The sequence below is a fragment of the Mirounga leonina genome, unplaced genomic scaffold (assembly GCF_011800145.1).
Source record: "Mirounga leonina isolate KUSES-001 unplaced genomic scaffold, KU_Mleo_1.0 Mir_168, whole genome shotgun sequence".
In the NCBI taxonomy this organism is placed as follows: Eukaryota; Metazoa; Chordata; class Mammalia; order Carnivora; family Phocidae; genus Mirounga; species Mirounga leonina.
In genome coordinates, this window is record NW_023270426.1 from 17,348,684 (window position 1) to 17,485,279 (window position 136,596).

The 136,596-nt window shown below is 44.8% G+C and overlaps 4 protein-coding genes and 1 pseudogene across 11 annotated transcripts; 3 read left to right on the top strand and 2 right to left on the bottom strand.

Moving 5' to 3' along the window:
- Nucleotides 1–268: 268 nt before the first annotated feature.
- Nucleotides 269–2,631, top strand: IL13 (interleukin 13). Its single transcript, XM_035015039.1, has 4 exons — nt 269–737; nt 1,763–1,822; nt 2,078–2,182; nt 2,524–2,631. Exons 1-4 carry the CDS (start codon nt 609–611, stop codon nt 2,629–2,631), a joined length of 402 nt encoding a protein of 133 aa, XP_034870930.1. The 5' UTR covers nt 269–608.
- A 12,664-nt stretch (nt 2,632–15,295) lies between these two features.
- On the top strand, nt 15,296–23,321 carry IL4 (interleukin 4). The gene is made up of 4 exons (XM_035015085.1): nt 15,296–15,496; nt 15,763–15,810; nt 20,774–20,893; nt 23,134–23,321. Exons 1-4 carry the CDS (start codon nt 15,362–15,364, stop codon nt 23,224–23,226), a joined length of 396 nt encoding a protein of 131 aa, XP_034870976.1. The 5' UTR covers nt 15,296–15,361; the 3' UTR covers nt 23,227–23,321.
- Nucleotides 23,322–23,872: 551 nt separating this feature from the next.
- Nucleotides 23,873–24,314, top strand: LOC118017099 (annotated as a pseudogene).
- Nucleotides 24,315–33,474: 9,160 nt separating this feature from the next.
- Nucleotides 33,475–83,946, bottom strand: KIF3A (kinesin family member 3A). 3 transcript variants are annotated; one of them, XM_035014103.1, is made up of 18 exons: nt 83,761–83,946; nt 80,572–80,845; nt 67,697–67,841; nt 67,464–67,548; nt 58,908–59,013; nt 53,588–53,727; nt 52,987–53,184; nt 52,499–52,673; nt 48,042–48,140; nt 44,010–44,018; nt 40,627–40,783; nt 40,050–40,230; nt 39,339–39,449; nt 38,861–38,986; nt 37,420–37,473; nt 36,990–37,058; nt 36,286–36,410; nt 33,475–34,326 (listed from the first exon to the last, which is right to left on the bottom strand). In XM_035014103.1, exons 1-18 carry the CDS (start codon nt 83,764–83,766, stop codon nt 34,278–34,280), a joined length of 2,109 nt encoding a protein of 702 aa, XP_034869994.1. In that variant the 5' UTR covers nt 83,767–83,946; the 3' UTR covers nt 33,475–34,277. The 3 variants fall into 3 exon arrangements, with proteins under 3 accessions (XP_034869994.1, XP_034869995.1, XP_034869996.1); XM_035014104.1 differs by lacking the exon at nt 44,010–44,018; XM_035014105.1 differs by lacking the exon at nt 36,990–37,058.
- Nucleotides 83,947–92,063: 8,117 nt separating this feature from the next.
- Nucleotides 92,064–117,856, bottom strand: SEPTIN8 (septin 8). 6 transcript variants are annotated; one of them, XM_035014109.1, is made up of 10 exons: nt 117,625–117,856; nt 106,291–106,411; nt 104,928–105,123; nt 104,400–104,580; nt 103,728–103,889; nt 103,063–103,159; nt 102,672–102,840; nt 102,374–102,506; nt 102,086–102,276; nt 92,064–93,412 (listed from the first exon to the last, which is right to left on the bottom strand). In XM_035014109.1, the coding sequence occupies exons 1-10, from the start codon at nt 117,652–117,654 to the stop codon at nt 93,247–93,249; spliced, it is 1,446 nt and encodes a 481-aa protein (XP_034870000.1). In that variant the 5' UTR covers nt 117,655–117,856; the 3' UTR covers nt 92,064–93,246. The 6 variants fall into 6 exon arrangements, with proteins under 6 accessions (XP_034870000.1, XP_034869999.1, XP_034869997.1 ...); XM_035014108.1 differs by having other exon boundaries at nt 92,064–93,409; nt 104,400–104,586; nt 117,625–117,854; XM_035014106.1 differs by having other exon boundaries at nt 104,400–104,586; nt 117,625–117,853.
- Between the last annotated feature and the right edge of the window lie 18,740 nt (nt 117,857–136,596).

Below are 136,596 nucleotides of genomic sequence, written 5' to 3' on the forward strand. Positions count from 1 at the left end.
TAATCCTTCCCACAGTGGGGCCAACAGGGAATCGGATGGAAGAAAAAGAATGAACTTCACTCTTTTCTTTTTATCCTGTTTGAGTTTTATATCCAAATCAAGCATTAGAGACCAGTTCATTGAAAAAACAAAACCCCCAAACTCGCACATCTGGTGGACTGTAGCCATAGCCCTGTCAGCCGAGCGCTTCTTCTGGTGACCCACAAGGGTCTGAGGACAGGAGCTGGGCAGACACTCAGGGTGGTTACCAGACAAAACTGCTGCAGTTCGAGCCGGCATGCCTGACACCAGGCTGCCCTCAGGGCCCTCTCACCTACCCCTGTAGGGAGCGCATCCACATCTTGGGAAGGCCTCCAGACCCCTCTCAATAATAAGTCCACAAGAAATCAAACTCTTTCCTTTATGCGACGCTGGATTTTCCACAAAGTAAAATCAAGATAAGTAAAGATGTGGTTTCTAGATAGTGCTTGACAAAACGGAGACCCGGGCTGGAGGCGTCATCACTCTGGCCTATAAAAGCTGCTGTAAGAGGCCAAGGCCACAAGCCGCTCAGCTTAGGCCAGCCTACGGGTCTGCTCCTCACTCCTCCTGTGTTGGCTCTAGGCTCCATGGCGCTCTGGTTGACTATGGTCATTGCTCTCACCTGCCTTGGTGGCCTTGCCTCCCCGGTCCCTGGGCCTAACAGCCTAGCCCTCAGGGAGCTCATTGAGGAACTGGATAACATCACCCAGAATCAGGTGAGTACCCTCTGGCCAGGGTCCTAGGTCTGAGGGTGCTGGCGTGGGGGACTCTCACACAAGGTACTGGTCATGGCTCAGGCCATGAAGGCTGGGCCCCATCCTAAGAAGCCCCTTGGACCGGGATGGGCCCAGCCATGAGGGAGAAGAGCCAGGTTGGGGGGCAGCAGTATGGATGGACCCATAGAGGGGTTTGGTGGAGCCCCCAGGGACCACCTGTTCCTCTGGCCTGGCCCTGCCTGCCATGGAAGCAGAGGAGGGGCCAGCTCCTACTCAGCCATTCAAGAAGAGGAAAGCAGAGAGGGGCCAGCACTCTCCTAGGACTCCTTAGCTTTTGCCATCTGGTTTGAGTGGAATCATGGGGCCATTATTCACAGCATTTTGGTTAAGCCCATTATTATAGAAGGATTCATTGGTAGTCCGCTCCTGTCCCCAGTGGTGATGGCTCACACTTTCTGGGCAATGACTCTGTGCCAAGCCTAGTGCTGGGTGCTTTTCATCTCCTTCCATCACTGCCAACCACCTCAAAAGGCAGGTATGATGACCCTATTTGACTGACTAAGCCTCATTAAGGTTGACAAAAGCCAGATTCAAACCAGGCCTGGCTGACATCCAGCACCCATGCTCCAAACTGCAGTGTCCCCCAGTTCAGAAGACAGGTTTTATATACTAGCCCCCACCGCCACCTATCTGACTGACCTGGCCACCCCCTCCTCCCTCACCCAACGCTGACCTGACTCCTTCCTGGAGATGTCCTACTGACTGGCCAGGTGTTTTCTGTGCCGTGGCCCTGGCTGCGGAAGGCTTCACACCAGACTTGTCCCTTACTGGTTGTGGCGCTCAGATTTTTCTCTCTCAGCCCCAAGACCCTGGACAATGGGTCTCCCCCACTATGCAGAGCAGGAAGTGAAGCTCAGGAACACTGGGGCGGTCCCAGGCCTAGCTCTGTGCTGCAGCGGGGATGCCCGTGGGGCTGGATCCCTGTGGAGACGTGGCCGGGGCTTACTGTCTTTCTGCTCCCTCAGGCATCCCTCTGCAATGGCAGCATGGTGTGGGGCGTCCACTGGACCTGGACCGGCAGCATGGTAAGGACCCCTGGATGCTGGGAGGGCTGGAGCTGAGGCTGTAGGTCTTGTGCTCATCTTCTCTGAGCCTCCCTCACACGGCTCAGGGGTTCCAAGCAAGCTTCAAGAGCTACCCACAATTTGGAGTCCTCCCACCACCCGAAGCCACCTCTCTCAGGGCTCTCCGCCCCCTCCTCCTGGAGAGTCAGTGAAGGTGCCGGTGGGGGGTGGGGGTACCCAGCAGGGCCTGACACCCCTGTGTTCTTCTCCCTGCAGTATTGTGCAGCTCTAGAATCTCTGATCAACGTCTCCGACTGCAGCGCCATCCAAAGGACACGGAGGATGCTGAAAGCACTGTGCTGCCAGGATACGTTGGCAGGGGTAAGGCCCTCTGCCCTGTACCCCCCAACCCTGCCTCCACTCCTGCCAGCCCTGGGAGCTCCAGGGGAACCTGGCTGAGCGTCTGGAAAGCAAGTGTCCACTCTGGGGCTGGGTCCCCTGTGGCAGCAGGAACATGGCCTTTGGCATTTCCAGGATCTGGGCTTGTGGGCTCCTGACTCCTACCTGAGCTTCGGTTTCCATATCAGTGAAATGTGGGTAATAGTACCCCCCCACACACACTTTGTGGGAATTAAATTAGCTGGTTCCTGGAAAGCCCCTGGCGGATGCTGGTCACCTTTGCTCTGGCGTCCCACTAACACACTGGTCTCTCTGTCCTGCAGCAGATCTCCAGTGAGCGCAGCCGAGACACCAAAATTGAAGTGATCCAGTTGATGAAAAACCTGCTCACACATGCCCGGCAACATTTTCGCCACGGGAAGTTCACATGAAACATGAAAACCTAGCATCCTTATTTGCAGAGGCAGACCTGACCATTTAAGTTACAGATTCATTTTTCTTTCAGATGTCACAAATTTCTTGGGGGAGAGGGGGGTGGGGAGGGAGGGAGACACGATTTCCTTAGCTTGGACCTCAGCCTGTGCTGCCTGCCTCCGCCCAGCCGAGCCCAGCCTGCCCTCCTCTCCCGGGCTCTGCGCTCCGAGGACACAAGGGGAAACACTGCCTCGCGGACTGCGCCCCCCTGAGAGCAAACCACAGGATTACAGTGGGGCGCGCCGTGGCAGACACGCCAGGGAGGGGGCCTTGCTGTTCACGCGCACGGCTAAGGCAGACAGCAGCAGCTCGGGCACATTTCTTCTTAGCCTTATTTATTATTGTGTGTTATTTAAACAAGTGTGTTCGTCTGTGCTGGGGACAGGGAGGGACTGTTGCCTTCAGAACCTGGAGCCGGGGGCCCAATGACTTGGGCATTAGGAGTCCCTGGGAATCAGCACTGTGTATAAAACTCTGCTACCTCACTGGGGTCCTGGGGCCGACACGGGACAGGGGAGAGGGCCAGAGAAGCTGCCCTTGTCTGCCAGGCAGCAGCTGGTCCTCAGCGAAAGAGTAATTTATTGTTTTTCCTTGTATTTAAAATTAAGAAATAAAATATGTTATCAAAGAGTTAATAATATATAGAAGCGCAGCCTAGAAGGCTGCATTTGGTGTGTGTGGCCTGGTGGGGAGGGGGTCACTGAATATGTTCTTTCACTGACTTTGTCAAACTGGAAGCCAGAAATAAAGGCGGTGACAAGAGACTGGATGATGTTTGTGTTTTACTTTGGCCCTTGCGGACCCTGGTCTAGCCTCCTAAGACTCTGAGGAGCTCTTTGGGAGACAGGGCAGGTGGAGGAGGGGGTCTGAGAAGGAGTGCAGGGGGAGTGAGGGAGAGGACCTGGGCTGAAAGGAAGCAAGCCCCCAGGGGGGTGGCTGGCCTGAAAGACGTGCCCCCACCTACCACCCACAGGGAGGGAGGAGCAGCTCGGGCCGGGACATCTGGGTTCAAGGAGGACATGTGGAACAGGCAAGAGACCTCAGAAGTCATCTTATGATCAGAGGAGTGGCCCTCCTGTGTCTGGTACCACCCCCACACCCTCCAGCATCTCCCTCATGGCCTCTCTGAAGCTTGGGGGAGAGGAGGCAATGTGCCCAAGGTCATACTCCTGGTAAGGAGAAAAGCCAGGATTAGAACCCAGAACTCACTCCAACTCCAAAGCCCATACACTTAACCACTCTGCCTTCCTCTGTCCAAATGTCATCTGGCCTAAATGCATGACTTTTTTTTTAAGTAGGCTTCATGCCCAGCGTGGAGCCAGATGGCAGGGCTTGAACCCACGACCCTGAGATCAAGATCTGAGCTGAGATCAAGAGTCGGACGTTTAACCGAATGAGCCACCCAGGCACCCCACGACTTTTGTAACATTGGCATCAACCTGTTTGGGCACCTCCCCTGATAGGAAGCTCCCAAATTCCTTTCTAGGGACAGCCAGTCAGTCCCTGGACATATCTCATCGTTAGTGCACACTTACCACCTCTGTGAACAAAGATGCACCAACTGACTTACGGCCCCTGCACTATGGAATGACAAGTGGAGACCCAAGGTCACAGGGCCCTGGTCAGACCACCTCCCCAACCAGGTCTTTTTGCTTCTCCCCGGGCCCAGGCCAGCACCACGAGTGCCGGAAGCAGCAGGCCGTAGCAAGCCACGGCTAATGCTCACGCCCGTCAGGAGCGGTTTACACGGAATCTCTGAGAGGCGCCCAGAAGGATGCGATGCCTCTGCATCGGGTGGTGGGTCATCAGAGACCAGTCTCAAACACTGAATGGCAGGCGGGTACCTTGCCTGGGAAGCCCCGAGCCCTGTGGGAACACCCAGAGCGATGCTCAGAAGCCAGCGGAGGCAGCCACCCCGGGAGCCGCGAGAGGTGATGCTGTGTGTGATGCACACCACAGACGCCATGGCAGGACCCGTCCCGGGGCAGAGGTGCATGGCGGGCAGCTCCGGGAGCCACTCAGAGACGGCGGACCCCTTGCACCCAGGCAGAAGCGAGGGAAGACCTAGGGAGGGGGCATGGGAGCTGAGCGTGCCACGGGCTGTCGGGGGCAGGCGCTGGACCGTCTCTGTGGTCCCGGGAGGTCTCAGAACCTGTTTGGTCCCACTACATTTGTGGCGGCCTGCACTCGTCCAGCCCCGGGGCTAACTGGGACCAAGACCCCACACGCACTCACGGGTTCGCACCAGAAAGAAGTCTCTGAGCAATGGAGGCTCCCCCGCAGCCGCTCTCCATTCAGAGTTCCAAGGGTTTTAAGGCCGGAGGATATTTAGGGAAGACTAAGTCCATTTTTATACAAAACTTAGCCATCCATTCTCTGGCCACATCACCTTTCACCACATCCTCTGCTCAACCAGAGTACTGGCCTGTCTGTCTGAAGGAGAATGCAAAGTCTTTGGGTGAAATTCCATGTGACTCTCCCAAGAACAAAGACCGGAGCTGAGGCTGGTGCGGGCAGGGCCAGTGACGGTTTCCTAAGGATGTATTCCAGTGGTAGTCAGGAGGGTGTACGGCCCTAGGAGGGCCGCAGAGGCTCCACCACTAGGGGTCCACAGCGCGCCACGTCCTCAGCTCCCCACAGCTCCCCGCCTGCCGCTCTGAGACTATGCCCGAGACAAGGAACCTGTGTTCACGGGGTGTGCAGTCAGCCAGTGGGGCCTCGGGCCATTCCAGGAATGGTGGACCTCACGGAGCCACAGAACCAAGCCAGTGTGGGTGGCCAAAGGGAGGTGGGCCCGGCCAGGAATGAGAGAGAAAGAGGCAGATGAAACAGGAAAAGAGGGTGCGTGTCAGCTGTCATGGCCGGGAGCACCACTACCTGGAGACTGAGACCCGGGGTATTTGCTGGGAGTTTCTCTAACCATGTGGTCTCACTTCTTCCATGCGGAGAGGCAAACCCTGGGCAGGGCCCAGACAGAAGGGCGGTTGGGAAGAGACAGGGTGCTTGCTGAGTGGGAGGGAGATGCTGGTCATGGGGCCCAGGGCGGGGAGCCCCTCTGCACCCCAGGAACTCCAGGCCCCAGAGGTTTCACTGGAAGAGGGGCCAGGGCTCAAGTGAGAAGTGAGACACACTTGAGTTTCCGGTGAACTCGGCACCAAACACCTCTGTTTGCTGCTCAGATGAGGTGTCAGAAAACATTGCGAGTCACTGCTGGGGTTTCTCCAAGGCTTGGCCCTCTGAAGTTCTCAGGACTCAGGAGGACAAGGGTTTGCATCTTGCTTCCTTGTAACCCAGCAGCTTGAAGGCTGGGGTTTATCGAATCCATCGGCTCGTGGCTTTTTCATTATTATCAACAGGAAAGTGCCTTCTGCTTAGTATCTTAATTTAGCTGGTCAGTTTGAGCAAAACCGAAAACCGTTCCTCCCTTTAGCTGACTCCCTTCTGAGCAGGCCCTGCCGAGTCCAGGCTGACTGTGTTCCAGGCTGGTCACCTGGTCTCGGACCCACGGGCCAGTCACCTGGGCCTCCCTAGAGGCCCAAGCTGGGGTCAGAGCTGATGGCTGTAGCCATGGTCACCCCTCCCACGCACGCTGCCCAAGTCCTACACTGAAAAATAAAAGTCATAAAGCCTCATTATCTTCATTCATTTCTCAGCTCCACCCAACAGCAGCAGAGTAAAGGGTTTGCAACGAACTTTCCCAGATCAACTGATTTCTCAGCAGCAAGGGAGGGCCCCATGACGAAGCCATTTGAAATCCCAGAAGCGATTTTCTACCTACGACCTCACTTTCTGTTGCGCTCTCTCCCTGCCCCTGCACGATGCCTTCTCTTGTGGAAAGTGATTCTCTCAGAGCGGTCTTCAGACCCACCCCCAGCCTGTGCACCTCCTGGGCCGACGCTGCTGTGCAGTCACTGGTGACGCAAGGCCAGCATTAAATATAGCAGCTCACGTCAGTTCCGCTCGCTGCATTGCTTGGACAAGCTAGCAAGCCCGTGGCGAGGGCAATTCCTGAAAGCCAGCCCGCCGTGGAGGCCCCTGCAGGCCAGAGGGTCCATGTGCCCCGCTGAGCCCAGGGCCCCGGGCCAGAAGGAGTCCCAGGGACACCACATTAGAAAGGCAATTTCTCATTTAGTGTCTCCTCTTTCTGCTCATCTGTTTTCCCACATGTTCTGTAATGAGCATATATTCATTTCCCACTGGGGGACAAAGACAAATTTAAGCAAAAAAAAAAAACCGAAAACGAAACAACATGAGACTGGGGACTGGTCCGTGAACGTCCGGAAGGGGCCAGCAGCACTCGCAGGACAGGCTAGCCAGGAGCCCGAGCTCGGTTCTAAGCGCCCTCTGGGAGCTGGCTGTCTCAGGGGCAGAGCTGGGCACCGGCAGGGGTCCGGGACACAGGAGGTCCAGCACCACTCATCCCAAGGGCCAAGCCGGTCCTGTGTTGCCAAAGATAGAGGAAGACACACTGTTCTTGGGGGGTCCTCACCCAGCCCCGGTCTGCCAGCCTGGAGGGAAGGGGGTAAGATGGGAAAGAGTGGGCCGCCAGTCCAGCTCTGAGGCTGCAGTGACGGATGCCCCAGGGACGGATGGAGAGGTCCTGCACACTCCTCAGCCAGCTTCCGTCTCTCAGGAGAAGGACCTTCCACCTGCTTCTCAAAGAAAAGAGAAGCCAGCAGCCTAAGGAGCTACTTCAGCTCCACTCAGAAAAGCCAGAGTCCACAGCTGTACCTGCCTTGGCCCCCTTCTCCCTGCCTTGTTCGCTCCCTCTGAGAGGTCCTCTTTGCATCTGTACTCAGGATCCCATTCTCCCTGCCCTTGCCAGGGGATCCAAACAAGTCCCAGGTGTGCCCCTAACTTCCCTCATGGTTACTCAGGCCAAGTCTTGGCTGCCCTCTCTGTGAAATGGAGCTCCATTCATTCATTCATTCATTCAATAAGTACCCATTGAGGCCTCTACCAGGTGTTCTAGGCACTGAGGATCCATGATGAACAAAACTAAGGTCACTTCTGGTGGGAGGACAGACTCCGCAAACAAGGGAACACAGACAGTGCAGGCAGTGGTGAGGGCTTTGGAGGGCACTGAGGCAGTGGGCTGGGTACTGTGAGGGGAGGTCAGAGAAGTCCTCCCTGATGAGGTCAGGCAGAACGGAGATACGGACAGAGGGAGGGAGGGAGAAAGCCATTAACTGAGGAAGACGTCCAGGGAGAGGGGACAGCTAGCACTGAAGTCTTGAGTGAGCATCAGGACGAGGAGAGCAGAGGCCAAGGACAGGGGCAAGAGGGACAGGTGGTCAGGGCTCTGAGGGCAGGAAGACTTTGCTCTGGTGGGATGGGGTAACACAGTCTGGCTTCCATTTAACAGAAGCACTTGGGCTGCTGTGTGAACAACAGAACGTGGGGACAAGGGATGGGAGCGGAACGACCAGTGAGGACACTCTTGTGGAAACCCAGGTGGGATAGGACAGGGGAAGAGTGGATGTGATCAGGTTCTGGAGATGTGTTATCTACATGACATATACTTATACATCATTTACATAAACACGTATGACATCTGAGATCATAAATAAGTGTATATTATGTAATATATAAATGTTAAATATAGAACTTTTCTACCCATATAAGTCTTAAAACGCCTTTATCAGGGGAAATTTCAAATGCATACAAAGTAACTCCCCAGTATCCACAGCCCAACTTTAAGTTAGCAACTCATGGCCAATCCAGTTCTGTCTCTATCCCCCCTGCCCCCTGCCCCCATCCACACGTCCAAGCCAGCATACCCTTCAGTGTGGATACAGTTCCAAGGCAGAGGCTTTGGTGCTGGACTGGATGTGGACCCGGGAGGCATTTACCATGGTGTGAGCACCCTGAAGGATGGGGCTGCCATTTACTGAGCCAGGGAAGCCTGGGCTCAAGTGTGTCCCTGCTGACAAAGTACTGATCCCACGGGACCGCCCCCCTCACCCCCTCACAGCACACACCCCAGCAGAGTCTGCCATCCCATCGGGTGCCCCCCCCCCCACCGCACTCCAGAAGCTATCTCAGTGATGTCGCTGATTATCTCCTGTCACTAAACCCAGTGGAAACACTTCTGCCCTATCTCATCCGCCCCTGAAGAACATCTGATGCCAGTGACCACTCGCTTCTCCTCCAAGACTCTCTCGTGCCTGGGCTCCCTCCCAGCCCCCCTGGCTGCCTGCCTCCTCTCCCTCCTTCTCTCCCAGCAGCGCAGGAGTGCCATGGTCATTTCTTGTCCCCTCTCTTCCAGAGGCCCTGGGCTGGTACCGTCCTTCCCCTGGGCTTCCTCACCATCTGTCTCTACAACCCTCAGCTCATGGTCCCTCTGTCTTCCCTTGGAAACTGCAGCTCCCAAGCCAGAAACCTGGGGCCTTCTGGGTCTGCTCGCTCTTTCTCACCCCCATATTCAGCACATCCCAAGTGAGATGATGATGGTGATGGTGATGGTGCTGGTTGGCATTCACCAGGCAACACACCAGACAGACACTGTATTTACTGCCTCAGATAATCTTCCCACTCCCCTATTATTAGCCCAGTTTGACAGAGAAGCCTGGGCAGGGAAATTTCCCCAAAGTCACCCCAAGACTGAGTGGCAGAGCTGGGACTCATAGGTAACAGGGCACGTGGCCTTCAGGGACACTGCACTGCTGGGAGTCACTCTCAGACCCGCAGCTCGAAGTGCCCCACGAAATCCGAGATCTGTGGTCCACGCCCCACCATCCCTGCCAGCTCCCAGTTCTGAGCTTGAGCTTGTACTGATGGTGACTGCAGTGCTCCAGAAGGTTCCCCTCACAGGCCTGGGGCTCGCTCAGTTTCTCCAGGCCCCAGAGAAGCCCTTCTGGCCTTCCATGAACTGTCCCCCTGCCCCCCCGGCTAAGGCCTACTTATTCCAATCTCTACGAAATATCCCTCCTTTGGAGGAGCCTTACTTTCTGTCATGAATAAGCCTGGGAGGAGCTGGGAAGGGCTCTTCTGTGTGTTGTCCCACTCAGCTGATGGAAGAGGAGGGAAGAGGACAAGTGCAGGGCTCAGGGCAGGATGGGGCCTCGGGGACGGCTGGTGCGGCAAGACTCCGCAGCCAGGGCCGGGAACCTGGGCTGCTCTGCTCAGCCCCCACCGGTCCCTGTTCTCCAGGGAGCTGTGGACGGTGGGAGGAGGCGGACGCCCCCTTCCTGTGCCCTTGGGCTTGGGGGGGGGAGCTGGGGTGTCCTCCTGGAGCACTGCTGGGGGTGTCTGGAGACGGCTGAAGCAGGAGCTCTGAGACCCCTGGGCTGCAGTCTCAGCTGTGTGCTCTGGAACTCCAGATCAGCAGTGGGGGCCCCAGGGTCAGCGGCCCTTCCTGTGGGTTCTTTCTTTAGGGTCCTGGGCCCAGCCTGCTCCTCCACCCTCCCAACATTTTCATAAACACCTGCTTTTCTGCACGGAGTGCTCTCTGCATAAGGTGCCCAGGGCTATCTATGTCCTGCGGTGACTCCAGAGACCTAAGTATGAGGGCCGCCGGGCAGCAACTAACGGTGACTCTTCCAAACAAGGATAAGGCCTCAACGACTAAGGAGACACATCCAGGAGGGACATGTGTGGGGTAGTGTCCCAGGGGCAAAACCTCCACTGGCCCTGTCCAGACTCGGCTTGGCCTAACAGATGGAGTATCACAGTCACGTGACCAAGCAAAGCTATGATTAATAACAATGACAGTAATAACAGTAACAACAATGCTGTCACTGACAGAGCACTCACTACGTGCCAGGCACTCTTCTGACAACTTAGAAACACCAACTTATTTGTTCCTCACAACAACCACATGAAGCCGGTTGCCGCCATCGCCCCCACTTTACGGAGGAGGCTGGGAAAGGCGAGGAGCCAGCCCCGTCGGGAGGCCTGGCCTGCCGTGCGCTGAGGCAGCCTCCAGCAGTAGCCACACAGAACCTCTCACGCACTTCTCGCAGGAATCTTAGGAGGGGCAGCCACATTATTCCCATGGCACAGCTGAGGAGACTGAGACCCAGAGAGAGTTAGTGAGCTGCTCATGGTCATAGAGTTGACAAGTGGTTTGTTTGCTGGACCCCAAAACCCAGTGTTCAAAACTGTTACGTTCTAGGGTCTGAAGGGAAAGCTCTGAGGCCACACAGGAGTCGGGGCTGGTGCTTGGCCCTCACGCAGGCCGAAGGGAAAGTAGTCTATGGCTGACACAGCCAGAACCCCGCAGAGCGGTCACCTTCTCCCTGGGCTTTGGTGCCTGCCCGCCTGCCTTGTGTAATCACTACGCGCAAGTCCTGAAGGCTGGGAGAGGCGGGTGGTGGCTGTCCTCCTCCCGGATGAGCAGGCCCCATCTCCCGGGCCTCTGTCCAGCCAGCCACAGGCGCAGCTGCCATGGGCCACATTGCAGGGACAACGGGTCCTTCCCTCCTACCCCATAAGGGGGCCTTCTGGTCACTCCCTGATGTTCTGGAAAGTTTACCCTTCTTTCCCTGGCCTTATCTAACCACTGAAACAAAACAAAACAAAGAAGCTCTATTCTGTTTCTGAGCTACTGCCTCTTGTATTACATACTTCTTCGGATTTACATCTGTGCCCCCACAGCCTTAAACCTGGGTGTAGCCCTCAGCGAAGGCATGCACTCACAAAAGCAACTGCTGAATACATGGACAGCTTTGAATCCTGCTGACCTCCCCTCCTGTCCAGCTCTCCCTCAACCCCAAAGCTCTAAGACATGTGCTCTGCACACTGGACTTCCCTCTGGGGTGTCTGCACTTCAAGGTTTTAAATTCCTCGAAAACTTGGACCTTCCCTCAGAAAGAGAGTATGCACCATTTACTTCAAATAATAGTTAATCTGGATTTGAAGTCTGTACCTATTCTGGAAGGAACTCTGTCTCCCCATCTCTGTCGTGAAGACCTCACTTACCCTAGCAAAGAAACAAATAACCCAATTAAAAAATGAGCAAAGGACCTAAATAGCCATTTTTTCAAAGAAGATATGTGAACGGCCAATAGATGCATGAAAAGATGCTCATCATCATTAATCATCAGGGAAATGCAAATCAAAACCACAATGAGATACCCCTTCACCCCTGTTAGAATGATTATTATCAAAAAGGCAAGAAGCAACAAGTGTTGATGAAGACGTGGAGAAAAAGGAACCCTCATGCACTGTTGGTGGGAATGCAAACTGGTGCAGCCACTGTGGAAAACAGTATGAAAAATCCTCAAAAAATTAAAAATACAAGTGCCACATGATCCAATAATTCTACTTCTGGAAATACAGCCAAAGGATATGAAAACACTCCATCGAAGATATATATGAACTCCTATGTTCATAGCAGGTTTATTTACAATAGGTCAAGACATGGAAACATCCTAAGTGTCCACGGATGGATGAATGGATAGACAACTTGTACACACACACACACACACACACACAGGCACACACACACAGCAATATTATTTGGCCATAAAAAGAAGGAAATCTTGCCATGTGTGAAAACATGAATAAGTCTTGAAGGCATTATGCTAAGTAAAATGTTAGAGAAAGACAATACTGTATGATCTCATTCATATGTGGAATCTATAACACACACACACACACAAAACCAAACTCATAGAAAAAGAGATGATTTGTGGTCACCATAGCGGGTAGAGGAAGGGGGGATTGGCTGACAGTGGTCAAAAGGTACAAACTTCCAGTTATAAGATGAGTAAGTACAGGGGATGTAATACACAACATGATAACTGTAACTAACACTGCTGTATGGCATATTTGAAAATTGTTAGAGTAAGTCCTAAGACTTCTCATCACAAGGGAAAAAGCATTTTTCTTTTTTTGTTGTATATAAATGAGATGATGGATGTTAACTAAACTTATTATGGTAATCATTCCACGATCTATGTAAGTTAAATCGTTATGCCGTATACCTTAGACCCATACAGTGCTTATTGTCAATAATATCTCAATAAAACTGGGGTGCCTGGGTGGCTCAGTTGGTTAAGCGACTGCCTTCGGCTCAGGTCATGATCCTGGAGTCCCGGGATCGAGTCCCGCATCGGGCTCCCTGCTCGGCGGCGAGTCTGCTTCTCCCTTTGACCTCCCCCCTCTCATGTGCTCTCTCTCATTCTCTCTCTCAAATAAATAAATAAAATCTTTAAAAAAAAAATCTCAATAAAACTGAGGAGAAAAAAAGAAATACCTATTCACAAATTAAAAAACAACAACAACACTGGGGTGCCTGGGTGGCTCAGTCGGTTAAATGTCTGCCTTCAGCTCAGGTCATAATCCCAGGGTCTTGGAATTGAGCCTCGCATCGGGCTCCCGGCTAGGCAAGGAGTCTGCTTCTCCCTCTCCCTCTGCATCTCTCCCTGCTCGTGTTCTCCCTCTCTCCCTCTCTCCCCGCCTCAAATGAATAAATAAATAAATCTTAAAAAAAAAAAAAAAATCGGGCGCCTGGGTGGCTCAGATGGTTAAGCGTCTGCCTTCGGCTCAGCTCATGATCTCAGGGTCCTGGGATCGAGTTCCGCATCGGGCTCCCTGCTCCTTGGGAGCCTGCTTCTCCCTCTGCCTCTCTCTCTCTCTGTCTCTCATGAATAAATAAATAAAAATTAAAAAAAAAAATCTTATGGGCACCTGGGTGGCTCAGTTGGTTAAGAGTCCAACTCTTGATCTCAGGCTCGTGAGATCGAGCTCACGTTGGGCTCTGCAGTGGGTATGGAGCCTGCTTAAGATTCTCTCTCTCCCTGTGTCTATCCCTCCTTCCACCACGTGCTCTAATAAAACAAAACAAAACAAAAAACTTACCCAGAGAGATCTGGCCTTTGTCCCAGCTCTTGGGAGGTAACTTCTAAAACCCTAGAGTAAAGAATTTGGTTGGCCTTTGTTGCCAGTTCCTGGGAAGGAGCCCCAAATCCTTGGGACTTCCCAAGTCATAAGAGTGTCCAGGCCCTGAGAGTTTATGCTAATTAGGTAACTCAGGGTGGGGACCAGGAGCCCATAGTGGTAATCAAGCGCGGGGCCAATGATCCATCAATTGCACAACACGCCAGTGAAACTCTGGACACCGAAGTTCAGGTGAGCTGCCCTGCTTGGGAGTCCCCTGCGCATTGTCACACATTGAGGTGCTGGGGAGGCAGCACGTTCTGACTCGATGGGGAGAAAACAGAGGAAGCTTCACGTTTGGGACCCTACTAGCCCTCACCCGCTGTCTGTTCTGTTGGCTTGGTGGTACTGGTATCCTTTTGCTGTAACACAGCTATGACCTTATGTATAGTGCTTTCCTGAGTTCTGTGGGTCACTCTGGCGAACTACAGAATCTGAGAAGGTAGTGTGAACTTTAGACTTTATAGCCAGTTGGCCAAAAGTGAGGGTGGACTGGGAATCCTCGAAATTTGCAGCCAGTGTCTTAAGTGAGGGCAGTCTCGTGGAGGCCATGCCCTTAACCTGGGAAGTATAGCGTAACTCCGCATAGTCTGCGTCAGAAGTCATTGCTCTGAGTTTAGCAAACTCGTGCCACGGTCCAGCAGAAGGATCCAAAATATGATTGCAGGGCCTTCCTCATACACTTATCTGGATCCTGTCCTTCACAGAGCACAAGGCACTGTAAAAAAGATCCAAGGCGCAGGAACAACTTAGCAGTACTCTTTTCTACGTGACCTGAGAAAATCAGTAGGGAGAGGAAGGTCAGAGAGCAGGGGAAGGGAGTGGGTGGGATAGAGAAGCCAAGTCTCGGGAGGAAAAAGCCGAGCGGTGCTGGGGCACAGGAATCCTGCTCCACCTGCGTGAGCAGTGGGGCTGTGAGGACCACACCGGGACCCGGGAATTAGACTAAGGCAGCAGGGCAGGTTGGGGGGCATTGACAAAGACAACTGGTTTGTAAACCAGGAAGATTATAGTTCTTTTTCCTCCTTAGCTGAGGATGTATTCAAGTTCCATTTACAAAGTGGTCATTCCTGAAACCTCGAGATAGACAGGGTTTGCCGAGGGCCCCTGCATTGCTAAGGACGTGTGGACCTGATGTGACCCAGACCAAGCCCCACCTGGTGACACCAGTCTTTTGCCCAAGTCCTAAACCTGAAGGAATGTGGCATGCCTGAGGGCTGGGACAGGAGAGGGTCTGTGCCCATTACTTTCCTTCTACCTAGAGAAAGAGCCCCAGATCAGCTTTTCCACAAGAGGAGAGTTTCCAGGATGCCACCCATACTTGGAAGACGCCAGGCTGAAACACTATTCAAGTCAAACTTTCTTGTTATTACTCTATCTTTCCCCAGGAGGACTGCACTAAAACAAATTCGGACACCTGTGGCCTCTTCCTTCTGTGCAAACAAAAAGCCAGCAGCAACCCCAAGCTGATAAGATTAATCTAAAGAGCAAATTATGGTGTAATTTCCTATGCTGATACTTTGTAGTTAATTTTAAAAAAAGGTTTCATTTTCCTATTGGTATGATTTCACAGGAACATTTTACCTGTTTCTGTGAGGTATTTTTTCTCCTGGAAGAGAGGTGCTGATTGGCCCCAAATGACTGACAACCTGGTGTAACGAAAATTTCCAATTTCCCTCATTTTCCCTCAGTTTCAGCAATTTTAAAATCTATATATAGAGTTATCTTTGTCAGAATTGCATTGTGAGCCTCTCCTAGTAAACTGATTTGTCTCATATTGTCACTGCAAACAGAGATCTATTAATGGGTCTCACCTCCCAACTGATTCCGACTCTGGTCTGCTTACTAGCACTCACCAGCACCTTCGTCCACGGACATAACTTCAGTATTGCCATTAAAGAGATCATCAAAACGTTGAACATCCTCACAGCGAGAAACGTGAGTAAGCTATCAGGCACCATCTCTCCAGATGTTCTGGAGATGCCGTGGGTACTTCTTAGACTATGAGAAGAACATCACAACTTCCAGAGAAGTTGGTGGTTGGTGGTTGGTGACAGACAGGGGAGCAGAGCAGAGATTTCTCTGCAGGAGCTTTTTTGTCCTGAGGGCAGTTTGCTTGGTTGGAGGGAGCGACAGCTGCCCAGCAAGGGTCCCCCCGTACAGTTGGAAGTGACTCTGTCTCTTGCCCTCTCGTTCCGGGCCAGGACTCGTGCATGGAGCTGACCGTCACAGACGTCTTCGCTGCCCCAAAGGTAAGAGCTGTCCCGGGGTCTGCTTTGGCACATGAGTGACTTGGGAGAGGAAAGCCATCCACAGGTGTTTGAACAAGAAACATTTTTTTTTAACAGAAAGTGAACAGACCCAAATTAACTACAAGGTGTTAGATGTTTTTAAGAATGAAAATTCTGATCTTTACTCTCAAGCATGTTTTAGTGTTTCTGGTTTCACTTGATTTAGAAGATGTATAATGGAAAGCTTGGATTTTTGTGATCCTAATTCCAAATGCTGGTCAAGGAACAGTTCCTTCTTTTCCTCCTATATCCCAGCCTAGTACCTGGAATACAGGAGGCGCTCAATAAATGCTTGTTGAAGGAGAGTTTTTCTAGCCCGCACATTTCTGAAAAACCAAATAGTGTCACAAAAAGAGATATGGAGATTACAGGTCGAGGGAGCTTTCATTTTGTCTAAGAGACTTCCTATAGCAACAGAAAAGGTATCGCCAGAGCCCCTCCTTTTCCGCAGCCTGGTCACCTAACAGCCCACTGGCTCCGGGGGTGGCTCTCCGGAGACCTTCCGCTGCAATGTCCTGCCAAGCCCCTTCCAGCCCGGTCCGGAACTGCCCTGCCACACGGGGGTCCCACACATCCCTGGCCCTGGCTGCTTGGGCATCTCGCCTTTCTGCCTCCAGCACCGTCTCACCCCCGCCCCTCTATCTTTAGTGGGAGGAGACAGATTTGACAGCTGATAGTGCATTTTCTCTGACAAACATATGACTACAGCCATGTCAATAGGTTTGGGCACATCAGTTCCTGTTTTCATGGAAACACAAGACTGAGAATGAAAAACCCAAAGCTTCAATTTGCCAGTGGTCTCCTAACCGCCTGCTTTCCATGCGGCCTAGAGGGGACGGGGTGGCCGGGAGGGTAGCTGCGCAGGTTAGCACAGCGACACCCCAAAGGCCGGGCCACAGAACACCCCCGTCCTGCTTTGTGAGGAAAACTGCCCCTCGGGCTTTGTCTGGACCATCTCATCTCATTACACATTAGTTCAGGAATCTGATAGACAATACTACATAATACCGTAATATAATCAATATATATGATGTAATATTAATGCATAATGTATCATATTCTTTAATACTATATATCACGTAATTTTGTCCTTTAGAATCTCATCCTGTTTCAGACTCTGTCCATCAGGAGGCTGGAAGGACTTGGAGATCTTATATACACATAGAAGTATATAATATATAAATATCATCTATTAACATTTTATATACATAAGAAACAGCCAGGAGTCCCACCTGGGCTGTGCCCTGGGTTCCCCAGATGGCGCCACGCTGCCGAGAGGGTTCCATCAAAGCCAAGGGCTGGGCCCCAAAGTGCCGAGCGTCTCAAAGTGACACAGCCTGTAGCCTTAGCCACGGTTTTGCCGTTAACTAGCGATGTGGCCTTTGGCCACTGTCCATATCTCCTTGTGCCTCGGTTTCCACATGTGAAGATATGAAAGTGATTTTGAAAGTTGGTTGGAATCCAATTCGTGACTTAGTGGAAAGTGTTACTGTAAAATGATATAACTCTTGGTTAAAGGCAAAAACTGGTTACAGAGGAGAGGTAATTCTAAGAAGGAGGGGCCGGTAGCTGGAAAAGATCCAACTCTGTGATTCCAGTCTGGGCCAGCTCTAGACGACCAGGCCAGTCTCATCCTTGCCGAGGCGCAGGCTGGGCCGCACCACCTTTCCGCTGTTCGTGGCCATTCTCTTCATCAGTTATCACACGGTTCCTCACCTGGGTAGACATCTGCTGAAGCGAGTCCCCACCATCTTCCCTCACTCCTGCCTGTCTCACAGGCCTTCCTCCAACTGCTTCTATTCCTCCTGGATTACACCAGTCTCCTTCTTCCATTTTTTCTTTTCCTCCAAGATATTACAGATATTACAGAATAAGCAAAGATATTACAGAATAAGGAATATTACAGATATTACAGGATAAGGAAAGGCTGTTATTTTAAAAACCCACCAAGGTGGTATGTGGCAGGAAAAGTTACTTCTTTGTGTCCCCAAAGAAGGACACCTTTCCAAAATCCAAGACTTTGGTTATCAATTTTCTTTCTTTGGGGGATCAAGAATTCTATTATCTCCAAGTCGGGTGGGATCCTGTTCTTGGCGGTTGCTGGAAGGACAGTGCGGATCTGAGTCCTGGACTTCACAGGCAATGCCTGCCCAGTATCTCTGAAACTAAGGTGGTCTGAGAAAGAGCAAAGTGGAAAACAAGCAAGCTGGCTGGTCCGTGATGGATTTCTTGGGTAGACCATTAGTGGGAAGTATTTCCTCCTTTCCAAAGAGAGCTCAAGTCCATGATTCCTCAGAGTTCTACACCAACTCTCAAATCCTTTTTTTTTTTTTTTTAAGTAGAACTAAAAGATTTTCTCATGTATAGCACTGGCTCACTAAATTTGGGCCAAGTTGGGGATAATGAGTACAAGACAACGAGGACTAGACGTTTATGGCCCAATATGAAGCTAGTCAAGAACCATGTTAGAAATCGAACAGCGTCTCCGCCACAGAAGCAGCCCTGGATGGTGTTCCACCCTTTGCCGATGTTCCCGTGAGTGCTGGGCTTCTTTCTAGCATAGGCCTAAGCTCCCCTTTTCAGTCTCTCTTCCTGAGCAGTCCTAAACTGCAAGGTCCACTAGGCTGTCGGAGTGTGCCCCCTGAGCTACGCACGACACCCTCACGCGGCAAAACCTGGACAAGCAGACGCCAGCCGTCGGTACGGGGTAGGATCCTGTAGCTGCAATTCCAATGGAACTAAAACTTTAAGGTCTTCATGAAAACTGCCTCGAGAATTAGTTCTTTTGAAGTTTCTCCATTTGATTCAAACTCTTTTCAATTCCTATTTTATCCTAACTGCCTTTAGAAAACGCTTTCAAGAATCTGTCTAGAGGGTGTTTTCCTGTATTACAGGCCATATACTCAAAACTGAGGCGGTTTAATTTCTAGGCTCCAAGCTAAAGTTTTAGAAAAGTCTCACGAGATTGTGATGAAAAAAATAAGCGAAGGGGCTCTTCTCTTTTTGGTCTTCTTGAACCTCACTGTTCTCTCCCCAGCGGCACAGCTGTCTGCCTAGATGTACATACACAGCTAACGTGTGCCTTCCCCGCCTCTGCTTCCCCACTAAGCCTCCAGAGATATGGAGATTGATAGGGGTTTCTTGACTCTCACAGCCCAGAGATACTGGTGTTGCTCTACTGGTGTAGTTCCAACTACAGTCAGAGCCCAGGAGGGCTCTTGGCCAGTTCATTAAGTGCATGTCCTTCCAAAGAAAGGCCTTGCCAACAGGCCGTCAAGGCCCATAGGGCAACGGGGAAGCTTTTGTAGCCTAGGGTTCTAGTACCTGAGTCTGGGTCTAGATCTTCCTGGAAAAACCCTAAAATATGAAATGCACTTCTAGAAGTTAGCCTAAAGAAATAAGAGATGAACACAAAGATTTACACAGATGACTCAATGCCACTTTATTTTACAGAAGCAAAAAACTGCAGTGGTAGGGTATTACCCGATTATGGTACAAATATGCTGTAGGCTTCCATGCAGCTCTCAACCCCGTGTTCTTATATACTACTGAATGACTTAACACTAGTACTATGTATTGTGTAAAAAGGCTACAAAACAGTATCAACAGTTGGTCCCCATTTTTTAAAAAGTATTTTTAAAAACGGGAAGATATTTATCAAGATATCCACAGTTATCTCTGGCTGGTGGGATTGAGTGAATGCATTTTTGCTGAATATATATTACCTTTACAGTAAACATATATTACCTTAATAATCAGAAAAAATATGCAAGAACTTTAAAAACTGCCCTGACAGCACTTCTCATCTAAATCCCCTGGTGGCTTACATTAATGTACATTGTGATTCAGGATTTCTGGGGGCAGGCGTGCGGTTCTGCATTTCCAACAAGCTCCCAGGTGATGTCCATGCTGCTGCTTCCTGGACCACACTTTGGGTGGCAAGGGACTAACGCATGTCCTCGCAAAGGCTGGAGACAGCTTGATCTGAGCTGGATCAGGCTCAAGCTAAGACTGCTCTCCACACTCCATGCTTTCATTCTTCAGTGCAAAGTGAGAAGACATACCAGGCCTGATTCAGACAGAGTCACGATCCCTCTGCCAGGTTCCCAAAAAGAGCTATTTTCCCACCTGTGCATTCCCTCATCTAAGGCCCAAACGTCCCCAGGAAGAGCCATGTGGCCAGACCCGCATTTGGGCTGCAGCATTCCCCGGAGATTCTGGCGCTTCACCTCCTAGGCCAACGGCCTCTTCCAGAAGCTGTGTCCACAGCCCAGCTCAATTGCACCCTCTTCCAGAAGCTCCCTCTGATCTCTCGCCTAGCCGTGATCTTGGCACACCTCTCCAGCTACATGGGCAGATGTCTCATCTCCTCACGTGGACCCTGAGCTTTGCACACACTGCCATCTCTCAGGGGGTGGGCTAAATGGAGAGTGCGGCCCAAAGCACCAGTGTCCCGGCCACAGGATGGGCAGTCATTTATTCAACAAGCTTGTAGGATTTCCAGGGAAACCTGGACTTTAAAATCTTACAGCAATGAGACAGAGCACAATCTGACGACAAGCTCACATAGGCTTGCATGGTGGAGAGAAACGGACATAGATCACGGGTAGAGACAGATGGCTCTAGACTCAAATCCCCACTCTGTCATTTACTTAGCTGAGTGTCTTTACTCAGGTAGCCTTTCAGCAAAATTATCCAAGGGAAAAGAGAAGTTTGCTGCATTTGGAGGTAATTGGAAGAGGTTGTTTATTGGGACCAGCAGCCTTCATTCACATGAAAGGAATATCTGAATACCTGATCCAGAGTTGAGCAAACTCACTTTCTCCACTTGTCCTCCTGAAAAGAAGCAATCACAAGGAAAACTGTCTCTCCCATGTTCAAAACAGAGGTAGCGCATGGCTAACTGTGGCATTTCTCTTTCTAGAACACAACTGAAAAAGAAATCTGCAGAGCCACAACGGTGCTTCAGCAGCTCTCTACACACAATTGCTCCAACAGACTCCTCAAAGGACTTCACAGGAACCTCAGGAAAATGGCAAACACGGTAAGCTGGATCATGCCGACCACTTGGCTCCTGACGGATAGCAGCCTGACTCCTAACCGTTCCTCCTTAAGAGTCGTAATACCCTTGATTAATCAACCCATTCATTCACTTAGCAAATATTTGTTGAGGCTCTATGAGTGCAAGGTGCTGTTCTAGGCACTGGGGATACAGTGCCTGCTCTCACAGAATGCTCTAGTGGGGGAGTCAGAAAAGCAAACAAACATGTAATATTATGTCCAGTAGTGATAAGTGCTATCAAGAAAAATAAAGGAATAAAGACTATAGGGGTCATGAGGGAAAGGGCTGACAGTTGGTGACACCATCTGAGCAAATATTTGAATTAAGTGAAGGAGCAGGCTATATGACTAACTGGGGAAAGAACATTCCAGGCAGAGGAAATAGCTGAGCAAAGGCCCTGAGGTAGAAATGAGGTTCACGTGTTCAAAGATCAGTAGGAAAGCCAGGGTGGCTGGATCAGATTGAGCAAAGGGGATTTTTAGTAGATCACACATGGTCTCTGGATTCTACCCCAAGTATGGCAGGATTCACCCACAGGGTTTTGAGCGGAACAGAGACTACATGATTTAAAATGATCACTCTGGCTGTTGTGTGGTAAATAAACTGACAAGGGCTAAGCAGGGAAACAAGCTGCCCTACTGGGAGGCCATCACAGTAATCCAGGTTGGAGGTAACAGTGGTTTCAACAGACTGGGAGCAACAGAGGTTGTTAGATTTGGGATATAACTAAAAATAGAGCCAGAAGACCCACTGTGAGGGGTGAGGGAATGAGTAAAAGATGGCCTCTTGGTTCCTAGCCTGAGTCTTTTGGGAGATGGTTGGTGCCTAGAAAACTGGGCACAAAGCAAGGCTGGAGGTTGAGCACATGATTAAGAGTTCCATTTATCAATACTAAATTTGAGGTACCTCTTGGATAGCCAAGTGGAGATGCTGAAATTGTAGGAAAAGTCTGAGGCTTTGCAAAGGGAGAGGTCAGAACTCGTGATATAAAATGAAGAGTCCTCAGAAAGATGTTATTGAAAGTCCTAGATCTGAATGACATAGAGAGATCCAAGGACTGAGCCCAGAAGCACTCTCACAGAGGTCAGGAAAAGAGGTCCAGCAAAAGAGACTGAGAAGTAGCCAGTGAAGTAGGAGGAAACCGAAGAATGTGTGGTGCCCCAGATAGCAAGTGAAGAAACTCTTAATAAGGAGAGATCCAATGTGTCAAACGTCTCGGAAGGTCAAGTCAGATGAAGATGAGAATGGCCACTGGATCTGGAATGAGAGCCTGACTGGAGTGGGTTCCACAGAGAATGCCGGAGGGCAGTGAGTACAGGAAACTCTTTTGAGGTGTTTTGCTATTAGACTGCAGAGAAATGGAACAAGAGACGAAGGGTACAAGTGAGTAAGGGAAGTTCTTTTGAGGTGGGGCATATATCCAGTATGTTAATACACCAGCAGGAATGATCCAGTGGAGAGGGGAGAATTGATAGTGTGGGAAAGAGGAAGAGCCCAGAATAGATGTTATCTAGTGTCAAGTGGAGGAACTGGGGACAGTCATCCCCTTGCTGGGCGTGTCACCTGATTTTTAAGGGAAGGTAAAGGAATAAGGGAGCTGACACTACACTTGTTCTCTGTTTTAAGCCTTTTAATTATCCTATAAAGCAGGCACAATTGTCCCCATTTACCAAGGGAGGAAACTGTAGCTTTTATAAATGAAGCAGTTTGTCCTAAGCAATGTAATTAATAAGTTGACAGAGCTGAGGTCCAGACTGAAGCAGTGACCTGGGGTAGGTACCTGAAATTCTTTCCACCCGAGGTGCTGTCAAGCTGGAGGGTTGCTGTTTATGGGCAGGGGGTGAATGGAACGAACCTCTCTCTCCGCAGTCCAGGTGGCCACGCAGAAGGCCCAGTATGGCAGCAGGCAGGTCTGAGCCTCCCCCGCATGTTACACCCCTAAGTGGCACCTAGCTGTGGCACACCTCTCCAGAGTCTGCGGCTCCCCCCAGAGGTACACAGTTAGTAACCATTTCTAGGAGTTTATTAGCATGCACAGAAGACCAGCAAACCGTGCTGGCCTCGTGGCAGAGACAGACTCCCAATCAGACTAGACCGGAGGCCCTGTTTGGAAAGAACTGTTCGGGTGGCGTGTGCCAGAGGAGGCCTGACTCAAGTGGGCAGGCATGAAAGACAGACTCAGTGACTCAGCAATGCAAGCTAATGAAATATGTCTTTTGCAGACCTGTTCGGTGAATGAAGTCAAGAAGAGCACACTGAAAGACTTCTTGGAAAGGCTAAAAGCGATCATGCAAAGGAAATACTACAGGCATTGAAGCTGAATATTTTAATTTATGAGTTTTTAATAGCTTTATTTTAAAAATATTTATATATTTATAACATTATAAAATAAAGTATATGCAGAATCTAACAGCATGGTGTCACTTCAATGGCACTGGCTATATTTACTGGACAACTTTTAGGGAAACCAATTTAATTTACTAAGGAGACTAAAATTGGTATAGAAGTAAAAGAAGAAAAACGGTTCCCCTCTCAAGGAGGTCCCTTCCAGAGGGGGATGTAAGGCACAAAATGATTAAAGAATACAAGGCCAACGCAAGATGTACATGATAGGAGAGCGTGCAGAGTGGGTCCATGAGTACTACTAACCACCAACTAATCCTGAATAAAAAAAGGTGTTAACTGGATGCTTAGACAATCCTCCCCCTGGCCCACAGCTGTCACACTGAGTCGGGGCGGGGGGGCGGGAATGGAACTCCAGCACGCTACATGGCTCTGCCCTGAACAATATTTAAAGTCCTGATCATGTAAATTCCCTTGATGTTCAAGTCTTAGAACCAACCAACCAACAAAGCACGCACGACTTAGTTGTAATTAGAGAACAGACTGTGAGTGCTACCAACCTGACGATTCAAAAGGTACAGCTGCCTCTTCCGGGGATGGGGCCCGTAGGCGTCCAGAACGGTCCAGCGTTTGACAGGCCAGCCTCGGCTGTCCCGCAATACAGCCTCTACCAAAACTAGGCTGTCCCGAACCCCTGGTAATTGAATCGTTTACCTTTACACCAAGAAGGTTGGGAAAGCACCAACATCCGCATGCGGTGTGGGCCCAGGCCGACTTCGAGGAGCTCGAGCGGTGAGACCTAAAGTCCCCATGAGATTGTCTGAAATGAAATAAGCACGTCAGCAGGGCCTATGGTGGTTCCATGGGTGTTGATCAAGTGTGCTTTACTTATCGAGGAGCAGAAAATCATTGTCAAAGTGAGGAAGGCACAAGCACAGAGTCAGAAAGCTAAATTAAAACAATAAAGTGGGACGCCTGGGTGGCTCAGATGGTTAAGCGTCTGCCTTCGGCCCAGGTCATGATCCCAGGGTCCTGGGATCGAGCCCTGCATCAGGCTCCTTGCTCAGCAGGGAACCTGCTTCTCCCTCTCTCTCTGTCTGCTTGTGCTCTCTCTGTCAAATAAATAAAATCTTTAAAAAAAAAATAAATAGGGCGCCTGGGTGGCTCAGTTGGTTAAGCGACTGCCTTCGGCTCAGGTCATGATCCTGGAGTCCCGGGATCGAGTCCCACATCGGGCTCCCTGCTCAGCGAGGAGCCTGCTTCTCCCTCTGACCCTCCCCCCTCTCATGTACTCTCTCTCATTCTTGCTCTCTCAAATAAATAAATAAAATCTTTAAAAATAAATAAATAAATAAATAAATAAATAAAGCTTTTTGGGTAATAAAAAAAATCAAAAGGCTTAAAAAAAAAGTACAGCTGAAAATGGTTGAGAGATAAAAGCAGAAGGGAAGAAAGGTAGGGCACTAATACCCCCAGCTCACTTGGGGAAGGGATTAGTTGACTAATACTGTCTAAGGATGATGGAATAAGAACGAGAGATTTAAGTATTCAAAACTACACAGGTAATACAAGGCCTACAAATAATTTACTATAAAAAATTTTGGAAGGGGTAGGATAAATGAGGTAAACCCTCACTTTTCAATAGGGAAATTAACACATACTATCCAACGCTGGAGAATCAAAAACTAGTTGGCAAGAGTGGTCATTAGATGATGCTGTAGCTGGGGATGGGAACATGGGAGCTAACTGTCCTACTCTTTTATGCACGTTTTTAAGTTTTCATTAAAAAAGTGGGGGAAAAAACCCATAGTGAGTGAATTGAGAAATCTTTTTTTTTTTTTAAGATTTTTATTTATTTATTCATGAGAGACAGAGAGAGAGAGAGGCAGAGGGAGAAGCAGGCTCCCAAGGAGCAGGGAGCCCAATGCGGGACTCGATCCCAGGACCCTGGGATCATGACCTGAGCCGAAGGCAGACGCTTAACCATCTGAGCCACCCAGGCGCCCGTGAATTGAGAAATCTTTGTTTTGGAATTATGCTAGTAGCCACCATAAAAACTAGAAACAAAAAAGGGAAGGTGGTTTGTTGGGAATAGGACTTGGAATAAGGACCGGTGAAAGCAAGACAGAAGACTGTTGGCTTTCCATGTTAAGTCTGTGACCATATGCATAAATGAGAAAATGTTTTTAAAAACTAAAGAACTAAAGTTAAAAAGACAGACAATAACAAATATTGGCAAAGATGTGGAAAAGTTGGAACTCTCATATATCGCCAGTGTGATAGGGAAATGGTACAACCACTTCGGAAAACAGTGGGACAGTTTCTCAAAAGGTTAAACACAGTTACTATACGACCCAGCAATTTTAATCCTAGGTATCTACCCAAGAAAACTGAAACATGTCCACACAAAAATCTCTACACCAACGTTCATCACAGCATTATCCATAATAGCAAAAAAGTAGAAACAACCCAAATGTCAATCAACTGATCAAAGAATAAACAAACTACGGTACTCCTGTGCAACAAAATACTACTTGGCAGTAAAAAGAAAGGAAGTACCGATATACACTACAGTATGGATGAATCTTGCAAACACTAGGCTAAGTGAAAGAAGTCAGACACAGAAGACTATATACGGGGGCGCCTGGGTGGCTCAGTCATTTATGCGTCTGCCTTCAGCTCAGGTCATGATCCCGGGGTCCTGGGATCGAGCCCCACATCGGGCTCCCTGCTCAGCAGGAAGCCTGCTTCTCCCTCTCCCACTCCCCCTGCTTGTGTTCCCTCTCTCGCTGTGTCTGTCAATTAAATATTTTTTTAAAAAAGGCTATATACGGTATGATTCCATTTATATGAAATGTCCAGAAGAGGTAAATCAATAGAGGGCAAAAGTGGATCGACAGTAGCCAAGCTATGGGAAAAGCCCAGTTTCCATCGACTGATGAATGGATAAAGATGGTGTGTGTGTGTGTGTGTGTAATGGAATATTACTCAGCCATCAAAAAGAATGAAATCTTGCCATTTGCAATGATGTGGTTGGAGCTAGAGTGTATAATGCTAAGCAAAGTAAGTCAGTCAGAGAAAGAAAAATACCATACGATTTTACTCAGATGTGGAATTTAGGAAACAAAACAGATGAACATAAGGGAAGGGGAAAAAAGAGGGAAGCAACTCATAAGAGACTCTTAACTACAGAGAACAAACTGAGGGTTGATGGAGGGGCTGGGAGTGGGGAGTGGACCAGATGGGTGATGGGCATTGAGGAGGGCACTCGTTGTGATGAGCACCGCGTGCTGTAAGTGATGAATCACTAAGCTGTACTCCTGGAACCATATTACACTATATGCTAACTGTAATTTAAATAAAAATTTGGAGGAAAAACAACACAGGTAAAAAGTAGAATACTGGTTGCCAGGGGCTGGGGGCGCTGGAGCAATAGGGAGCGACTCCTAATGAACACAGGGCTTCTTTTAGGAGAGAGGAAAATGTTCTCATAGTAGACAGTGGTAGCAGCTGTGTGACTCTGTGCATATACTAAAAACTACTGAATTGTATACTTGAGAAAGATGAATTCGATAGTATATGAGTATACTTACAGTATGTATCTTAATAAAGCTGTTATTTTTTTCAATTAAAAGGGTAAACAAAAACAGTGGCAAGTTGTTGAAACTTGCCTTTCGAAGCCATGCTCTCTGCAAGAATATGGATCTAGTAACAGTGAATGAGCACTCGCGTTTCATCCTCGCTTACACGTATGTGACAAAAATTAATACTAGTACTAAAATTATACCAAAACATGTAACATCTTTTTAACCCTTTCAAAATAAGGGAACAAATCAAAAGCTTAAAGTCTCACCCTGACCACAGCCAGTTTCACCCTGCCCACATAAAATACCAGCATGCCAAGGGCAGCAAGTAACTAAGAGAGTCATGGAGCCTTCTAAGGCCGTGCTGAAAACTTTAGTTTCCTTTCTTCTTTGATTGAGACTCATTTGCATTCAATGGCTAATGTGAGCTGTAGTCTGCCACAGGATATGAGTTGTGGGTTTTATTTGTGTACGAGGCCAGGATGGTAAGAGGAAAGATTGTTGGGAAGAAAGATTTAGAAGGGGCCATCGGAAGGACAGGTGGGCTCCAGGCAGGCCTGTCATAAACTTAGTTTCGATGGTTAAGATGCAACTAACATTTCTATTTACTTCCGGATGGGTGGTTCTGGGCTCTGCATGGAAACACCCAATAATGAGCCCTTGAGTTTACCCTGAGAGCGAGAGCATATGAGCTGAGGACACACATAAAAAGAATAAGTGAAGAAACGGGGATTAAGTGAAAGGTGAGACAGTTGTCATTTAAACTCATTCACTTAGGAAACTGAGCAGCAGCCAACGCTTCAGGGGGAAGGGGACAGACGTGCCTCTGCCTGACCCGAGCGACACACGACAGTCTCAACCGCTCCCTCCCGGCCATCAGCCATCTACACCCTTTTGCCGATGAATGTATTGTATCTCCGGCATGAGTAGCTAAGAAAACACTTACTGAATAAATGAACGAAAGAAAACATGTTTCACTCAAATCTATGGTTGAATGTCTTTTATTGAAGCATGGCGGGGAGGGGCTCCTGTTGCTACTGGCTGGTCCACGCCAGTGACCCGCCCCCACATGTCATCTCGGTGGGCCTGTCGGGCTGCCCAAGTCACCCGAGAGTGGGCCACTGCAGCGCAGAGGGCAGCACGCACCGCTCTCCCGCAGCGCAGCGCACCCCGGGCTAACAGCACGCAGGCGGGGCCCCTCAGCTCCTACCGGCTTCCACGGAGAGCAAGGCACGCACGTGCTCTGCTCCCGGAGCTGATTCCTTGGTTCAATTCCTCAGCTCCAGCTGCAGTTCCAGGGCGCTGGGCTCCTGTGGCCCAGGACCGAGCGAGCTTCCGGGGCCCAGGTGTGCACGCCACCTGTTGTCCCAGGCCCCGGCTAGCTAGCCCTTCACCACCTTTCCACAGGTGCTTTCTCTGAAACACAAACGACGTGAGGGACCCACTTAAAATCCCTCTGTGGCTTCCCACTCCCTACTGGCCTATCGCTTTCCTTTTCAGGCTCATCGGTGCAGATGGCCTTCTGCCCTACGTCCAGCATCCTATCCGTGCCCCCAGCAGCCAGATTCGTATTACTCCTGCTGCCGGGGACGCTTTATCCGACTTGTGACATCTTCAAAAGCACTTTCCCTGGGAAGAAGCCTCTTCTGACCTTGTGGTCAGGTAGGTATGTGCTAGATACCATCTCAGCTGCTCGGGAAGAACACCGGGACTGGCCGCTCACCATTTCCACTCCTGAATGACAGCCCTCGACATGCTGAGCTGCCATTCTCATTTCCAGGGTCACCTCTCCCTCCTGGGGGAGGCTGGAGCATCGCAAAGACCTTCCACCCAGTACCGCGTGGGCACAGAGTAAATACAGAAGACACCAGTGACGGAGTGGCACAGTTCGTGATGGAGTAGAAATCAAGGCCAACATAATATTTCTGTAATGACTCTGGTACTTTTAGGTTGGGTTAGGCAATATCCTCTCACTAAGATTAGCATCAACTCCGAGAAATATTTTATGCAATTGTAAAGTCCCAGTTAAATTCCTTTGTACCACTGGAGAAATAAAGCCTTTGATTAAAAACTAAAATTTCCCCAGCCCTCTGAAAAGGGGTGGGGGAGGGGAGCAGGTGTGGAAGAATGTGTGATCTGTCATATTCTTTAGTCAGAGCCATAAACGTGTTTGGGTAAGACAAAAAGTGATGTTCTGATAACGTTGATAAAAGTAACTTGAAGATTGGGTCACAGGAAGCCCAAGATAAATGCTGAGAGGAAACAGGTTCTTTTTGAAGTAGCCTCTTCATAATCATTTTCCCACACATTTGTTCAACTTCCGAAGGAGGACTGAAGACCTAATTTGTTTTGCAAATGAAACAGCCTAAGAATGAGACATTCAGCTACTGTTGTAACAAATGTGTTTAGAGGCTCCTCCAACTCACTTCAAGTTTAGGCTGTGGCTAGAGGACTGCTCTGGCAAGCCCTGGCTAACTGTGGTCCCCTAGGCTGGTCCTCGGCTACGTTTTTTGCTTTGTTTTGTTTTTGTACTTTGCTTTTTAAAAGAGATTTCTGGAGGGTCTTCCTTAGGACAGACAATGTCCTCAGCAGCATCCTGACAACATGGGCGGGCGGTAGCAGGTGCATCTTAGTGGTATGGCTTTGGTGAAACTCAACTGGGGAAGATGGGCAGAGGATGCAAAGGCAGCACTATTTATTCTCTTGTTTAGGCCACGGCAGGTCTTTCATCTTGTTTTAGTGTTCCACACACTGTAGGAGTGTGACCTAAGTTAGCAGTTGGGAAAAGGAAGAGAGCGAGCCCAGCAAGGGCCAGAGGAGTCTCCTGTGCACAAAGCACGTTTAAGTCCTCTGAGACTTGCTGACGAATCAAAACTTCTCATTGCCTGCCGTGACTTACGTAAGGCCACCCAGTGCAAAGCCTGCTAATTAATAAACGTCTGTTACAAGAATACATGATTAACAAGAATTCAAGCAATGTTTTGTCTTGCAGATTAAGCTCATCAAAAATTTTTAAAAGAGATCATGGTACCTTAGCACTAAGAAATGTCTTTTACTTTTTAGTCAGATACATTTTACATATGCACCTCTTGAAGATTCTGTTCTCAAATACCAAGTGAAAAAGGATAACAAAATTTGGATAAAAGTATTTTTGGTAAAAACAAGTTTGTTTGTTTTTAAGAGAGAAAGAGTGCAGGGTGGGGGGCGGGGCAGAGGAGAAGGAAAGAGAATTTTAAGCAGGCTCCACGCCCAGCACAGAGCCCAATAGGGCTCAATCTCACGACCTTGAGATTATGACCTGAGCCAAAATCAAGAGTGGGACACTTAATTGAATGAGCTACCCAGGAACTCCCCCCCCAAATGTTATCAATTAGAAGCGCGTTTTACCTTTTTATTTTTTAAAGATTTTATTTGTTTGAGAGACAGAGCCCTAGAGAGAGACAGAGAGAGAGAGAGAGCAAGCATGAGTGGAGGGCAGAGGGAGAGGGAGAAGCAGATTCCCCACTGATCCAGGACCCCAGGATCACGACCTGAGCTGAAGGCAGACGCTTAACCAACTGACCCACTCAGGTGCCCAGAAGCACATTTTATTTTATTTTATTTTATTTTTTTTAAGATTTTATTTATTTTTCAACAGAGAGAGAGAGACAATGAGAGAGGGAACACAAGCAGGGGGACTGGGAGAGGGAGAAGCAGGCTTCCTGCCAAGCAGGGAGCCCGACGCGGGGCTCGATCCCAGGACCCTGGGATCATGACCTGAGCTGAAGGCAGACGCTTAACGACTGAGCCACCCAGGTGCCCCCAGAAGCACATTTTAAAACCTTTCTCCCAGGTTTATGTTTCATGATGATTTCTATTTCAGGACTCACAACATGAAATATTTTGGGTGTAAAATGACACTGGGCTCTCTCAACTATACCAAATTGAGATGCCAAGCACAAAGACCATACCTACTAATATCAGGATGGACGTAAACACAAGACAGTTCGGGAAAGAAGCAGACCACCACTACAGGTATTAGGTAAAGATTTTTATTTCTAACTTAACCATGCTGCATGTATACATACAATATCAATATATACAACTTGAACAAATACAATTTATACATAAAATACAATGAAGGTGTGGCTTTTGAAATTAATGCAACAAACTCATTATAAGATTTGCAATTTTGGCCAGTATACAGTATTGTAGTAATCCTACTGAAGTTATTAATGATTTAAATTAATCAAACTACAGTATAAGTTCAAAGGCACTAGGAAGATCTATGTTTTCTTCTAGCATTTTAAGAACAAAGAATCACTAAAAAGGAAAACAAATGTATACATTAAGAAATTGGGCAGACACTGGCGTGCTTAAATGTAAACTCTACCCATTCCTTAATTCAGAGCCCTGTAGGAAAGAGGGACTTCCCTTAATATAAGAGTTAAGGGGAAAGATGTTTTTAAAAGACTGAAAACAACAACCCAAAATCCATAATCATAACTTTTAAAAAAACATGTTACAGATGAAGTAGTACTGACCCCCTCCCCCAAAGTAACCTTAAATTTCTTGCTGCAAAAAAGGTCCCCTTCCCCCAGAAAAAAAGAGGACATACCTTGTCAAATGGACTCTACTTCCCAGATAAACACAAAGATGCAAGCCACCCCCCTATACCTTGGTTAAGCTTATATTTTACAAGAATCTAAACAAAAATGGGGGGGTACTACTATATTTTAATATCTTAATTATTAGTATATATAATTGAGATTTTAAAACAGGGTTTATTAAAGAACATACATTCTACCAAGGTATCTTTTAATAAATAAACATCACTTTTTTAAATTAAAAATACTCGACAACCTATTTATATGTGACACTCATTTTAAGATTTTTTTTTTTTTTTAATTTGACATAGAGAGACACAGCAAGAGAGGGGACACAAGCAGGCAGAGTGGGAGAGAGAGAAGTAGGCTTCCTGCTGAGCAGGGAGCCCGATGTGGGGCTCGATCCCAGGACCCTGGGATCATGACCTGAGCCGAAGGCAGACGCTTAACGACTGAGCCACCCAGGTGCCCCCGTGACACTCATTTTAAATTTGCCTATTTATTTCAAATAATGAGGTTTCTTCATCTATATCCTTTCACGAAATTAACACTGAAGTTACAAAATATTTCATTTTATGGACAAAGACACAGTACACGTGAAGAAACCACAGAATTGCTATGATTAAAGCTAAATGAATAACTCTAAAGTCAGTATCCATGTTTTCATATGGATATTCAAGCCTGGCTTGAATATCTTATTTTGCTATTTCATAAAATGAATATCTAATGTACATCTGGTATAATCAGTTCTAATGTAAATGCTTTAAAAAAAATAATAACTACTAAAGTGGCCTGTTTTGTAAATTCCTCAATGTTTTGACTTTTTACAGATTTCTTTTTGTTACTGCAGCGGAAGTGGAATAGAAAAATAAATCTAACATACTGGCTTAAATGTCCTATGTTTTAAATAAGCTTAATGCTAAAGTTATTCCTTTCCCACAGCAAAGGGAATACAGTCAACGATATTTTAAGAGTGCTGCCTGGTGACAGATGGGGAGCTACACTTGTGGTGAGCACAGCGTAACAGAGCAGGTGAATCATGTTGTCCACCTGAAACTAATGGAACACACACGGTGTCAACTCTACTCAAAAATAAAATAAAATAAATAAAAAATAAAGTTATTCCTTTCCTATTAACTGGATGGCTAAAGGCTAGAGATAAGGACTTTTAAAAAGAAGTCTGCATCTGTTTTTTTCTACTGGTAAAATGAAGACATTTCTAGAGCAAATACTAACAGTTAAATGTGCATCTACAATTGCCAAGATATTCTGTGCACACCAAGCTTTTACAAGACACAAATTTACCTCTAGTCTTCACAGTACCTAAACAATGCCCCACAGAAGTCATAAACTTCTAACTATCTTACACATTACAAAGAAAATGCTGCCAGTTAAATGCAATTCTTATTAACTAGAAAATATTCACTATACACAGGACATTTAGTACACCACCTTTGGAATGTACTTTAAATTTAGGGACACATTGTTACCACCACCTCACAAGTCCGCCACCTTCGCTCACTCACCCCCACTCCATATACAGCTTTGGAACTACAAACCAATATTTAACCAAACTTATTAAAATACTGTTCACTTAGTAAATACTTATTTATGAAGTCTCAAACTTGCAACCAATGGACTTCAGGGCTGATTACATAATTTTAAAATCATAAAAGATAAAATATTAAGTGGTTCAGGAGTAGCTTCACTTACAAAAAATTTAAAATCTTGTAAGCAGCCAACATAAGAACAATTCTACTACAACTTATTTACTATAAAATAAAATTTCTTATTTTTAGAGAAATATGGTCTAACTGGGAGTTGTCAATAAAAGAAATTAAGGGAAAAATATTTTCTTTTTATAAAATATTAGTAAAAGCAAAACAAAGTGTTTTAAAGCCAAAGAATTAAAAGACACATATTTTCTGCTTTGGTTGCATTTTGTGGAGAATGGAGACCTTTCTCAGTTGGGAGATACAGAGCAATTTCCATCACAATTAGAACTCAGACACAGGAAAGCAAGCATCCATTAGTCACACTTCAAAGTGAATTTTAGAAAATATACACATATGGGCAAAGATCAGTGACCAATACTAGCTTCTTAATTTTCTGCAACTGTGACTCCTTTCTATCTACATACAAATTCAATGCTTCAAGAGAACACAAAACCAGAACAAAAATAGTGCATTTGACTTGAAGTGGCAAAAAAGGTCGAGAGGTCCAGAAGAAACATATTTCCAACTTTTGTATTTTAAACATGTATACTTCTAAAGACTGTTGAATAATAAAATTTTCTAAAGATCAGTAACATGAGTTATCTTATACTTAAAACACAATGTTAGTATAAAAATTAGAACATTTTTAAACAGGCCACGCGGGTGTTAGGATCGAATGTCGTCTTCGATATGTAGCCCACACATTCATATATGACAGCACAACACAGGACAATGAGATCTGCTACTTTCTGTGTGCAAAACAGGACTTACGTTTTTCTTCTATTTTGACTATCTAGTTACCTAATCATTACAGCAGTTGAATAAATCACTAGCAGATTTACGTATACATTTAAACTGCGACTCTCTATAGTATGAGCTGCTCCCCCAACTTCCCTTCACAGTATAAACTGGAGCGTAATATGACAATTTGAAGAACTACCAGTTGTACAATTTTAATATGACATTAATATTTATATTGACTAAGACTTATTAGGCAATTCATTAGTTCCAGTCTTACTCCACAACTTACAGCTTCCATTATTTGAAATTACAGAATAGTCTTCAGTGTTTTAAGTAAAGATTTTGTCCAGGCATGAGAATATCACTAATTTTTATTGTGACTTTAAGTCTGTAACATTTACTGAAGTAAAGAGTCAAGTACAGTTTCAGGCTTTGCAGAACGCTTTCTGTTTGGAGGAGAGAAAAAGAAAACATGAATGCTTTCCTAGAAGACTGAATGCAAACACTTTACATTAGGAAGCAGGTAATACAGGGTGGCCATAAGGTCTAGAAACAGGCCAACGTTTGACAGGTCTATGTTAAGAGATCAATTAAAGCCCACCTTTTTAGGCCAGGGGAAGCTGCCTCAAGTAGGAGCGAGAGCACGGCACTCCACGCCCCCAACCAGAATATAAGGGGTTGAGTGGATGAAAACTTCTAAAGCTGGACTAGATAGGCTAGGCCACGCGGGCTGCATGCTTGTCAGACCTGAACCCCTTGATTATCTGTTCTGGGGCATGCTGAAGGTACAGGTTCACTCAGTGAAAAAAGGAGACACAAATCATCTGAAGCAACACCTTACAGACAATGGACCAATGGAAATGCTACACGAACATACTGTGTTCACTGGAATTTTGCTTGGCACATTGACCTATGCATTTCTAATAAGGATATCCCATTGAACATTATCAGGTAAAGTAACGCAGTATCAATAAACCTTATGTTATGTATATTTACCTATGTTTATGGCCATCTATTATTTTCATAATACAGAAGGCTAATTTTGGTACACAGAGAATGGTAAGTGTGGCTCACCTAATGTAGGCTCAAATGAACTTTTTTTATGTTAAACCACAAAATAAATATTTTTAAGTGAGTATTCTGAAAACTGTAACCACATACCTTATCAAATTGTTTGTTTTAGGTCCTTATGGTTAAAAAAAAAAAAAGTGACAAAAACTGTGAGATGTCATGTAAATAATCTGGATTTTGGCTCCTCCTTTGAAACGAGAAGATCCAGCAGCAATGGGCCCTTTATTCTCCAAACTAACTAGGAACAGGGGTAGTAGCCACTTACTCCAGACAGACCACTCTCCACTTTGCCCCAGTCCCAGCCACTGTTTATTTTTCTCCTACACTGAGGCCAACTGCCTTACCGCTTATCATCACCCTTCACTATAATTTTTCTTATCAACTGCAGAGTTAAGAGGAAAATATCTCTATTAAAAAATGGAAAAACAAAAGATCTAATGGAATTTGTGTTTCTTTGACTTCTTCATTCACTAAATATTACGCACATGGCTTCTGTTGACATACAAAAAGTTTTTAACAACTGGAATCTAAATGCTAAAAAAGGTAAAAACTCGTATACTTTTAAAATGCTACTGATTCCTCCTGAGTTCAACTATACCAAATTTATAAATGTTAGGCTATATCTATGATATTACATAACACAAAAATATTAAAACCATACAATTTTATCTTACATGTAACTCAGAAGTCTCTAGACTCAAAGTAGGGAGAAAAATAAGCTTATTATTTCCTATCATTTCAGGAGCCCCAAGTATTACAATCGGTTTAAATAAGCAGAGTAGTACTTGATGTAGGGAAGGGAGAGAAGAAATAAGCTCCATCCCGATTTCCCTGGGCTTGTTATGATACATATAGACTACTCAACAGTCAAAACCAGTACTCAAAGGAGAGGGAAAGATGGTCAGACAAGTTTTCTTTAACTGGTGACTGAGAAGGTCAAGGTTGTTGGGGCAAAGTTTATGATAGAAAAGCAAGGCAGCAAATACAAGACCTTGGGAGTCGACCAGGCAAATGAATCAGCATCTCACTAGAAGAATTACTATTAAGAATTAAGGGATTAAGATAACAGATGACTTCTAATACATTCGGATAGAACAAAGTAAATTAAAAATAAACTCTGTTACTGAGGAGGGCTAAAGAGGTTGGAAGACTTAATTCTTTAGTTCTCACTTACTCAAATCATAACTACATAAGGGCTAATATTTATTTAAATACATCTAAAATGCATCTTTTTAATACAGCTAAAATACTTATTACAACTAAATTTCCTCTAAATGTGTCTAATTAGAATATCCTGCTGCCTTTATTTCCTAGTACTGAAAGGCAGTCCTTACCTTCGCCCTGTCTTAGGCCTTGCTTTCCCCTTCGAAGTCCGTGGCCTCTCTAATTTCATCAAGGACTGCCGGAGGCTCTCCTCAGTGTAGGCAAGATACACGTGGGAAAGGTCCACTTCAAAGGGCTAAGTAAAGGGAACAAACACAAGACACTCTTATAGGAAGGATTTAAACCAGATGTTGAGGGAAGATGTAAAAAACTGAATAAACTCCTAGAAAAAACCTGCAGAACACAAAACCAAAGAAATGTCTAAGGATATCTTCTAATGCCATTTGTCTCAGATATATTCACCAAGGGATGGTAAATAAGAAGCCCCAACACACTATAAATTCCCTTACAGGAAAGGGGGACTGCTACTGTTTTCCCTGCAACTGCTGCTCTTGCTGACCCAAGTCGAGGTCTAGTTCGCAGAAGTACAGACCCATTCTGGTCTCCAACTATCCCCCCACAGCCTGGAGAGGGGGCAAAGAGTGCTCTGAAGAAGCCGCCATGCCCCTCGTGTCGTACAAAGCATAAGCCTGCCCTCATGACTGAGAACAGAAAGGTCCTCTATCACCCCTCCTGGGGCTTCTCTTCCCAAGAGATCCGCCTATTTTTCAGCAGAGCTGATTAATTTATATCATATTGATAACAGAATTTAGTAACCCAATTCCTAATAAAGGAACTGTAGTTACAAAAAAAAAAAAAAAAAAAGCACTCTTACATCTTTCTCTTTTTTATCAGGAGCTGGAGTCTGCTTCCTCATGTTATTTCCTGTGTAGGCAACACATTTCTCAAAAAAGGAAAAAACGGGGAGGGAGGAAAAATGTCTTAATTAGCAATTAGTACTATAAATAAGGCAAATTACTATGAGATATACTGATGTTACGCTCATAAAACATGCTCAAAATTTGAATGCTGAAAAAAAAAGGGATTTACAGATCATACAGTCCTATGAAGCCCCAAACTACACCATTTCCCCTGAAAAGTCTGTGTGCTATGATATAGTTAATTAAGAAAACATCTTATCCACCCTAGTGGATTCTCATCTGATTCATTCTCTGGACCATCTTTCTCCCCTCACAGCCAGCACAGATCCAGTCTATAGGAAACACTCCATAAGTATTTCATGGAAGGATGCAGATAATACTCACTAGCTGCCATTCTCCTATGTCTTCATTCCAATGGACATAGTTTTCAATCATTTCCTTTTAAGAATCAAAGATGATCTACTTTTAATATTTAATAACATTTGAAATACTGGAAAATATTCACAAAACTAAAATCTTATTAAGTAAAAAAAAGATGCCTCAAAACATTATATACTGCATTATAACTTTTTTATATATTTAAAAATACAGACTTTGAAAGAATACATGTAAATGCAAGTAAACTATATTCTTCCATAAAAAGCAAGGAAAGAACATGAAAAACATGGGATTCAGGATGATGGTTACCTTGAGTTGCAAGAGGCAAAGGGATGGAAGAGGGAAGAGGAAAACCATTTGGTTAGAAGTAGGTTACTGTTGTGGTATTAGCTTTTGTTATTGATGACAAGTTCACTACAAAATAACCAAAACAAACAAACAAACAAAACTAACCCCAACTAAATAAAGGCAGGTCATCCAAAGACCAATAAGAAGAATGTACCATGAACCAATAATTAATTCTGTGCACCTGAGGTCCAAAGGAAAAAAATATTAAGGCTTATTTTCAGAAAAAAATCGTGATATACTCACATTTTTTGAAAAATCAGTATGTTAAGGTTTACTAAAATGTACTAGAAAAATAGAAATTTTGAATAAAGAAGAAGAAAGGCTGAGATTTTAAAGTTATACTAGAATTAAGAATCAGCATCCACCTGGAGATGGATAGCAGGGATGATTGCAACATGCTGTGAATGTACTCAATGTCACTGAACTGTATTCTTTTTTTTTTTTCTTTCAAAATTTATTTATTTTGGAGAGAGACAGGGAGAGAGAAAAAAGAAAGGAGGGAAGGGCAGAGGGAGAAAGAGAATATCAAGCAGACTCCCCTCTGAGCACAGAGCTGGACGCAGGGCTCAAACTCACGACTCTGAGATCATGCCTGAGCTGAAATCAAGAGTCGGACGCTTAACTGAGCCACCGAGGCACCCCTGAACTGAACTAATCTTAAAAATAGTTTAAAAAGGTAAATTTCATGTTATGTTTATTTTATCATATACACCACACTACGCCATACATACACACACACACACACAGTTGGTATCCATAAGCAGGAAGAAAAATTAGCAAAGGAGTTCTGTTTATTCTATTTATAGGATTAATTATATTGAATGTATAACTAGGACCTATACCTTGATTCTGAATGCAATTATATAAATCTAGGTTCCTCCAAAGGGCTGAGAAATTCTTAGATACTTACATACTCACAGAATTATGTATTAAGAAAAGTTAACAGCTGAAGTGAAATGTGATGGCATTAGTTCAAGAAAATTTTACTGTCAATAACTGAAATGCAGATATTTACCATCAATTAAATTATAATTTACATTCCTTATTTCTTCACCCCAGCCAGTGATATAATATCTAGAACAGAGAACTTCCCTCTTACCTGATAATCTTGAGGTATGAAGTTATCAATGATAAGCATCTGAAGCCGGAGCTCCCGGCTAAGCTGTCGAATATTCTCCAGCAGGCCTTCAATTTCCCTCTGGTGCTCCTGTTGGAGATCAGCCATCTACCAAAAAATCAATAAAAATATTAAGGGCAAACAAGATTTTAAATATAAAACAATTTCAACTGATAAAGGCACTGGCCTAAGAAATCCTATAAGAGCTTACTCAATTCCTTCAACAAACAATGGACAGAATGACACTATCCATCACTATTTCCATGTTATTAAGGTTGGAAATATACAATACAGCTTAATAGCTAAAATTTGAAATTGCACACAAAGGAGAAAATGTTATTTCTTTAAAATTGTAAGCATACATTAAGATCTCTTTAGGATTCTTAATCATACTTACTCAAAGAATTTTTTTTTTTTTTAATTCAGAGCTACCTTTGGAGGTAATTTCTAGGAGACCAACCTCTGATTTGGCAGCCATCAGCATAGTCCAAACTTTCTTTAATTTCTTGGTTTTTCCCTGTGCCTCCTCTTGCAAGCTGGTATATTTTTCTTCAATATCCAAGCGTTCTTGCTACAACAAAAATTGATAAACTTTAGAATAATTTTCTTCATTAAATCAAAAATTTAATTTTTTAACAAATGATAAAAATGTTTAGCAACTATTATCTTTCAAAGCAATTCACAGATCTGCTTTAAAATTTCATTAAGATTATAGATATAAGATAAACACCATATGATTTCACTTATACGTGCAATCTAAAAGATGAAACAAATCAACAAGCAGACAAACAAAAAGCAGAAACAGACCCATCACTACAGAAAACAAATTGATGGTTGGGCTTGGGGGGAGACAGAAAAATGGGTGAAGTGGAGTGGAGGTACAGGCCTTTGGTTACGGAATAAGTCATGGGGATGAAAGGTACAGCATAGGGAATATAGTCAATCGTACTGTAATAGGATTATACGGTGACAGATGACAGCTACACTTGTGGTGAGCACAGAACAACATATAGAGAAGTTTAATCACTCTATGTTGTACATCTGAAACTAGTGTAACACTGTGTGTCCACTACACTTAATTAATTAAAGATGACAGATATAAAGCTTTTCACTAGAGGACTTAAATACTTAAGGCAAAGTGTCAACCAAAACCAGAAAGTCACATTATTACCTCTTTTTCCTCAAGTTCTCTGCGAAGTTGCTCTGCTCTTTTCCTCCGTTCTTCCAGTTCCATATTAGATTCTTCAAGAAGTTTCTCTTGTTCCTCAGCTTTTGCCAACAAATCAACACCACCCACAATTACCTTCTTCTCCAGTGCAGATAATTTCTCTAGCAAAGACTGATGTTCTTGTCTGTTGATTAAAAATGAGAATATCCATCAATTATCTACTATTCTACCAATATCATTTCCCAAAACTTTACAGGTATCTGGAGGCAAAATTTTAAAATTGGGATATAATTATGTAACACCTCTATCAAATTATATCACAGGGTAGTATAAATTAACTTATGATTTAATCTATAACATCCAAGTTCACTGATAATTTTTCCTCCTACACAGAGATGAAATAATAAAAACAGATGTAATTTTTGGATATAGAACACATACAACAAAACCCTCTATCAAAAAAGCTATTCGAGAGACAAAAATCAAGCCTTTAACTACTATTCAATTTTCTTTCTTATATATCCTATGAAAAATACCAGAAATTTAAATCACGAATCCATCTCAATTAAGTAATACTCACTGGGCCTTAAGAAGATCTTTCTCCCGTTTCTCTAATTCAGCTCTAGCCTTGTTTCTTTCTTCTTCTTCCATATCAAGCTTTGTTTCAAGCGCTTTTCTCTCCTCATCAATTTTTGCTTGCATTTCAACCATCTTATCTGGGGATACTTTCTTTTTGCCTATATGAATCATTTAATTCCAACAATCACTTTGGAGCCAATTTTTCAGATTTGTGTAAATTATCTTCAATTATAAAAGATACATTCCTCAATAATACAAAACACAACATTTTAAGGAAATCAAATATTTTATTTCTATTTATTATGTTCCTAGAATAACTTTTTAACTAATTGCTAAACAAAATGTTGTGTAATTGTGCGATGATAACTAAGAACAAAAGTATGTGAAAGAGAAGCAAAACAGGTAAGTAGGAAAAAAAAAAAGAGAAAGGTTAATAAAGGAAAGTCAAATAAATTTAAAAAACCAAAGGATCTATGGGTCCCCAAATAAGATATCTGTTCAAAAAAGCAGTATAATTATTTAGTTACTTTTTTCTGATAACTAGGTACAAAATCAAGTGGCCTCCCAAAATACCTCCCCAAAACTTACTAAAACAAATGAATAAACAGAAGTCACATATAGACATAAATTGCACAGATAAAAGTGTCAGGCAAAACAGCAAGTTTCTAATATGTATCTTCAGAGTTTTTCTAAAATTTATGTCTAATAAAATTATTTGGAAGTATTTCATCTCATACCTAGTATACCTTAAAGGATGAAGTTTTATCCTAATCATATAATGGTTATATTATAATTAACCAGGCATTTTACATAAAGTTGCTGAGCTACCATGATCTAGCATCATATCTTAAATGAGCAACTAAAATAGCTCGTTACTATGTCAAACTCAGGATCCTAAACCTAAGCCATTTTAAATATGCCAAGTATCAAACATAAGTAGAAATACTACCAAATAATAAAGCTGGAAGTACAGCTTCCAATTGATTATTTTGACTACAGTGCCCAGTAGAGTGTTTCATACACACACGACAGATGTTCAATAAAAGCTTATTGAATGAATTTGAAAATCATAAAATTAAAATGAGAAATCAAAAAGAGAAAATAAAAAACTACGTTATTAAACTGGTTATGAAACTGAACCAAAGAGAATTCATTTCTGGAAATACCATTTCTTTGAAACACACCTTCCTTTAGAAAAACAATCAAACTTTTCGTAGAACTGGTGTGAGGCTCTCCTGAAAGCTCTCTGTCATTCTTAACTTCCTTCCCAAAGGACCACAGAAGGATGTAAACCAGAGGAGTTTATAAACTGTTATAATAAACTTGTGAACTAAGAACTGAGTTTATAAACTGTTAATGCCTCCACCCAAAAGCTAGCCCCTCCTGCTAACAAGGAAAGAGAACTGAAAAATAATGATGATGCAGATATATATCTGAATATATACTTTCAGGAACTAGGAGATGAAGAATTATTCATAGACTTCAAATCTTTAGGATACAATTATATTTAAAAAAAAAAACCCAAAATACCCAAGGGTTTAAAATACGTTACCCTTCCCTTCTATAGAAATAAAAGTCCAAAGTGAACTTCAGCCACAAAACAAGTCAGTTACATAAAAGAGTAAATAAGAGCACTGATCCAAATTCATGCCTTGGTGTGGTGTGATTCATTGCATTCCAAAAGTCAGGATGTAGACCTGAATATGTTGGCTTCCTTGGCACAGTCACCCATATTGAATGTTCTGATTTATGCTGTTAAAAAAATAATTTTAAAAAGTAATCTAATTCCTGTTCAGAGTGAACTCCTAGAAAGGATTTCTACTCAGTAGTACTATTTCCGAGAAATTTGAGGGGGGAAATTGTAGATTCAAGTATAAAGTTAAGTGCATGCAGAGGGTGCCTGGCTGCTGTAGCTGGTAGAGCATCCAACTCTTGATCTTGGGGTTGTGAGTTTGAACCCCACGTTGGGTATAGGGACTATGTAAAAATAAAATCTTTAAAAATAAATAAAGTGCATGCATTAAAAAATTATAACTTACTTTCTACCTCAGAATTACAAATATCTAAAGAAAAAACAGCAAGTATGTTAAGATAAAAAAACCTCTGAAGACATGGATACTAACAGTATAGTGGAAATGATCTGATAAACATATGCACATTAATTTTTAAGCATGTAGGGTTCTAACTGTTTGGTTAACTGTAAGTTAAAAACTTACAGTTTCCAACCCCATTAAGAGGCAGTAAATTAAAAAGATATTACATGTAGAAATACAAAAGCACAACCTGTTGATGAATTACTACTAGGCCTGAATTGCATTAGTTACTAAAAACCATTCAGGTAGTATTTTCCAACTTATGCTTTAGCAGCAAAAATCTTACTGTGCTCTTACAACATTCTCATAGAGATGTCCATGCATTTATAGCTAGGTTCAGTTTCAAAAGTTTGATATTTAAGTAACATAATTTTTAGCCAATATTATTCAGATAAATCACTGTATTTCTCTCCAAATAATATATTAGGCTAAGTGTGAATATATTCCAACTTTCCTAACCAGGCACTTAAAATCATGACATCACTAAAAATCACTTTTAGATTGTTTTTTTTTTAAGATTTTCTAAAAATCTTAACCAAAACAACCAAAAATCCTTCTTCTAATACTGCATGATACAATTCAACACAAAATTTCAGGTAAACAAATCTTTAAAAAAAATGGTGATGTCATACAGTATTTAATTAAGCCAAACAGGAGTAGTAATACTTTTAGTTGCTCTTTGCCACGTGTTCCAACCAAAACTGCCAAAATGAACTTCGGCAAGATAAAGTGAAAGGGAAGAATTTTGGGAAGACTTAACTGAATTAATTTTATTTTCATTACATGAGCACCTATGGACATAAGTAACCAGGCATTTGACTCCTTGCTTTAAAAAAAAAAAAAAAAAAAAAAAGCTTGAAAGTGAAAATCATTTAAATTTGTATTACCAAAATTTGCTTTAACGGGTCTTTAAAAACTTAGGAAAAAAGATCATGTCATCTGGTTCTGGTGTTATATTTGTCTATTTTGTCAATTAGGTCTAGAGAATCCAGTATGGTTGTCACTGTCAATCTAATACTTCTGAATTGTTCTTCTAAAAACATAGTTTGGAAACAAGAATGTTCCTAATACCTTCCTGAACAAAAACTGAAATGAATTTTTTTTTTTAATTTAAGAGAAAAAGTTAAAAAAAAAAAAAAGAGCTAATGTTGAAAGATTTTTTGAAATACAAAAGACAGATACTTACCTTGAAAAAAACTATTAAATTTAAAAAATGTAATGTAGTTAAATAACAAAGTTCTTTATAGTTTAAATAATTGTACCATGTGGGGTGCAAATCAATCACACCAACCTGCTTGATCTTTCAGTAAGAGTAGTAAGCAAATCGTAGACAGGAAGCATATGCACAGAGATGAAGAGGAAAAAAAGAAAATCATTATTTCCTTTGTAAAACAAAGAAAAATGTTTAACAGCATTTATTTATAGTATAAATATAGAAATAAATCATCAAAACTGAAAAAGAGCAGCTTTATGTAAAAAGAAAAACATATTCAACACAGAGATGTAATTAAAGCAAATAACATTAATTTAGACTAAGATTACAATTCAAATCAATCTCAAGAGCTTACAATGACTCCCAGACTTCTGCAAATATAACAGTTCAGCCCCAAGTGGTTATACTAACGGTACACATGGAATTGGGAAACTGCTAAGATCTGGGAAGTAACGTAAAAGGACAAAACAGAAAATTATGTCAATTTGAAAAATCAGTAAGTTAAAAGTAGCAAAATTTGCACTGTCAATTTCCAAAATTTCCCAATTCAATGTTCTAATATAAAGATCCCATACAGGTGTGCCTCCCCTTTAAGAAAATCCAACACAAAAACCTCAATCAACTAAAGAGATAAATTGGATTATAGTAATCTGCAGTGATAATTTGATTAACAAAAGGATTTAATAAAGAAATGTTAAGGACAGCAAGTTCTCCCAACAGATTTGATTTTCTAATGTGATTTATAAGCAATTTTTTCAGAAAAAAAAATTAATTGCATAAAGTGAAGTACACCTGTATACTAACGAAGTTGCATTCAATCCATTAGTAGATGGTTAAGGGTAATTATAATCCCATTGAGGTAAATGATCAACTGATGATTCAAGCAAAGAACACCTTAAAAAAAAGCCATTCGTATTTTTAAAAGGGAAGGTACGTACAAGTTACACACAGCAACCACATGCTAAGGAAAACCATTTTTCCACTTCACCAATATGCCCACATCACAACAGAAGAACTTAATGTTATGTGCTAGGTACACAAACAGTAACCAAAACTCCATGAATTGAACCAAGTACAACTCATTTCATAACATACTTTCATATAACTACTCTTTAAAGATTAAGGTAAATTTTAAAACCGAAACTTAAATTATAATGCTACTCAGGTATTTTCTCATATCTGACCATAATAATACCTCTATATGGTTTCTAAAGCAATTTCTTGTATTTCATAAATTGTCCTATAAAATTAATTGTTTTGGTAAAATGTACGAATTGTCAAGACAGAAAATGATTCCTAATATTCTTGGAATTCTTCCTCTAGAAAGCTAAATGCGTAAGAATAACCAAATGTGTTTGTTACTAGTTTTAGAAAAGTTAAGTACACAGATAATGCTTTAAAAGGCAGTAAGCTGCAATCTAGTAGAAAAAAAAATCAATTCCCTTTTCTTCTAAAAATATAAATAAAATTAGTAATACTTTTCAACTGATTTAAGGTTTAAGAAAAAGCCTTTATGACTGAAATACGTCTAGACAGATCCTGCATTAACTTCTTGTGGATCTGAAGTCTCTAATCATAGCTTAGAAAGTTTCTTAAAATCAAGCAGGTAGTTGAGAAACAGAGGAAAGTGGCCATTTGAAATAAAAGACTATCCAATGTATCTTTACGTGCTTCAAACTTTGGGAGCTTTCAATCTTAAGCTACCCCCAAGAGTAGGACACCAAAGCATAAAATCTTTATAACTTAAGACATGTTATAATGGGCATTGGTGTGTTGCCAAATGTAATCGGTACTTTTAGAAATTCAGGCTTCATGACTGCACGTCCCTTATACTGACTAGGATTGGAAGTTTATCCTGACACATAAAAAGGAACCATAAGAATTATTCTTTCAGACAGCTTACTAGCTCTCTTTACATGATCTCAATCGCAAAAGCACGAATCTCTCTTCCATTGTCTCAAACAGAAGCGTTAAGCACACGTTTTAGCAGTTACAGTTAACTGGAAGCAATGAGGAAGGGGGAAATCATCACATGCTTTGTTCTGCTAAGAAGTCCAACATGTACTCTTTAAGTAATGACGGGGAGCAGCGCAGCATTTCTGAAATGAAGCCCACGGGTGATGGGAAAGCCAAAGCTCCGTGAGAGAATGTAAGAGCTAGCACTCACTGGGCAAGGACTTATCCAGAGGCTTCTCTATGACAGAGCATGTAGAGTCTGAGCTACTGCCGCTGCTGCTGCCTGGAAGACAAGGAAGTGAGCCCGACGGGAGCCAGAGGAAGAGGAGACAAGAAAATGAACACATACACACGGGAAAATTCAGTTCCACAGAGAGAATTTTAAAGAAAAATCACGCTTTGCATTAAAGAACATTTCAAAATGTACTTTCCCTTAATACCAGTCTTTGTAGACTACCCAATGTTCTCTTGTTACAAAGCCAAACGGGGCACTTAGAAACTGCGTTCCTGGGGCGCCTGGGTGGCTCAGTCATTAAGCGTCTGCCTTCGGCTCAGGTCATGATCCCAGGGTCCTGGGATCGAGCCCCGCATCGGGCTCCCTGCTCAGCGGGGAGCCTGCTTCTCCTTCTCTCTCTGCCTGCCACTCTGCCTACTTGTGTTCTCTCTCTCTGTCAAATAAATAAATAAAATCTTTAAAGAAAAGAAACTGGGTTCCTTTAAGCGTCTACGGTGGGCAAACCCCACTGCCCACTTACAACGCAGTAACTCAAGAGGCTTGGAATGACAGGAATAAAAAACAAGGCATTTGGTGACGTTTAAGTCTATTTCAACTATTTACCTGGTAAGCTACAGGAAGTGAGTTTTAAATTTAAAGTTATGCACAATTAAAACTATAGGAATGATGAGTTACCCTTCATCACAGATAGCTTGGCTTGTCTCCAATTTTACTCTCCACCAAAACATCAAGCAACTGGATATAATTACGTATGTTTCAGGTTTCATGGCAAAACTGTGAAAGGCTCACTAAAAATTTTAAAATTTCTAAGCCTGGAAGGAAGGTAACCTACTAATAAATATTTTAACGTATTAAGCAATAGCTTTTTTTTCTATTTCAAATTTTATTTGTAACAAATCTATGAGCTGCTCTAGCTATGAACAGTCTATGAAAAAGTAGTATGAGCAGAAAACCATTTATCTAAATAAGGGGTCAGCAAGCATTTTCTGTTAAGGGACAGACAGTAAGTGCTTTAGGCTTTGTGGGCCATACAGCCTCATCGGAAAGCAGCTGTACACCATCTACAAACAAATGAGCATGGATGTTTAATAACATTTTCTTTATAACAACAGGTGGTGGGCCAGCAGACTATAGTTCTACTCTAAATCATGCTCTTCCTGTCTTTTGAAGTTACAGAACCTTTGGTTCTAAAATTTGGGACTCCTGGGTTTATTTTCAGCAAGATCATTTTAATAAGACAAGCAAAATATGCACCAGCTTGAAAACAATGATCCACACATTAATGATCCACGTTAATGGAAGAGAGTTCTGAAACAAATAAACATTAAGAGCAAAAACGTTTGAAAAGTGGGCCATTATAATATGTCTCTCTCTTTTGCCTGTTATCTATATCTTTATCACAATAAATACAAACTTACTTCACACTTGGCAACAAACGCCCCATAAAAGGGTAAGAATGAAAGTACATTTTATAAGGCAAAGTATTAAATTAAAAAAATAGAACCCTCATACAAGTTCATCATTTAAAAATTCAGTGACTTCTAAAGCCGAACCATGCTTGAGAAAAACGCCACATTATCCTGACTTCCTAAAAAAAATTTTAGGTTCCCAACACAAATCCAGGTCCTCACATAAAATTAAGACCCTGAATGAAATCTTTACATGGTATAACCACTGTCACAGATTTTTACAATTCTAAACTGTAAAAGAACATATGGCATTATGATTCAACTGTAAGTAGGAGATCAGCACAGGAGACAAAAATAAGGCAAAGTTAATCATGTATATGGCATATTTCCTCTGTGTGAATTGCTACCATAACTAAAAATGGCAAAAGAAAAGGCACGCACTCAGATGAATGTTAAACCATATTTAGGTAGCAATCCCAGTCAATTTCTAGAACACTAAAAAGAACTTACCCCTTCTTTTTTTCCTTTTCTCTCCATCTTCTCCAACCTCGCCCTCTTCATCATCCTCCTCCTCCGATCCACTGATATCGGAGCCTGATATCTCTTCCCCTTGAACAAAATTTTACAAAACAATTTATATTCTATGCCAGGTTATGGCCTGCCATTAAGTTTGTTGCCCTAAACAAAACGTATTTTAATATTCCTAAACAGTATATCACATGCTAACCTCAGGAAAAGATATAATGTACACAGAGGCTTTATTTTAAAGTTCCTAAAGAGAAGTTAAATTCTGATCTACTTAAAGGGCGCCTGGGTGGCTCAGTCGGTTAAGCATCTGCCTTCAGCTCAGGTCATGATCCCAAGGTCCTGGGATGGAGCCCCACATCCAGCTGAGGAGAAAATGCACAGCCTTGCTGCACCTACCTGCTCATACTGCCCTCCTGCTTGTGCTCCCCACTTCTTGTGCTCCCTCTCTTGCTCTCTCAAATAAGTAAAATCTTTCAAAAATAAATTCTGATCTACTTACAATTTCAAATCATTAGTTTAAATAAAGTTCTATGTATATATAAAAATTTCAAGTTAAAGTCATTATTTCAATTTTTTAAAAAAGTAACCACTTTGGGGGAGCATTTTCTCCTCAGTTTTCTGTATAAAATTTTATTTTTTAAATATTTTTTAAGTAATCTCTACACCCAACATGAGGCTCAAACTCACAACCCTGAGATCAAGAGTCACATGCTCCATCAACTAGGCCAGCCAGGCACCCCTTTGTTGAAGATTTTTAAAAATTCATTCAACCTGCGTATTTTTAAAAAACCATAAAACTCATCTAACACAGTGATCCCACTTTCAGGACTATATCAAAAGAAAAGAAGAAGGGCTTATTTGTACAAAGAGTATAATAACTTAAAAACAGGGACGCCTGGGTGGCTCAGTCGGTTGAACGTCTGCCTTCGGCTCAGGTCATGATCCCAGGGTCCTGGGATCGAGCCCCGCATCGGGCTCCCTGCTCAGCGGGGAGCTTGCTTCTCCCTCTGCCTGCCGCTCCCCCTGCTTGTGCTCTCACACTTTCTCTCTCTCTGGCAAATAAATAAAATCTTTAAAAAATAAATAAATAACTTAAAAACAAAAATCAAAGGGTATAATTAAACTAATAATGCAAATCAGTACTATATTACCTTCAAAATAGTTATTTAAAAATAACACTGTCCGTGTATGAAATGTGTAAAAAAACAGGTATTTGGGGAGAAAAATAAATATACAATAATCACAAATGATAATATCTAAACCAGTAAATAATGGATAGGAAGAGATAAGCATATTGGAAGAATTCATTAAAAATATTTTCTTTAGGCCTAGTAACAATGACACGCTGGTAGTAATGAATGCACATAATGCCCAAGTCTTAGTTTCTAAATACCATTCTCCACTAAAAAGGAGCTAGGGAGAAATAGATGGTTTTATGCCAGGGTAGGGAACGTATAAAATGAGCCTAAGGGACGCCTGGGTGGCTCAGTCGGTTGAGCGTCTGCCTTCGGCTCAGGTTATGATCCCAAGGTCCTGGGATCAAGTTCCACATCTGGCTTCTTGCTCAGCAGGGAGCCTGCTTCTCCCTCTGCCTGCTGGTCCCCCTGCTTGTACACTTTCTCTCTCTGACAAATAAAATCTTTAAAAAAAAAAAAAAAAACAAGAAGAAGAAGAAAAGAAACATCTGTGGTGCTGGAAATAAAGAAGCACTCAAAACCAAAAATCAAAAAACTGATGGAAGTATGCTGAAAGGATATAGCAACTACCCCTGAATTCAGGAGCTCCTATGGCAAAAGCTCAAACAATCTGAGCAATAAAACAAATAATGATATTATTGTATTATATAATGCACAGACTAAAATAAATATCCACGAGTCAATACTGACATAAATAAATAATTGAATAAACAAATGGGGGAGGAGGGACTACTCCCCCTTACAACAGAATTCCAAACATTAAACATTAGAAGGATGCTGAGAAGACAAAGTCACCAAGGAGCAAATGCCACAGAATTATTGTTGCTGGCAAGAACCCCTGACGGATGCTCAAATTAGTGGGAAAAAATATAAGAAACAGGACCTTTTAGTAGTTTCAAAGTATCTCACCACAAGACACACCTTAAGTTCAAAGGAAAATATAAGATTATAGAATTTAGAGTGAAGAAACCTTGCAGAATACTTATGAGAGAACTACAGACGACCCAAATTGAGGAACATTCTACAAATATGTAACTTTTACAGTGTCAAGACCATGAAAGACAGAGAAAGGTGAGGAACTGGAGACTAGAGGAGACAACTAAATACAGTATGTGATGCTAGACTGCATCCTGGACTAGGGAAAAGGGCACTGGAGGGCAAACTCAACATCTGAATAAGATCGACAGATGAGTTAATAAGTCTGTATCAATGTAAAACTCCTGATTCCAATAACTGTAAGATGTTCAATGTAAGATGTTCCAGTCATATAAGATGTTAACATAAGGGGAAGCTGGGTGATCAGTATATAGGAACTCACTATACTTCCAAGTTTTCTAGAAGTCTATAAAAATTTTCAAAAATTACTCTTTTAATGTTTTTGCCTGATTTTTAGTATTTATATGATCAACTGTATTTACCATATCATAACACTCAACTGTAACTGGATTATAAAAACAAATGTCATAAGCATCAGTGAAATGAAATGTCTTAAAAATAAAGTCAGCATTACCCCATGATGGATCAATTCCACTTCTGGGTATATAACTCAAAGGAACTGAAAGCCAGAACTCAACACAGATCTGTACACCCACATTCATAGCCAGATTATTTACAGTAGTCAAAAGGCAGAAGCAACCCATGTGTCCACCAAAAGATGAATGGATAAACAAAATGTGGTATATACAAACAATGGGATATTATTCAGCCTTAAAAAGGAAGGAAATTCTGACGCATGCTATGATACAGATGAACCTTGAAGACATTATGCTAAGTAAATAAGCCAGACACAAAAGCACATGTACTATATGATTCTACTCATATGAGTTATCTAGAATAATCAAATTCAGAGACAGAATAGTGGTTACCAGGGGCTGAGGCAAAGAGGGGGATAGAGAGTTAATGTTTAATGGGTATAGAGCTTCATTTGAGGATGATTAAAAAGTTTTAGGGATGGATGACGGTAATGGTTACAGAACAATGTTAACATACTCAATGCCACAGAATAAAAATAGATAAAGTAGTAAATTTTACGGTACGTTTATTTTGCCACAATGAAAAAATGTAAAAAAATAAAGGCAGCAAAATAAAGGTGTGAACTGAACGTTAACAAATCTAAGAAATTTTAAATCTTTAAAACATATTGACTATAAATACCACCTAGTGGTCATATTTAAAATACCAAATTTCATTATCTAAGAGGCAGCTCAATTACTGCTTTTCCTCAAAAATCTTACTCAAGTTTATTGAATCAGTACCCTTTCCAAACATCTGTGATGGTGGCATCTCTGCAACTCACATCTGTTCTATCCAGTTTCCCCACAAACTGTAAAAAAAAAAAAAAACCATTCTGAAGCCTTTTGTTTACCTGGTTATGAAAAGGAGCCCTATGCCAATCGGTTCTTAGCATGAAAGTGTAGAGTCACTGAGCACTTAAAGACAGTCTGTAAAGTTCTCATCCTCATGAACAAGGTCTTCAGACTTTCTAACCTTCTAACATCTTGTTAGAAAAGGATTCCCCGGGGCGCCTGGGTGGCTCAGTCGTTAAGCGTCTGCCTTCGGCTCAAGTCATGATCCCGGGGTCCTGGGATCGAGCCCCGCATCAGGCACCCTGCTCAGTGGGAAGCCTGCTTCTCCCTCTCCCACTCCCCCTGCTTGTGTTCCCTCTCTCGCTGTCTCTCTGTCAAATAAATAAATAAAATCTTTAAAAAAAAAAAAAAGGATTCCCCAAACAGAATCTCATGTTCAAATTTAAGCATGAAAGCATATTTTCAAAGTCACACAATGAATTTTTACTTATAGTAAATTCTGTTTACCCATGACTCTGATAGATTTCTTTCCTTTGAATATTAGTGACTGAAATCTTTCTCAAAGAACTCTGGGTCATTCTCACCTAAATACATATATGGTAAAACTTGCTGTTATACAAAGACAAAAAAAATTCATTATTTAGTAAGTGGTCAAATGAAATCTATAAAAGGAAATGGGGGCTGAGATGATTGAGATGGAGGTTTAAATTAAATGAATTTTTTTAAAATTACATACACAAATATTACATAATTATACTTAAACTTAATATGAAAATGCTAAAGTGTGTATGTATCAAGTTACCTTGCAGAAATATCGCTTTCAGTATCAAAGTTAGATGCTCAAAGAATTTTAATAAGTTGTTTTTATTAGAACACTTCGTGGTTAAGCAACATATTTTTAGCCAATATTCACATTAATATTTTGAGGAAAAGTTACCTTCTTCAAGCTTTTTTTTCAGTTCCTCTATTTCTTTCTGAAACTGGCGAAGCAAAGCATCCTTTGGGTCTTCATTAATTCTAGCTTTATTTTTAATATTCTTAGCACGGTTAGCATACCGTAATGTACTGATAGTTTCATCATAATTGTAATCTGCTGGCCCAATATTTGCACACTGTTGAATTAGGAATACAAAACATTTTACACTTGATGCAGTTAAAATTAATACTACCATTATGAATACATCAAAAAGAATTTTTGAAATATAGTTGTTCTCCTCTAGCTTTCTTGAACAAGAAAGCATTAACCACATGGTGATTTCCAAACACCATTATATGGATTAGCATACACAGCGTACTTGAAAAAGAAAAACCACAAATCACAAGTGAAATAATCAATAGTTTTAAACATGTTATGCATAGCAATTACTGGCATAAATAGGAATCTGAAATTTTCCTGATGATAACTATTCTACAATTAAGTCTTACCATCATGGTTTTTGAATTTCCTCCTAAGGAATCCTGAAGAAGACGAGTCAATTTAGAGTTGCGATAAGGAACATGAGTGCTTTTTCCGTCAACCAAGGCAGAAATTACATTACCAAGGGTGGAAAGCGAAAGATTGATTTTTGTGGCTTCCTTTAGACGCTGTCCAGTAGCTCCAGTTTTTGCTTGTCTTTCTGAACCCTAGCAATAAACAGAGACAGAAATAAAGCTAAAATTAAAAATACAGAATATTCCTCTGAAAGTTTAAAACAAAATTTGACACTAAAAAATCTGCTATGGTATCTGGAATTTGCTTCAAAATAATACAGGCAGGGAAAAAGTGGCTGATGGTAGAAATGAAACAGAACTGGCCATGAATGGATTGAAGTTGGGTCACGGGTACATGGGAGACCATACTATTCTTAGTACTTTTGTAGACATTAGAAGTTAGAAATATTCCATAATAAATAAGTTAAAAACACATACACAAGTAAACAACTTAAAAACTGTATGTAAATCACACATTTTCACTTGAATTTTTATTCACTTATAAAATGCAAAAAAATCACAAGAGTTATTCCTTGAGTAGCGTCTTGTTACTTACAGCAAGATCTACAAGATGGAGCTTCCCCATTCTGACATGCATGTTACCATCAACGCCTTTTTCACTGCATTCTATAGTAATTGTAAAGATGGCATGGGAACGGGAACTATGTTCATTCATATTAGTTGCACCAACAGAACCTTGAAGAAAGGAAGGAAATTCTTAAAAAGTATAACAAGAGGGAGTATTTTTAAAAATAATTAAATATCCAGAATGGTTTAAAATACTTAATTTCATCATAGCGAAGAGCCAGAGAGCATGGCTAAACCAGAAAAGCATAGGTTTATTTAACATTAGAAATTTCTCTGACAATTCATGTTGATAACAAAAGAATGTGTAACGTTTCTCATACTACAAAGGTAATTTTAGGATAAAATACTTAATTTCAATCCCAAGTATTACTGACTAAAAAAATAACTAACTTAGGTTAAAAAAAAAGTTAAATAATTTAAAAAATTATTGCTGTTTCAGCTGTCTCTAAAAAGTATTATGTTCCGAGAATCTAAATCACAGAAATACTTGCATATATGCATGAGATGATACAGGATATTCAGTACAGCACTGTTTGCAATATCAAGAGATCAGAAACAACCAAAAGGACAGTGGTCAATCTATTATAGAACAGTCATGGGGCACCTGGGTGGCTTAGTCAGTTAAGCGTCTGACTCTTGATTTTGGCTCAGGTCGTGAGATCGAACCCTCCCTCTTCCTCTCCCACTCCCACTTGCATGCTCTCTCTCTAAATAAATAAATAAATAAAATCTTAAGAAAAATAGTCATACTATGGACTACTAAACCGTCCTTTAAAAACACAAAACAGATCTGTATGTATGACATGGAAAGATACCCACAACATATGAAAAAAAAAAAAGAGAGAGAGAGAGAGAAAGGAATATATAGTACGACTCTATTTCTATTAAACAAAAGCACCCACTCAAAATATACCAAGTATTTATGTAAGTATAAATATTTTACATAAATATATTATGTAAATAAAGAAAAAGGTCTGTTTTGTTTTTTATAATAGGCATGTATTAGTTTTTTTTAATTGCCAAGTATTTGAAAAGCATTTTGTTAATTTTAGCCAATGTCAAAATTATCTTCTTACTATATATTCATGCAGAACTTCTCCATGCAAGCTCTGATTTTATAATTTGAAGACTAAAAGGGTATTCTTTATTAGCATATGGTTATATTAGAAGTCAGATAATTAGAATGTAAACTGCAGTCATAAAGGAAAGCCCAATGGAAGAAGATAAAACAAAAATTAGTGAAAGAAAATACAAGGATTTGTGACTCCACACAAATTTTCTTTTAAATCATATTACAAACTTACGTATTTTTTCCAAAAATACTTAAAAAATAAATCCAGGGGTGCCTGCCTGGCTCAATCAGTAGAGCATGTGACTCCTGATCTCAGGGTTTTAAGTTTGAGCCCACATTGGGTGCAGAGATTACTTAAAAATAAAATCTTTAAAAAAACAAAATAAAATCTAACACCATTTCATAACATCTGATCAGTAGTGATACACATACTGAGTATTATTTTATCTTCTGGCTTTTCCACTTAAGATTATCTCCTATATTTCCATGTCCTGGGATCGAGTCCCACATCGGGCTCCCTGCTCCGCAGGGAATCTGCTTCTCCCTCTGCCTGCTGCCCCCCTGCTTGTGCGCTCTCTGACAAATAAATAAATAATCTTAAAAAAATAATAAATAAATAAAAATACATGCTTAGGCATACAAAGACAGTATCAGGAAGGGGACATGACAAAGTAATGGAGTTCCAACAGGCGTGGGAACTAGGTGACTGAGACCCAAGGGTAGGAGAAAGACTTGTTTTTCTTCTTCTTTTTTAAAGATTTATTTATTTGACAGAGAGAGACACAGTGAGAGGGAACACAAGCAGGGGGAGTGTGAGAGGGAGAAGCAGGCTTCCCACCGAGCAGGGAGCGCGATGCGGAACTCGATCCCAGGACCCTAGGATCATGACCTGAGCTGAAGGCAGACGCTTAACGACTGAGCCACCCAGGCACCCAAGACTTGTTTTTCTTTTTTTCTTTTTTTAAAGATTTTTATTTTTATTTATTTGAGAGAGAGAGATTGAGACAGAGCACATGAGAGGGGGGAGGGTCAGAGGGAGAAGCAGACTCCCCGCCGAGCAGGGAGCCCGATGCGGGACTCGATCCCGGGACTCCAGGATCATGACCTGAGCCAAAGGCAGTCGCTTAACCAACTGAGCCACCCAGGCGCCCCCAAGACTTGTTTTTCAATGTATACTTTGGTGCCTTTTGAATTTTACAGCATGTGTATGGATTACCTATTCAAAAAGAAAATTTTTTAAAGAAAATGATAATGGTTTAATGGCTGAAAAACCCTACTCTACAGAAATATTAGCCAATTTACAATGGTGCCCACAATGCGAATATAAGTGACTATTTTAAATTTGCATTTTAATTGCTAAGCAGGTCACCTATTTGTTCATGGAATGAAAGGCTTATTTTCTTAAGTGCGATATTAACTATTTCTATACTATGACCACCTGGACAAAACAGGAACTAATTTTATATTTGTACCAATTTTTCATCTATTTAAAATAGCGGCTTTTACTGTCACATTTCCTCCCTCTGCTATTTTCCCCTGAATAGTTATTTTACTCTATTTCAATATGATAAAATTAGTATTTTTATGTTAGAAATTTTCTACTCGGGTATCTGTAGTATCTTGGATATTTTCTACTTGAATATTTGTAATATTGTAAATGTCTAATTCTTAGACTCAATCTATTAAATAAGAGTATTTTCCTCTGCTCTCTTAGGTCTTCAAATGCCTTTGTCTTCATTTCATTTCATTTTATTTCATTAGAATTGTTTAGTTTTCGGGGCGCCTGGGTGGCTCAGTTGGTTAAGCAACTGCCTTCGGCTCAGGTCATGATCCTGGAGTCCCGGGATCGAGTCCCGCATCGGGCTCCCTGCTCAGCAGGGAGTCTGCTTCTCCCTCTCCCGCTCCCCCCTCTTGTGCTCTGTCTCTAAAATAAATAAATAAAATCTTTAAAAAAAAAAAAAAAAGAATTGTTTAGTTTTCCTTGAATGAATCTCACATACCAAATTAAACTTTCAGTTGTTAATGGAAGGTTTTTTGTGGGGTTTTTTGTTGTTGTTGTTGTTGTTTTTAAAGATTTTATTTATTTGACAGAGAGAGAGACAGCGAGAGAGGGAACACAAGTAGGGGGAGAGGGAGAGGGAGAAGCAGGCTTCCCGCCAAGCAGGGAGCCCGATGCAATGCGGGGCTCAATCCCAGGACTCTGGGATCATGACCTGAGCCGAAGGCAGACGCATAAGGACTGAGCTACCCAGGTGCCCCCGTTTTGTTCTGTTTTTAAGGGGTGGTTTTGATCACTACTGTGAACAGAATCATAAGTCAAAATTTTTTTTACTGAATAAGCAATACATGCATATACTCCTGGTATAAAAAAAATTCAGAAATACAGACATACAAAAACATAAAGTAAAAGCTCCATATATCCCTGTTCTCCAATCTTACCTCCCCTTACCTAAAGGTAACCACTATTAAATGTCCTTTCACTAGTGTTTAACAAACACACAAGCTGATAAACACATACACACACACTGCCCAAATACATAGCTGTTCAACAATTTGGCTTTTTTCCACATCTATAAATGCGATGATGCAGTACATACTATTCTGTAATTTGCTTTCTTTTCACTTAACGATGTATCTTGAAAATCTTTCAAGTCTCTACATGTAGATTTAACTCCTTTTTTTTATAGCTTCATTACAGTCCATAGTATTTCTGTGCCATAATTTATATAACCAATGTTTTACTGATAGTTAGACTGCATCGAACTTTTTGCTATTATAAATAATGTTTCAATAAGGCATTATGTCTAAAGATACTTTTCTAGATATTTACCAATATAGATATATCGATATGTATCTAGATACATATTAAAATTAGGAACCCTGGGTCAAAAGAAATGCATTTTAAAAATTTCAGCAGATAATGTTACACTCCCCTTCAAAAAGGCTGGAGCACTTGACATTCCCATCACCAGTGCCCATCTCTTCAGAGCTTTATGAACCTGATATCCCTCCATCCGAAACAACAGGTAAAATATCTCCCACTGTTGTTTTAATACCCATGTTCCCAATTACTTGTCAAATTGAATATCCTGTGGTATGCTTGTTGATGTGTATAGTTCTGGGAATAACATATTCATGTACATCTTTTGCTCATTTTTCTGTTACAATTTGGCCTTTCTCTACTACTTGGTTTATAAAAATGCAACTCATTTTTTAATTTTTTCTTTAATTTCCTCGAGTTTGCTAGATTTATAGTCTAGCCAAAAAACACTTTTAAAAAAATGCTTACTTTCTATGTTCTTGTTCTTTACCTCTGATCTCTAATTGCTGCTAGCAACATCACTAGTATTAGGCCTGGGGCATTTTGTGTATTAAATAGCACTGCAACTTTTTATTCTTTAGACAAAACTTCAAACCCTTATTAAAAAGAATATCATTTAGGGGCGCCTGGGTGGCTCAGTCGTTAAGTGTCTGCCTTCGGCTCAGGTCATGATGCCAGGGTCCTGGGATCGAGCCCTACATCGGGCTCCTTGCTTGGCCAGGAGGCCTGCTTCTCCCTCTCCCACTCGCCCAGCTTGTGTTCCTGCTCTCGCTGTCTCTCTCTCACTCGCTGTCAAATAAATAAATAAAAAATCTTTTAAAAATAAAAAAAAACAAAAAGAATGTCATTTAATTTTGGTTTGCTTTTCTTGTCAACAAAAGAGAGGCAGTAAAGTGCTCAGTTAATGATGACCAATGGCCTAGGTTCAGATACTCACTCTGCCACTTACTAAGTAGTACATAACCTGGGACAAGTTACTTAGACCAAGTCTCGGTTTCCTCAGTCACAAAATAGGAATTTAGTACATTCATAGTTCAGTTTGAGAATTTTAAAAAGATCATTCTTATGAAGAAAGCACTTAGCACAAGCACTTACCACACAGTAAGTGTTCAATAAATGTAACCAATATTATTATAGCTAAAAAGAGACAACTAGCTGTATGAGTTTCAAATATATAGCAGTATTACCAAGAAACAAAATTTTGGTCAGCACAGAAGGCAATGTGTGATCTCTTTCATTCATGTATGTCCTCTACATAGTAAATAATCAAGGAGAAAGGGTTGTCAAGAAACTTTAAAAATCCAGTCTCTGTGGGGCAAAGTGCCATCACCAGTTTTGCTTCTAAAAGCCTACTCAATACACAAACGTTCAATCACAATTCTGTACTACACTTACGATTTTTGTGGCCTAGTGTCATAATTCTATCCATATCATCAGCATTATTTACCACGTAAGCTGATAAATCTTTGATGTAAACTCCCACATCAGGTCTTTCTTTAACCTAAAAAAGAAAAAAGAAAAGAAAAAATGACCCTAAGATTTTATGCACATACCGTAATTCCACCACAGTTATCAAACATGTACTATGTGTTGGACACTCTGCTAAAAAGTGAGGATACAGTGATGGACAAGGTAGATGTGGTTTCTACACCTGCAGAGGTGACAACCTACGATGAGAACGTACAAATGAGTAACACCACACACTAATTATTTCAACTGGGATAATGTCACGAAGGAAAAAGACACAGGACACTATTGAGAATACACCATAGAGAGACTAAGCTAGTAAAGTAGGGACATACAGTTTCCCCAAGATGATGTTTATTATTTTTTTTAAAGATTCCATTTATTTATTTATTTATTTATTTAAGATTTTATTTATTTGCGAGAGAGAGAATGAGAGACAGAGAGCATGAGAGGGGGGAGGGTCAGAGGGAGAAGCAGACTCCCCGCCGAGCAGGGAGCCCGATGCGGGACTCGATCCCGGGACTCCAGGATCATGACCTGAGCCGAAGGCAGTCGCTTAACCAACTGAGCCGCCCAGGCGCCCCCATTCATTTATTTTTGAGAGAGAGAGAGAATGAGCACACGTACAGGCAGGGGGAGTGGCAGAGGGAGCGGCAGAGGGAGCGGCAGAGGGAGAAGCAGACACCCCGCGGAGCAGGGAGCCCGACTTGGGACTCAATCCCAAGACCCCGGGACCATGACCCGAGCCGAACGCAGACGCCTAACTGACCGAGCCACCCAGGTGTCCCCCAAGATGACGTTTAAGCTAAGACTTGATGAAATAAGAGGTAGCCAATCTGGGTTTGGGTAGCAGGAAAAGATTATGTGCTAGGATCCTGAAATGGGCCAAAATCAGGCACTTAAAAAAAAAAAAAAAAAAAGCCAAGTTGGCTGGGAAGAGTAGGAAGCACAGGTAAAATAGGTGGGATATCTGGCGAGAGAGGTACCCAGAGGTAAGACTAAGCATAGTTATTGGTCTTTATCTTAACAGCAACTTGAAGATCATGGAGGATTTCAAACAAATGAGTGAAATAAACAGATCTATGACATCTATGTAAAAATGTTACCTTTCTGTGAGTAACTTTATTTACCAAATATGAAGGATATATAAATACAGTCAGAAATATAAAATTCACTTTGTAAGGCCCTAGAAGTCACCGCCACAAGTAACAAAATACATGTATCCTCAAGAGCTACTGTAGGTTGGGTTGCAGACCACCACAATAAAGCGAATACTCAAACCATGTCAAACGAATTTCTTGGTTTCCCACTCCATATACAATTACGTTTACATTACACTGTAATCTTTTAAGTGTATGATAGCATTATGTCTAAATAACAGTAATATATAACTTAATTAAGAAATATTTTATTGCTAGGGGTGCCTGGGTGGCTCAGTCGTTAAGCGTCTGCCCTCAGCTCAGGTCATGGTCCCAGGGTCCTGGGATCGAGCCCCACGTTGGGCTCCCTGCTCGGCAGGAAGCCTGCTTCTCCCTCTCCCACTCCCCCTCCTTGTGTTCCCTCCTTCGATGTGTCTCTCTCTGTCAAATAAATAAATAAAATCTTTTAAAAAAAATTTTTTTATTGCTAAAAATGCTAACCATCATCTGAGCTTTCAGCCAGTCGACACCTTTTTGCTGGTGGAGGGTCTTATCTCAATGCTGACGGCTGCTGACTGGTCAGGGCGAGGAAGCTGAAGGCTGGGGTGGCTGTGGCAGGGGTGGCTGTGGCAGTTTCCTAAAATGATACAACAAAGCTTGCGGCAATGACTGACTCTTCCTTTCAAGAATGATCTCTCCATAGAACGTGATGCTGTTTGCTAGCACTTTACCCACAGCAGAACTTCTTTCAAAATTGGAGCCAATCCTCTCAAACCCTGCCACTGCTCTATCAACAAAGTTTATGAAATATTCTAAACCCTTTGTTGCCATTTCAACAGTCTTCACAGCATCTTCACCAGGAGTAGATTCCATCTCAAAAAACCACTTTCTTTGTTCATCCGTAAGAAGTAACTCCTCATCCATTAGGTTTTATCATGAGATTGTAGCGATTCAGCCACATCTTCAGGCTCCACTTCTCAACCTAGTTCTCTTGCTGTTTCCACCACATCTGCACTGACTTCCTCCACTGAAGTCTTGAACTCCTCCAAGTCATCCATGAGGGTTGGAACTGACTTCTTCCACACTCTTGTTAATGCTGATATTGTGATTGCTTCTCATGAGTCATGAATGTTCTTAATGGCATCTAGAAGTGTGAATCCTTTCCAGAAGATTTTCAATTTACTTTGCCCAGATCCCTTAGAGGAATAACTCTCTATGGCAGCTATAGCCTTAGGAAATGTATTTCTTCAATAACAAGACTTGATCCATGGGCTGTAGAATGGACGTCATGTTAGCAGGCATGAAAACAACACTCATCTCATTGTACATCTTCATCAGTGCTCTTAGGTGACCCGGTGCACAGTCAATAAGTAGTAATATTCTGACAGAAATCTTTTTCTCTGAGGTCTCAACAGTGGACTTAAAATATTCAGTGACCCATGTTGTGGACAGACGTGCTGTCATCCGGCCTTGTTGTGCCATTTATAGATGAAAGACAAAGTATATTTAGCATAATTCTTAAGGGTCCTAGGAGTTTTCCGAGTGTTAAATGAGCACTGGCTTCAACTTATAGTCACCAGTTGCATTAGCTTGTAATAAGAGAGTCAGTGTGTCCTTTGAAGCTTTGAAGCCAGGCACTGACTTCACTTCTCTAGTTATCAAAGTCCTAGACAGCATCTTCTTCCAACAGAAAGCTGTGTGATCTGCATTGAAAATCTGCTGTTTAGTGTAGCCGCCTTCATGAGTTATCTTAGCTGGAACTCCTGGTTAACTTGCTACAGCTCCTACATCAGCAGGTGCTACTTCATCTTGCACTTTCATGTTATGGAGATGGCTTCCTGAAACCTCATGAACTAACCCTTGCTAGTTTCAGACTTTTCTGGTACAGCCTCCTTACCTCTCTTAACCTTCACAGAATTGAAGAGAGTTAGGGCCTTGCCCTGGATTAGGCTTTGGCTAGGAGAATGTTGTGGCTAGTATGACCTTTTGTCCAAACCACTAAAACTTTCTCCACATCAGTAACAAGTCTGTTTGCTTCCTTATCATGTGTGTGTGCACTAGAGTAGCGCTTTTCATTTCCTTCAGGAACTCTTCTTTTACAGTCAAAAGCTGCTAACTATTTGGTGCAGGAGGCCTAACTTCCAGCCTATCTTGGCTTTCCACTGCCTTTCTCACTAAACTTAATCATTTCTAGCTTCTGATTTAAGGAGACGCGTGACTCTACCTTTCACTTGCACACTTACAGGCCACTGTGCGGTTAATTGGCCTAATTTCAGTATTGCTGTCTGTCAGGGAATAGAGAGTCCCAAGGAGAGAAAGAGAAACAGGGACAGGGCAGTCAGCGGAGCGGTCAGAACACACACATTTATTAAGTCTGCTGTTTTATTTGGGCATGGTTTGTGGCACACCACGAACAATTACGATGGTAACATCAAAGATCACTGATCACAGATCACTGTAACAAATACAGTAACAATGAAAACGTTTGAAATACTGCAATAATTACCAAAACGTGACACAGAGACATGAAATGAGCAACTGCTGTTTGAAAAATGGTGCCAACAGGTTGCTGGACACAGGGTAAAAAATGCGGTATCTGGAAAGCGCAATAAAGCGAAGCACCGTAAGACGAGGTATGCCTGTAAAGTGAAGCTGAGGCTGAGGTCGATGGCTGCCAGTGGAGTGACCACAGGTAGCAGGACCTCACAAAGATGACAAACTAAAGTTTAAAAAACAATCCCAAGACAAAAATCACAAGGGCAGACGCTCCAAGTTCCAGGTGTTGACTTGAGATCTAGTTGGGGGTTTGGGAGTTTTTTGTTCTTTTTGGGTAACAATTTATAAGATATATTTATATATTAGGAAAAACTACTCTTTCTGTCATGGGATATAAATATGCCCTAATTTATTAGTAGTAAAGGAGTAGGCTGGCCTCTATAAACCAGTGGGGGTCGAAATGTGCTGTGAGAACCCCATGGTGCCCTGCGGAGGCTGCTGTAGGAGTTTGGGTGTCCTCAGACTGAGACAAATTCTAAAGAGAGCTTCACTTTCGTGTGAAGTTTTGACACTGTGCTTCCATGTAAAGGTCTGGTTTGATGAATGTATTTAAATGCATTAAAACTTTTAAATGTTTGAAAATTACTGGTCTGTATCAATGCTTCTCAGAAAATCTATGGTAAAGAACAATGTGTGTATTTCTAATCTGCCAAACTGCTATTTCTGAAAAATATAAAAATCATGCATCTGATGTCATGGCAATGTCAAATTGCTATAAGCGTTTACTCTCACATTCTGCACTCATGTCACCGCAGACTGGAAACACGCTTCTAACAGGCATTAGTCTGCAAAATCTAAGGTCATTTCCAATCACAATATGACATTAATTCAAAATTCAATTAATAAGTGTAAATAAAATGATTAGATATGAAAGATGAAGAAATCAAATGTGATTCTAAATTTGTGAAAGTTGTTTTTTTTTTTTTTTTTAAAGATTTTATTTATTTGACAGAGAGAGAGATAGCGAAAACAGGAACACAAGCAGGGGGAATGAGGGAGACGCAGGCTTCTTGCCGAGCAGGGAGACCGATGTGGGATTCGATCCCAGGGTCCTGGGATCAAGTCCCGCATCAGGTTCCCTGCTCAGCGGGGAATCTGCTTCTCCCTCTGCTGCTCCCCCTGCTCATGGGCACGGGCTCTCTCTCTTTCTCTCACATGAATAAATAAAATCTTTAAAAATAGTCATTTTTGTCATAAAAATATAGAAATTTAACTTCTGTAACAAATACTGTTTATAACACTAGAAGAACAGATCTCAAAGGAGCAGTTACTCCCAACCTAGAATGCTTCAGAGATTTAGAGGGGGAGTTTCTGGTTCATTTGAGGGCACTAGTGGCATTCATAGGCAGGAGCAACGGGCACTGAACATCCTGAAATGGGTGGGATGGTCTGCCAATAAAGAAATGCCCCCACAATTTTGAATGTCTTAGCATATATTCACATGGGTGAAAAAAATTCCTTATGATTACCTGTGTCTAGACCCTGACTCTGTTTTATATATATAAACAAAGTGCTTTTCCACAATAATAATAAAGGAATAGAAATACAGAGAACTGAAGAAAGAACTACTACTTTATTTTGTTCAGAACCCTACCAAGAACTTGTCACTATTTTAAAAAACCATTTCATTGACAGTAACACCACTCAAGGTATTTAGATCACCAAGACAGCATATCTATAACAGTCTGCATTTATAGCTGTTGCATTCATAATGATTACTCATGCCTCTGACTACTTCATTATGTCATTGAGTGTTGTCACATCTAAGCATTTATATAATGAAATACTAGCATTTTATTTTTTCAGTACTTTGTTCTCATTTGTATTACAATTGGTCACTATACAAATAATTGAAAAATTATGTGTGTAGGTAGATTTTATTATCTATGAATTTTATTTCAGAATAGTTAAAGGGACATTACAAAATATATGTTATAAAAATGGGGCCCTGGGTCTAATACAGTTGAGAATCATTGACGAGAATGTTCCTGAGAATAAATCTGATCTGTAATTACTGATACAAATGGAAATGTTTTTTCTAAATGATTTTTATTCTAATAATTTCTGCAATAAGAAACTTTTAAAAGGTGAAAGTATAGAATTAAAGTATCCATCAAAACTGACGTCAAAGATGACAACTAGAAAAAAAGAAACTTACCTTGACATTTCCTGTGTATACATCATCATTACAGAATAAGCTTTCATTAAGGTCCAGCAAATAATACCTAAGCCTGTAATACACTGCTCCAAAAGCTCAGTTTATACAGTAAACTTAAAAAGGGTAGGGGCTCCTGGATGGCTCAGATGGTTAAGCATTCGACTCTTGATTTCAGCTCAGGTCATGATCTCAGGGTCCTGAGATCAAGCCCCGTGTCGGGCTCTGCACTGGGCATGGAGCCTGCTTAAGATACTCTCTCTCTCCCTCTCCTTTCCCTCTAAGGGGAAAAAAAAAAAAGGCTAACATTTATTTAATACTATCTTACGTGTCAAGCCTTGATTTAAACACTTTGTATTAATTTGTTAATGCTGGCAATAATCCTATGAAGTAGATACTGTTATTACTTCCATTTGCATGTGGCAAAACTAAGGCTCATATAGGTTAAATAACTTGCTCAAGATATCATAGCCAGAACTCAAGCTATGATGGAAGGACTCCAAAAACCATCCCTGTAATTCTAGATGATACCACCATTCGCCTGCTACATGACTGTCAGGAAACCCCTCTAGGTTTTGGTTTTCACAGCAACAAAACTGAACTGCTAGGAAGATTAAATGAAATAAACTATGTACTACTACCACAATTTACTGCACTGAATGCCTACTATCACATTACAAGAGCTTAATAATAGTAGCTGCTGTTATTCTACATGTATTCTACACCATTCTACAAAGGTGGCTACTGTTATTCTGTATTCTATTCAGCTACTATATGCACATTATTCTTTAATTATTTTACTGACAATGGAATTCTAAACAAAATTCCAGTATTAACATTTTAAAGGCTAACCCTCTTTTGTCTCACATCCTAAAATATTCGGCAATATTTACCAATGGTTCACCACCTGACCCAGCAATCCAGCTTCAGGAATTTATCCTCAGATATGCCTGCACATGTATGAAGTCATATATATACAACACGACTTACTACAGAATTGTTTGTAACAGCAAAAGATTAGAAACAATCCAAGTGTTCATCAAGAGAGGGCTGTTCCCTATAAAGAACAGTATACAGCTTTTTTTTTTTAACATTTTTTTTTTTTATTTATTTGAGAGAGAGAAAGAGCACAGAGGGAGAGTGAGAGAGAGAAGCAGACTCCCCACCGAGCAGAGAGCCTGACGCTGGGCTCCATCCCAGGACCCTGAGATCATGACCTGATATCTATGACAACTGGATATCCACATGCACAATAATGAAGTTGGTCCTCTACCTCAACCATATACAAAAATTAACTCAAAATGGATCAAAGATCTAAATATAAAAGCTATAACTATAAAACTCTTCGAATAAAACAAAAACATAAATCTTCATTCAATTCTGGAGTACTCTTAGCCCTTATACCAGAAAATGAAAACTTACATTCATGTAAAAATCTGTGTGCAAATGTTCATAGATGCTTGATTCATAACAGCCAAAAACTATAAACTGCCTAGATGTCCTTCAACAGGTGAACGGTGGAACTTTACATGTATACACCATGCAGTGCCACTCAGCAATAAAAAGTAAATGAACTATCAATACATGCAACAACTTGGATAAATCTCAGGGGGGTTATGCCAAGTGAAAAAGGCTGATCCCAAAAGGTTACATATTGTACGGTTCTATTTACGTGTCATTTTTGAAAAGACAAAATTCTAGAACTTGAAAGCAGATTAGGGATTGTCAGGGGTGAGGGATGGTGACAGAGCAATGCAGTCTGGCTAGACGTGGACATGGTCATAAAAGGGTAACAGGAGGCATCTCTGTGATACGACTGTTTAGTACCTTAATGTGGTAGTGGATCTGTCAATCTAAACACAAAGAGGACAAGAAAAGCTGGAGCACTGTGAGTACAATCTGTAGACTGTATCAACGACAGTATCATGGTTGTGATACTCTACTACAGCTCTGTAAAATGTTACCACTGGGGAAAACTGTGTAAAAGGTACATCTATGTAAAGGGAACTCTCTCCATATTCTTTCTTACAGCCACATGACTCTACGCTTATCTGAATAAGAATTTTAATTTAAAAAAAAAGTGCAGATCAGGGGCACCTGGGTGGCTCAGATGGTTAAGCATCTGCCTTTGGCTTAGGTCATGATCCCAGGGTCCTGGGATCAAGTCCTGCATCGGGCTCCCTGCTCAGCGGGGAGCCTGCTTCTCCCTCTGCCTCTACCACTCCCCCTGCTTGTGCTCTCTCTCTCTCTCTGTGTCAAATAAACAAATAAAATCTTTTAAAAAAAATTTTTTTTAATAAAAAAAGTGCAGATCAAGGTACATGTGTAACTACTTATGGAGTAGAAGTAAAATTGTATTTGTTGATACTTACATAAAGGAACAATGAAGGAATACTGAAAGCAGTTATCTTAGGGTAAAAGTGAGCAGATGGGGTAGGAACAACTTTTCAAAGCATTAATTTTCACAGTATTTTAAATTTTGAATCATGATCATATTACCAGGTCAAAAAAATAAGTAAAATATTAAAAATACCTTTGGACAAAAAGAACCTTAATTTTTAAAGAAAAAAAAAGAACCTTAATTTAGTAAACTTCTACTACTTTGGAAAGTACCCCAATTTCAGTTATCCTTACCTCTAACCTCTGTGTCTGATCCTTGCCCAAAAGGTCACGGACTTCTTCATTATATATTTCCAAATAAGACACTCGAACCAAAAATCTATAAATAAAACATCATTTTAGGAAGCATAAAGAGCAGAGAAATACTTATAAGAGTAGTTTTCAAATGTGTTTATAAGCTTTATATCTATATGCCTTTCTTGTGTTTCTACTTCTCAATATTAGAAAATAAAAGAATTCTCTTTTACCTTGTATCACCCTCTGCTTTTGCAATATGACCAAATATGTGAGCAAATGAATTTGGAATGATTCCTCTAAGTTCAGGAACAGCTCGAACACCTTCCATGGTAAAAGTTTTGCCTGTTCCAGTTTGTCCATATGCAAAAATAGTTCCTGAAAATGATGAAGAGAATCAAATCACTTTTTATTATTTTTTATTTTTTTCAAATCACTTTTTAGAGTCTAATGCTACAGAACAATAACAACTCTTAAAAGTAATTTCTTTGACACTGTGATGCAATTTCTTCCCTGGATTTAAAATTTATTCAAGTACAAATTTCTTTTTTTTTTAAAGATTTTATTTATTTGACAGACAGAGACATAGCAAGAGAGGGAACACAGCAGGAGGAGTTGGAGAGGGAGAAGCAGGCTTCCCGCCGAGCAGGGAGCCCGATGTGGGGCTCGATCCCAGGACCCTGGGACCATGACCTGAGCCAAAGGCAGACACTTAATGACTGAGCCTCCCAGGCACCCCTACAAATTTCACTTATATTATCAACAATAACAATATGTACTCTGTGCCACATGAGCCAAGCACTGTTAAAGTTCTCAAGTCAATGAGATATTCCTAATTATTAATGAAAAGTATTCCAAGCCCTAAAAGCAAAATTTTACATTATGGCTAATTATAAGAAATTTACTATAATGTGTATGCTAATTACTTAATGTGGACATTAAATTGGAGAAGGTAGTGTAATTGCAGCAACAAAAGAATACAGGTTCTATAACGGAAAGACCTCAGTGTGAATCCACACATCTGCCACTTTTAGCCACCTGAGCTTAGACAAGAGATTGTCTCTCAGACTCAGAGATTGTCTCCTCAGTGGTAAAACGAGGATAAGAATAACTACCCGACATGAACAGTAAGAACCAAATGAAACAGTTTACTCCTCATGACCAGCATGATGCCTGGTAGAGTACAAGCAAATGGCAGGTTTTTTTCTTCTTAATCCTAAAATAAATTCATTTTAAAAATACGTATTTTTTAAGTAAAATCTGTAAGGAATGGGGGAGTTAAAAAATGTGACAATTCTTATAGGTAATTATAGATACAATTTGAACTTTCTACATACCTAAATTCATTAATTCAGCAACTACTTAGCACACACCTGAGTATGGCATATGCTAGGCACCAGGGACACAATGACAAACAAGACAAACAGAATCCTTAATTTTATGGTGTGCATCATCTTGGAGAGGGGATACTGGTCAAATATTTACAAGCAGGATGAGTGTTGGGAATAAGAAACGGAGTTCTAGCTGAGAGTAAAGGGATACAATCTAGGCAGGAGAAATGACACAAGGGGAAAGTGGAGGGAAGTCAAGAAAGGCGTTCCAGAAAAGGTAAGGTTCAAGATACAATCTGAAATATAAGTAAGAATTAGAGAGCAACAGAGTGGACAGCAAAAAGAAAGAAAGAGAACAGAGGTTTTGAGGAAATGAAATGAGATCAGAATGGAAGAAGCGGAGATGGAAAATGAAGGCAGATGGACACAGAGGTAAAGACACCACAAGGGCCTAATTGCACACCGCCATGAAGGCCACGCTGAGGTTTTAAGAACTAATCCTAAAAGCAAAGTGAAGCCATAGAATGATTTTGCAGTTAGAAGTGACATCAGGATCACTATGGCTACACTGTGTACAAAGAACTGGAACAAAGCAAGAGGAGATGTGAAGAAGCCAGTCAAAGAGCTGGAGTGGTTAGCCAAATGAGACACGGTGTTGACAACAGAAGAGAACGAGAAAAGGTGGAAGGATTTCAGAGCCATGTAACCGTTAGAAGCAACAGCACCTGGGAAATAACTAGCCAGGGGATCACTGAAAAGGAGGAATCCAGGATGACTTTTCAAATTTCTGGCTTGAACAAGGGATGTATGGCTGGTGAACACCACCAGAAGAAATGACGGTTTGAAGGGAAAGACTGAATTCAGTTGAGTGCATGCTGAGCTCTAAGTGCCCATGACAACCCAAATGCATGTGGCAAGCAGGCAGGTGGAGGGATGAGATGTATGTGCCCAGTGAAGCCCTGGGAGCGGGTGCAATTTCTGCAGGAGACAGCGCAGTGTGAGAAGACAGCACAACTGACACGGCTTTTCAACTACTTCCACCCCATGCAAGTAACCTCTTATGTCCCCATCATTTTCAGACTTTCCGTGACAATCATCACAATACTTAATCATGGCAGAAGCCATTTTTTATACATGGGAATTAAAAAAATCTTGATTTTTTTCTAACTCGCTAAATATTTCAAACTATGCCATTAAGAACGTAACGTATTGCCTTCAAGAGAGCTGAAAATATTATGAACTCACAGACCGCATGTGAGAGCCGACACAATGGCTATCATTTACTGATCATCTACTATGTGCTAGGTCACGTACTTTACACACATCCTCACCGAATTTTCACCCCAATCCTAAGAGCAAGGCACTATTTATTTTCCCATACTTTAGCTAAGGAAACAAAGGCTTAGAGAGGTTGAGTTACTTGTTCAATGTCATAGTAAGTGGTAGAAACAAGATGTGAACACAGTCCATTTGGCTCTAGAGCCCTTATTTTTTAAAAGTATGTAATGGCCAAAACTTTAATTCAAAGTTAATTTCCAATAAAATTTCTATGAATTCATTAAATAATGAAGATTACGGATTCAAAAAGGATATTGATCTGTAATTTTAAAGCTGAGAAATGAGGACCAGGAATCCCCTAGAATAAAAGAATCTCATCTCATTTTCAGAGATGAAATTCCAAATTTCTAGTTTTTGTATGTCCAACTTAACAAATCTAATGCTAGCATTTCTTTAAGATGAACTTCTCTTAAAACTTTACTTTTTAGGAGCACCTGGGTGGCTCAGTCGTTAAGTGTCTGCCTGCAGCTCAGGTCATGATCCCAGGGTCCTGAGATCGAGTCCCACATAGGGCTCCCTGCTCCGCAGGAAGCCTGTTCTCCCTCTCCCACTCCCCTTGCTTGTGTTCCCTCTCTCACTGTGTCTCTCTGTCAAAAAATAAATAAATAAAATCTTCAAAAAAAAAAACAAACTTTACTTTTTAAAAACTAAAAATGACCTGAAATTTTACCCAAACTCCCCATTTCATGACTACATCTTAAAAATGGTAGAAAGCCTACAAAAAATCTGCATATGGATGTTTAAGCAGTGCATATTCATAACTACCAAAATTTGGAAGCAAACAAGATGTCCTTCCATATGTAAGTGAACTGATAAATAAACTGTGGTACATCCAGACAATAGATTATCATCAGTGCAAAAAAAGATACAAGCTATCAAGCCATGAAAGACATGGAGAAAACTTCAGTGCATATTACTAAGTGAAAGAAGCCAAACTGAAAGGTTACATATTATACAATTGTAACTGTATGACATTCTAGAATAGGTGAAACTACGGAGACAGTAAAAAGATTAGTGGTTGGTAGGCTTAGCTGGGGAAGGAAGGATAAACAAGCAGAGCAGAGGTGAAATTATCTTTTATGATATTATAATAGTGGATACACATCATATTTTTGTCAAAACCCATAGGATGTACAACCCCAAAAGTGAACCCTAATGTAAACTATGGACTTTGGATGATACTGATGTGTCAATGTATGTTCATCACTGTAACAAATGTACCACTGTGGTGAAAGATGTTGATAGTGGGGAACTTTGTATATGTTTGGACATAAGGGATATGTGGGAAATCTCTGTACTTTCCTTAATTTTGCTATAACCTAAAGCTGTTCTAAAAAAGCTTATTAATTAAAAAAAAAGTTTTAAATGGTGGAAGGATTATGTACTTGCCATTGCACATTTGAATAATGCCAAGTAAACACTATTTAATAGCATTCCTGATTTTTGTCCTTTTTAAACATATTGTTCTATGTTATCATCAACAATTTTCAGTCAGAAGAGGTGGAAAATAGGTGAAAAGTCCCTTGACATCTATATACTACTCCGTACAACATTTATTTTTTAAAATACACAATTCTGTTATTTCAAAATTAAATGAGTGACACTTCTGCTTCCAACAAAGAGTAACAAGGACCAGATTTACCCTCTTGACTGAAACAAAAAGCAGACAAAATATATGAAGCAACAGTTTTCAAGACAATGAACCTCAGTCAATAAAGGGCTGTGATCCCCAAAGTTGGCAAACAGGTAAGTCAGGCCCTATGACTGCCCAGCTTCCTGCCTTGGGAGAGAATCAACCACAGAGCAGGAAGGGGAATCCAAGGAGTGATGAGCAGATTCTCTGAGTCAAGAAGGAGCCCAGAGTCCAGAGAGACCAACGCAGCTAGAATTTGTAGGACACAGTAGCGGAGAGGATAACACCGTGCAGAAAGCTGCAGATTCCAGAGGTCTGCAGGTCTTCCTCAAATATTCAGCTGAGTACTAAGCATCTCAAGAGTATGAGGAAACTATCTAAATGGGGGTGGGGGGTGGGAATCATTTGGAAGGAAGAGTCCTCAATGCTCACAAAGGCCAGAAACAGTATCTGTTTACACCAGCCAGACTGGAAAACCTCATGAAGCACAGGAAATTAGGTACAGTAAACAAAAGGGTCTTGCCTCTGAATTAGGGGAATAACCTTAGACCGATCACTACTCCAGTCCTAACTAAAGATCTTAAAAAGATCTGAAAGAGCCAGAGAAAGATAAATACCATATGATTTCATTCATATGTGGAATTTAAGAAACAAAACCGATGAACATAGGGGAAGGGAAGGAAAAATAAGATGAAATTTGAGAGGGAGGCAAACCATAAGAGACGCTAAACTCTAGGAAACAAACTGAGGGTTGCTGGAGGGGAGATGGGGGGATGGGGTAATTGGGTGATGGGCATTAAGGAGGGCACTTCAAGTAATGAACACTGATGAATCACTAAATTCTACCTCTGCAACTAATAAAAAAAAAAGATCTGAAAGAATCAAACCATTTTCAGATAACTGCAACTGAGAACAAAGCTCATGAACACTTACAGGAATTAAAAAAATCCAAGAGCCAAGGTAAAATTCAGTGTCTGGCATCCAACCAAAATTTGCCAAGCTTGCAAAAAAGCAAAAAGATACAACTCATAATAAAGAAATCCATCAATCAGTCAAAACCAATTCAGGACTGACACAAATGTTAGAATTAGCACACAAAGACATTAAAACAGTTATAAAAACCATATTCTACATGTTAAAAAGTTAACTGGAAACTTTGGACGGAAGTTTGGAAGAACTTGGATGGAAGATACAACAAAGACCCAAATCAAACTTCTAGGGATGAAAACTACAATGTGTGAAATGAAAAATATGACAGATAAGATAAAGGTAGATTAGACACTGCAGAATAAAAGATCAGTTAACTTTAACACATACCAACAGAAATAATAAAAAATGTAATACAGAGAAAAAATAGAAAAAAGAAAAACAGCATCAATGAGCTGTGGGACAATTTCAAGCAGCTTAATATACATGTCACTGCAGTCCCCCAAGGAGAGAATGGGGACAGGAAAAATATTTGAAGGAATATGGCTGAAAATTTTCCAAATTCGATGAAAACTACAAACTCACAGATACAAAAAGCTTAATGAACTGTAAGCACAGAAACAAAGAAAAACAAACCATGGCACATCATAATCAAAATGCTCAAAACCAGTGATATAGAAGAAAATCTTAAAAGCAATCAGAGCAAGACATGTTATATAAAGAAGAACCAAAATAAGGAAAGCAGAATTCCAGTAGGACAAAAGGCAAATGAGATGACAGTAGAGGAATATCCTTCAAGTACTAAAAGAAAAAACTATCAACCTAGAATCCTACATCTCATGAAAATTTCTTTCAAAAACAAAGGCAAAGGGCACCTGGGTGGCTCAGTCGTTAAGTGTCTGCCTTCAGCTCAGGTCATGATCCCAGAGTCCTGGGATGGAGTTCCCCTGCTCCACGGGGAACCTGCTTCTCCCTCTCCCACTCCCCCTGCTTGTGTTCCCTCTCTGTGTCTCTGTGTGTCAAATAAATCTTTAAAAAAACAACAACAACAACAAAAGGCAAAAAAAATACTTTTTAGACTACAAAATCTGAAAGAATTAATCATCAGTAGATTTGCACTCTAAGAAACATTTGAGGAAGTTATCCAATGCAGAAACAGTGATACTAGATGGGAAATATGGATCTACATGAAGGAATAAAGAGTCCCAAAAATGGTGACTACATAAGTAAGAAAATAAAATAGTTTTTTTCCTATTATTTAAATCTCTTTAAAAGACAACTGATGGTTTAAACAAAAATAACAACAATATGGTTTGGAGTTTATAACATGTAGAAGTAAATGTACGACACCACCACCACAAAACTTGGGAGGAGACAACTAGAAGTATAGTTTAAAAAATTTTTTTTACTATACAAAAAGTAGCATAATATCACCTGATGATAAAGTGTGATATATTAAAGATTTATACTATAAACCTTAGAGCAACCACTAAAATAAAACAAACATGTATTGCTATAAGCCAATAGAGAAGACAGAACAGAATAATAGAAATAATACAAAGGAAGGCATAAAAAGGAAAAGAGGACAAAGAGAAAACCAACAGCAAGACATAAATGGTTTTGATAACCCAATTAAGAAGCAGAGACAGCAAGATTGGGTTTAAAAAACAACAACAACAAACACTACCAACTATACAATGCCCTGCAGATGAGAGCTAACAACAGATGTGGGGCCACTATTCTTTGAGAGGCCTGCTTTCAAGTTTGGCTTTTGACTAGCATCTGGTAATTTGCATTCAGGGAGGGTTCTCGCCAATCCCTAACAAGTAGAGTAGCTCATTATGCCTAAACTGTATAAACAAGGTAGTTTATACTAAACACCTGCTTTCTCTCTTCTATGGGTGGGGGATCTTGGCAAGTGCAAGGCTGAGGGTGCCTACGTGAGCAGGCTCCGACAAAAACCTGGGACACTGTGTCTCTTACAGAGCTTCTCTGACAGACAAGATTTCACAAGTATTGTCACATTAAATGGCAGAAGAATTAAGCACATCCTGTGTGCCCACTAGGAGAGGACTCTTGGAAGTTTGTTACCTGTTTCCTCCACACTTCATTCCGTGCACCTTTTCCCCTTGCTGTTTTTTGTTTTCTTTTTTCGGTATCTTTTTTGCTCTAATAAACCAAAGCTGTAAGTACAAGTATATCCTGAGACCCTTGACTTCTCCTACCAAGCTCTGAATTTGGGGTAATCTTAATGACCTCCAGTATAGGAGGTTCTAGAAATGCACTTTCAATATAAAAACACAAATATGTTAAAAGTACAAAAGAGGAATGAAGATATACCATGTTAATACTAAAACAAAAGAAAGTTAAAATGTCTATATTAATATCAAAGAGGTTTCAGAGTAAAGAACATTACTACGGATAGAGTAATTTCATAATGAAAATGAGGTTAATGTATGAAGGGGACTTGAAACTCCTAGGCATTTATGCATCTACTCACAGGGTTTCAAAATACATCAAGTAAAAAGTGATAGAACTGAAAGGAAGAGGCAAATACAAAAATATTGTAAGAGAATTCAATACCTGTGTCAGTAATCGATAGACCAAGTAGAAAATTAAGTAGAAAATTTGAATGATACTATCAAGCAAATTGATGTAAAACATTTATAGATAGAATGCTCTATCCAACAACAGCAAAATACATATTCTTTTCAAGAATGTACAAACATTTAATAATAAACTTATTCTGGGTCATATAACATGTCTCTAATTTCAAAAGATTCAAGTTTTACACAGTATGTCTCGGACTAAAACGGGATTAAACTAGACATCAGTAACAGAAAGATTTCTGGAAAATCTCAAATTATCTGGAAACTAACACATTTCTAAATAACCCAAGGATCAAAGAAGAAATCAAGAGGGAAGGGAGAAAGTACCTTGCACTGCATGAAAATGAAAACACAGTATGTCAAAATCTGTACAACGCCACTAAAGCAGTACTTAAGGGGTAATTCATAGAATTAAATCTCCATATTCGAAAGTTAGGAAGGTCTCAAAACAATGACCTCAGCTTCCACCATAAGCAGAAAAAGAGGAAGTAGGAGAACCTCCTCCTACTTTATTAGTCCTCTGCCAGACTAATCACAAGAAAAAGAGATGACACAAATACCATATACCAATATCAGAGAAAGATTACATCACCACATTCTAACACAAGAAAAATGGAGGATATTCAAAAACTTAGATGAAAGAGACAAATTCGATGAGAGTAAATTTCCAGAGCTCACTAAAAGAAAAACAAGTAACTCAAAAAACCCTATATTATTAAAGACATTGAATCTTTAAAAACCTCACAAAAAAATACTCCAGGCCCAGTTGGCTTCACTGGTAAATTCTACCAAACACTTAAGGAACATATAATACTAATTCTGGACAAATTTTTTTTCCATATGATTAAAAAGGAGGGAATACTTTCCAACTCATTCTATGAAATTAGCATTATCCTGATACCAAAACCAGACAAAGACATTACAAGAAAACTACTATATCTCTCCTGAACATAGACAAAAAAGTTTAAACAAAATTTTAGCATATCAAATCTAACAACATACAAACGGATAATATACCATAACCAAGTAGTATGACTGGTTTCACATTTATAATCAATGTAACTGAAAATATTAACTAAAAAAAAAAAAAGATGATTTCGGGTGCCTGGGTGGCTCAGTTGGTTGAGCGACTGCCTTCGGCTCAGGTCATGATCCTGGAGTCCTGGAATGGAGTCCCGCATCGGGCTCCCTGCTCAGCAGGGAGCCTGCTTCTCCCTCTGACCCTCCTCCCTCTCATGCTCTCTCAATAAATAAATAAAAATTATTTAAAAAAAAAAAAAAAAAGATGATTTCAATAGGTGCAGAAAAAAATGCATTTGACAAGATCCAAAATCCATTCCTACGGGGGAGGGGGGGAACAAACCAAGAACACAGGGGAACTTAATCAGATAAAAATCTATAGAGAACATCATACTTCCTGGTAAAACAGTGAATGCTTTCTCCCTAAGATCTGGAACAAAACAAAAATGTCCATTCTCACCACTCGTATTCAACACTGTACTGGAGGTTCTAGCCAGTGCAATTCAGGTAGCAAAAAGATGGGAAAGAAAGAAATTGTACTATCTTTATTTGAAGGTAACACACTCTTGTATATAGGAAGTCCTAGGGGCGCCTGGGTGGCTCAATCATTAGGCATCTGCCTTCGGCTCCAGTCATGGTCCCAGAGTCCTGAGATCAAGCCGCACATAGGGCTCCCTGCTCGGCGGGGGGCCTGCTTCTCCCCCTCTCCCACTCCCCCTGCTTGGTTCCCTTTCTCGCTGTCTGTCAAATAAATAAATAAAATCTTTTAAAAAAAAAAAAGAAAAGAAAGAAAGAAAATCCTAGGGAACTTACCAATAAATAAATAAAAGCCTACCAGAAATAATAAGCAAGTTTAACAAGGTTGCAGGGTACAAGGTCAATACACAAAAATCAATTGCAAAACACAATGAGATATCACTTCATAGCCACTATGATGCCTGTAACCAAAAAGACAAACAACAAGTTTTGGCAAAGATGTGAAGAAATTGGAAACCTCATACACCGCTAGTGGGAAGGTAAAAATGATGCAGCTGCGATGGAAAACAAAAAACAATATGGCAGTTAACCTTTTGACCCAGCAACTCCACTCCTAGATATTTACCTAAGCAAAGGGAAAACATACATTTACACAAAAACACATACAAGAATATTCACAGCAACATTATTCATAATAGCCAAAAAATGGCAACAACACAAGTGTTCACCAACGGATGAATGGATAAATAAAATATAGCATATCCATTCGATGGAGTATTAATTGACCATTAAAAGATGCGGTCCTGGGGCGCCTGGGTGGCTCAGTCGGTTAAGCGTCTGCCTTCGGCTGGGGTCATGATCCCGGGGTCCTGTGATGGAGCCCCACATCAGGCTCCCTGCTGAGCAGGGCCTCTGCTTCTCCCCCTCCCTCTGCTCCTCCCCCCTGCTTGTGCTCTCTCTCTCTCAAACAAAATCTTAAAAAAAAAAAAAAAAAAATGCAGTCCTGATACATACTATAATGTAAAAGAACACTGAAAACATTAGACCAAGTAAAAAAAGCCATACATAAAAGACTGTATAGCATATGATTCTATTAAATGAAATGTCCAGAACAGGCAAACTCATACACATAGAAAGTAAATACATAGTTGCCAGGGTAGGAGGGAGCAAAACTGGGAGTAACTGCTAATAGATACATAGTTTCTTTGGGGGGTGATGGAGATGTTCTGGAAACAACAGTGACAGTTACACAACACTATGAAGGTACTAAAACCCCTGACTTGTATACTGTAAAATGGTTAAAGTAGTGAATTCTATGTTATTTGAATTTTATGTTGATAAAAAAAAAACTACTAAAATAATCAACTGCATTTCTATGTATCAGAAATATACAATTCTAAGAATGAAATTATAATAATTGTATTCACAAAAGCATAAAAAGTACCTAGGAATACACTGTATGTTAACTAGAATTTAAATTTTAAAAAGGAAGAGGTAGGGCACCTGGGTGGCTCCGTTGGTTAAGCGTCTGCCTTCGGCTCAGGTCATGATCCCAGGGTCCTGGGATCAAGCCCTCCATCAGGCTCCCTGCTCAGCAGGGGAGTCTGCTTCTCCCTCTCCTTCTGCCCCTCCCCCTGCTTGTGTGTGCATGCGTGCTCTCTCCCTCTCTCTCTAACAAATAAATACAAATCTTTAGAGAAAAAGGAGGGTGCCTGGGTGGCTCAGTTAGTTAAGCATCTGCCTTTGGCTCAGGTCATGATCCCAGGGTCCTGGGATCGAGTCCCACATCAGGCTCCCTGCTCTGCGGGGAGCCTGCTTCTCCCTCTGCCTCTCTCTCTCTGTCTCTCTCACGAATGAGTAAATAAAATCTTAAAAAAAAAAAAAAAGTAAACAGGTAAGAAAAAATACTTAGGAATAAATTTATCAAAATAAGTACAAGACCTGTACATTAAAAACTACAACAAAAAGCTGATGAGAGAAATTAAACAAGATATAAATAAGAGAGATCCCATGTTCTGGATTAGAAGACTCAATATTGTCAGAATAACAATTTAACACAATCCTTACCAAAATCCCAGTAGGTTTTTTGTTTTTGTTTATTTTGTGGAAATTGACAAAGTAATTCTAAAATTTATGTGAAAATGCAAAGGATCCAGAAAAGCCAAAACAATTTTGAAAAAGAATAATAAAGCTAGAGAACATACACTACCTAATTCCAACACATAAACCTACAGTAATAAAAACAGGATAGACATGGAACAGAATAGGGAATCCAGAAATAAACCCACACAACTGTAGTCTGTTGATTTTTGACAAGAGCACCAAGTTAATTCAATAGGGAAAGGACAGTCTTAACAAATGGTGCTGCAACAACTGGATATCCATAGGTCAGAAGGGGAAAAACAAAAAAAGGCAAAGAACTTACACCCTTAATAAAAATTAACTCAAAATGAATCACAGACCTAAATGTAAGACATACAATGTTTACAACTTCTGGATAAAAACATAAGAGAAAATCTTTTTGGTCTTGGGTTCTGCAAATATTACCTATGTCAATGAAAGCATGATGATAAAAAAAAAAATGATAAACTGGACTTAATCAAAACTCAAAATCTTTTCTCTTCAAGAGACACCATTTTAAAAATGAAAATACAAGCCACATACTGGAAGAAAATATTTCCAAATCACTTATCTGATCAAAAGATTTGAATCCAGAATGTATAAAAAGCATGACTCAATAATAACATAGGCAATGAAACTGAAAAGAGGGTAAAATATTTTTTTTTTAAGACTTTATTTGATAGAGAAAGAAACAGTGAGAGAGGGAACACAACCAGGGGGAGTGGGAGAGGGAGAAGCAGGCTTCCCACTGAGCAGGAAGCCCGATGCAGGGCTCAATCCCAGCACCCTGGGATCATGACCTGAGCGAAAGGCAGACGCTTAATGACTGAGCCACCCAGGCGCCCCAGAGGGTAAAATATTTTAAAAGATACACAAAGGGCTAATACGTACGTGATTAAATGCTCAACATTGTTATAGGAATGTAAGTTAAAACAATGAGATACTATTACAGATCCTCTAGGACGGCTGTAATTAAAAAGACCGACAATCTAAATGTTGGTGAGAATGTGAAGAAACTAAAAGAACCCTCATAACACACTGGTGGGGAAAAAAATTAATAGTCACCACTTGGGAAAATAGTTTGGCAATTTCTTCAAAAGATAAATATACAGTAACCATATTACCCACCAATTCTACTTCTAGGTATCTACCCAAGAGAAACTTCAAAACTTATCTGCACAAAGAACTTTCTATAAAAGAATGTTCATAGCAGGACTATATATAATTGCCCAAAAATTGGAACAATCCAGATTTTCATTGAAGATCGTAAAAGGTGGTATATTCATACAATGCAATACAATTCAGCATTAAAAAGGAACAAAGTACTGATACATACAACAGCACGATTGACCCTCAACAACATTATACAACTGAAAGAAAACAGGTTATAAAGATGAGATAGGGTATGATTTGATTTATATGAAATTTCGAGCAAAGACAGAACTATAGATAAAAGCAGGTCAATGGATGCCTGGAGGTGGGACTGCAAAGGGACATATAGGAACTTTGAAGGGTCATAAAACGGGATTGTGGTGATGGTTTCACAACTGTATGTATTTACTACAACTCATCAAAGTGTACAATTACAATGGATGAATTTATAGGGTATTAATACCTTGATAAAGTTAAGAAAAAGTGAACAATATACTCACCATTGTAGCCTTCAAGAACAGAATCAATAATAGGTCTTGCAGTTAAGTTATAAACATCAAGTTGTTTACTCTCTGGTCCAAAAACAGTATCAAAAGTAAATGTCTTTGGAGGTTCGTTGGAAGAATCAGTCTTATGTACAGTAATAGTTCCCCTCATCTCATCCACACTGACAGCCTGTTTATAGCACATTGATTTCTCTCTCTCGTTGAGGGGCCGGCACCTAACAACCACCTTCACATTATCACAGCTTTCAGGCTTCTCTGATTTATTGATCTGGTGGAGAAAATATTCACAAATAATGGAAAGAACATTTACTTTTACCTTGAGCAAATTAAATTTCAAATTTGAAAAAGGCTACTGTGCCATCCCAGTGCCTTGCACGTATTAAGCACTCCACAAATATTTGTTAAATGCAATTAAAGATCTTACAGCTACATGGAAAAAGCTTATTAAGTGATATGAAAAGGCAAATAGTTTCTTTTACAATACAAATGAGGAGAAAGAAAGCCTAATTTACATTTATAGTAAATAAATGCTGTTCAAGCAGAAAATGAATCAGTATATTATGGACTGTCTTTCTCCACAAAAGTCCCTGACTTCCTCTGAGTTTCCTGCCTGAAGGAAAACACATGTGAACATGGTTAACAACTTTAATCAAGAATATAGTAGTACGTCCTGTGTTCCCCTGAGACTTTGAGTTTTATTTTCTACAATGCATCGGTAAAATGTTTCTTACCATGTAACATATGTAGTCTATCTTCTCTATAGAAGACAACATGAAACACAGCAAATAAAGTCCAATGGCAGAGAGAAATGTTTTAATATCCCTCTAACCTTATGAAAATCTATATACGTAGTTTCAATTTTTGAAATTTTATGATTAACCATCTATGTTAAAATATAACCCTAAGCAAAGACACTCACATGTGGAATCTAAAAAACAAAACAGAGGAACAAGCAAAAGTCACAGGGAACAGACTGGTGGTTGCCAGAGGGCAGTGGGGTACAGAGGTGGACAAAATGGGTGAAAGAGATCAAAGGTACAAATCTCCAGTTATAGAATAAGTAAGTCATGTATATATAATATACAGTATGGTGACTATAGTCAATAGTACACCGCCGCATATTTGGAAGTTGCTAAAAGAATATATCTTGAAATTGTTCATCATAAGAAAAAAAATTTTGTAACTCTTAATGGTGATAGATGGTCACTAGACTCACTGTAGGGATTATTTCACATGGTACACAAATATCAAATCATGTACAAGTGAAATTATTGTGTTATATGTCAATTATACTTCAATTAAAAAAATACAATCCTGTTACTGAAGTGAAGTTCAATAGCTTAGTTGAACAGTACCAATATAACACACTTCTCCCCACCTCTGCTTTCACCACCTAAGTCTAGGTCACCATGATCCCACCCTAAACTGGACACCGGCATCTAGTTAGGTTCTCTTACAGTCTGTTCTCTACAGAGCAGTCAGCTTCAACACAAATTTAATTAAGTTGCTCCCTTACTTAAAACTCCTCAATGGTTTCCCACAGATCTCAGGATAAAAATCACAATCCTTAAGGTGGTCTGTAAGACCTGGCTCTGGCCCATGTCTACTTGTCCAGTCTTATTTCACAAGCTACCCTGCTTGGCTTTCTTAGCCACAGCCACATTAGCTTTTTTTAAGCCTTTTCTTGTCACCATGCCCTTTCTCACCACAGGCCTTTCCCTGTGCTGTTCCTCCGGCCTAGAACATTCCTCACTCTCCCCTTCACTTATTCTCAGGTCTCAGCAAAACAGCCAGTTCACTTGGGAAGACTTCCCTAACTAGGTCAAATTCTGGTATAGGCCCTGAGAGCACCCTTCTCCCTCGATCATCTACCACCAGTTTCAATTCTACTTTTGTTTGCTCCTTACTTGATTAATGTCTGTCCTATCCGTCTACACCAAAGGTTGCCAACTGGTTGTCAGGGGCTGAATTCAGCCCACATATATCTTTTGTTTGGCTCATAGCACTTAACAATATTTTTGAATTAGTTGTTAAAATTTTTTAAAAATGGAGAAATTTCATAAAAATAACAATTTCTATATTCTCTTGAAAAAAAAAAAAAAAAAAGATGATCTGGCATCTGTAGGCCAGCATTCCTCTTACATGGGAACACTTCACAATTGACCAGAATCTACTTTCTATTACATGCCACCCATTCGCTTCATGAATGATAAGCATCTTGTCTCTATCAACATGACTTTCACCTCTGGCCATGAAGGCAAGCTTCTGTCTTCCCAAGTTCAAGAACCTGGCTGGTTTTGCTCAGTACTTTGCCTCCAGTGCCTAACATGTGGTTGATGCCGGATATCTGCTGAATGAACTAGTAACTTGAAAGCAACGACACGGAACAAATATTGAGCACTTAATGCTAAATGTCAAGCACTGTCCTTCAATTCCGCTGTGCATTACCTTATTTCATCCTGATAAAATCCCATGAGAAACAGTTTAATTATGTGGGAACCAAGAACCCAGAAAGATTAAATAATTGTCCCAGGTCTCGCAACCAGGAGAAAACCGACCAAAGCCCAAGTGTTCTCCATGACCCTATATTGGACTTAGGACGCCCCCTATTAAGTGTACGGTAACACTCTGTGAAAGCCTACAAGACAAACATGCCACCCCCCACCCCCCTCACACACAAAGACACCTACGGGTTACATTCTGCACTGTAAGCTAAAGCACCACGAAAGAAATGACAGCTCGAGTCAAGGGCTGGAGTAAAAGCAAGCAGCTCTCGCCGCTACCATCCAAGGGTCGGCTCTGCGGCGTACAGACCCCACCAGGTGCGGAGCATCCAAAGCCTACCCCCCGCGGCCGCTCCCAGACGCCCTACTCAGCTAGCAGGGCTGGGAGCGAGAGCGCATCCTCTGGCGCTGTGCCTTTATGTCAAGCAGCGCAGGCCCTGCGGGATGCAGCACCGGCGAAGGCGGCAGGGCCTGGCCGGGGCCCCTCCCAGGACCGCCTGGAACCTCGCGGGCCACGGAGCCCACCCGCCAGGCTCCCCAACCGCTCCGGCCCGCAGAGCCGGACCCTGCCCCGCCCCACCCCGGCCGCCTGCCTGATCCGCGCCTCCATGGCAACGGCCGCGCCCCCGAGCCAGGCCGCTGGGATGAGGAACCCCAGCCACTGAGCGACTCTCCTCACCGGCATCGTGGCTCCCTCCTGTGCCCGGCGGAGGCCCCCGCCCTGGGCGCAGTCCAACGGCGCCGGGTTCGCGGGAGAGGTCTGCCAGAGACTACCGAAACACCGCCTTGGCGCTCTCGAGACTGCGGCTCCTCGGGCGAGAGCAGGCAGTGCGCAAGCGCACTCCGAGCTGCCCCGCCCCGTCCCCGGGCCTCACGCTCCCTCGGCCTCCTGAATTACGCCTGCGCCGAGGCTTTCGGAGTCGTCGCCTAGGACGCCAGACTGAGGCCGCGCCTGCGCAATGCTGCCGGTCGGCTGCGCTGGAAATCTGGCCCGCATTGGGGCGGGGATACCTGGCTGCCACTGGTCGGTAGAGGGAGGTATTCCTAGGTCGCACCGCTAGTCTTCTGGCCCTTGGAGTACTCCAAATATTGGAAACAACCATAGCAAATAAACAAATAAATAAATACACAAATAAATACAAGCAATTGTACACCGTGTCCATCTCATTAATGCGCTTGATTGCTGACTTGTTTATAAAACCCGTATCTTTATTACAGATGTAGTCAGGAGGAGCTTTGTCTGTATTCTCACGAGTATCTCCAGAGCCTAGAATAGGACTTAGAATAGGACCTAGCACAGGACAGGTTTTCAGTGATTATTTGTGAAAGAACCAATGATCTATCCTCTTTCCTGTCCGGACCTCTGCTCTGAACACCAACTACCGAGCTTGGATGTGCAATAGACATTTCAAGATTATCATGTCCAAAACTGAAAGGTTGATTCCCGCCCCCGCCCACACACACTATATTACTGCCCATCCCCACCCCACCCCACCTCCAAACGTTAAAAAAAAAAGTGCCTTCTCCTACTTCCCTCAGCATAATAAATCTAAACTGAATTCTGACAATTGCTTGGTCACAGTACAGTCTCTTTCCCTCATACCCAATGTCCAATCTTTCAGTAGAGCTTGTTTCTATCTTTAAAGTAGAACCAGAATCTGACCACTTCTCACTATCACCACCACCTCACATCTGTATTACCACAATAGCTCAAAACCGGTTTCCTTGAGTGCATCCTTGTCCCCTTTTAGTAAGTTTTCAACACAGGAGCCAGAGTGATGGTGTTAAAACATGAATCAGATAGTGTCTTTTCTGTATTCAAAACCTGCCAATGATTACCTATCTCACAGACTCAAAGTCACAGGCCCTCTCCCCATTTCCCACAATCTTCCCTCTTGCTCATTATTCTGCACCAGCTCCACTTGGCCTCCTTGATTCAACAGACATTCTGGGCATGGTTCCATCTTAGAAGGCAAGGGCTTTTGCACTTGCAGTAGGAGCTAATAAAAACAACTATAAAGCATTTGACTTAGTGTCAGTGTACAGTTCTAAGTGCTTTACTTTCTTTTTTATTATTAATTTAATCCATATAATAGCCTTCTGAAATAGGCACTATTAGTCATTTTACTAGAAAATAGGAACAACTATTTTACAGATAAGAAACCCAGGCTCAGAGCCATTATGTAACTTGTCCAAGGTCAGATATTTGGGCAGTGACAAAGCCCAGATCCAAACCCAGGCCCTGGAAAGCTCTCCCCCTAGATATCCACCTGACTCCCTCACCCCTTTCAGAATGTCTTTGTTCACACATCACCTTCTCAATGAGCCCTACCATGATCTCTCTACTTAAAATTTCAACTTTTAGCCCCAGTCTTATCTCTTCTCCATATTTTGTATTTCTCCATAGTACTTATCACCATCTGATATACTGTATATATGATATATATATTATGTATATACGTATACCCTGTCTTATTGAGATATAATCACACATACAATTCACCGATTTAAATGTAAACTTAAATGGTTTTTATTATATACACAGACCACAACCACAATCAAAACATTTTCATCACCCCAAAAAGAAATTCTATAATCATAGCAGTCACTCCCATTCACCCCCCAGCCCCTCCTCTTCAACATCCCAGCCTTAGGCAAACACCCATCAACTTTCTGCCTCGCTTGCCTATTTGATACATTTCATATAAATTGAATCATGCAATGTGTGGCCTTTTTTGAGTGATTTCTATCACTTAGAGTAATGTTTTCAAGCTTCAACCCTATTGTGGTATATACCAGTAATTCTTTACTTTGAATGGCTGAGTAATATTCCATTGTGTGGATATGCCACGTTTTTATACATTTGTCAGTTGACAGACATTTGGGTTGTTTCTACTTCTTGGCCATTATGAGTATTGCTGCTGTGTAAGTTTTTGTGTGAACACGTTTCATTTCTCTTGGGTCTAATATGCCTACAAGTGGAATTGCCGGGTCATTCAGTCACTCTAATGTTTAACATTTTGAGGAACTGCTGAGCTGTTTTCTACAGTGGCCACACCACCAGCAATTTTATATTCTCATCAGCAATATATGAGGTTCACAAATCCTCCACATCCTCCCCAACTCCTGTTTTCTTGTCTTTTGACTACAGCCCTCCTACTGGTGTAAAATAGCATCTCATGATGGTTTGGATTTACACTTCCTTGATAACTAATGACGCACCTTTTTCCATGTGCTTACTGACCATTTGAACGTCTTCTTTGGAGAAATGTCCATTCAAATCTTTGCCCATTTTATTTGTCTTTTCATTACTAAGTTGCAAGAGTTCTTTCTAAATCCTAAATACAAGTCTCTTTTCAGAAATACAACATGCATAAATTTTTCTCCCATTCTGTGGGTTGTCTTTTCAATTTCTGGAGCGTGTTCTTTGAAGCTCAAAAGTTTTTAATTTAGATCAAACCCAATTTATGTATTTTTCTTTTTGTTGTTGTTGTTTCTTTCATTGTACTTTTGGTACATATCTAACAAACCATTTCCTAACCCAAGGTCATGAAGACTTATTTTTGTCAGAATTTTATAGTTTTAGCTTTTACATTTAGATCTATGATATATTTTAACTTCTTTTTTAATATGATATAAGGATCCAGCCTCATTTTTCTGTTTATGAATATCCTGCTGTCCCATCACCATTTGCTGAAAAGCCTATTCTTTCCTCCACTGAACTACTGTGGCACCCTTGTCAAAAATCAATTGATCATGAATGTGACTGTTGAATCCTAGACTCTCCATTCAATTCCATTGGTCTAAATGACTAACCTAATGCCAGTACTATACTATCTTGATTGCTATAGGTTTGTGGTAAGTTTTGAAGTCATATAGTTTGAGGCCTCCATCTTTGTTCTGCGTTTTCAAGATTGTTGTGGCTATTCTGATACCCTTGCATTTCCACTGAAGTTTTGGAAGGACCTTGTAAATTTCCACCAAAGGGCAGCTGGAAACTTAATAGATTGTGTTGAATCTACAGATCAATTTGGGAAGTATAGCCATTTTAACAATGTAAGTCTTTTAATCTATGAACATGGAATGTCTTTCCATTTACTTAGGTCTTCTTTAATTTCTTTCAGTGATGTTTTGTAGTTTTCAATGTATAAATGCTGCACTTTTTTGTTATATTCTTAACTATTTTATTCTTTTTTATACTACTGAAATGGAGTTATTTTCTTAATTTTATTTTCAGATTGTTCATTGGTGTTGTATAAAAATAAAATTGATTTTTTTCTAGTACATTGACCTTGTGCTCTGAACCTTCATGAACTTGTTTATTACTCCTAAGACTTTTTTAGTGGATTCCGCAGGTTCCTGGTCACACAAGATCTTTATTTCTCCAGCACTTTTGAAAGATAATTTTATTAGATACAGAATTCCATGTTGATAGTTTTTTTCTCTCAACACTTTAAATATTTCAGTCCACTTTCTTCTTGCTTGCATGATCTCTGAAGAGAAATGCAATGTAATTCTCTGCTCTTTTATAAAGAAAGTTTCTTTCTCCCACTCTGGCTTCTTTCAAAATTTTTTCTTTACCTTTGGTTTTCTGTAGTTCGAATACAACATGCCTAGGTATCATTTGGGGGCACTTACCCTGCTCGGTGTTCTCTGGGCTTCCTGGTTCTGTGGTTTGGTGTCTGATATTACCTGGGGAAATTCTCAGTCATTACCACTTGAAATATTTCTTCTATTCCTTTTCCTCTTTCTTCTCCTTCTGACAATCCCATATATTTTAATGTAAATTTAATGTAAAGTACATTTTTAATGAAGTATATCTTAAAGAAAAGTGCAATAATCATAAATGCACAGCTTGGTCAGTTTTCACAAAGTGATCCCATGTGTGTAATCAGCATCTAAATCAAGAAACAGAACATTACCATCCCCCTAGAAGGTCCTTGCGATCCTTCCCAGTTACCATCCACTGCCCCCTAACGGTAACCACTATCTTAACTCTTAACGTTATAGATTTTTTTCTTGTTCTTACACTTTATAATAATGGAATCATCCAGTATGACGTCTTTTGTACCTGTCCCTCTACATTCAGTATTATGTTTGTGAGATTCTTTCTTGTTGGGTATAGCATTCGTCCATTCTTTTTCAGTGTGGTGTAGTATTCGATTGTGTGAACATACAACAATTTGTTTATCTCATTCAATTGCTGATGACATTTGGGGCTATTACAAATACCGCTGACCTGAACATTATGTAGGTGTCTTTTTGGTGCACATATATGAATTTCTGGTGAGCATATACTTAGAAGTGAAATCGCTGGGATTCTACTCATGTGTATTATCTATCTTTCCTGGCTAGAACGTAAAGTCCATGTCTATTTTATTCACTGTCGTGTCCTAACACATTGTAGGCCTTCCACTGAATGACTGCTGATCGGGGAAAAAAATGTACGCATGAAGGAACTACTTTGTGAGGAAGATATTGTCGCTTTTTAAGGGACGAAGTAACCGAGGCTGAGAGCTCAAGTCGCCTCCAGGAGATCACACAGAGTCAGAATCCCATCTCAAGCTTGTCTGAGTGAGGGGCGCTCTTGACGCTTCTCTACCCGGTGCTGTGCGCCCCCCAAAACGTACTGTGAGGTAAGACGCAGGGTCGGCGGCCGGGTGTCCTTCTCCCGGGCCGGCGTGGTCGTCACCAGCTGCCCCGTCCCGAGTTGGGGACTCCGGTCCCGGGGCGCGGGCTCCGGGCGGGGAAGAAGCTCACAGTGGGCGGCGGGGGGCGGGGGGCGGGGGGCGCGGGGAGCGGGGATCCCTCGCCCCCCTGCGCGCTCTCCGGGCGCCGCGTCCCGGGAGCCAGGGCCAGCTGCGGGCCGGGGCTGGGCCGGATCCCGAGAGCCTGCCCCGCCCGGCTCCCGCGTGGCCCCGGCTGCAAGTCCCGGGCGGCGGGTTATAAAAGGCCGGCTCTGGCGGGTCTCACACCTGGGACGCGGCGCTCGCCATGGCTTCGGGGGGGCGGCTCCCCGCGCCGGCCGGGAGAGGACCCCGAGCTGCGGCCCCCGCCCTCCGCGCCGCTCCGGGTCCGCGCAGCCCGCGGACCCCCGTCGGGCCCGCGCCCTGGCCGGTGCCCTGCGACAGGGGAGGCCCTCTGGACGAGCGCCGGCTGGTCGCCCACCTGCAACTGGCGCTGGGTCGCGAGGCGCGCCTGTGGCGGGGCGGCCAACCCCAGGTAGCGGGCCGCGGGCGGGGGCCTCCCGGGAGCACGTCCGCCCCCTTCTCCGCGCGCGCCCCGCGGCCGGGGTCCACCTGCGCCCGCGCCCCGGTGAGCCGCCCCCGGGGCGCCGGGACCTGCCCCAGGTGCGCGCGGGGCACGAGGCACGAGGCGGGAATCGCGGGCCGCTGTCGCCGAGGAGGAGGGCCTCCGCAGTCCCTGAGCCGCTGGGCGACAGAGAAGCACGTAGGCCCACCGCAACTGAAGGTGCAGGGACTCCTCACAGCCCCTCCGGTCACCTCCGGCAGACCTGCGCCACGGGAGGACCGAGACTGGCCACCCACGACCTTCCCGGCCCTCGCCTACCCCCTCTTTCTGGCAGGTCGAGATCTGCCACAAGGTCCGGGACCTCGTGTTGTGGCTCCTGGAGCTTAAGAACATTTTTGACTTCTCCCAGACCACTTGTAACCTGGCTCTCACTACCTTCGGCCGCCTCCTGGTTTCATTAAAGGCAGGGAGGCCTGTGAGGATGGTAATGGGGTGGGAGAGGAAACCGACCTCTGCTATCCCAGATGCTCAGAGGCTCGTAAACTAAGGGACTTGCTCGAAACTGTAATGGGAATCTCTTTACATGGCGCTCGCCTGCCTGTCTGGCTCAGTGTGGTGTGGCCTTCCGAGAGGACTTGGTGGGGAGAGGACTTACGGTGAGATAAGGTGGGCTTGTCTGGACGGGCCCAGTGCAGCCTGAGGCCAGGATGGGACTGTGTGTTCCCTGAGATGGTGCTGCATTTCCCATCATTCATTCCCCTAACAAAGGACTATTGACTAGTCCCTTGTGGTTCTGAAATCAGGAGCATATTCACTGGTCAAATCTAAAAATGGCACTAACTTGTGGAGGAATACAATCAATCTCTTTTTGAAAAAAGGAAAAAATGTAATTTCCTAGAGAAACCCACCAGTGCTTTACCATTTGTTTCTGGCATTCATGTTCTGCTCAAATGTGTTTGTTGCATACTGCAGATAAGAGAGAGAATACTCCAATGCGCCATGATTACTTCCTTGAGACTCGCTGCCAAAGTTAACGAAGAAGAGGAGGTAGGCGTCCGTGGCAGTCGGCTCTGGGCTGCTTTTGAGGTAGAGGAGTGTAACACGGGAGCACTCAGACTTCCTGAAAAGGCTGTGTCCTTAGGAATGTTGGGCATGTTGGAAAATTCATTAACTTCCCAGGATCTCTGCAGTCCCTTCTCTAGCCTTATTGCACCCCAGACACCCACAAATGGGCACTTAGAACAGCTGAATTCTCCTGGTCCAGCAGACCCAGAGGCCTGACCTCCTAGCAGATGGATCTTACCTCCTTGGTTGATGTTCGATGCTGCCTCCCACTGGACAGAAGCCTCTGCTGTTGAGCTAGGAGAAAGGCCTCCCAAACCAGGTGGCCTAACGTCCACCCCTAGAAACTACATCTGAGAAATCTGTTTGAGATTTAAGGACTTGTCTGTGTCAATGAAGCTGGCCCTCAGGGACTCTAGGACTCTTCTCTGAGAGGGGCAGGAGGGCCATGCACTGGGGGTAGAGGAGACGCCCCCTTACAAGTGCTTCAGGCTTGCTTGGACTTTGCAGTTTCACTGTGGTTTCTGTTCAGAAGATTCTCTCCGAATACCCTTCCCAGAACCCCCCTCCTTCCCTCTCTACAACCTGTCCCCCTTTGGGGATAGTGAAGTCTCTGTCATTTCCACAGGGTCCCCCTTGGCTGAGCTCAGAGTCTGAGGGGTCAGAAAAAAAATCGCTTGTGTGTCCAGTTCCAAACCTTCCATAAAAATGCTTTTAACCAGGGCGCCTGGGTGGCTCAGTCATTGGGCGTCTGCCTTCGGCTCAGGTCGTGATCCCAGGGTCCTGGGATCGAGCCCCACATTGGGCTCCCTGCTCGGCGGGGAGCCTGTTCCTCCCTCTCCACTCCCCTGCTTGTGTTCCCTCTCTCTGTCAAATAAATAAAATCTTTAAAAAAAAATGCTTTTAATCCCTGTTCTTTAGAATATAATCTGTGCTCCCCCAAAGTTGCTTCTGTCCAACTAAAAATCAAATGACCCTTAAAAGAAGCATTTGCGGAAGCTACGGTAATACTTTGTTTACCTAAAAAAGGAGCTAGTCTTTGAAGCACCTGTACTTGAACGTGTACCCATAGACAAGCCTTACTAGTCCTTCTGGGAAAAAGTCATCATTTTTCCAGAAATGAACTGCCTTAAATCAAGGTTGAAGGAAATGTGGTTGCAGCCATGGTGTTGCCAAAACCATGGGAGGATTTGTGAATGAGCCTGTCTGGTGTAGACCAGGAAGCTCAAAGGCATACTTTTTCTCTCTGGGACAAGTAATCATGGTAGGGATCAGGAACAGGAATGATAGGAACGAAAACCATGGGTGAGTTCATGCAGCTGAATAGGGCAGACGGCACAGCCCCACCCTCAAAATCACCTTTGGTATGAGCTGGCGTGTATTTGGGGATCGAGACCCGTTTGCAGTAGATCACTATATTATACACCTGAAATTAATATAACACTGTATGTTAACTCCACTGGAATGAAAATTAAAACCTGCTTGCAGAGGGTGAGCATGTGACACTCACTACATGTTGTCCTAACTACCTGGGGACTTGACATGCTGCCACGATCTGACTTGGTTTTTCTTTCTGAAGCATTTTCTGTGGCAGGTCACCAGAAGACAACTCTACTAGGGTCATGGATTCCCAGTTCCCATGGATAAGAAAACAAGTTACCATTAACATGATACAGGGCTTTGGCCTCTTTATTTTCTTTTTACAGTTAATTCCACGCGTAAAAGACTTCTTAAAGCACTATGGCTCTGGCTATACCCCAAATGAGCTGCTGAGGATGGAGCTGGCTATTTTGGACAGACTGCACTGGGACCTCTATATTGCGACGCCGCTGGACTTCTTGACCATAGTAAGTACGAGGGGTTGGCAGAGTCTACCCTAGGCTCATTTGTACCTTTGGAACAGCTGTTCACAACGTAGGACGGCCAAGCACAGGCGGGCACACGCCCTTGAGCATGCACCACGGGGAGGTGACCCACAAGGCTCATGACATACGTAAGAGTGAAAATGTATCTTAAACCCAACACAGTTCCACCAGACTCCCACTTCTAAAAGACATTAAATTAACTTTATAAAGATTTTTAAACGGCACTATTGTGGCGAGTTTCTCTTTTAAATACACACTGCAAAAATATTTAGCTTTCCATTCTATGAATACTGTACATAAAAAGCTGTCTGCTTTTGCTACACTTTACACACATTCACTTAGCTGTCTTTATTCACCTACACACAATCCTTATTGAGGCTTTAGACCATATTGATCTGGCACTTAAAAAATGTCGTATTAGTTGGTATTTTTTTAGTTCGGGAATGATGGTCATCCTTAAAGATATGATTCTGTTAGTAAGGCAAAATTATGCAATGTGGAAATGTCATGGGGTTTGGGTCTATTATGAAGCATGAAGATTAAATCACTAAGGGCTGTTTCATTATGGAAACTGGCCACTGTTGCCAAGTTGCAGTTTCTTCTCACGTCAAACAGATACAAGTAACTTTTCTGCTACCTTAATCTTGAATAGTATGCTTCTGTTTTTCAGCATGGAAACATTGTAATCTAGGTACTTTAAGCTCATAATGACCATGTCAGGAAGCAGATTGTCTCTTCTCTCCAAGGTTGAAGCTCAGCTTGGCCACAGAATGAGTATTAAGCCTCAAGTCCCTTGGGGGGCCATGGATGGGAATGAAAAGGGTGGGGCAACTTTTGATGTTCCCTGATGGAAATTGAAGTTGTTTGCACTTTTGGTCATTTATCTATGAAAGGTAGGGGGGTTTGTGTTCTAACATTAAAAACCACGGTCTCTAGTTCCACGCCCTGGTGGTCGTGGGCTGGCCCCACGTGGTAGAGCTGCTGCCTCAGAGGAATCCTTCCCTCCACGTCGCGTCCCTGACCAGGCAGCTGCAGCACTGTATGGCGGGCCACCAGCTGCTGCAGTTCAAGGGCTCCACACTGGCCTTGGTCATCATCACCTTAGAGTTGGAGAGGCTCATGCCCGACTGGTGTACTCCTATATCTGATCTGCTAAAGAAAGCACAGGTAGACATCAACTTGGCCCCAGACCAGGCTCTCCACTTTGCCCCTTTAGCTGATGCACTCTGCCCCCAAAATGGTACACATCACCCTTGTGGGCTCCAGAAGATGCTCTGGCCAGTGACTCTGTGAAGAGTCTCCCCTAAGGGCTAGCCTTTGTACACTTGGCATGCCCTCTGGATGAGTATGGGATACATGTTGCCTTTACTGGACCAATTGGTGGGTTTCTCTGACAGTAAGAAGAGCTTTATCTCAGTGGCTGCCCTTGTAGTCAAGAGGATGGGGTGAGGTCAGTGGGACATGCACAGCTCAGGAGGAGGCAACCCTGAGCTTAATATGGAAGAGGTTAAGTTTCAGACCCCTCACGCTTTATAGGACTCTATGGTACCAGGTACTGGGGTACCATGAGGCAGGTATGGAAGGGTCGGAATCCCTGAGGATGGACAGGGTAAGATGGAATGCATAGTTAGACTAACAACAGCTTCGCTGAGGTTGGAGATGGATGTCCCTGAGATGGTGGGGTTAATGCTCTGAAGTCGAGTGGTTAGACCTTCCTGAAATTGCTCTATGCTAACAATTTAGCACTCAAACTTTGACTTAGGATGTAAAATGGTTCTGCTTCAAGGATGACCACTCTATTTTAATTACAGGTCAGTACTGAGCAGTTGAGCCACTGCAAGGGACTGGTAAAGCAGCATCTGAGAAGTTTGTAGTCCTCCTGCTCAGACAACTTTCTGTCCCACCTCCCGGCCTCTGTGCCCCTATCCCTAGTACCCTTTCGAGCATAATGGCAACCCCTTCTTGCTGGGACTCCTCTGAATTCTAGGCTTTACTGATCCTGTAACAAGGACGTAAAAAGGCACTGGAAAGCAACCGAGAAAAAGTTCCTGGGTCATTAGAAGGCAATAAAGAGGGAAAAAGGCAGGTCAGGGTCACTGGTGGGAAGGACAGTCTGAAAAATCAAGACCCTGCTTTCCTCTCTCCCATGGGTCTGAGACCAGGGTGAAGGAATGAATAGTCATACTGTAGCTTGGTTTTCCTTCTGCAGCAAGGGCTGGTATGGGTCCCTCAGGGAGCTGGAGTCAAGCCAGCGGTGGGTCTTGCTCAGGTCCGAAGGGCCGGGCTGGTTCTGACTGACCAGTTCTCGCTGCTCCACTGGCCAGAGCTGGCCAGGTTCTTCCAACTTCCCAGGCTTATACCAAGCACAAACCTAGCACTTCAAGTCCCAGTGACCCTGCCCATCATTGCAAAAATGGGACCATCTCTCCAGGTGCATTTCCCCTGACTTGGTCCTGACTTAGGTCTTCTCTTACAAAAACTGGATCATAAAGTATGCTTTGTTTAATGTACAGCAAGTTGATCAAGCTTAAAACATGTTTTTTCCTCTGTTACTCTTAATCAAAGTAGTCTCTGAGCTTAGAGGAATTTTGTGCTAAAGAATGATCTTAGCAGCCGACCCCCAGTGGGGGAAACACAGCTCTGAGAGCTTTGGGTTGAAATGAGCAGGTTCTGGGGCTGAGCCTGCTCCAGCCACGGTGCTGCTACAAGGCGCTTACCAGCATGGCTGTGAGGGAGAAGCCCGCTCTCTGACACCGCGGCACGGCAGAGCCATTCCCCAGGCAGCCACGTCCGCCAGTTGTGCGGCGGATAGGAATGACTGCAGCACTGTTTACCAGTGCTTGGTGAAGTCTTGCCACTGTGAGCAGTTTTTGTAAGTGCGCTAAGCCTCGGGGGCGGCTAGTGGGTGCAGAGCAGTCGGAGACCAGATAAACTATACCAGTGTCTGTACAGATCTCTACCTCCTCTCCACACAAATCTGCTCGTTGGAGCTTTTGTAAAAATAAACTTGAATTCCTTTCAACCTTGTCAGAATCTTATTTTCAGTGTATCAGATACCATGGATGTAGACTTGATAGTCCAGTATTCTTGGAATATCCTGTCCTGGGTCCCAGCAACAACTGTCTCCCGTCCAGCACAGAGGGAGAAGCTGAGAGGCAGCACGCTGCTCAGGGCAACTCCCACTGGGGGCCACGACTGCCTTCTGCCTCCTTCCTTGCACTTGGAGTGGGTGCCACAGTGGGCAAAATATGGGCTCACAGTGAGGGCCCACCCAGGGCAGGCTGTCTCTGACTTTGGAGAACTGCAAAGTCTCTTAATCAGGTAGCTCTGGGTGTAAACTGGGTCCTCAGAGCTAATCTCTCAATCAGAGCAAATGAGTAAAAGGAGAAGGCAGACCTGTGAGCCCTGTACTGGGATAAGGTACAGCCCTGTTCCATCTTTCAGTAAACCATATTCCTCTTCTTCGGGAAAGCAAACTTGTGCATTGCCAAAGTACCACTTGTGAGTTTAAGAGAAGTTGTTATGCTGTTCAAGTGTGCCTTGGGATTCCAGGTCCCATCCTACTCTCCTTTTTTTCTTCAGGAACTCCTTTCCCACCTCAGATCAGAGATCGGGGATCACTGTGGTGGGAGAAATATGGACACAATCTGTCTCGCTCTTGTCCCCATCTCCAGAAGGGCAGGGGCTGGTGAAGGACCGTGGCTGCAGAAAATGGAGATGTGTGGAGACTCGGGCAGATGGGCTGAGAGCAGGATAGGTGAGTAGCATGGGCCTTTTTACTTCTTATCCAAATACTACTTCCCCCAAATGGGTGAGCTGAGTTGTACAGTGCTGTTCCCTCCACCAATGAGGCCCTTCTCTCCTCTGGTTTCCTGGAGAGTCTCTGTCCTTCAGAGCTCGAGGAAGACTTTGCTTCCCTGGTACCTGCCTCCCTGCAGGCAGAGCTGAGCGGTACTTTCATGAGAGAAGTCTGCAACACAAGGCTCCCTGCTGGGCTGTCAGCTCCCTGATCTTAGTCTCCCTCTCCTCATTTTGGTCTTCCCAAAGATTAATCTAGTACCCAACAGAGAAAGCGCCTCAACAAGTGGATCCACGAGCTTGTCATCACTTCCCTCAACCGCCCGTCTGCGCTTCTTCCACCAAATATTCACCCAACAGGGCATCCCATCTCTACCAAACCATCTCAGGTCCATCAACCCACAGTGTCAGACTGCACACTTGAATTTGGGCTACATTTTCACTGTTCTTCTGTGATCCCATTGGGTTGCCACGGAGGAGCTATAGCTCAGGAGTTAAGGACACAGACTACCAACATGCAAATCCCAATTCCCCTAGTTACTAGCTGTGTGACCTTGGGTAGTGACTTTACCTCTCTGTGCCTTACCTACAAAATGGGGAAAACAGTACCTAATCATAGGATTATTATGAGGATGAGAGGAATTAATGCACATAATGCAACTTAGAGCAATGGCTGATATACCACAAGAACTCAAGTATCAGATGTCCCATGTCAAGCCTACTCCACAAGGATGTAAACTCTTAAAAGGCAGTGTTTACCCTCTCCTGGTCCCGCACCCAGTCCCCCACTGAAGATGCCTGGACCATAGGCTGTGACTTCTCTTCCCTAACTTTTTCCTCCATCCCACACCCCTTCCAGAGCCTTTCACAGATGCCCAGAGCAGAAGTCGCTGTTAAAACATAACTCCTATAGAAGCTGGTCAACCCCACAAAGTTCACAGAAAAGACAAGCTGTGTTTTACCAGAGTTGTAGCAGATTAATAGGCTAGGAAACGGGTTAAATCAGAAAAGCTACTGCCCAAAAAAGACACCACAAAAACTCAAAATAAATGCAAAATTTAATGGGAAAAAAAAAGAGTACAAAGTGAATGGAAAAGAACAAAAACAGTCAATGTATGAAGGAATAAATGAATTAACAAGTGAAGCAGTTTTAGAAAAGCTTGTTAACATAACGGAGGAGCAAGCCACACTTCCCTCAGGCCTCTTATCCAGTAATACGAGCCCCACTTAACAAGCACCCACACAGAGACACACAGAAACATATATTCAGTCAGTTTGTACAGTTTCAAACCACCTAGACTCAGGTTACCCATCACCAGGGTGACCATACATCCCGGTCTGCCTGAGATCATTCCAGCTTACACCTGTTGATCTGGCATAATTACTAACAGGACCTCCTTTTACTCTGAAAAGTCTCAGTTTGGACAATAAATTACATGATTCTACCCAAAATCAACTTGGCTTATGAAAGACATGCTAGAAATGCCCTGCATAGCCCCACTGACAGCCCTGATAATGCCAAAAGGTGATTCTGCAAAGGAGTGGCACATCAGATACCGCAGGTAGGCCTCCCGTCCCGGGCGGGGGAGCTTGTTCAATAATGGCCCGGGTTAAGCTCACCTCGTGCACCCAGGACTAATTTGGTCTCAGCTAACGATGATAAACTTCCAAACACAAGCAGCACAGACAGAGAAGTGCAGTGAGGCTCACTAAAGCCAACGGGACCTGCAGAAGCAGCTCAGACCTCAGAAAACGTAACAGTGCCAGCTCTCCCCAGAGATGCTGGGAAGCGTTGCACCCACAGGCAGGTAACCAGCCACAAGTCTGGCGTTCCAGTATGCCTGGGGTGCAGCCCACAGGCTGTGGTGGGTGGATGGCAGAATATATCCACTCCAGAGTCCCCAGATTGGCCCATGAACCAGGAGTCTCCATTTCTTAAATAACCAGTGAATCCGCGGGGTTGCTGTGCCTCATCTTCAGAAATATGTTAGCTCACGGAGGCTATCTTAAAGGTCACACTTCAACCCAACTGAAGACACTCTCAGGCATATAATCCCCCTAAAGCCAAGTCACTTGAGGCCCACGTGGGCCTTAGGTATATGCCCATTTGCCTTTTGAATGCCCACACCGAAGCCCCTCACAATCTGGATCCACCCCTGGTCACGGCAGGACACTTGGCAGAGTTTCACTCTGGGCATCCTCCCCACTCTGAATGGAGCCCCATCGCGGAAGCACAGCATGAAGCCAGGACTTGGTCCTGGAAATCAGTAAAGCCAAGGGGCCAAGGCAGAAAGGGAGAAACAGTGATGGGAAGGAGGATGGAGGACAAGGAAAAACAAACGACCAATGCAACAATAAATTAGTGCAGCTTCCCAAGGCTTCTGACGAGGGAGTGCTCTAGACCGTGAGCTCCTTGAGGGTAGGGCTGCGCGTTATTCCGGGGAGTCTGTGCCCAGCACAGTGCCCCATCAACATTAAATGAGCTCCTTCCTTTGAGCTACTCATTTTTCATCTCCTATTGTATCACGCCATATCCTCAGCCCTGACACTCCCACTGGCTCGCAAACCCACAGGAATGGAGAAGAATCAATGCCACTAGTTCTTTCTTAAAATGATCCCCTGAAGAACGCAGTGGAGAGGGGAAGGCTCCCTCGCTGGTAGCGTTTTCTGAAATTGTCCACACGCATCAGACACCTTCATCTCTTTTCCTTGTGACTCAGCCAGGAAAACAGAAAACAGTGACCTTGAGATAAAAAAACCTTTTCCCGGCTGAGTCCTCTGCATTTGGGAATATGCAGGCTTGGTTTGGGGGTCTTAGTTGGAATCAGACACTTAACACACACGTGGAGTTGGTCCCTGTTTATAGGCAGCACCTCTGGAGCCCACAGACAACGGCTTTGGGCTACTTTCCATCTACATTCGCATTAAAAACACTGGACGTGGTCCTTGTTCATGACCCACTTTCATCCGTAAAGAAATTCCGAACACTGTCCTCACAGGATGTTTATTGCCCACCTCTCCCTAAATATTATAGGGATGCTTGATACATAAGAAAAATTTAGAGATATTTTTAGTTCTTAAAAATCAGGGAATCTGGGTTACTTATGAAAATAACGGGAGAGGGTATTATCTGTCTTCACGCTTGTGCCAAAATAAAAATTTAGAAGTCTCCTAAAAGTTATTATTGAAATTAAGCTCTAGGTTAGAAAAATTAAAATGAAAGGGAATCAGGTGACTTTTGCAGCATGTATACCAGACCACGCGGCCGCCCCTAGGGCACCGCGTGAGTTGCCATCTTGACGCTGAACAATTAGGCCAAGCATCGCCGGCTGGGGCCTTCGCGAGAGTGGCACATAACTGCTCCGTCAAGGAATAGTGACACTGTAAATGGAAGACCAGCCACTGGCTCTGAAAAAAATAAACCTTGTCAGTTTTGGATTCCAGCATTCATGGCTTTGACGTGTTTGCATAGAGAAGGGTGGCCCGCCAGGCCCAGGGCAGCCTGGGGGTGGGGGCGGGGGACAAAGCAAGGCTGTAAACACTGGAGTCTGTACCGGCTCCCAGTCCGTCCTCACACCATGTTATGGGAGAAGAAGGGTCACAAGGTGTAACTCAAGCAACTTAACACATGAAAGTCTAAAGTCCGCTCTTGACATGTAAGTCTGTGCGTGCGTTAACTGAAAAATAAAAATAAAACAAACAAAACAAAAACAGACACATTAAAAGATACGCAGACGACCAAATCAAACAGAAACAAAAGACAGCGAGTTGGATGCTGGGAAAGGGCAGTCAGTTTGGCATTTGTGACGAGCAAAGCAGAGAATTCGCTTCAGTTTGTGGCATCCCAGGCTGAGGGTCAAGATCTGATTGGGAAGTAATTTTGCAAAAATGGATTAAAATTTGAAGACCAAGTATAACCCATCAAAGCAATTCAACTAAACGGTCATGAAAAACAACCCCCACCACCACCACCACCTCGAATGCACTCCACACTGACCCCCTTCCCAGGACGGGAGGAAGGAGTGCTCCCAGCCACCTTGCCTAGCCCACTCCTGCCCCCCCCCCCCCCCCCCAAGGCCAGCACGGGAGCATAGGGTCTCTCCTGGTGGCCAAACTGACTGAAGCTTTCTGGCATGTCCAGCAAGCTGAGAACACCTGTCTCCCAGACCCGGGCCACATGGGAAAAGCAGGGAGCCCTGACACCGGGGACGGACTCCCACCCTGAGGGCTGTGCCCGGGCAGCCAGCCAGCCTGCTCTCCACCCCCCGGCCCTGACCTGGCCACCGGTCCTCGTCTTCCGCTTCTGAGGGGTTTTCCATAACTTACTTCCTAACGGACTCTCCTTTTCTGAAACCAGATGGCCTGGGCACCATAGGCAAGGAGCAGGGCAAAGTCTTGTTAGGTGCCAGCACCTGGGACACAGACCCACACATCCCTTTCCAGGAGAAACCAGATTTCTGAGCCACTCGCTTAAAACCCACATGGGTTCCAATTTACAGAGTCCCCAGGCTCACCAAGCCAAGAGCTGGACATGGGGCCGGGGCTGGAAACAAATGCAAAGCAGAGAGCAAATTCACATGGCGGAGGGTGGACTGGGGGCTAGCGTCTTCCCTGGGGACAGGCAGGGAATCATCTCTGCCAGCAGTACCAGCAGATGGGGGTGGGGGTCACCAGTGAGCAGGATGAAGGAGGCTATAGAAAGGAGGAGGGTCTGTCCCAAAGCAGAGGGCAGGCCTTAGGCATAAGAACTAGCATTCAATTCCTAAATGCCTGGTTTTGTCCCCCTGGCCTCCCCCAGGGAGCAGCTCATGAAGTTTCTTTTCCGTACATGTGTCTACGCTGCTGTGCTTATGTGTAGCTTCCTGTGCCCTGGATGGCCTTAACCACAGGGCAAGGAAAGGAGGACCCGGACACACACATTCCCAAACATTCCAGGAAGAAATGGGAGTCCAAGGAGCCCAAGGATGAGGGCAAAAATGGAATCACCCGCCTAGTTCCTCAGCTGACAAGAGAAAGAGGGTACCTGACACAGGCCAGGGGCAGGGGAAGCAGGGATGGACGAGATCCCACAGTGGGATGTGGTACGGGACACTGAATGAAGTGAGCTGGAGGAGGGAGAGCCCCAGGAGCCAGGGCATCTGGACTCCAGCTGAGAGTGTGGAAAGAGCCTCTGAAAAAAGCCAAGGAGAAATGATTCAGAGTTGCCCCCACCTGGCCAAGAAGCTGACTGCAGCCTGGAGGCTGGGAAAAGCCTCCTTGCCCTCCCCAGTCCTCTCTCCTCCAACTCTAACTTGAAGGGCAGCCCGTCTATGGGGCAGAACCCCCAGAGCTGCCTACGGGGAGCTGCTGTCCTTCCTTCCACCAAGCAGTGAGCCTACTGCCCAAGGGGTCAGTGCTGCCTGGGCTCAAGCGTCTGCTCCCTCCATCACCACCTGCCAGCCAATGCGGGTCCCCCATCCGCTGTCTCAGAGACTGAGAGGGATGCACCACAGCTGCCCAAGCAGAAACCACAGGAGCTTTTGGAATCTGGAAGTGCTCACATTCCCAGGCCCTGCCCCTCTCTGGGCCTGAAAGACCTTCGCTGAGACCTCTACACCCTCTCAGGGCCCACACCCTGCCTATATATATGGCCCAGTCTTCACCACCCCAGCTCTGAAGGGGCTGCAGGAGGGGGGAGAGAGGGGGGGGGAGAGAGGAGAGAGAGAGAGAGAAGAGAGAGAGGAGAGAGAGAGAGAAGAGAGAGAGGAGAGAAAGAGAGAAGAGAGAGAGGAGAGAGAGAGAGAAGGGGGAAAGGGGGGGGGGTAGCAAGGGGTCACTTGTGCAAGACAGAGAGTGCACAAATACCTTGTATCCTGAGATATCAAGCTCACCAGTGAGAGGGAAAGAAAGGTGGGCAAGAATGAGGTGGGAACGCAGGTGGGAATGAGAGCAAAACGGTGAACAGGTGCGCATGGGCGAGAACCAAAGTAAACTGAGTGGCGCCCAGAGGGAAAAAGAGCCAGTGTGGACAGGGGGCCCACCACCTACTTCTTCTTGTCCTTGTCCTTCCTCAGAGGCTGCTGCGAGGTGGCATGCAAGGCCTGGGACTGCAGGGCCTCCACCGCGGCCTTCCTGCGGTTGAAGGCATTGGTCTCCTCCTCCAGCTCCCGGCGCTTCTCCTCCACCTTGCGCTTCTCCTCCTGGTGGACCCGCTTGAGGTGCTCAAACTTCTCGTGGAGCTGGGAGCAGAAGTGGGGGAGCTCTGGCTTCGTGGGGACCCCGCCAGGCCCCGGCCTCCCTCGCCTGGCCTCACCACAAACCCGAGCCCGCACACACCTCTCTCTCCTTCTCCTTCAGCTCCAGCTCTGTCTCCTTCACTTTGTTGACAAACATCTGCCTCATCTCTTCCTCCTTCCTCTGCAGCTCACTCAGGAACTCCTTGCGCTTGGCCTCGTAGGTCTCCTGCAAGCTGTGGAGGCCGAGACAGAAGAGGCCAAGGGTAGGACGGCGGCGGGCCGGGGGGGGGCAGAGCCAGAGAAGGGGGATGGCGATGCTGCGGCCCCCACGGCCTCTCTCCCGGGCTCACGAGCCCCCAGGCGCGGACGCCAGTGTGGCTGTGGAGACAGGCGGTCACCTGAAGGGCTGGCTGTCGCCGTCGCTGTCCTGGAAGCCCATCTCCTCCAGCTTGCAGCGGCGGTACAGCTCATAATGCCGGCTGTGGGTCTGCTCCCGGAGGTCCTCCATGTTCACCCGGATCAGCATCTCCCGCAGCTTCACGAAGTCGCAGTGGCTCTCGTTCTCCACTGAAAGCGCAGGGCACGTGGGTCATCAGGCGGGCACGCAGATGGGCACCGGGAGGAGAGGACACAGGACAGCGGTCAAAGTGTTACGGGCAGACTCCAGAGGCGGGACGGGCAAGGGACGGTCCCAGGGAGGACACGGGACGGAGGCTGCGGGCGGCCAGGAAGGACAGGATGCTCCACCTGGGCCCCCGACTGCGGACACGCTCTCCCCACCGCACTTACCCTGCACCACGCCCCAAGGGTACTGCCGTGCCCGGACCAGCTTGTTCCCCACCTTCACCTCCTCAGTGCTGCCCACCACAGCGAAGGGCAAATGTGCCTAGAAAGGAGCCCAAGGATGGCTGAGCACGGGGCTGACAGACCAGTGGACAGACCCTGTCCTGGGCCCCAGGGAGGGGTGGCCAGACCTGAACAAGGCCTGACCAGGGCTCACTTCCTGGCTCTCTTTTGGAGAAGTATCCTAGAGCCTCCAAACAGGGCAGCAGGCTGAACCTGCACCCCGTCTTCCTCATGTTCGAGGGGTCCTTTTAGCCCTTGGGCTCCCCAGGGGCCAGTAGAGGCTCCCTCACAGGACTTGCAAGCCTGGCTTTCTTCCAAGTTCCCAAGCCCTGGCATCTGGCCTGCTTACTCCTCCAGGTTTCAGTTCCTGCCCAGAATCCTTATCTTGTGAAACTTAAACTCAGGGAAGGCCCAGCACCAGCCCAATACCCGATTCCTCCCAGCTCCTGGCCATAGGACATAGGGCCGGCTGGCTCCCAGATGCCCACCCGTCTTTCCTGGAGAAGCTAAGGCTGGGATCCTGGGAAACCAGAGTCTCTGGAGCTATGTGTCACAGATCTGTGCTGGCTCCAAGCCCTCTGGCCCCAAGGCCAGTGCCCCATGCTCACATTCATGACTGCGTTAATCTCGGCAACAGCCTCGTCATCGGTGGGAAACTGGTAGATCTGAACCCCATTGCTGACCAGCTCGCCCATGATCTTGATCTTGAACTTGTGGAGCTCACTCTTGGAGATGGTGTCAGCCTTGGCAATGATGGGAATGATGTTCACCTGCCAAGATCAGGGGAGTGGGCAGCAGGTTAGTTCTCTCTGACTATGGACAGCCCTGCCCAGGCCACATCCCTGGGCAGACGGGCAGGAGGCCAGAGAGATGCAACTGCTTCCATGGGCAGTCCCGGCTTGAACCCAGCCACTGGGGCCTTTCTAACGGGTGGTGCTTCTTATAGCCCTGGTTCCCCCAAACCACATCCAGCCCCAAAGTTAGTCCTCTGGGCAAACCCAGCTTTGACCTGAAAATAAGAATCAATTCAGCTAAAAGGAAGGGGCTCAGGACCCGACCCATGAGACAGAGCTCTAGAGAAAGAGCCCAGAGTGAGGGGAGCCCACTGGAGCAGGAGGGACAAATGCAAGAGAAGACAGAGAGAGGACCAACCCATGGGCCTATCTGCAGGGCCCAAAGCGGCAGAGCCCCTGTCAGGGACCAGAGTGGGCAGTCACACCACAGCCCCCAACTCAGGGGAGGACCATGAAGCCCAGGGAACGAGTCTGGGGGGTGCACACCTTGCTGTCTAGCTTCTTCATGGTCACCAGATCCAGGGACTTGAGGGAGTGCCCCGTGGGCGTGATAAAATACAGGCAGACGTGGATCCTCGTGTCATGGTAGTCAAAGAGGGAACGGCGGATCTTCAGTTCCTCCTGCAGGTAGTTTTCAAACTGCGCGTCGATGTAGTCGACTATGGGCCTGTAACTACAGACAGCTCCATCATCCAGGAGGCGGGCACTGAGCCGCAGGGCGTGGGGCTGCCCACCAGCCTTCCCTCTGTGGGGACAAGCGGCTTCTGCCTGGGGGGGGGGGGGTCCCTGTCTGGGGACAGGTGGCCGACCCTGCCTCCTAACCTCCAAAGAGGTCTTCAGGAGGTATTCCCTGAGAGGCCTTCCTCTGGCCCCTGTGAGGTATGAGGCCGGCTGATGCGTATGGGGGCAGCTTGGAATGAAGAGTGTCAGGGCAGGGTGAACCAAGGCCGCCACGGGGGAAGGGAGGGAGGGAAGTGGGATGAGACTAGGCGGGCCACCCTTCCCGCCTCTTGCCTCTCATCCTTATTGATCTGATCCCCGAAGCCCACAGCATCCACAATGGTCAGCTTGAGGTGCACATTGCTCTCTTGGAGGTTATAGGTCTGCGGCCGCAGGCACACACACTCCTCATGGTGACTGGCTTCCTCGGTCTCAAAGGTCGTGTTGAAGAGCGTGTTCATCAGCGTGGACTTGCCAATGCCAGTCTCCCCTGGGAGCAAGGAGTGGAGGAGAGAGGATGTCAAAGGCTGGAGCCGGGGCTGTCCCTGGCTGCCGGCTAGGATGGGTGGGGCTCAGGCACCCTCAGCGTCCACACAAGAGAGACGGGCAGGCCTCTCACTCCATCCCTCGCTGTTCCCCTCCCCAGAAACCATCCTTCTCGGTGGCCTCAAAAATAATGTGTGGGGGGCGCCTGGGTGGCTCAGTCGGTTGAGCGACTGCCTTCGGCTCAGGTCATGATCCTGGAGTCCCGGGATCGAGTCCCGCATCGGGCTCCCTGCCGAGCAGGGAGCCTGCTTCTCCCTCTGACCCTCCCCCCTCTCATGTGCTCTCTCTCTCTCATTCTCTCTCTCAAATAAATAAATAAATCTTAAAAAAAATAAAATAAAATAATGTGTGGAAGCAAGGGCCAGAAGGCTGACTTGGACATAAGCCATGGCTATGTGGGCAGTTATGAGATCCACTGGACAGTAGCCTCTGCTGGCCTCAGTGGGACCCAGTCACCTGCTCTGCACACCATCCTTCCTGGGCCCAGGCTGGTCATGGGCCCAGCAGGGCCAGGGTGTGAAGCCACCAGTGGCCTCTTGATCCATCTAGCTTTATCTGGCTCAGGATAGGCTGCTCCCTGAGGCGCACCCACAGCCCAGCAGATGCCAGGGCGTAGACACCTGGAGGGGGTGGTCTGACAGAGCTCTTTGTGCCCTCTGGGAGCATTGAGGCACATAGAACCTCCCAGAGTCTCCCTGTTTGGGGCTCTGTTTGTTCAGATGTGTGCTGGAACTCACATGATACTATAATAGAAGGGGAGTCTTGTTTACCATAGTGTCCTTGACACACAGTAGGAACAACAGTGAATGTTTTTAACACAAACACACAAATCTAAAAACCTCTGTGATAAACACTCTCAGTTTACAAAGCACGTTCACAGGTCTAATTTTGTTCACTCTTCAAGGCCCCTGGAGTCAGGCCCCCCAGCTCCGTCCTTAACCCTGGCAAAGACACCAGTCAAAGCGTCGCCCTGACCCCCCCAAAGAGTCTGCCTGGGAGGTCCCTGGTAGCTCAACAGGTGGACGGGGCAGCAGCACCCCATCTCCTGGATGGCTCCTGTCCCCCACCCCACCCCGTCTGAGACCACCCCCAGCCAGACCATGACACATACCCACACAGAGGATGTTAAAGCTGAAGCCCTGTGTGACCGACTTGCTGACCAGCTGGTCCGGGAGGCTGTCGAAGCCCACGTGGCCCCCAAGGGAGAGGCTCCGAGGCTCTGGCTCTGCATTCTGCCAAGAGAGAAACGGAGGAAGCAGTGAGCCCACTGGGGAAGGGGGGCCACGTGGGGAGAGGCCAAACCCCAATGTCCCGCCCCCCTTCCCTTGTCTGAATTCTCAGCAAATCTCAGGACACAGTGTGAGCGCACCAGAGCTCCAACTCCCGGAGGAGCTTCTAGAGAGGAAGCCCGGGGCATGTCAGGGCGCCTGATTCCATCCCAGAAAAGGGCTATCACCCATGCCTCTTCTCTACTGGGGCGTCTCCTGGCACAGATGGCCCAGGAAACCATCTATCCTAGTTGCTACCCCTGAGGGCTCACCTGTCCTCCTGCCGAAGAGGGGGCCCCAGATGGTCCCCAGATCTTAAAGATTTCAAGAGGCCAAGAGTGGATAGCGTGTATGTTCCGGCAGCTCCCTCCCAGACCTCACAGACACTCCTACTGAAGCAGGGCTCAAGCAGAGACAGGTCTGGCCTGACCCCTTCACACTAGTTCTCCATCAGAGGGCCTCCCCGCCACCAATGGGCCGGGCTCACAGTTCTCCACATGCACCCCTTGCTCCCCATGCACCCAAGCATAGAGAGCACAAATGGGCCCTGCTCACGGGGCCGGTGCTCCCTCGCACCCGCCACTGGGTCTCAGGGCTAGTCTCTGAGGCACTGTGACTGAGGCCTCATCCCTCCTGCCTCCGTTGTGCTGTCTAGGGACTCCCAGGCTCTGGCTCATGCCACCTTCCCACACCCACTCCAGCCTGGTCATTTAGGCAGAGGATTCTGGATGAGAACGTGGAGGCCTGGCCTCAGGAGAGAGGCAGGCAGCAGGTCCCGAGTGAGCTGGGGCCACTGGAGCTGATCCACAGCACTATAAAAAGAAACCACCAGGACCCGAAGCAGAGGGTCAAAGTCAGACTCCAATCTGTGCGGATGATTTCTCCGCTTCCCTGGGAATGGGGATAAAATGCTGTCCTCCCAAGGGAAGGTTCCCAGGCTCAGACTTTCCAGCTTCGGCCCTCGTGAGGGCAGGCCTCTGACAGCTTCATGTTGGGCAGAAACACATCTGCTCTATTCTTGAGCCCCTCGGCCCTGGCTGCCCACTAGAAAGAGCAAGGCCAGGGAAGGGCAAAGGTGTAAGCCCCATCCTGCCGTCCTGTCCACAGCTCCAGAGGGGGAGGAAACAGGCCTAAATGAAGGCAGCCCTGGGAGCTACTGATCAGTAGGACGGTGGCAGTTCTCACACCAGTGTGGATCCCAGTGGGCCGGGCCCTGGCTGCCTGCCCTCCTGCAGAGGGATCTGCTCAGCACCTCAGCCTTCCCTAACTCCTTAGTAGCCACAGCCTGTTGGCTCAGCCTGAACCCCTCTAACCATTCTCTCCTCCCAACCACAGCCCCCTGGCACATACACTCAACCTTCCCTTCTTGACCAATGATGCCCATCCCTCTCCCCGCACCCCCCACCCTGGCTCAGTCACTGCAGACTTCAACTGATGATAGCCAGGTGTGTGTTGGTAGCCTAGACTCCACGTGGACCCTCTGGGCACTGGTACCATCTCCTCAAACAAGTCAGGGTTACCCCTACACCTGCTCTCTGATGACCCTCTCACCACAGAGCCTCTGTTCTTACAGCTGACCCTTTCTCCATCTCCTATATCCCCAGGGGATCATGTTACAACCTCCCCACTCAAGCCCAGGCTCCCCCCAGGACTGCAAACATGACCCAACAGAGAGGCCCTAAAGGCAGCTTCCTCTCACTGGTGCCCACATTAGAAACAGTAAAGACAGCATAGGATGTCCTGGGTCAGGTCCAAACCCCCAGCATGGCATTCTGGGCCCTTGATGGTCTGAGGCCTTCCTCAGAGACCCAGCCAGTTTAACTCTGAATTCATTCTTCCAACCGGTCCCTTTTTCCAGACTCCACAGCTCACTCTCCCTTTTCCCTGGCACCTGCTTCGACCTGGCCCTACATACTTACATTCCACACCCCTCCCTTGGCTATGACCCCATTTCTTTGCACTATGCGTTGTCCTTTTTTTATGCATCCTGGTTTTCCAACTCTTCGTAAGTTCCTCGAGGCTGCTGCAGGCTGGGGGAGGTCGGGCTTTCTGCTCTTCCCACCCTCCCACCAGTATGCCCAACAAGCCACACAACGCCGCCATTTATAAGCCACTGAACACTGCCTTCAATCGCTACGGCACCGGGGCATCTGCCCACCTCACACAGAGCTGCATTATGTAGTCTCGGTTCCACCTGCTCATCGAAGCCTAAGGATCAAATGGAGGACAGAACGGTTAGTCTAGAGCATTTTTTTTTTTCAGGCGAGACTGAAAATCTCCAAAATTTAAGGCGTGCTGTGCTTGCAGAGCAGGCTCTGTGTTTATTCATCATCTTCTTCCAAGGGTGACACAATCAGGATGCAATCCAACATCCTGTAGCCTGCCGCCAAAACCCACCCAGTCAGCTGCGTCTGGAAACCACGCGCGCGCACTCAGCTGCAGAGTGCTTGCCCAGGAACAGAGACCATCCCATTTCTGAGTTTCCCACTCTGTCACAGTTCCAGGCTCCTAAGGCTAAGAGCAGCACTAGGGCGGGGGGTCCTCACGTAAGTCCACCTATCCTCCCTCGCTCAGCTAGCCCTGGCTGCCTTCATGCACACAACTCCCAGGCTCTCTCTAGAGAAGTGTGTGGAGTCCAGGGAGGTGTTTATCTCCAGACTGTTGCCCAGGCTGCACTCTGTCACTCCAGGGACCACAAACCTGGGGCAGTCGACGCCTGCTCAGGAGCTTCAGGGCCCATGGGAATGTCAATCTCCAGGGCATGCGTGCACACACACACACACACAGAAGAACGGCCACTGGTCCTGAGGAGGACAGACTGGTCCTCCTTCCCTGGTCTGGGGAGACTGATCTGACTTCCTGGCTCTACTGCGGTGTGACTCTCACTAACGCCAACCTCTCTGATCCTATATTTGGCATCAACAACATATGATCCAAGGTGCACTGCTCACTCCAAGGTGCCTGACCCAGGTGTCTCAGCTGACCCAGGCTTGGAGGAGCTAGCAGTCCCCGAAGCATCACCGGCACGTCTCAGCTAACGCAACTCAGAAAGAAATTTCAGATCTCCCAATGGCTACCTGGTGACGCTGCAAAATGCCCTGCAATTTGCAGGTAAGACTTCAGCTCCCACTCTAAGGGTAAGTCCTAATAGCCCTGACCCCATCAGCATGATCCCATGGCTGGCTCGGGGACAGGCAGGTGACCCAGGCTAAACCTGGATGACCATCTCGTAACCATGAGGGGAGCTAGCATCAGGCTGCAGGCCACTCAGAGGACGGCAGTGCCGAGAAAACCATGGAAGAGAGAAAGCCAGTTTCTACTCTACCTCCGGGCTTTTCCCTTTACCCCTGGCCACACCTCCCCTTGACTACCTCCACTAGTTGAGTGGGCCTATCCAGCACTCACAACTGAGAACATCCTGACTGCTAGGGTTTCCAAAGTGACACTCTGAATGCAGAGGAACAGAGAGAAAGCGAGGAAAGTAAGGACAGGGAAGGAAAGAGTGCACAAAGTAAAACATCTCAGTGTTTGCAACCAAAGAAAGGAACAGATGTCAAATGAATGACCCAACAACTCACTGAGGACCGCTCTGTGTAAACCAAGCTAAGTGGCTTACAGGCTCCTACGCAGTCCCTCCCCACCCTGTGTGGCAGACACCATTATTATCCCCATTTTATAGGTAAGGAAACTGAGGAGTACGGACACTTAGAGAACAAATCGGGGCAGAGCCAGGATTTGAGAGTAGCCAAGCCCTGGCCCCAAACCACCAGGCCATACTGCCTTCCCTGTTCTCACAAGGCTCCTGACCCCTTCATTCAGTCACTTGGCACACACGCGCAGGACCCATCCGCTGCATGTGCCAGGCACTGGGATGGCTGCCAAGGAAAAAATGAGGACACCGGATCCTAGACCTCAGGGGCTCAGTCGAACGCAGTTTAAATTCAAAGGCCTAGAGAGGCCAGACAGGTAATGTCAATGGGTGAAGAGGAAAAAGTAGAGTCACAACAAGGACAACAAAACCTAACAGCTATGGAGTGCTTACCACGTACGGCTCTGAGTGTCATTTTGTCCACGCATCAGTCCTGTGAGCTAGGTGGTCATATCCCCTCCATCAAACAGATGAGATAATCGAGGCTCCAGATTAAGTAATTTGAGAGTAAGTAATTTGCACTGCTCAGGCGGGTGAAGCCAGGATCTGAATGGAGACAGGATGACTGCAAAGCCCAAGCTTCCAGCTACATCACTGCACGGCTTGCTGGCTGTGAGACCTGCTGACTTGGCTGAGTGTGGAGTCCCCCAGGGAGAGGTGGGAACGCCAGGGAATTGCAGAGCCTGTGCTCGGTCCACAACCACCACGGTGCGGCAACTCCAGCCAACTGTGGGAACGTAGGCGCGGTGCTGACCGATCCAGCAATGTTTGAAGAGGATCCACAAATCCAGATCATCATATGCAATCCCCTAATTGTTAAAGGTTGGCACCCAACACAAATTGGGAATGCCATGGGGCCCAACATAACCTGTCTGGGCGTTGTACCCGGTCTGCGGCCTGACAATCCGCAACACGGCGTCTGGTAGGAGAGTGAGCTGGAAGGACAACCCACCCGTGTCTCCACTCTTGGGGCACGGCGGCCAGTGGGAGAGCGCTCCACAGGAGGAGTCTTCAGCAAGACAACTCAGCTCAGCCCCGGGTGAGGAGCGGGCCCAGCTTCTGGCCCTGTGCACACCCCCAGGTCCCTGAGGTGCTGGCTCAGGGGTTCCAACTGTCCTCAGAGCTCCAGACCAGAGAGTCAGCAGCTCTGAGCTCTACACACACAGGGCCATCATCCCCTCTCTAATCCCTAACAAGCTTTTCGCTCCTGAGCCAGGCCCCGGGCTTCTGTGACATCATTTCTTGGGCACATCAAAGTCAACGACCAAAATAACCACTCAGGCCAGCCATGTTCCTCCGTGTTCCTCCGTGCCCGGCCATGCAGAACAAAGTAGAGAATGGCATTCTCTTATGCAGCCCGGTGGAGAACGAGGATGTGGATAACAAGGACGTCGTTTTCCTGACCAGGAAATGCTCTGTCTCAGCTTTCAGGAGCATCCCTAATTGCCAGCCCAGAGGAGCTACTCCTCTCACCAAGAAGAGAGGTGGGCTTTGGAGAGAAACCATGTCTGAGAGCTCGCCCACACAAAAACATGATTTTATCCTGAAGAAATTAGAAATCTGCTGAATGCCTGAACCAACAGAGCCAAAGAAGGTGTGGATGAATAGAGAACTCTGAGGTCAAGCCTCCCAAACTCGGTTGGTCATTGGGATGGAAGCAGAAATGGTACCCCACTGTACGGGTATTTGGCACCTGAATCCTGGACAAAGAGCAACTCCCCACCCGAGGCCTTCCAAAGAGTTCTCCGGGGCCTTGGTCTTCAGACAACTCTTTTTCCCCCGGCTCCCAGGCCTAGAACCCATTGGCCTGAGCACCTGCCAGGCAAACAGAAAGCCCACTCCCCAGGAAAGCCCCAGCCCTAGGGAAGCCCTATTAATCTTGAGCAAGGGACCAAGGAGTCATTGCCCCACTGGGAGCCTTCCCCACCCATGTTCTGGCATAAACCACACCACCCCCAGCTCTAGCTACTCTAAGCAGCCTGGGCCTTAAATAGCCAGAGCAGAGGCCACTGGCCAGAACCCGTGGTCATAGCGCAACTGTCCTTGAGTCTGAGAGGAATCCTAGGAATTTTCCCAGGAAAGGCTTAGGCTCATATCCCAGGATTCCACAGCAAGCCTCTAAGCCCAGGTCAAAGGTTACGGGAAATAACCGAAGGGATGTATGCGGGAGGGAGCAGGGGAGAATGCTGCTCTCCTGGGCCAGAAGGGGAGGACAGAGGCAGGATTCACCTATCTGTAATCAAGGAGACTCCTGTGAACGAAAGTGTCTCTCTCCTAATGCAGCACCAAAAAACCCAAAAACCTGGGGGGAAGACACGAGCAGGGATCAACCTGCACGGTGCCACCATGGTGGACATAATGACAGACACCAGCTAGGCCCCAGGAGGAGGCCACCATCACTCTCGAAAGGCCAGTCATCTCTTCCTCCCTCCTGGGAAGTGAAGGAGCTTTAGGAGCAAAACCACCCCCCAGGAGCCTAAGGCCACCCCACGCCCTGACCCCTATACTCCATTCTCTCGGCTTCCCTGTCTCACTAGCAGGTGCTTTCCTCCCTTTTCGTGCACACAGAAAACCAGGGCTGCCGTTTAGCAACATAGGATAGTTTGTTTCACACTTCTCAAGTCAAAATAAGGTTTCTAAGAAGCCAAGCACAGTTACTGGTCTCTAGGTCCAACCAGCTTGCCCCAAGCCTAGGACACAACAACTTCTTGGGCTTTATGGTGCTGTCCGAGAAGGAGTGGTCCTTTCCACCATGGAGGAGAAGAGAAAGACGCTCTGGGCCTCAGAAGGTACTGGAAACCCATGTGTTCATACTTTCCCACTTGGCTCGGGGACTCCGGCGACAGCCCCCACTGCTTTGCAGCAGGGAAAGCCGTAAGTAGTCTGGACATCACTGGAAGGAAACAGACTATGTTCCACAGTGAATGAGACCCTACCCTTGGAAGGGGGGATGTGGACATTGAAGGTGACCCTCCCCCTCTCCAATCCCAGGATGGATGCCAGCACTGGGAAGGGGTGAAGAAATGCAAGGGCACCAACATGGGCCGGTGCAGGCTCAGGGCTACAGTACTATAGTTTTGCTGCTTGCCCCATTCACCCCAGCCCCAGGCAAAGTATCAGATTTGCACCCTGGCCCCACAACCAGGTCCGGAAAGTGGACTTGGGTTCATGTCCAAAGGCTCTCCAGAACCCTGGGCCCCAGGTGGCCCAAGCCCCAGAGGCCTCCCACAGAGTAGCTGGCACCTGACATCTGAAATAGGTCCTTATTCCCTCCTCCCCTGACTCTATCCCTCCAACATGGCTTCCAGGATAGGGACCAAGAACTGCGTAGAAGCCAGGTGTTCTGAGGAGGAGAATATCTAATTTGCACCAAGACCACTCAAGGCAATTGAAGTATAGATACAACTGAGATGCCCCTTGCCCTGTCTTCCACCACCTCTTCCCAGCCACAGTTCCTCATATAAGTCCTGAGGATACAGAAGTCTCCAGCAAAGAACACTCCGACTCTAGTATGATGGCACGCTGCCCTTGGAAAATATCCCTTCCCCGGTCAGATGGGTCTCCCTCCTGCCTGCACAGCTCCAGGTCTGGCTGCCTGGGAAAGCCTGTGCCTTGGGGGCCATGCCTGGGGATCCCGAGACCCATGCAGGCAGCACAGGGGGCAGAACGGTTGGAGAGGCTGCAGGGGACACCCAGAGGCCGGCCAGCCCTCAGGCCCTTTGCTCTGTCATCCTCAGCTTCTCTCTTCTGGTAGCTGGACCCAAGCCACAGGGATGTTCATGGTAGTTAATGCCCCCAATACATACCTCCACCTCGCCCATCTTAGAGCCCAAAACTCAGAGGGCTTCACCCTCTTTGTCATCGCAAGGGTTACTTGGGCACTGGGGTTGGGTCTCAGGCCTAAACTGACCAATGACCAGCGTCTGCAGCCTCACCCAACTGCGGGCTGCCGGCATCGACAACCTGATGGGCACAAAACATCCAGAGCCCTCCCTGACATCCAAAGCTTTCGACAAAAGTCAGGCCTGGCGTCCCAGCCTCCATCCATTCTCCCATCTTGCTGGCACTGTAATTAGGCTCCTTCTTGCGACCTTCTCTCTTTCTACCCTGGTAAGTCCCTTATCATGTGTTCCCTTGGATCGCCAGTGGCTTCCCAGCAGCCTCCCTGCTCTGACCCGTTCCAAGCAAGGTCCCAGGCAGACCTTCCTAAAGTTGGCACCCATAGCAAGGCGCGATGTCCGTGAGGGAGGTGGGCAGAGCTGCAGCCTTGCAGGTGGTGCTCACTTATGACCTCTCAACACCACCAGGCACCGAGAACTTCACAGATGTCCCTTGCTGAGCTCTCTTCTCTCTCTCAGAATGGCTCAGCAGGAAGTGCCTGGCCATTTTTACAAGACAGGGAGGTACCACTCCATGACAGAGCCCTGTTGCACGAGAGAGTTGCCTCCCACACACCCCTTCCCACCAGTTTTTGCTTTAGGGAGGGAATAGGCACTCCCTGGATAGCTTGCTTCTTGGGGAAGTGTCAAGATTACAGGGTGACAACGGAAGTGACAGATGGTGCCGGGGATAAAGCAGAGATGGCGGGGGGGGGTGGGTGCGGGGAGGAGGTGACTGGCTGGGAGGAATGCCAGGCGTGAGGCTGCCATGCTGCACGCTTCTTCCCTCTCCCCCTCATAGCCGCACTTTCTCCTGGCTCTAAAGCCTCCCTCACCTTGGAGGGAGATTCTGACAGAAGAAACACAGGAGATGGCCCTGGAGGCAGGAAACTCCGGGACCCAGTAAGTGGGGGGGGGGGGGGGGGGAGCGTCCTAGTAAGGAGGAGGAGCACAGCAAGAGTGCACAGGAGTCTGGCTGCTCAAGGAAGACAAGAGGCACCAGAAACTCCCCAGAAGGCTGTCCCAGACACACACATCCAGGAGATGTCAACCCTAACCCCACGGCTGACCTAGGGTTGAGCAGAGGCTAGCCCGGATGTTAAAGGCTACTAAGACTACTTATATCATGCTATGTGGGGACTAGGAACCCAGCACTGACCTCGAGGTACAACTCTGTATGCTCATCTAAGCTCCAGGATGGGACAGTTTCCAGGCCAGCCAGGGCTGAGCTGACCACCAAGCCAGCCTGGGGGGGTGGAGAGGGGTGCAGGGAGTGTAGACCTACAAAAGCTCCATCAAATCATACCCTCATGGCCAATGCTTAACACCAAAGTCAACCCTGAGGCTGGAGAGACACCTAACCATATCTCTAAACATGCCATAGACTGCAATTAACCTTCCACAAACTCTCTGAAGAATATTAGTATGGTTGGGCCCATTTTATAGCAAGATAGAAAAAGAAATGATTTTCCCAGGATGACAAGCCAGAAGAGAACAGAGTCCAGACTCCTAAATTCAGGCCAAACCCCACCCAAGGTCTCCACCCAAATTCAACCCTATGCAAGTCCTCCCAGGAGGCTGACAGCTCAGAGCGTGGAGGGTGTGGAAGGCGTCCATCCAGCCAGCTTAACCTGGCACAGTAACCAAGACCCCTGAGTTCGGGCCGTACAACCATACCTGAGTCAGTCCCCTGTCTGTGCCTTGACCCAGCAAGGAGATGATACCCAAACTCCTCACAGAAATGCCGACACGGGAATCTGAGGGGAAGGGCCTTGCCAGCCCACCTCCCAGCAGTGCTTTCAGGACTCTCAGCTCAGGGTCTGAGGACCATCTCTGGGCGTGCGGTGACAGGAGCCCCAGGGAGGGCACCGAATAACGGAGCAAACTCCTTTTCCGCTGCCTTCTTACACAAAGGGCCAGTGTCCACATCCACCCGGACACCAGGTATCACACGTCATTTGCTGAATCCTTACTACGTGCCAGACACTGTTCTAAGTACCTCACCTGGATTTTCCTACTGAATCCACCCAATAACCCTAGGAGTAAGGTAATATTTTTATCCCAATACACAGAGAAGAACACTGAGGGGTTAACTAACGTGCTCAAGGTCACATGGCCAATAAGTAGGAGTCCAGGATTCCTATCGGGCAGTCTGATTCTGGTTACTCTACATACCGTTCCCACCAGCAAGACCAGCTGTTAGAGCAACCTCTGGCCACAGACAAGACTCAGACATAACTTTCTGGTCAGCTGGGCACAGAAAATGTACACAGACACGCACGCACAGATGCGCAAACACTCCCAGATCTCTTGGCCTCCAGCTAATCAGCAGGTCTCTTAGGATTCAGGGACTGCCCTCCTTGGGTACATAAATTCCAATTTACAGTGCAGGGGTGAGGTAAATCTCTGATTCACCCAACCTCTGAGTCGGCTCCTCCTGTTATTTAAACTTACTTGACTGACACAGAGCCCCCTCCTCAGTGGGAATAAAACACCTCAGAAATTACGAAACCAAAAGCTCCTGCTTCAGTTATGCATATTTCCAAAGTAGACCAACAAATGTATTTTCAGATTAAAGGGTAAATTTACATACATAAATTCAGATGATAGTATTTATAGCATTAATTACATAAGTCCTAGCTCCTTAATTTAGCCCCAGAACCAATTCCTTATCAGTCACATATTCAACATTTTCCCCCCCCCCCCCCCTACAGCCCCGGGCCCTCCCTCCCCCTTCCCGCCCGACCAGGGCCTCACATGCTGGCAAGAGGACACAGCTCCCTTTACTGTCACAGCCCAGCCTCCCAGACACACCCAGATCCAGCCTTAGACACCGGGGGACAGGCAGACACAATCCCCAAAAGGCCCCCCTCCCCCAGGTGAATTATAAACATCTTCAGGAAGTTGGCTATTGCCGGGCTCAGCCCCACAGACACCCCCGCAGGGACCACCGGAGCCGGTAGCCCTGCAGAAGGCAAACTCAGACTGGGGCCCAAACAAACATCCACTTGGCTGAATCTGGAATCGCTCGTTCCCGGGGGGAATGGCTGCCTCAGACCGGACCACTGAGGCGGGACCCGCCTGGAATCGCCCCCAGGATCTGGGCGCTTAGGTAGGGAGTGAGGCTGGGAGACGAGTGGAGGGGGTGGGGGGAAGGCAAAGCAGGCCCAAGGTCTTCAGGATCCAAGTCTGCAACTACCCTGAGCTCATGTGAAGAACTCCCTCGGATCCTTCTGGGCTTCATTCTCACAGGCTGTGCCCATCCAACAGCACCTGCGCGGCTAGGAATCTCCCCAGGGAGGTGTGGGGGTCGGGAGGATCCTGGATTCCCCCCGACCCCCACCCCGCGCCTTCCTCCGGCTCCTGGCGCCCCGGTCTGTCCTCGCACCTGGCCCGAACCAGGCAGGGCATTTATTTGCTCCTTCCCGCGAAAGGGGTCTGCCTCTCGTGTGCCCAAGGGGGGCGCCCCCGCCCGACGCCCCGGGGCCCCAAGCGAGCGCTGCCAGGAGCCCGCTCGGGGGTCCCCGCGCCGGCCCCGCGTCGAGGCCCGGCCGCGCGGAGCTGACAGCCCGCCCGGCGCCCCCGGCCGGCTGCAGGGCGGCCCCCTCCCCGCGCCTCCCGCGCGCGCCGCGGCCCGGCAGGGCCCTCACCGAGAAGCGTTCCAGGTCAGCGGCCGCCATGGCGAGCTCGCACCGCGCGGGCGGACCGGGGCGAGCACCCGGGCCGCGACGGGGACCAGCCGGCTGCGGGACGCGCTCCGCCCGGGCGGCTGCGGCTGAATGGATCCAATATGGCCACTTCCTGGAAACTCCCCTTGGCTGCGGCGGCGGGAGAAGTCGCGGAGCCGCCCCCGCCCCCGCCCGCGGGACCGGCCTCCCCGCCCGGCCCCGCCGCGAGCTCAGCCGGAGCCCCGCTTGGACGGCCGGGGGTCTCCGCTGCGAGGCGGGCGGTGCACGCTGCGGGGGCTGCTGGGACTTGTAGTCCGCGAGTTGGGGGGCCGGGAGGGCAGTGCCTGGGGGGCCAAGGGCCGATGCGCGTCTCTCTGGGAGGCGCGGGCCGAGCCCGGGTGGTTTTGACAGGGCCCCGCGCGCTAGGAAGCCACTTCCTTGGCGAAGAGAGTGGGGTGGTGCGAGCGCCTAGGGGTGTCCCCCACCAAGCCGCCTGCACCCCGTCGGAGCCTGCAAACGCCCTGGGACCACCGGCCAGAGTGTCCGCGGGCTACTTGCCGCCCGTCCGGTCCAGGAGAGGCCCCCTGAGCCTCGTATGCCCGTGCCCTGGGCCCCACCTGATGTTCTGATCGGAGCCAGGGCGGGAGCCGGGGAGGGACCCGCGAGTCCGGCTGGGCGGCCTTCCCGGGAAGGGACCAGCCTTCCGCTCCTGCAAGTTGACTCCTTGCGCAACGAATGCGCAGGATGCTCATTTCACCTCGACGGTCAAGGCACCAGATTGCAAGTTGTCATCACCCTGCCCCAGGGACTTGGGGCGACGTCGTGGTGCAATCTGGGCCCTGTGCAAAGAGAATCACAGATCCCAATGCATGCACATTCTCTCTGCTAACCTTACTACTCAAAATGTGCACAAATCTCAGAATAAGAACACTTCTGCCCAAGCCGATGGCTTCAGCGAGCTCTGGTCCTTTTCCCTGACTACCAGTACAAAATCTAGCTCCAAATCTAAAAACCTCCTTTTTTCTTACCCTTCCTTCTGCCTTTCTGCTCTCAGGAAATAGGGCAGGGTTGGCCTTCTGCTCCTCCACTGGCCTCATCTCCCCACATTCCACCCTCCATACCTCCCCCTCATCACTCCCAATATCTTCCTGAGAAAAAACCTGGCCTGTCCCTCCTACTCAGAAACTTGTGCTGGCTAGAGGTGCCCAAAGACCATATCTGGACTTGGCACATCCTGGTTTAAGAGAAGCCCCCTTCCTGCCCCTTCCACTGGCTTACAGGCAGGTAGGTGACCTTGTTACCCTGAAATGGCTTTCTCCTCTTCTCGCCAAGGCAAATTGTAGCTTGTCACTAAAGTGAACTGACTCAGGGCGCCTGGGTGGCTCAGGTGGTTAAGTGGCTGCCTTCGGCTCAGGTCATGATCCCGGGGTCCTGGGATCCAGCCCTGCATCGGGCTCCCTGCTCAGCGGGGAGCCTGCTTCTCCCTCTCCCTCTGCCTACCTCTCTGCCTACTTGTGCTCTTTCTCTCTCTGTCAAATAAATAAATAAAATCTTAAAAAAAAATAAATAAACTGACTCCACTGGTCCTTTTGGACTCAATGTGTTCACTTTGTTCCTCTCTATCATGGTGTTTCATATGCTATATAGTAGTTACCTATAAGAAATAGGCAGAGCAGTAGTAAAGTGAGTTGGACCAATGGCAAACCTCCTGGGTTGGAATCCTGCCTCCAATCCCAGGCTAACTTTTTAATGTTACGCAATTAACTGTCTTTTTCCTCATCCTAAAAATAAGAATTAGAGTACCTCTGTCACAAGATTAAATGAGACAAAATAAGTAAAGGGCTTCAAACTGTACTTGAAATAAAATGCTTAATAAAATCTCTCTCTCTCTCTAGACTATAAAGGCTTTGGGGCACCTGGCTGGATCAATCAGTGGAGCCTGAGACTCCTGATCTCCAGGTTGTGAGTTTGAGCCCCACATTACAGGTAGAGATGAGTTAGAAATAAAATCTTAGGGGTGCCTGGGTGGCTCAGTCAGTTAAGCATCTGCCTTTAGCTCAGGTCATGATCCCCAGGGTCCTGGGATCGAGCCCCGCATCGAGTTCCCTGCTCAGTGGGGAGTCTACTTCTCCCTCTGCCTGCCACTCTCCCCACTTGTGCTCTCTCTCTCTCTGTGTCAAATAAATAAATAAAATCTTTTTTTAAAAAAATTAAATCTTAAAAAAATAAAAAGACTATAAAGCCCTTAATGTCAGAATAGAGAGACAGACACAGAGAGAGAGAGACAGAGACAGAGATCAATGCTGAACTGACCACTCTAGACCATACCTGCTCGTTCCTTTTTTCCTCCATAAGCAAGAAATCTGTCACCAATGCCATTTTCCCCGCGTTACAACTCTCTGAGATCTGCCCTAAATTATTTTTTTTAAGATTATTTATTTATTTGAGAGAGAGCGAGAACAAGCCGTGGGCAGAGGGAGAGAGTGAGAGAAGCAGACTCCCTGCTGAGCAGGAAGCCTGGTGCAGGGCTTGATCCCAGGACCCAGAGATCATGAGCTGAGCCGAAGGTGGACACTGAACCGACTGAGCCACCCAGGTGCCCCCTAAATTATCTTTAAAATGATCTTTTTTTCCCTAGTTGGGCATGTTTCAAAATGTCTGCTTCTAGTAGTCCCAGCTGATGGCTGTGAGAAGGAACAACCCAAATTACAACTGACTTCCTTCTCCTGGGATGTGTTCACTTCACTAGGGGAATTTACACCTACTCCCCAAGCCCCAAATTTCTTTTTCTTTCTTCTTCTTCTTCCCCTGCCCCTTCTTCATCTTCTTCCTCTTCTCTCTTCCTCTCTCCTCCTCCTCCTCCTCCTTCTCCACCCTCTCTACTTCCTTCTCCTTCCCTCCAGTGCTACTATGGTCAAAACTACTGAAGGAGTAAGAGTTACCTGTGGGGACACAAAGCTGAATGCAACCACCATATCTCACGTGAAGCAAAGTGTTATTTCTCATGGCAGCATTTTCATGTCTTCCTTATACATGCAGGAGAAGTTCATATATGTTACACACACACACACACACACACACACACACACACTGATCCCACAGTTAAATAAATAAAATAACTGTATGAATGCTGAGTTCCACACATGGAAAAAAATGATCTCTGTAGAAGTTCTCAGATCTTTTGATAAGCTAATATGCATTGTCACTATCTGAGAGGTAAAGGGAATGAATATGCAGCTCTCCTCAAATTTAGGTGACCACCCCTCTCTTCCCACCCCACGTACACATCCGGCACCACACTGAACTTGAACATGACCGACTTCACTATTACTTGTCTTTTACATTTGTTTATAGTTTCTTTTGCCATGCAAAAGTTCAAAATGTTGGTGTTGTAAGGTTTACCTATTGTTTCCTTTATGGTTTTCACCATAAAACCTCTTTTTAAAAAATCCTTCCCTCTCTCAAATTCATAAAGATATTCCCTTTGTATTTTCTTACAAAGTGTTTTTAAAATTTTTGTCGCATTTAGGGCCATCAGTGATTTGTTCACAGTCTGGATTTCTATATGCATATGTGTAGGTAAGTGCATCAGTTAGGATTTGGTTCCATTGTTTCCTCAAGATAGAAGTTCCTTTTTTTTTTTAAGATTTTATTTATTTATTTGTCAGAGAGAGAGAGAGAGAGAGAGAGAGCATGCACAAGCAGGGGGAGTGGCAGGCAGAGGGAGAAGCAGGTTCCCCACTGAGCAGGGAGCCTGATGTGAGGCTCGATCCCAGGATCCCCAGACCACAACCCGAGCCGAAGACAGACACTTAACTGACTGAGCCACACGGGCGTCACAAGATAAAAGTTTCTTTCTTGTTCACGTTATCCACAAAGGCAGTCTAAGTGATGTGACATTCTATACGCACCTTCTGTGTCCCTTTGCTTTGAAAGGCCTTGACCTCATGCTCCCATATAGAGATATCTGCATTCCAGGCAGCAGGAAGGGATGAAGGTGATAAAAAGAAAATGAGCAAGTACTCTCCAATGAGGCACAAGCTGCCTCATGGTACGTCTGCTTACATCCCATCAGCCAGAACCCCAGCTGGGAAGTGGGGTCTATATTCTGGCCACCATGTATACGCTAAAAATTCCATAAAATGTTAAGAGAGTAGACACTGGGAAATAGCAGTCCTCTCTGCCACGTCTGTTTTTCCGACTATTTATTCTGTTCCAGTGAGGTGCCTGAGAAAATTTTGTTTCTAATATTTAAATTTTTTTCTTCATAGATGTATCGGAAAATTAAAATATTAAAAAGTGACAAGCAAGAAAATAATCAGCTGTATACGACCTTTCAGAACTGACCACAGAAATGACCATTACATCACATTATTCCAGAAAGCTTTCTGTGCATAGTTGAAGATAGGAGGAAAGGTCACAGAGATACTTCATAAGAATTGGACCATAATACAGATGCTATTTTAATTCAAAGTATTTTACTTGAAATTGAAGGAAGAGTTGAACCTTCAAGTAATGTTTCTTGACCACAAGAGACATTAGTTGTTGAAAGGTACCTCTGAGGGTAAACAAAAATGGTGAAAAACATTAAGATATTCAGTCTTTTTTTTTAAATGATACATTTGAATTGTGTGTGTGTGTGTGTGTGTGTGCAGACGTGTGCAGGCACTCGAAGGCATCTTAGCTCCCATGATTCTTTTGGTTTTTCCATCTCCCTTGACCTTGTCTCCTGTTACTTATTGTCATTACATTGTACAGGTTTATGAGAAACATACTCTGTTCTGTAAAAACATAATTGCATAGTTACTTGGTATACATTCTAGATTTAAATGAATTCTAAGCCTTTTATCAAGGCTTCTCCATTTGCAAACTCTTCATTTCAATTCAGCTCTTCATGGACTGAGTTTCATCATTACGCTGTTTTATCAAGAAGGGTTTTGAATGTTTAAGAATGTCTGTCTGTTGTCTTTACACAGGAACCAGATCTTGGCTGGTTCTGGCCTGTATAATATTCTTGGGTCTCACCTTCTTTCCCATAGAATACGGTAGGTGTTTCCTTTTATTCTCTGGAAGAAATCTGAGACAAGTCTGAATTTTCCCCCTTGTAGGTGACCCCTTTTTCCTGCTTGCATGCCTAAAGAAGTCACTTTCCATCATTTTTTTTTTTTTTTTAGTTCAATAATTTAACTAAGACATGTCTTGGTATTAAACATTCTGAATCAAGCTTTTCTGGATCATAATGGGTCTTTCAATCAGCAGTTTACGTTTTTTCTGCATTTGACATTCTCTTTTGGCTCTATTTTTGATTTTCCTTCTTCAGGAATACCAATTAATCCTTATATTGGATGATCTTTGTATGTATTCCATTTCTATTAATTCTAATTTCTCAAATCTCTTTACTTAGTTTAGCTGCCCAATTCAGTAATGTGAGTTCAGTGTGGTTAGTTGCTCTCTCTCTCTCTCTCTCTCTCAAATAAATAAATACATCTTTAAAACAAAACCATAAAACAGTGTTAGCTATCACTGGCTTTCTTGTTAGTTCTAAGTTATTTCTTCGTTCTATCATGATGCTGTTTTTGTCCTCAGTTTGTTTCTTTGCTATCAATTCTCCTTTTATCATCCCATCTTTGAGCCTTCGATTATTAAATTCATGTTCTAATTAAGTTGTTTTCTATGTGAAGCAATTGAAAGCAATTTTCTTTGACCGGGGGCGGGGGGTGGTATGGGGTGAGGAGCCTTTGTCTTTTGCCTACGGTTTTCCCTCTACTTATCATTAATTATGTGCTGCCATGTGTTTGCATCCATTTCTTTTCATCTTGATTTGGTGGCTCTGTCCAGACCTACTTTATGCTGCTGTAACATGATGGCAGGAGAGGGGAGCTCATTGACTATCTCCTCACTATTTGACATCAGTCTGTTTTTCCCTCTGAGCTAAGTGAGAGGCGGGGTATTTGGACTTTGTACACTTTTTGGTAGTCAGATGTGGAGGAAGGGAAAGAGGAGAGCTCAACCAAAGCAGAGTGCTGCAGCCTTTGTTGGAATGCATGTGTTTGCTCCCGTCCTGAGGTTCTGATTAATGTCCTGCACAAGGCTCAGGTCACCTGATTGGGGATGGAGAGGAGGATACTATACACCTTTTGCAAGGAAAGGGGAGAACCCGGGCTTTGCATCAATTTCTGAAGTGGGAGTGTTGTTCTAGGGGTTTTCTTTCTATCAACTGAGTCAGCTCCACGGGTCATGTCCTTGCTTCCCCTATTTCTCCTCAGCACACTTTTTAATATGGTTCATTCAAAAGAGGAAGAATATAAGGGCATGAGTCACATTTGTTTCCTTTCAGATTCAGGAGCACTAAGGAGAATGTTCAGGATTTTGTCCATTTCTGGGCGTTCAAGACAGGGGAGGGAGCAGAGATGTGCTATGCCATGCCATGTCATTCCAGAATCTTCTGTATCTTTCTTTGGATGCCAAATTTGAAGTTTATTGTATGGGTTGCTGATAGTAAATTTCCTCTGTGGTTTTGTCTACTTTCTTTTGTTAGGAGTTGAGAAAGAGAAATGCTATGAGGAAGCTTTAATCCACTATCTATATCTAGAAGTGTCTGCATACATTTTTAAAAACAGTGTTTGCTGGGCACCTGGGTGGCTCAGTCAGTTAAGCATCTGACTCTTGGCTTTGGCTCAGGTCATGATCTCAGGGTCATGACATTGAGCCCTGCATCCGGGCTCCATGCTCAGTGGGGAGTCTGCTTAGGATGCTTTCCCTCTCCCTCTGCCCCTCCCCCTGTTTGTGCGCTCTCTCTCTCTCTCTCTTTCTCAAATAAATAAATACATCTTTAAAACAAAACCATACAACAGTGTTAGCTGTCACTGGCTTTTCTACATCTGACCGAATTAATGGCTGCGAAACAATGTGAAGCCAAGAGCAGATCCAAGAAGCTGACTGGGTCCTAGGCAGTGAGCTCACAAGTCCTGAGATGTCACAGGCAGGCAAATGCTCCCATTTCATAAGACATGACTTTTAAAAGGAGATTTAAGAACTGTAGTCAAGCACCAGGACTGCCAGGTTGAAACCTAGACCAGAAGTCCCAGCCTGATGGAAAAGCCATCCTGGAGAGAAGGGACCATGTCGACTCCTCCTTCCAGAAAGATTGGCCAAAGTTTGCATCAAAGCTGGATGTAGGAGCCATGTGGCACAAGGGGAGCACCCAGCAGAAAGCAGCCCTTCCCTAGCCTCCTGGGTTTCCACGGTGGGAACTGCATGCTGCAGACAGGACAAGAAGCATTTCAAAACTTGGGCCTCCCTGCCTTCTGCCAGAACATCTGTCACGGACGTCCCGTACACAAAGTACTCCAAATACCTTGAAAAGCCTTGGAGATGAGCATCTTTGCCTCCCCTAGAGGCTCCCCTAGAGCACGGGTCCCTGGGTCCCCTGGGAGAGCCCCGAGACTGTGGTTTGCAGGGACACATCCAGGTTTTTGAAGGCCTGAAGCTTCTAGAATTTGGAAGGCTTTCTTCGAGAAAGAGAATACACAATTATAAATACAAGATTAGGTATGGAAATAATTATTTCTTTAGAATGAGAAAAGAATGGAACTTGGAAAAGACCCACGTAAGTGAGAGGCCTGGAAATTTAAGTTTCGTGTGTTTCAGGGGGTCCAGGATGCCCTCAGTAAATGGGCCACAGGGACACCCACAGGTCCCCAGTCCCAGTCTGTAGGGACTCCTGAAGCAATCCCTGTGGTCCAGAGCTGCCCGCTGGGGAGGAGAGCCCACTCCAAACCTGGCTCAGAGGGCCTGAGGACAGGGCTTGATACCAACTTTACAAAGGGCTTCATGGGACTTGTCAGAAGATCCTGCTCACAGCTCTGCCCACATCCTCATCTCCTAACAGTCTCAGGGAATCCCAGCCTCCCTGAGATGGAAGCATTTCTGCTCCCCCAAGGTAGTTGTGACCAAAGAGGATCCTCTGGAAAAAAATACATCAGTTGTCCAATAACCAGAGAGCTATGGCCTGTAGACATGAAGGACTTATAATGCTCACATGGGGGAGAGACCAGGTGATGGGCAGCAGGCTGGCCAGCCTTTTTCAGCATGGCCTCCATCCCTGAAGGCTGAACAGGTGAGATGCAAGCAGGTGAGAGGAAGCCCCATCTGGGGACACACTAGACAGCGATGAGAAGTTGAAATGTTGTGCTTATTTGGGAAAATGTGACCTTAAAAGAGCATGAGGCAAATGGAGAGAAGACAAATGCTTCCTGCTGGCCAAGGGACTCAAGGAAGCAAGCCATGAGGAAAGGTGACAGTTAACTGGGGAGAAGCAAATCAGGATACCGAGGGATGGTTTTCAACCTGGGCCCAAGCATGGGGAGGGGCAGGGGCCCATTGGAGGGGCTGGACCGTCCCCCCACCGCAGACCACTCCATTCCATCTGCCCTACATAGTGGGCTTTCACTTCAACGAAGGGTTCCTCTGCAATGGAAAATAAGCCTGAAAGCCACACCTGTGGGGGGAATCCATTCAGACAGACAAACTGGGTCTGGAAAGGACTGCTGCTAGAAGGAATCCTGAGAAACCGGTGAGTCTGAGTCAAGATAGCTGAGAGGCAAGGTTTTCCCTGGAACCAAAGGGTTGGCCAGGGAGACTGGAGGAATGATTTCAAGGGACCTGAGAGAAATTACTCTAATTTGAATTCAAAATAGAAATAAAAACAGATTAGCAATAAGGAACATACACACAAGGATGAGGCCAGCCGACTGAGGAATGAAGACAGAACCTGGTCAATGTACAGAACACAATCTAGATGAACTGATGGACCAGAGGGCAAGGTCCCATAATTCACCTGCTTGGTTCATATTACTGCTTTACTAAGTATTCCTCCCCTGCTTGGACAAGACAGAAGCTCTTGGGAAAGCAGACAAAAGTTTGAGGGGACACTCCTCCATTCCTTCGCGTGTGATAGAACTTCTGCTACAGGACTCAGGGCCCATGGGTCCAGGCCCTGCACGGGTAGGATGGTGGCATAATCAGAATAATGACCGCCCCAAAGACAGCCCTGCCCTAACCCCACAACCTGTGAATATGTTCCCCTACAAGGCAAAAGGGATTTTGCAAATGTGATTAAGTTAAGGACCTTGAGACAAAGAAATTATCTTGGATTATCCAGATGGGCCCAATGTAATCATGAGTCTTGCAAGAGGGATCAGGAGCATCAGAGAAGGAGATGTAGCAATGGAAGCAGAGCTCAGAATGATGCAGCCACAAGGCAAGGAATTCGGGCAGCTTCTAGAACTGGGAAAGGCTGGGAGATATGCTCCACCCGATAGCCTGCAAAAGGACCACACACAGCCCTGCCAGCACCTTAACGTTAGCCCAGGAAGACTGTGCTGGCCTGCTGACCTCTCGAACTGTACGACAGATAATTTGCTAGTTGTGTGATGTCCCATGTGGTAATTTTACAATGGCAGTAGGAAACTTACATGGATGGCGTTGTGTCCAAGTGTGTGCACTCTGAGCTCAAGGTGTCTAGATTCCACTTCCAAGGCCACCAACTGCTGGCTGAGTGAGGTCAGGGAACTTGCCTTGAATTCTGTGACTCCGCGTCTTCATGGGCAAAACAAGGGTAGTAGTCGTTTTGTGGTTATCATGTGCTTAGGACCATTCCTGACCCAGTAAACTTTCAATAAATGTAAGCTGTAGTTAATTTATTATTGTTATTATTGATATTATTATTATTATTATTATTATTATTATTAAATGATCGTCACAAGATTTATTTTCACTACCCTGCTTCCACCTTCCCAACCCTGGACTTAGGAATGAAGCTTGATCAGAAGACAAAGCATGATTTCGGAGTCACAGATATGAAGGCTGTTCATTCACTCATTCAACCAACTGTTTGTTGAGGTTCTGTTATGTGCCAGCCACTGTTTGTTTGCTGAAGACACATGGAGGGAGGAAAGAAGACAAAAGATTTCTTCCCTACATTGCTTTTGCCTTTTGTCGGGGAAGAAAATCTTTCCCAGATGCCCCCTAAACATTCCCCCTGGAGTCTCATTGACCAGAGATGAGCCACATGCCCGCTCAGAAGTTCTGGGATTGCCAAAGACTGGCTCAGACAAATATAATGTGTATTGGCTGTATTACTGAGAATATTGAAGTCTGCTATAGAAGGCAAGAAAAATAAAAGACAGGCAAAATTCATAAAATGTGTTAAGTATAGACAGTAGTTGGTAACTTGCAAGACGTGCTAGACATAGAATAAATGAAACATATGGACGTTGAACATAGATTAAAAAGATACAAGAACATAAGAATGTTACTTATATACAGAAAGGGATGGAAAAACCAAGTTCTAAGGTTAGGATCATGCTAATTCCAGATTGACAGGGGTCATCCCCAGCTGGGGATGACCCCCCACCCCCTTGATGGCCCTCATTATGATCCCATTCTGGCCCCTGTGTGCTCTTCTCTAGCTGCCCATGGGGTCATCCTCATGCTCCTTCCACCATGCATACACCTTACCCGAAGTGGGTTCTCCTGCTCCAACTCTTTTCCCTTGCTTCTCGTTGCAAGCTTTAATTTGAATCCTTAAACTGAGTTATTCAACCACCTTAAATTGGTCTATAAGTCCTTCTGTTCATGACCTCTGAACAGCTTGCCTGATGGAGTACCTAGAAGCTGCATCACATCGAGATAATTTCCCACATGACAAACACTAATGATTTGTCCCTTAGGGCTGGAAGCATTGCTATCTGAACAAAATTGGAGTCCTGTCAGAAAGAAGGGGAGAATGGCTATCGGGAAGGTGCCTGAAGTCACAAGAGTTAGTCTGTCCTAAACTGATGGTTGCCAGAGGGGTGGGGGGGTAGGGTGGAGGCCGAAACATGGGTGAAAGGTGGTGGGAGATACAGGCTCCTGGTTACGGAATGAAGAAGTCACAGGGATGAAAGGTATAGCACAGGGAATATAGTCAATGGTATTGAAATAGCATTGTATGGTGACTGATGTTAGTAACATTTGCGGGGAGCACAGCATACCACACCAGGTTGTCAGCTCTCTATGTTGTACGCCTGAAACTACTGTAACACTGTATGTCAGCTACACTTTATTGGAAAACATAAAATAAAATAAAATAAAATAAAATAAAATAAAATAAAATAAAATAAAATAAATAAAATAAAATAAAATAAAATAAAATAAATAAAATAAATAAAATAAAATAAAATAAAATAAAATAAAATAAAATAAAATAAAATAAATAAAATAAATAAAATAAAATAAAATAAATAAAATAAAATAAAATAAAATAAAATAAAATAAAATAAAATAAAAAAGTCTGTTCTGACTCCAGGCCAAAGATTCGTTTGAGATCAGAGTCCATTTTTCCGATAACTTGCAGATACGGGACTTTCCGAATTTGTTCTCATCTGTGAAGTCCTTCGTGGGGTGGAGGGGATGGACTGGCTGGCTTCTCAGGGTCCTGCTGGCCCACGCTAGTATGATTATAGAAGGTTTGGGACAGACTGAGGTCATTTAGTCCTTCGCAGAGCAAAGATTTACTGAGCACGCTCTGTGTGCCGGGGGCATGAGGATAAGGCATGGTTACTGGACATGAAAACATAAACATTATTAATTAGAACAATATATGGCCAAACTTGGCCACCCCTTTAAGGATCTGCCCTCAGCAAAGCAAAATGCGTTGGGAGTCCAATCAAAAGGTACAGCAGCCGCATTATCAAGCCCAAATCCTGAGCCACCTTGTGCCAGCAACCTGCTGTGGTCTGTCCCCGCCAACCTCCGCCTTGTCCCCTGATACCTGTCTCACTCTCCTCACCTGCCTGTGCTGGGTTCTCCACTGGCCTCCAGAACCTGGGGGTGCTGGGTCCCAGCTAACACCGCGGTTCCTTCTCTCTGCGGCTCTGCAATCCTGCGGAAAGCCTGCTGGCGAGTACCTGATGTCCCAACCCGGCTCTTGCCCTCCCAGTGTGTGTTCCACGCTGGCTGACCCACCCGGGCCAGGCTTCCCAGGGGGACTCACAGAACCCGGGCCGGGGAAGCCAGAGGAGGAGGCAAGGAGGGAGAGGGAAGGAGAAGGCTTCCCCGGGGATGACATTTGGGCTGAGGCTTACACACTAATTTGCTCTGGTCACAGCGGCTACAAACACAAAGGATAAGCCCACCCAAGGCAGAAACACTCTCTAGGAATGAAGCCAGGGCCTCGGGGAGTGACATTAACTCTTCCAGGCCTCCACTGAGAGAATGACAGCAGGTCAACTCACATTACAAAAAACCCATCTGCTTTCTCGGCATGCTCCTGCACCTCCCGGAGTTGCAGGAGAGAAAAAAAAAAGTATCACAGCCATGCTGCATGACAGCACCACCTCCCGATGTTTCCATGCTCAGCAGACCCCCCAGAGTTGCTTAGAAATGCTAAGCTTGCTCCTAGCCACTGCCCTGGCCCATTTCCCAGGCCACTGCTCCAAATATTTGTCACTCTCCCCCCACCCCCCCCCCCCCCCGTCTCCATCCCCTCCACGATCAGCTGAGGACTTGACCTCTCCTCTACAAAGAAAATCCATGTATTCAGTCAACAAACATCAACTAAGGGCCTACTGTGTGCTGCAGCCACAGGGATAAAGCAGGAGTGGTTCTTGCCCTCACAGGAGAGTCAGAGAAATCCAGACGGAAATCCAGACAGGCAAGACGCAGAGGCCAACAGGCTGTGTTGAAACTGAAGTGCTGGGGCGCCTGGGTGGCTCAGTCGTTAAGCGTCTGCCTTTGGCTCAGGTCATGATCCCAGGGTCCTGGGATCGAGCCCCGCATCGAGCCCCGCATCGAGCCCCGCATCGAGCCCCGCATCGAGCCCCGCATCGAGCCCCGCATCGAGCCCCGCATCGGGCTCCCTGCTCAGCGGGAAGTCTGCTTCTCCCTCTCCCACTCCCCCTGCTTGTGTTCCCTCTCTCGCTGTGTCTCTCTCTTTCTGTCGAATAAATACATAAAATCTTTAAAAATAAATAAATAAAATTAAAAAAAAAAAAAAGATCTCAGCTTTTTAAAGGTCTATACACCAAGGGAGTTAAGAGTAAACTGGTTAAAAACCTTCTCAAAAATGATTTGATGTTTTCTAAAATCCTGATTGGAATTCAACAACAAATTTTTCATGACCTGTTTTCTGCATGAAGTATAGTGAAGGCAAAATGCAGAGAATAAAGCTTTAAGAATCTATGCTCCTGGGGCGCCTGGGTGGCTCAGTCGTTAAGCGTCTGCCTTCAGCTCAGATCATGATCCCGGGGTCCTGGGATTGAGTCCCGCGTCGGGCTCCCTGCTCCACGGGAAGCCTGCTTCTCCCTCTCCCACTCCCCCTGCTTGTGTTCCTGCTCTCGCTCTTTCTCTCTCTGTCAAATAAATAAATAAATAAAATCTTTAAAAAAAAATTTTTTTTTAAATAAAAAAAAAAGAAAGAAACTGAAGTGGCTAGGTGTGGGCCAACTTCGAGAGCCCTGAGCCCTAGCCGCACTCGCCACCACTCACCGAGCCCAACGCTGGTGCTCAGTAGCACCACCTGGACCTCCGACCCTCTGGGCTCCAGGATGTCGTGCCCCAGCTCTTCCTCTGGGCGTTCCCTGTTAGCGTGTCTGTTGTTCCTTCCTTTCCCCACAGCTTAAATCTCTCATTCCCCTCCTCCTTCCACCCTCTCATGGAGGCTCCTTGAAGATAGCAAGCCTTGTCTTCACCCGCTGCCCCCTCACAGCCCTTTCTTGTCTCTCTCCTCCCCTTTCCTGTCCAACCTCTTGGAAGAGCAGTCTACTTTTCAACTCATGTGTCTGTGTCTTTTGTCAGCCTGTCCTTTGTCTCCAGAAATCCAGGAAACTGTTCTTGTTGAGGCCACCGATGACCTCTCATTGGCCAAACCCAGTGGCTTCTTTTTTTTTTTTTTTTAAAGATTTTATTTATTTATTTGACAGAGAGATAGACAGAAGAGCACAAGCAGAGGGAGTGGCAGAGGGAGAGGGAGAAGCAGGCTCTGCACTGAGCAGGGAACCCGATGCGGGACTCGATTCCAGGACCCTGAGATCATGACCTGAGCCGAAGGCAGACGCTTAACCATCTGAGCCACCCAGGCCCCCGTGGCTTCTTTTCCATTCTGGTCCTACTCCGCCCACACCGCTTTCTCTCTTATGGTCTACATACTCATCGAGCGGAAGAGCCAAATACATCCAAAGTTTAGAAAAAGGAAAGACTGGGAGACCTGTGTCCCAGCCTGGCACTCCACTCCCATGCATGTCTTTCCAGATATTTGTCCACACATAAACAAAAGTAGAATTTATATACTGGGTTAAGAGATTGGATTTAAAAAAAAAAAAAAGAGGGACACCTGGGTGGCTCAGTCGGTTAAGCATCTGCCTTCAGCTCAGGTCATGATCTCGGGGTCCTAGGACTGAGTCCTGCATCGGGCTCCCTGCTCAGCAGGGAGCCTGCTTCTCCCTCTCCCTCTGCCTGCACCTCCCCCGGCTTCCGTGCTCTCTGTCAAATCAATAAATAAAACCGTTAAAAATAAAAATAAAATTAAAAAAAAGAAACACATGAAAAACTATACATCCCCTTATACACACTCCACCCCAGCACCTGATTTCCAGCAACAAGGCTTGTGGGAATGTGTTTAGCCCCTGGCACCCCACAAGAGCCACGCTCCTGGATATCTCCCCTGCATCAGGACTGTGAGTCTATCAGGACTGTGGCTGGAGTCTCTGGAGTGATGACGTTTCTGGTCCACAGAAATGTTTGTCTTGCTTGAGTGCACCTCCAACTCTTGAATTTTCTCCTTCTACACTCTATGTACTGTTGCCTCGGGGCTTCCAAGCATGAACTTCCAATCCCAGTTCTCTTGCTCAGTGAGCGATTCTGTTGAAGCACAAGTTAGATCCTGTCACTTCCACGCTCCTAAACCTGCAATGGCTCCCACCTCCCTCACAGTAAAGCCTCGGTCTTTATCGTGGCTGGCAAGGCGGTACATGATATAAGCCCCCGTTGCTCCTCTGAACCCTTCTCTTGTTCCTTCCACTCTAGCCCTTGTAGCACTCCCAACACACAGTCCTCTTCCTACCTGGTATGTTCTTCCCCAGATATCCACATGGCTCACTCCCTCAATCTCTGAGTTTTTTCTCAAAAGTCACCTTCTCCGTGAGGTGGCCATCCCTGGCCACCTTATGTGACATCACAACACTCCCTACATTTCCTATCCCTCCCCCCTGCTTTATGTTTCCCCCTTAGCCCTTGCCAATTATGCTTGCTATGCTAGCGTTTGCTTCTAACATACTGGCTATTTCATTTTTCTTATTTGTCATCTGTCTTCCCCACCATCGTGAGCCCCACAAGGATAGGGATTTGGGGCTGCTTTGCTCACTCATGAATCCCCAGGCCCTGGACACTCAGTAGGCCCTCAATAAATATTGGTTGAATAAAACTGCTGGGTTCATTTAGCAAAAATCATGCATGAACTTGACTCCTCATCAGTATATATAGCTCTCCTTTCTTCATGGTCCAAGGAGATGGCCATGCCACAATTTAGTCCTCTCCCTACGTCCTTAGCTCTTGAAACTCTTTCCTCCTTTGGCTTTTGTGACTCTCCTCCTAGCTCTGTGTCCATTCCTTCCTCTTCCCCTCCATGAGCTGTTCCTTCACCCACCCCTGCAGGACTGAGATTCCCAGGGATCTACCTGCTCCCTCCCACTCTCCCACACCTTCTCCCTGGAGAGGCTCGCCCACATCCTCAAGTCATGCATCATCTAGAAGCTCATGACTCCCATAGCCCCAGTCCAGATGCCTCTCTTGAGCTCCAAGTCCTCATTTGCAGCTACTTCCCAGGTGACCCCCAAATACCCCTTAACATAAAAATTCAACTTGTACAAACTCAACTTGCACCTTCGCCTTCTTTAATCTTTCTGATCTCAGGAAACAGCAACACTGTTTTCCTCTTCTTGCAAGACAGAAACTGTGGAGTCATCTTTGAATGCTCCCATTCCCTCACCTCTGTAGGAAGTGCCACCAAATCCTGAACCCTCGGAAACTTCTCCACAGCCAGGCTCTCTTCTCCAACCCTCCTGCCTCTGCCCTAGTCCAGAGCTTTTCCAGGTCCGGATCAGTCTCCCTGACATGACTCCCACCCGCTCATCACCCACACCACCACCTGATAGCTTCCTCAAAAACACGCTGGCCACACATTGGCTCCTGGCTGCCCACAGAGAACATCTTTGAAGCAGGAGTATAATGCTACATGAGGAGGCAGATGAGACCCTGCTTTCAAGGGGCTCAGAGTCTGAAGACAGCCACTGGGCACGTAATGAGAGTAGATGGAGATGTGTGACAGTGGGGAAAGCAGGGAATGTGAGGGGAGCACAAGTTGGGGGGACCAGATCTACTGAAGGAGCAAGGGGATCACCTTGAGGAATGGGCACAGACTAGAAGATGAGCAGGAGTTACCAGGCACAAAGTCTGTGTGGGGTGCAGGTGGGGAAGGAGAAATATTCTGGGGTGAAGGAATAGAATTCAGAGAAAGCAAGACCCCTTGCAGGACAAAGAACAGCCCGAGGTCAGGAAAGAATGCTGAGGGACGAGGCCAGCACTCCCAGTTCATGTCCATCTCCATGCTTTCCAAGAGCCCGTGATAATAACTACAAGTAAAAGATGTAAAGTATATTCTTTTCTTCCTCAGTACAGAAAAGAAGAGGAGGAGATAGCTGCAAGATTTCAACAAATTTCTATAAGGCAGCAAGTGGAAGGATGCGTGCTCAGGGATGAAGCAGAGTAGGTGAAGACCAGAACCCTCACAGAGGGGGTTGCATCCACCTGTTTACACAGCCTCCCAGCCTCTGTACTCAGAGACCAATGATGTCACAGAAAGCAGGCATCAGAAGAGAAGCTAAAAGCCAGAGGTTAACTAGCCACCTGCATATCGAATACTTCTCCCTATCCACCTCCCCAAGCAAGTGTGGATCAGGGTTAATTTTAAAAGACCTGCACCTAGACATATCATAGTGATATGTCAGAGCTGTAAGGATAAAGAAAATATACTAAAAGCTCCCTTAAATGAAAAAAAAAAAGTAAGGCCCTATACAAGAAAATGTCAGAATGGCATTAGACTTCTCAATAGCAACATTGGTTGCTTGGACAAAAATGGAGCATGTCTTCAAAATTCTCATGGAAAACTATTTTCAACCCAGAATTCTATGCCAAGCGAACTTGTCAATTCAGCATAAGGGAGAATAAAGAAATGTTCAGACATTTCAAAAGGTAAAAGGCTTACTTCATATTGGGTGCGGGAAGAAAGAGATATAAGAAGTTAAGTAAAAATCCTTAGTCTTCAATTTGATTTAGAAGTTTGGGTATGGGGGCGCCTGGGTGGCTCAGTTGGTTGGGCGACTGCCTTCGGCTCAGGTCATGATCCTGGAGTCCAGGGATCAAGTCCCGCATCGGGTTCCCTGCTCATCGGGGAGCCTCCTTCTCCCTCTGACCCTCCCTCCTCTCGTGCTCTCTCTCTCATTCTCTCTCTCTCAAATAAATAAATAAAATCTTTAAAAAAAAAAAAAAGCTTCGGTGTGAAGTCATGATGTATTTTCTCTTTCTACAAGTGCATTTCTAGGGGCGCCTGGGTGGCTCAGTCAGTTAAGCATCTGCCTTTGGCTCAGGTCATGATCTCAGGGTCCTGGGATCGAGTCCTGCATCAGGCTCCCTGCTCAGTGGGAAGTCGGCTCATCCCTCTCCCTCTGCCGCTCCCCATCCCCTCCACTCGCGCTCTTTCTCACTCTCTCTTGCTCTCTCTCTCTTTCAAATAAATAAATAAAATCTTAAAAAAAATAAAAATTCATTTCTAGCCCTATCTACTGAAAAGGCCTAGAAATATGACGACCAACCCAGGAACAATGAGATATAGTTCATTCCATGTCGAGGACAGGGAATATATAAGATGAAACCAGAACATCTATCATCTCGGATACCAAGGAAGAAAAAACGCAAGAGTCTCAGGAGCCAACTGAACAATCAGCAGGGGCAAATAAAGGGATGATGTGAGCATCAGTAATGACAACTATAATGAACTGAAACACATCAAACATGCTGAAGTCATGACTAAAATTGTAAAAGTTTACAAGTTGCCTTTGGAAGATGCTAGGGACTCATTATTTTGAAAAATGGTAAATAAAGGGAATGTATCCGACCTTTCCATAGGAACCTCAGGGTAACTAAATAGTAAATGAGGGGAAGTTTCTCTCTAATACAGAAGTCTTCCAGTTAGTAAGTGAAGGAGTGACAGAATATCACCATGTTGCAACCCGCAATAAAATAATGCATCTAGGCAAGGATCTTCAATGGCGGTTCACATCATAACGGAGAGACAAGTAGACATGATGTGCATCCTTTTGGGAATGCACGATACTACCTATGAAAGTGACCCCCACATAATCAAACTTGAATCTGACCAAGAACCTAGATTTAATTACTAACTCACAGGAAGTACAGGAGATAAAGGACCATGTCAAAAGTCACAACAGGAATGCAATCAGCAAAATCCAGATTGTGGGAAATTTTACAAGAAAAGCAAAACCAAAAAAAACCAATTCTTTTTTCAACAAATAAACTAGAAGGAAAAAAAGAGACGAGGGAACTATGGATTAAAAGACACTCCAGAGACACATCAAACAACTGCCTTTGGATCCAATTCAAACAAGCAAATATTTATATACATCAGGGAAATCTGAACACTGGTTATTTGATGATACTCAGAAATTATAGCTATTTTTTCGGTGTGTTAATAGTATAGTGATTATGTTTTTTTAAAAAAACCCATGGGGCACTTGGGTGGCTCAGTCGTTAAGCGTCTGCCCTCGGCTCAGGTCGTGATCCCAGGGTCCTGGGATCGAGCCCCGCATCGGGCTCCCTGCTCGGCGGGAAGCCTGCCTC

Excerpts from the sequence above, each read along its gene's own strand:
- SEPTIN8 (XM_035014106.1), bottom strand. The coding sequence starts at position 117,654 with ATGGCGGCCGCTGACCTGGAACGCTTCTCG. Across the intron at positions 105,124-106,290 it reads CTTTAACATCCTCTGTGTGG|GGGAGACTGGCATTGGCAAG; the intron begins GTATGTGTCATG and ends CCTTGCTCCCAG. Across the intron at positions 103,160-103,727 it reads AGATTAACGCAGTCATGAAT|GCACATTTGCCCTTCGCTGT; the intron begins GTGAGCATGGGG and ends GCTCCTTTCTAG.
- KIF3A (XM_035014103.1), bottom strand. Across the intron at positions 59,014-67,463 it reads ATCAGACACAGAGGTTAGAG|GTTAAAGAAAGACCTGATGT; the intron begins GTAAGGATAACT and ends TTTCTTTTTTAG. Across the intron at positions 36,411-36,989 it reads CTGATAAAAAAGAGAAAGAT|CCCTTTGAAGTGGACCTTTC; the intron begins GTAAGAGTGCTT and ends CCCTTTACTTAG.
- IL4 (XM_035015085.1), top strand. The coding sequence starts at position 15,362 with ATGGGTCTCACCTCCCAACTGATTCCGACTCTGGTCTGCTTACTAGCA. Across the intron at positions 15,497-15,762 it reads ACATCCTCACAGCGAGAAAC|GACTCGTGCATGGAGCTGAC; the intron begins GTGAGTAAGCTA and ends GTTCCGGGCCAG. Across the intron at positions 20,894-23,133 it reads TCAGGAAAATGGCAAACACG|ACCTGTTCGGTGAATGAAGT; the intron begins GTAAGCTGGATC and ends TGTCTTTTGCAG.
- IL13 (XM_035015039.1), top strand. The coding sequence starts at position 609 with ATGGCGCTCTGGTTGACTATGGTCATTGCTCTCACCTGCCTTGGTGGC. Across the intron at positions 738-1,762 it reads ATAACATCACCCAGAATCAG|GCATCCCTCTGCAATGGCAG; the intron begins GTGAGTACCCTC and ends CTGCTCCCTCAG. Across the intron at positions 1,823-2,077 it reads GGACCTGGACCGGCAGCATG|TATTGTGCAGCTCTAGAATC; the intron begins GTAAGGACCCCT and ends TTCTCCCTGCAG.